The sequence below is a fragment of the Meleagris gallopavo genome, chromosome 20, assembly GCF_905368555.1.
Source record: "Meleagris gallopavo chromosome 20, MGAL_WU_HG_1.1, whole genome shotgun sequence".
Taxonomy (NCBI): Eukaryota; Metazoa; Chordata; class Aves; order Galliformes; family Phasianidae; genus Meleagris; species Meleagris gallopavo.
The window spans coordinates 10,615,343-10,723,326 of record NC_139423.1 but is presented as its reverse complement, the minus strand read 5'-3'; the positions used below and the strand labels follow the sequence as shown (position 1 = coordinate 10,723,326).

At 47.1% G+C, this 107,984-nt stretch overlaps 4 protein-coding genes and 1 long non-coding RNA gene across 16 annotated transcripts; 2 read left to right on the top strand and 3 right to left on the bottom strand.

Moving 5' to 3' along the window:
- Nucleotides 1-1,403: 1,403 nt before the first annotated feature.
- On the bottom strand, nt 1,404-10,444 carry TSEN54 (tRNA splicing endonuclease subunit 54). 5 transcript variants are annotated; one of them, XM_085239836.1, is made up of 11 exons: nt 10,334-10,444; nt 10,053-10,187; nt 9,248-9,311; nt 9,026-9,109; nt 7,778-7,876; nt 7,426-7,478; nt 6,981-7,079; nt 5,219-5,865; nt 4,512-4,644; nt 3,778-3,894; nt 1,404-2,731 (listed from the first exon to the last, which is right to left on the bottom strand). In XM_085239836.1, the coding sequence occupies exons 1-11, from the start codon at nt 10,360-10,362 to the stop codon at nt 2,581-2,583; spliced, it is 1,611 nt and encodes a 536-aa protein (XP_085095962.1). In that variant the 5' UTR covers nt 10,363-10,444; the 3' UTR covers nt 1,404-2,580. The 5 variants fall into 5 exon arrangements, 4 of the variants coding, with proteins under 4 accessions (XP_085095962.1, XP_003211668.1, XP_085095963.1 ...); XM_003211620.5 differs by having other exon boundaries at nt 4,584-4,644; XM_085239837.1 differs by having other exon boundaries at nt 10,271-10,388.
- A 4,920-nt stretch (nt 10,445-15,364) lies between these two features.
- Nucleotides 15,365-19,656, bottom strand: LOC100543795 (melanin-concentrating hormone receptor 1). Its single transcript, XM_010721669.3, has 2 exons — nt 19,599-19,656; nt 15,365-16,458 (listed from the first exon to the last, which is right to left on the bottom strand). Exons 1-2 carry the CDS (start codon nt 19,654-19,656, stop codon nt 15,413-15,415), a joined length of 1,104 nt encoding a protein of 367 aa, XP_010719971.1. The 3' UTR covers nt 15,365-15,412.
- Nucleotides 19,657-27,948: 8,292 nt separating this feature from the next.
- Nucleotides 27,949-59,105, top strand: CASKIN2 (CASK interacting protein 2). Of its 6 annotated transcripts, XM_010721663.4 has the most exons (21): nt 27,973-28,584; nt 30,569-31,287; nt 47,029-47,080; nt 48,443-48,540; nt 48,647-48,792; nt 48,905-49,000; nt 49,768-49,898; nt 50,113-50,221; nt 50,368-50,476; nt 50,774-50,868; nt 50,949-51,066; nt 51,306-51,500; nt 51,905-52,026; nt 52,278-52,359; nt 52,474-52,568; nt 52,770-52,880; nt 52,995-53,096; nt 53,317-53,455; nt 53,798-55,960; nt 56,105-56,414; nt 56,722-59,105. In XM_010721663.4, the coding sequence occupies exons 2-21, from the start codon at nt 31,194-31,196 to the stop codon at nt 56,816-56,818; spliced, it is 4,464 nt and encodes a 1,487-aa protein (XP_010719965.2). In that variant the 5' UTR covers nt 27,973-28,584; nt 30,569-31,193; the 3' UTR covers nt 56,819-59,105. The 6 variants fall into 6 exon arrangements, with proteins under 6 accessions (XP_031412230.2, XP_031412231.2, XP_085096039.1 ...); XM_031556370.2 differs by having other exon boundaries at nt 27,949-28,584; nt 53,798-56,414; XM_031556371.2 differs by having other exon boundaries at nt 27,949-28,588; nt 53,798-56,414.
- A 723-nt stretch (nt 59,106-59,828) lies between these two features.
- TMEM94 (transmembrane protein 94) lies at nt 59,829-106,579 on the bottom strand. Of its 3 annotated transcripts, XM_010721661.3 has the most exons (32): nt 106,423-106,579; nt 99,688-99,809; nt 90,208-90,327; nt 89,394-89,521; nt 88,658-88,794; nt 87,818-88,014; nt 86,649-86,800; nt 85,908-86,010; nt 85,518-85,604; nt 84,843-84,959; nt 81,091-81,147; nt 79,207-79,311; nt 78,515-78,679; nt 78,010-78,219; nt 77,532-77,847; nt 76,649-76,822; nt 74,036-74,138; nt 72,785-73,002; nt 71,475-71,656; nt 71,138-71,276; nt 70,355-70,470; nt 69,407-69,506; nt 67,902-68,010; nt 67,161-67,350; nt 66,584-66,661; nt 66,101-66,186; nt 65,443-65,524; nt 64,983-65,137; nt 64,562-64,656; nt 63,599-63,692; nt 63,171-63,341; nt 59,829-62,363 (listed from the first exon to the last, which is right to left on the bottom strand). In XM_010721661.3, the coding sequence occupies exons 2-32, from the start codon at nt 99,709-99,711 to the stop codon at nt 62,291-62,293; spliced, it is 4,083 nt and encodes a 1,360-aa protein (XP_010719963.1). In that variant the 5' UTR covers nt 99,712-99,809; nt 106,423-106,579; the 3' UTR covers nt 59,829-62,290. The 3 variants fall into 3 exon arrangements, with proteins under 3 accessions (XP_010719963.1, XP_085096040.1, XP_085096041.1); XM_085239914.1 differs by lacking the exon at nt 81,091-81,147; XM_085239915.1 differs by lacking the exons at nt 89,394-89,521; nt 99,688-99,809; nt 106,423-106,579.
- Nucleotides 75,030-85,189, top strand: LOC146543103 (uncharacterized). The gene is made up of 2 exons (XR_014887398.1): nt 75,030-75,272; nt 82,255-85,189. It is a non-coding gene; the product is annotated as an uncharacterized LOC146543103 (long non-coding RNA).
- Nucleotides 106,580-107,984: the final 1,405 nt, after the last annotated feature.

Here is a 107,984-nt window from a genome sequence, read left to right as displayed (position 1 = left end):
ACCCCCTCCCCCCAGCTCACAAGCAGTATCCCCAGTGGGCTCAGGTAGGTGCGGACATGTGTGGAGCTAGGAACAAGTCAGGGCCAGGAAAGCCTGTTTCATGCTGCCTCTGTTCCTCTTCTCTCTGCTCTGGCTATCAGCGAGCCCTACACAGGGCAGTGACTCAGGACAAAGCCAGGGGAAGACTCTAACCCATAATGAGCTGCAAAAATGAAAGGGATGGGAAGACTTAACAGGAATTTGAAGCCTTAGTTGGATAGAGCAACAGAACTGCTGCTATCTTGTTACACAACTCTACTGCTGACCGAGTGTCTCCTATCACAAGGAGCTTGGCAACAAATGACTAGTTATGTGACAGTGCAATAGCAGTTGGAAGCCTGCAACCATGAGAAGTTAATTACCTTTGATAAGGGCCAACCGTCAGTATTTCAACCCAGCTCCCAAAGGTGAAGGTTTTAAATTAAACTATTTGCTTCCATCATCACCTTGCAACATCCTGTCAATCCACACCACGGGCCAAAATGAAGCAGTGGTATCAGTCTGCATCGTAATCCCAGCCAGGTAAAGACACTGTCAGATGTTGTTGTGGTGCTGAGCAAGGTAGCCACAGTTTCTCAATTCTCCCTGCAGTGATTATTAAGTTGTAATTGTTTTGTGCTGAATCAGGCAGTCTCTGCCCCAGTGAAACTCTAGGGCTCTTGAAACTAGGTGGCTCTTGTAGAGTTCCTCAGTGCAATTCCACTTTGGCATAAGCAGATGGGACTGACTGAAATCAACATGAGTGAGTTTGACCTAATTCCAGGACAAACAAGAGCCCTATGTCAGACTGGAGCTCTCCTGTGTCTGCTCTTAAATTCTCTTCCCACTGCCTTTTAATCTGCAAAACAGTCTGGGTGAATGCTGAAGGCACAGACTGGAACTGCCAACTGCCCCAGCTTCTAAGGAGGACTACCAAAGCAAAGGCACAGCCTCCAGACAGAGAAGAGGAGTTCGTGTAGGACGAGCTGTCAGACCCTTACCGTAGCAAAGTCCTGCTGAATTCCAGCATCTGGTAACACAAGTGCATGAATGACACAGGAACAAGCACGGTGCTTGCAGCAGATTGCTGCCACTCTGGGCTACAGTACTTACGACTGCACAGGAGGAAGATCACAAGGTGTTGTGTGCCAACAGGAACTGCATGGGGAAGCAGGCTCCTCCAGCTCTGAGTCATACTGCCCTCCTAGGAACAAGGAAGTAGGATCCAAACACAGGCGTAGGAGTTACACAGCCTCATGGTTACAGGACTATGAGCAGGCATTCACTCAGTGGTGCTACTAGGAGCCCAGCAGTTTCCCCAAAGTATCTCTCTGTGTAATTCACATTTTGGAGGAAGTTCAAGAACCAGACTGAGGAGCCTGCACTGTTGGAAAAGGTTCTTTATTGCTTAAACTTCTTCCCACCTCCAAAAGGAACTAAAAAATTATCACATAAGATACATCTAAAACAGCTGCTATTACACTTCTAAAGAACCTAGATACTGAACACAGCTGGGCTCAGCACCCACTAAGCAGACTTTCTGGCATCTGACACTGGTACTTTTGCATAGAGGCTAAAGCAAATTTGGTACCCGGGTATGATGGAGGAATGCTCACACGATAAGGCCTTGAAAGCAACAATGTCCTTGGTTTGGAGCACAACAGCCACAGGCCTGGAAGGCTCAGAAGTTATTTCTACCTTCTTTCTCTACTCAGGGATCTCTCACTTGAGAAACACAGACAAGGATCCACAGCCAGAAAAGAGGACATCAGGTTAAAACAGGGGCTGCAGTGAAGCCATGCTAAGACTAACAGATACAGCATGCCAATACTGGTGGTATAACTCTAATATGGCATAATATTAGAGCCAAATATGGCATAATGTACAGCCAAAATACATCTCAGCCCAACTGCAACAGCAGGAGGCTGGGCACCATCTGCGGTGTTCTGGGGTCTTCTGCAGTCTCTGAGTAATGAGATAGTGTGGAAGGTACTAAGTTTCCAGCTCTCAAGTGCCTGAAAACTTTTATCAGGGTGGCTGAATTTTATGGCTGTTTCATTTTCAACTATTGGATAAGATTCTGATCTGTTGGAGCAACTGAATGACAGAGGCTCAGGACACCACCACTGATATGATCGGCTTTTTCTGCCCTTGGCTGATGACTCCAATTGCTCAGCTGGCCTAGCATGGTGGTTCCTAGAATATAACAAGGGCTTTACAGTGGTAGAGTGCTTTCTAATGGTCCACAGATCAGCCATGACACAGGAAAGGCAGACTAGTGGTCCAGAAGATGAGAAAGCTGGAGAACCAACACTTTCAAGAACAAAGCAGTGTGTACTCCAGTCCAGAAATGCCCAGCTAAGCCATTGTTTTCAATGCATTTTGCTGTCGTGCATGAGCCAACTCCCATTTGGGTGAAACCTCTAACAGCAAATACAGTGCGACCACCCAAAGTAACATCTGGTTACCACGGGCTCTATTTTCTGTAATATTTCACTAATCAAGAAAGCAAATCCTGAGTGAAGATCATTCCTTCACCCCACGCCATTTAAGTTAATGTCTTCAGTAATTAGCATCAACTGGCAGCTTGAATTCCTTTAGCGAGTAGAAGGCAATTTCTCCATGGTCTGCCAGAGCAAAGACCACTGGGACGTCCCCACTCTGATATGTGACCTGCTTCAAAGCCCGAAGGGATGGGACTTGCTCATCAAAGCTGTAGAGAGGAAAAACAGCCCATTGCTCTCACAGCAAGAATATATAAACAAATTTGTTCTGGTCAGCAAAAAGCAGCTCCTTCTGGTCTTAGTTGCTAGTAAACCTCTCCATCCTTTTCAAACAAAGCAGGAAGCTGCCAACCCCCAAGAAGGTTGTTGTAAGTCAGGAACTGGAAGCTGTCAAATCCTTTGCCAAAAAACAAAAGCATCTGCACAATTCTCCACACTGTACCTATGAGATGCAGCTCACAGGGCTGCTGGCAAGTTGCCAACCCAATGTAATCTTAACACCTTTGTGCTTGGAAGATCTTTAGGCTACTTGGATCAACACCTGTTTGTTTTTTTTTTCACCCTTCTTTTAATTCTACAGAACTTGCTCATGGATGGAAGTATTTATGCAGCAAGGATCATCCCACTTGCCAATGACAGAGTCTTTTGTCAAACTGCACCACTGCCTTCCTTCCTGTCTACTACAGCTGCAGAGTGGAAGAGGGACAGTTTTAATATACCAAAATTAAGATACTAGACTGGGGACAGAACTCTGTACCTACCCACAGAATTTAAGTATTAGATTCTGGATCGAGCAAGAAAGGGAAACACCTATCTTCTGTTTGTGCTGATTTTAAAACTACACATGGCAAAGACTAAAATATCAAACTCATAGCCCTGGGCTTGCTCTGGGGAAGTGCACTGCTGCAGAAAGCTACAAGGAATCAGCACTGGCTGAAGATTCAGCTACCTCAGAAAACTGAGCTAGCTCTAGGGGAGTTTCACACACACTGCTTATGTAACTGTGGCTTCTTGTTCCTGACTCCAGTAACACTTACAGAAAGTAACAGATGACTAGATATGGGGTGTTGGTTGAGTGCAAGAACTGCACTAAAAAAAAAAAAAAAAAAAAAAAACACACACCAAAAACTTGAGTAGGATCATCCTCCTAAGGGAGGCATTCTGATGAACTATAAAGCTCAAAAAATCCTGGGTCATTCACAAATCATTAGGACTTACTGCAAACTTCAAATCACAGCATAAGACCCATGGATACCTTTGAACACACATCCTGACATATGGCTTCCCAGGGTTTGTCTTCTTAAACTTGGCCACAGCATCTGCTTGATACACGTTGAAGTCTATCTTGATACTCTCCAAGTCCTCTTGTAGCCTACAGGAGAGGGAAAACATGCACATACTTAAGGGTTCAAAGTATTGCAGGGTAAAGATGCTGCAGATAAAGAAAGAATAAAAGCTCTAGAAGCCTAGCTAGTTTGAGTGCTTTGAAAGGCTTCTCTTCTCAAGGGACTGAACCTCAGACTGTTGTAGTTACTTTCTAGATCTTCTACTTTCTGTAATCAGATCAGAGCAAGCTGCCACTTGCCTCTCATTGCAATCCCTTACAAAAGGTACCATCAGCAGATACAGAAGCAAAGAGCTGCTTTATCCTACTGAAACAACACACAGCCAATCAACTGTTCAAGCAGAAGCAGAAATCCCAGAGCCTAGACTTTACGACCCTTGCAGCAGGGATGGCAGCACATTCCAGAGATAAGTTGCAGGTAAAACCCAACCAAACCTCTTGAGGAGATCACCTGGCTGGCGTGCAGAAAGGGAACAATGAGAAAAAGAGAACAACCCCAACATTATAATTAGCCTGGAATGCCTCATCTCTGTTACTGCAGCCCTGGCCCTGACCCAGTGCTTCATAGAAATGCCAGCCACTCACTACAGATGCAACAGAATCCCAGATAGCTCCTGAGCTGCTGTTGTGAGCATCTCACTGACCTCACAAGCAGGGACAGTAACAAGACAGCCCAGCCGTAGACCCTACCAGCTACAGGCTGGCTGGGTACTAACCGGGAGGCTCCATCCAGTATGTGGGAGGGCTGCAGCACACTGATCTGCTGGCGGACTGCAGCTGGAGGGAGGAAGAACAGGAAAGAATCAGACCAGCTACTTCTGTCCCAGGGCAATCCAAGCAGTCAACCACTCCAACCCATGAAAGTCTTCCTCCTCCGACAAATGGCTGGCAGCACTGTCACCAGAGTCACCACGGGATACTTCAAAAGACTTCCTCACCTCCTCCCAGCATGCAGCCCTGAACATCCTGCGAGTGCTATGCAACTTGCTGGCCCTGATTGCTTAATAGTCCAGCATGAAGGACTGAAATACAGCAAGATATGGAGAATGGATTAGAAGACCTCCCAAGGCCCTGTCATACTGACATTTGAGTGGGCTACAGAAAATTACAGAAAGAAACAGAAAGGCAAGACGACAAGCTTTCTTCTCTCTCCCCTATCCATGCTCAGCTCATCTGTGCCTGCTTTGCCTAGGCCTTCAAAACCAGATTTTTCTTCTCAAAGCGCTACTCCCCGAAACTGATACTTAGTGTCTCCAGGTCATCCCTTTTGCTGCTGCATAAACAAGCCTCTGGTAGAGCTGCAGCAGGCTGAGTGTCTCTGTGTCCTTGGGTAGTCTCCCATAGCCCCTACCGAATGAGGTAGCTTCCTCTGGCTGCAGAAGTGGTGTGACAGCTTGGCCCCACAGATGCGGTGGTTGTCTCCAAACTCTCTGCTGGCTCCTCCATCTCAAAAGAGCTTTGTATTCCTGCCAATTGATGCAGCACCTCACCTCCCTGTCAAAATTGATACTGCTCTTGTACTTGCTTTCCTTTTCCTGCTGCTCCCTTTCCTTCTGTAACAGCTTCTCCTGTTTTTGGTTGACGCGTCTGCACCAGGATGCTGCATCGACCTCCCTCCCTGGCACATTTTCTGGCAAAAGCTTGTTGTCAGGTGAGGGCAGATGTATACATGGCTGATCTGGGGCCACATTTGGCAAGAAGATCGTAGTAAAATCCCAGCGTGGCGCATGGGTGCCAGTGCTGCTCGCCTTCTGGTCTCCAGTTCCCAGACTCCAGGAGGGGCCTGGGACATTCTTTCGTCCTGTATCAAGAGGAACTGAGTTTGATGTGACAGACTGCTCCTCTCCATTGCCAGTATCCAATTCCTTCAGCTGCTCTGACAATGGCTTCTCATCCAAGGGAACACAACTGAGTTCTCCACAGTCGTGTCCGCCTTTTTCACAGGTCCCTTCAGCTTTTGGAAGGTCCTCAGATACCTTATGTTTCTTCTCACGTGATCTGAAGACAGAAACAGCAGCATAAAAACCATTAAGGGTTAGTGTTGATATATTATTCCTTTTAAATCCTGCTTTCTCCAATGTAATAGCAAGAATGCACTCTGCTGTGCCTGAAGGAAGGATGGCAAGGGTGTCAGGACCTTCCAGACAGATCTGCAAACCCCTGCCTACAACCTCATGTCTGGAAGGAAGATGTATGCTTAACAGAAGAAGAAAAACCCCACAATCAAACAGGCCAAAACCAAACAGAGAATGCCAGAAGAAGAATAAACACCTCAGCAGCCCTGCATGAGGTTTGACTTCCGCATTCAAGAGAATCTCAACCTGGATTTGCATACACGTTCTCAACCGACCCTACAGCCTCCACACATCCTGTATGCTGAGCCACACACTTCCATGCAAACACTATGGACATCAGTTGAACTGAGCAGACCTCAGATACCAGCACTAGGCACAAACATTTCTGTCAGTATCTCTTACTGGTCCCTGGCACCAGTCCCTGGCTTACAGAAAAGATGGAACAGTTCTGAAACAAGCAGTTTTATCTCCCAGTTCCAAAAACTTCACAGCTCTTTAGGCATTGATTTATTTAATAACAGGAAGGAACCTGCAGATCAGTATCTTCCTCCCTGTTTTGTTTTTTTTTTTTTTGTTTTTTTTTTTAAAGATGATGCCACCTACTGGAAATTTTCATAATTATAATAGCAAAATTAATCATTATGTTAGCTTCTCCTTGCATTTTTGACAACTTCTAGAGCTGATATACAAGGATCACAACCCAACTACATCCTTTGCTGTGCAATCATAACATGCAAACTCCAACAAGGAGGAATAAAATGTGCAAAATGGACACGGTGATCTCTGGTCCCTCTAAAAAAGAGAGAGAGAAGACACCTGCCACATTTCTTCTGCACTGATCTCTCTCCCCTTCCATTCTGACGTCACTCCATTTGGGAAACTTAGCAGCATCACATTAGCCCTGGATGACATACAGACGTGACAGAAGAGAACACTGCAAAGCGTTCACAAATAGCACTGCAGTCCTTATGAATGTCAACACACAAAGTTAGCAGGGTCTGGGAGAGCATGGAAGGCAGCTTTGGGCCACATTCTTACCCAGGGCTGGAACTCCTCCTCCTTTTGTGATGGTGTTTCCCAGAGCTCTTGCAACGACTTTCCAGGTTTAGTTGCCTCTCGCAGGAAGACAGGACAGTGCTGAAAGGAGACACCAACAGAGAATGAGAGAATGGCAGGGTAGAGAAAATACTCTTTTGCTCAATCCCCAGAAAACAGCAGCAAAGAACTTTTCTTCCAGGAAGAAGAAATTCACAAGAATGACTAAAGTCGCCATAAATTCACGTCACATTTCATATTAGCAGTAACCTCCTCACAAGGAAAGAGGAAGAAAGGGTAGGGTGTCACTTTTAGCCTTTAATCCTCCCAAGACACAGAACACAGGGTCAAAGTCCTCTTCTCGTTTGTTCCATGAGAGCTGCAGAGTAGGCACAGGGCTGCTAAAGGTCTTCAGAGAGGAGAAAGCAACATGGAAAGAGCAGATTACCTGGGGTTGAATCTCAGTACAATATAGCCCAACTGCTTCAAGTGGCTGAACACCTTGGAGTGAAGGAAAACAAGAAGGTTAAGTGTCTGCTCTATCACCAAAGAATTTTCCTCACTTCTGCTGCAACTACGTAAACAGTGTACTGCATGGACAGAGGAAAAAAAACTCTAAGGTTAGGAGCTAGAGCAAAGATAGGGAAACAGGAAGTGATTATCTGGAAGAAGATGAGTGGGGGTGGCGGGGGAACTCAGAACGATTCCCCTTCCTGTCTACTCTGTCCCTGGGAAAGGTCATGTGGCAAAGGCTGGGCTCGGCTCCCTGCTTTCATCCTCTGCTGAAGCTCCCAACACACCTGGTAATGTAGCAGGCTCATCGCCTCCTGGGACAGCAGAATTTCATAGGCTTCCTGAACTGACATGGGCACATCTTTGTAAAAGAGCTGAAGAGAGCCCTGTTGGGATAAAGACTCACGTTTAGAGGATCACAGGGAACAAATCTATGCAAGGTGATACAGCATCTTGTCACTGGGTCCTGACAGCTAGACCTAGCACCATCCTTGCCTTCCCAAGCCCTTCCTGGATTACCACCTACAGTCCCTCCTCAACACTACGGTTTTAGCAGCGAGGTAAGAAGTTCTCATCCAAAGCTGTCAGCTCCTGTCCCAGCACTACCTCTTAATACCACTGCCTCTGCTCAACTGTTGAAATATAATTGTTTTGGGAGATAGCTTCCTTTAATTTTGAATATCTCAGTGATTCAGGACACAGCACAACCACAAAACACTTAGTACTAGCAACATGGAGAAAGCTGAGAAAGGGGAATTGAAGGCATCCTCAGATACTACCAGTTGGTGGTTCCTTAAACATTTACTGCAGCCTCAACCCCAGAAGTAAATTTCCCTAGGCAATAACAATAACAAAAAAGAGGCTATGCCTCTTTTTCCAAGAATAAGCAAACAAAAAACATGTAGCTGGTCTTCTCTGCTTCTGGGATGGATCCTGTACTTGCAATTGATTTTTTTTTTTTTTTTTTTTTTTTAAGGTCTATTGTCAAACTGACAAAGGCAAAAAATCCACCCAGCTACTGCAATAAAGACTTAATATCGTTAGATGCCCATAATCTGATTAAAGGCAAAAGAGCTCCCCTTTAGATTGGTCCACCTAAGCCACTGGTAACAGCTGTCTGTGAAAAAAAAAAAACCAGAGTTAGTACTACTTTACTAACAGTAACGCGGATAATCCAGACACTTTCCCAGTCTCTACCATCATATCTGATGTATGAGTGGGATAAAGATAATACCAGCTGGATAAACTGGCTACTGACACAACTGACACATCCTATCAATAGCACAAAGCCTGCTTTAGAATGCAATAGATGAACTCACGGCCTGGAAATCAACACTGCCATCAGCAAACCGGCTAAGAGACAACACTTTGAGAACCAGACATTTATCAACTGCTCGATTTGCAGTAACAACCAACACACATTAACTGACTTTCGACTTGAGTCAAAAGGAGAGTAAACGTCCAGCTACTACAGCTCCTTCAGCCATTCCTGAAGAGCCCCAATGCTCCCATCCATGCATAGGTAGCCTACTTACACACTCCAGCAAGTACAGAGCCTCCTCAGGCAGCAGACACTGTTTGCCACGCTCTGAGAACCCCATAGTGTGCCAGAACTTCCCCTGCAACAGAAGCACAAAAACTATGATGGACTTTGGCTGTTCACTGCTGACAACCATGCTCACTCCCATTTCAAGAAGCAAAAGAAGGAGTTGCCAGCAGGAGATGATGGTACTGAGTACACTCTGCAGCAGACTCACCGCAGGGGACTCCAGCTCCACAATGCCCTGTTCTGGCTTCCACACGGCTTTCACCAGATTCTCCCTGAGAAGGTTAAAAATTAGGTTTTTTTTTTTTAATTACCAGCATGTTTTATAATCAGCCATGATCAACTCCTGTTCTAGCAATTTAACAAGGTCAAACAACAGCAAGCTTTCAGGTAGCATTTTTACAGCGTAAAGCTTGAGAAAGCTGCCATTTTTTGCATCTAGCAATACCGGGTGACGATTTTATCATTGCCCATTAGTTAAGAGCACCTCCAGGCAACACCCAAATGTCAGTCCATACTGCAGCATACTGCTGGAAACACAGCTACATGCTTAGTACCTTAATTTCCCTGTGTCAGGGGCTGTTATTTGAAAGGAACCTTAACCTTCCCAACCTCCTTCCCATTCTGAGAACCTGCATTGCTGCTCCAGGCACATGTTTATGGATATGCAGTGGAAGACAACTCACTCAGCGTTGCCTGAAAGCCACCACTCTGAAAGCCTGTGCATCTTTGTGCAAAGGGTTTCTGCCACTTAACAATAACAGAAAAACTGTTGCCACATGACTGCAGAATTGCCAGGTAGCTGCAGAGAGCTCCCAAGAAACCATGAGTTCCAGAGTACAGCAGAAGCCACCAGAACTGATGCATAAGGAGCTCCAAGAGCTGCCTGAGGCGCAGCACCGCTGACATGCAGCCTGCAGGCCCACCCAATAGCACCGAGGGGCTGTGAGGACCCATCCAAGTCGGCTATGCCACCCACTGCCGTTTGGACCCAAGCTCGAGGCCCAGAGACTTACGGCCGCTCCACACGCTCCTCAGCCAGCTGCCGCCACTGCTCCTCCAGGCACAACCGCAGACGTTCGTCCTGCTCGGCGGAGCCGTCGGGCGCGAACTCTTTCTGGCCGCAGGAGCGCCGAGGGGCCCTATTCCGCCTATGGGGAAGGAGAAAGGAAACGGCTAAAGAGCAGCAGCACCAACCCAAACGCAACCGCCACCACTAAACCATCAACTTTACCATCCTCGCCTCAACCACTGGAGCTGCACTTTTAAGGCCTTTCCCGCCCTCGCTGCCCCCTACCTCAGGCGACGCGAGCAGCCCGCCTCCATGGCTGCACACCGCAGGACGCCCCTTCCGCCCGCTGCGGGGCCCTAGCGCCGGCGGAGCACTATGAGAGCTTAGCACGCCCCCTAGCGGCTCGGAGGGCAGTCAGACTCTGGAACAGACGCAGTGCGGGCTCTGAAGCCGTTCGCCGGCGGTGAGCGTGGAACTGTACACCAAATTAGCCGAAAAACAGTTGGAAAAGCTGGCGAGTCAAATTAAAGACGGGAAATCGCTATCTAATACCCTCGAAAAAGTAGTTAAATTTCATACCAATTAAAATAAACTTAGAACATCTTTGAAATTACTTCCTGAAACCTGCACACTGTTAATTATACTTGAAAAGTCAAGGAATCATGGACCAAATCCAAACTTTGTCTTACCTCAGTGATGCACTGTTCTAGACTGGGACAAATGCTGACCTCTGAAAATAATCGTCGAAGTTTTTCTCATTTTCTCAGTGTGCCTTAGCATGCTGTGGGTTGCTTGAGAAGATTGTCAATCTTGCACTGGGATGGCTGCCTTGAGGTAAAGGAGCCTTGCTGTTTGAAGTTCAAGGCTACAGATTATGCTTTTTGTTCAAGTTTCATAACTTCTCTGCGAGGTGTTTGTACTCCCTGGGTGTTTTGAAATGTCTTCCCAGGGCTTTGGTCTGGGAAACTTAGTTTTTGCTAAGCTATACATGAAAGGAGTTGCCTGCTAAGGAAATGCCTTGGAGTCAGAGACAAGAGACAGTATAAGTCTTTGACTTGTGCTGGGGTCTGGGAAGGAGGAAATAGTGTTTAAAGCAAGAAACTGAGAGACCAAGGTTCTGCTCTGCACTTTCTGATTAGTGTTAGAAGCTTTAGGTTCTTCCTCACCTGTGCTGGGTACCCCAGGCTTAACATCAGCAGCAAATGTTAAAGCACTTGCTGTGGAGGTATGTTGCAAAATTCACATGTGTAAAGTAGCCCTGAGGCACCAATGAGTATTGCATGCATCAGATTCTGCCACACATTCAAGGATTGTCCTGTATTATTTTTTTCCAAATAGCCAAGCTGCTCCCATCCCCATCATGTTGCTATTTAATATTGACATAAGGTAGTAGCCTGCTCCCATGCTTGGGGCTGCTGTGTATGCTTGTCTAACAGTGAGGCAGCTGGGGAGAGCTTCTGGCTGCTTTGGGGGATAGTTCATATCCTGCTGCTCTTTGTCATCCTGGTGGCACTGAGTATCATAAGAGCAGTTGGCAGGTGCTTCTGATCTGGAGCTGTGAGAGTTGTGCTCGGTCCCTAATGGTTACTGGAACCCAGTAAACCTCATGAGGTACTTCAGCCTCCTTCAAACACCAGAGCTGAGACCTTAGCGTGTATAGTGGAAATGCAAACAGTGATTGAGCACCTGGTGGGAAGGCATGGCCAACCCAAAGGAACTCAAGTGCATGCAATGTACCTGGGTGACTGGAAGGGATGGAGCCAGGATCCAACCCTTCCCAGACCTCATTTAAATGATGGCAGTGGAGGCAAGGGCATTTTGGTAGAGATTCCTCCATATCTGAGGCCTTCTGAAGGTAAGCAGCTTTTGTCCTTTGTTTCTGTGCCTATACCTGTTGCACTTGGGCTTGTACTCACTTCTGACCAAAGACTTTGCTACTCTGCTGTCATTGCTGTGTTTTCCATTGTGTTACAGCATTACAGCACAAAGTTTAATAGCAGGTGTCATTTCTAATATTCTCCTGTCACGAGGGTCTATGTTTCTTCTCAAAGGTTTTCCCTTCATTAGAGCAGATGTCTCTGTTCAGATGCTTTCAAATGCCTTATGTCACCTGGAAGCACCAAATGACTCCCATCTCCCCAATTAGAAATGGAGGCTCTAGGTGAGAACCCCTCATTAGTTAGCAACTCCTCTGTGTCCTGCCTTTTCCCTGCAGTGTGTCCCCTCCCTGACCATGCAGCAGAAAGGCTGTAGGAGGAGTGTGAGTGAACAGATGCATTTCTCTGTTCTCATGGATGCAAGCAGAAAATGGTGTTTCTGTGTGGCCCCAGCAACAGGTAGGAGTAATGTGAAGCAAGTGAACTGGGAACAATCTGAACTTATGTGGCTTGTCTTCCACCAGTGAGTCTGTTGAATGAAATTCAATTAGCAAGCAGGGAAGACTGGTAAAACACTATTAGTCAGATTCTAACTGACTCCCGAGGGCCAGTGAGTCACTCCTCCCCACCTGGCAGTATACACCTGCTCTTCATCATGGTTACCCAGTTGTCATGGGCAGGGTTAGCTGTACAGAAGCTTCAGGCGGAAATCAGTTTTTGAGGAAGGATGTCACTAACCTGCTACCTGGCAGGGCTTTGGGACCTCAATTCCAGCTTTCCCTTAGGGGTGCAACAGTGGAGCAGGCAGGATTAGATTTTATTGCCATATGCCCACAGTTTGAAAGTGGGGATGAGAATAGTGGGTTAACTGGTGAGATTAAGCCAGGAAGTGAACCCTGCAAGCACAGCCAAAGTTGATATTTGTTGATAGCTCAGGAAGTAGAAGTAAATAAACTAGGCGGTATGCCCCTTATGGGAATTGATTAAGAGCACAGCTGTGACATGGGTTTCAGTGACACCTCAAAGGATGAGGAGGGGAACAGGAGTGGGGGAGAATAAACCCATCTGTCATCTTGCTGTCTGATGGTAGCTAGCAAACACATAGGGAAAGTGTTAGTGAAAAGAGCCAAGGAAGTGTATCTCATCCAGCATGGCAAGCTCTCAAACCAAGCAATTAGCCTGAAAGGGTTCTTTCCACCACGTGTTGTGATGGTGGTTTTATTTAGATTTGGTCTTTTCTTGTGCTCCTAGCTGCTTAGTTGGATTTCCTTTAGTTCCTATCAAGCAGAGGAGACAAAGGGCTGCATGTGAGATGTGGGAGTGCAGGAAAACATAATGTGTTATTTCTGTGCTTTTCTCACCATGCTTTTCACAGACTGCAGCAGCCCTTCAGACTGCCTATCTGCATGAGGAGCTGTAGGGCTTTTTTTCCTATTAAATAGAGCAGTTCTTTGTTTTCTGTCTCCGCAATTAGCAACAAAGTCACTGGGATGGGGGCAGGAGGTGTTGCATAACAAATATGAACAGAAGAGTGGACAAAGGAATAAATCTGGATACATATCAGAACACTGATAGACTCCAAGTTAACAGAATCTGCTTTGAAATGTAGGGTATTTGATGCCAATCATGCCAAAATGGCATCAGGGAGAAATTTCTTGCGGTGAAGAAACTCAGCTTGCGGTGGTGCTGAGTTCTGGGGCAGATTGCCAGGAGAGCTGGGACTGGATGTGGTCAGGCTTGGAGGGCTTGAGCCCTTAAAGGTGGCCCTTGTATGAGGGAATGGTAATGGTGGGATCTTGTGTCTGTTTGGGACATTTTGACTCATAACTCACAACCTTGGTAGAGACCCTCCGTTAGAGCAACTTGGACACTGGTGACTCTTCAGTTGGAAGGGTTTTTGTCCTCCCTCATAAATGTGAAGAAAATCCCAGTAATTAAACCCCCATTCTCCTGGCTTCTCTGATGTCAGATCTTATCTACATGAAGATTTCACCCTAGAAAGGTGACAGTGTGTTGTGCCTTGACTTCCATGTGGTGAGGTCTGGAAAAGACCTTTCCCACAAAGACCCTTCCTTGCATTGCACCAGCTGGTCCTGGCCTCCTTTCTTGATTAGCCCACTGTGTCCACTGATTTTTGAGCATGAAGCTTGACCGCACCACGTCAGACTGACTCATTCAAGGTGAGAATAAACTGGTTGAATCATAAACACCTTTACTGTAAACAAGATAACATCTTTAATGTGCTGCTTTAAGAGCTCAGACAATGAAACCGTTTTTCCCTTCCCTCATACTTTCCTAATTGCTGGTATTAAGAGAGGGGGAAAAAATGCCCATCCTTCTCCACCTTGTACAGAAAAAAGTCTCAGTCATCCCTTTGCCTTCTGTGTAGGAGAAAGTTAACACAACAGCTTCGCTAGTCTTGTGAGCAAGTCTGCACTGGCACAAACTTGCATTCCTTGACCTTTGCTCTCTTCAGGCAGAATATTGACCAAAGAAGTCCCATGAAAACCAGCATAGGTGAGAATTCCTGGCATTTAAGATGTGGCAAAGATTTTTAAGATCATAGTTTGCAAGCTCTGTATGTGTCTATCTGGCTTTGAGGTCCAGGAAAAGAGGGTGGAAAACTAACAAAAATACCACACAGTCATAGGTGTGGATGGGCTTCTGAGGTGGGCAGAGTCTGGAATGGAAGAACACAGCTCTGTTTAACAAATATTCATTAACTTAAAAATCACCTCTCTGCATCTGATGACAAAAGTGCTAGTGTTTCACACCAGCCTGCTATGATCACTAGAGGTGAGTGAATTGCTGTACTCTGTTGTGTAGAATGGAGTATTAGCTGCACTTAAATGTGTGCAAGTGTAATAAGTGTACATTAAGTACACTTGTAAGCTTAGAAAGTCCTATGCAGGTAACAGTCCAGATGAATAAGAGTGAATTTCTGTTATGGTTGTATTGTTGGTGGCTGGCAGCATGAAACCGTAAGTGTAGTAATATAATTCTGTGCTATGTGATACTTTTCATGCAACTTTACATGAAATTAATCTGCATGCTTTTTAGCCATGTTTAAAGCCCTTTGGCAGGAGTTCCCCAATAGCCATGCAGACTGCAAGACACGAGAGCAGCATGAGGAACTGGCAGTGTGAAAATAGGCTCAGCATGATAAGCAACAAATCTGGTGTTAGCAGCAGTATTTCTGAGAATTGTTTGCAGTTCTTTGATGCTGTACAACTGCTATCTGCCTGATTTTACTTGAAATATTTAGGATTAGCATCAAATTTATCCAGCTCTTGAAGATACCTTGGTTGCCAAACAGGAAAGGACATTGGAAGTGGCTATTGCTGGAACAGAATGCCAACCAGCAGACCTGAGCGCCTGCCCTCTTGAGTGTAGAAGCCAGCAGCTTCACAAAGAGCTGCCTGGGGCTGCTGATCCTCCACAGATTTACAGATTAAAAGGCTTTCTGCTGTGATTACTTCAGTGTCGCCTAGTGAATAGCAACAATTGCAGGCAGTGAGTGTGGGGAGTCCTCTGGAAGTGGAGTCTGCTGAGTGGATTCTGAAGCCAGTTTTAGGCATATGCTGGCATCTGTCATGCTGTTGTTGTTGGCAGAGCTGCTGTTGTGATGTGGCACTTTTGAAGGGCAGATGGCTACTAAGAACTGGCGCTTGAAGGTCTCGCTGAGGGCAATGTAGAGAAAGGGGCTGAGGCAGCTGTTGGCATAGCCCAAGCTAATGGCAAAATTGTAGGCATAAAAGAAAGCCATGGATGGGGTATCAATGCCAAGGTGAACCAGCTGGAGGATGTAGAAAGGAGCCCAGCAAATGAAAAAGGCAGAGCAGATAGCAACTGCCATGCGGGTGACTTTCTTGGTACGGATCTGGAGATTCCGTTGGGGCAGTGGGACCACAGTGGTGGTTATGTGCTGCAGGATCTTGAAGTAGACCACACAGATCACTATCAATGGCATGGCAAATGCCAGCATGAACTGGTAGAGAGTGAACCAGTAGATATCAGTCTCTGGGTTGGGAAGCAAGAGAGCACAGCGAACAGTCCCATCTGCCAGAGGCATAAGGCCTGCATACATCCACACAGGAATGACAGTCAGGAAGGAGAGGAGCCACACTAAGCAGATAACTAGAGCTGCAACGCATGGGGTCCGGACATAGGTGGATTTCAGAGGATAGACAGTTGCCAGGTAACGGTCCAGGGTCATCACTGTAAGAATGTTGGTGCTGGTGATCTGACTGTTGTTGTCCAGGGCGGTGATGATGGTGCACAGGGTTGCTCCGAAGTACCATGAGCCATTGCCTAGGAGTTGGTGGATGAGGAAGGGCATGCCCAAGAGGAAGAGGAGATCCACGATGGAGAGGTTGAAGATGAAAATGTCAGGCACAGTCTGGTTATGCTTCAGCTTCTTCTTCTTGACAATAGTGTAAATGACAATGAGGTTCCCCACAATGCCCAGGAAACAGATGATGCTGAAGAGACTGGGCATGATCACAGTGGTATATGGTGCTGGTTTCTCTGCTACTGCCAAAACAAACCAAAATCCTAAGTGCAATCCAGAAACAATCTCTTAGTATTTGTGCTTGCCCTATCTTGCAGCTGGATCCCTCCCAAAGATGTGGTTTGGAGCACCCTCTGCTGCACTTGGAGAGGCTTAGCTGTGAATGTAATACCTCCTCCTCTGCTGTGCAGTGCATGTAACACCCCACACCCCACCCCAAATCTTTTTGTCTGTGTAGGCGTCCTTCATCTCTCCAGAAATACTTCTGTCATTTTCTGGAACTCCCTAGATTTTGTTGGGGCTAACAACAGGCTGGTATTCTACTCTTGCAATTGTCTGACAGGGAATTGATAGTGGGAATATTGGGTGTCCAGCCTTTTATGTTTTTGGTTTTTTTTTTTTTTTTTTTTTTTTTTTTTTTTTTTTTTGGAAGGAGTGGGTGAGGCATCTTTGCAAATCAGAAGCAAACACCTACTGGTGCCAAAACCCCAGTATATTTAACACTAGATCTGTTGTTTGACATCTTCAGCTTGTCTGCTGGGTAGTTTGTCAATTGTTCAATATGAGGCAAAGTTCATTGACCATGCTAGGACATAACTGATGCTTATCCACATTGTGGAATCTGTGACTGTACCTGGCTACGTCCTAGCTCTGTCAGGATCAGGACGGAGCACATCTGCTTCCTGTCTCCCTTCCCTGCCTCTCTCTCTTTCTGTAGTTTCGGTGTAGAAGAAATCCTAGTGTGTGGAACAGGCAGGGTTTGGAGCGTGCTTCAGTATAGTCCTTCCTTTTGCACCTAGAAGGAGCAAAAGCATGGCTTAAAGCTGCTCTCTGGCTCCTAGATGCAGGTAGATTTCCAAGGCAAAATTGTTGCCTGATAGATTATTGGCAATGATACTTTAAAGTGGGAAGCCTGAACATAATCAAATTCATGTTCTCCTTGTCACTGACTAGAGTTTTAAATCACATTTTGAAGCTACATGCCTGTAGTGCCAAACAACAGCAGTTTCTGTTGTTAGGTTCTAAGGCATTCCGCAAGTTTCATGTGCGCTGTGTGATAGACTCTTAAATCAGCCTTCTCAGCTCATTTCATCTCATTACTCCTTTCCTATGGGACCTTTTTTTTGTGTGTGTATTTTGGCTGTCACAGAGATATGCCTAACAGCTCCTAAGCCTAGACTGCACTTGTCTTTCATTGAACTGTGGATTATTCAGAATGATACTGATTGGAATTGCTTTTCAGTTTCTTAACTACTGGTCTTCTCAGCCTATTCCTGTAGAATAAGGGAGGTTGTCTCCTCATGCATAACTGAGAAATACTGTAAATTAGATTAAGTGACAGATAATCACAAAACATTCTCAGACAAAGTGGTGTCTGTTTGCCAGATGGCATACGCTGGCTAACATCTAGAATTCTTGAGTACAAATCTCTGCAGATTTGCTTTAGTGTCACTGAGAAGCTTCACTGAACTGGCAAGATAACTGAAACTGTGTTGCTGCCTGGCCAATGGCTGGAGAGTTATGTGTCACCAATATGTACTACCTTTGTCTGCCTGGGAGTATGGTGTGAGTTACTGTTGTCTTTTTCTGGTAGTAAGATGCAGTCAGCTTAGGCATAAGCAAGGCCAGAATGCAGTAAAGCGGGGGCTGTGTCACTTTATCTGGAAGCTTTTATGAGATGATAAAACAGGTAGCAAGGAACAAAGCAGAACTGCCAGGGGCCTGAGGTACAGGTGCAGAGAAGAACCTGATCTGGTCGATAAAGCAGTAAGCTTCCTCAGGGCCATATAGGAGCTTTAGTGGTCCCTGTTCTTCCTGGCTGATCTTTGATGCAAGGAAATACTCAATTTAAGTGGCTGTAAATAAAGTAGTGTTATCAGCATCCAACTTGAGACCTGATACTTAGTCTCCAGCATCCAGCTTGTGTATTTCCTGAACTTTCAAACAGATTTCTCACCTCCTTAATGCTGGAAGATGGAAGATTAGAGACTGGAAAATGACTGTGGTCCTGCTGTTCTGTGTCTAGCTGTTATGAGCTGTGCTCTCCTTTCTTTTAGCCTAAAACTTTGTTACTAGTGCACTGGAAATGGATTATATGGTTGAAATGTAAAAGCTGCTTGTTTAGCTGAAAACTGGGACAAAACATGATTTTTCTGCGGTGTAATCAATAGAGTGCTCATGGTTACCTTTGTAATATTTTGAATGAACTCAGCCGGTCTTTGAGTGAAGTATGCACAAGCCCAAAGGCTTTGTGTGAGGTGTGGTTTGTATAGTGCTGTAGCACTCTGTCTGATGCTATTTGTACAAGCAGGAGGTACAAGTTTTGTTAGCTGGAAGCTGGAGTTCATGTGTGTTTTGTGGAATGGAGTTAGAAGTGTGTGACTACCAAATTCCCAAAAGTTACCCCTTGTCTCAAGAACACAGGTTTTAGAAATGGTTGAATCTGATTTTTCAATGATGATTTTGTGCAAACCCAAGTGGCTGAACTTGTATACAAAAAGAGTTACTTCTAGGCCTTGATTTGTCCTTGCCTGCAGATCTGTGGCTGCCCTGTTATTCCTGAAAAGTCACAGTGCAGTCCCCTCTGGGAACTCAGTGAGAACGAGCCTGGATTGTAGTCTTGAATCATGCCCAAATGTGCAGCAATCTAATCTTTAAAGCATCTCAGAAGATAGCACCTAAAACGTGCTCTTATGCAATATAGAAGATGTTGAGCATGAAAAATCGTTTGTTAAACACTTCAGTTGTACTGTAAAGAGTACTGCCTTACTGCCCCTACACAATTTTGTTTGACAACACTGATAACATGCACAGGGTAGTAGACTGGGGGGGCTCTCTCCTTCCTGCCCCAGTGACTTTTTACATTCTTTGTCTTGCTCTTCTCCCCATCTGCCAGGGCGTGTTCCTCTCCATCCTCAGCACTAGGACCCCAGCGGCTGCTCGTCGTAGCCCACCTCCCCCTGGGCCCCGCTGTCGGCGGAGCTCGGGCACTGCGACTCCCGGGAGCGCCCCGTGGCGGGGCCCGGAGCTGTCCGCCCGCAGGTGCTGAAGGTACAGCAGATAGGCCACGGGAGCGCTGGGGCTGTGCCCTTGCTCCTGGCCCCTGCCCTTTGGGCCCCCTGGCCAGTCAGTCCCCGGCAGAACACCCCGCAGCCCAGCTCACCTGAGCCGTTCCGAGCCTCCAACGTAGAGAAATTGCGCAAAGAGCTGATGGGGGCCATGGCAATTAGCCCCGGGGGCTGAGGTTCTTCTCAAAGATGGCCAAGTTGCCTCCAGGGATCCGTGGCGGCGTTGGGGTGGGTCCCACAGCCAGGGTTGAGCGGGGTGTGGGAGGCAGCAGCGGAGTCTGAGGCTTGGCTGTGCTCTGCTTGCTGGCTCCAGCACTGCCGAGCTTGAAACAGGTGCTGACATCAAGGAGCAGCTGACTGGCAGCCACTTCAGCTAAAAGCATCCCTCTGTTGCTATCGGGTAGGAGGGGATGCTGGGAGAGAGGGAGCGGAGGGGCACTGCCTCCGTGGAGTTGCAGCCAGCGCCCTTTTGCGTCATTTTCCCCAGGTCCCCTGATGTACAGCTGGGATTTGCACCTTCCCAATTATAATCAACTTTCTCTCACTGTTATCAGTAGGAGATAAGAGCTATGTTTTTCCTTTTATGTATCTCCACTCTCTTGCTTTTGCTATGGATTTTTCTCTTGACTCAATGTTCTTTTCATTCCTGAGTCACAATCCTGTCCCCACTAGTGGGGCTGGGGGATATCAAGGTGCCAAATCACCCACTGGAAGGCATTGCTTTGGTCATCTGACTCCTCTAACTCAAGTTCCAGATACTTACCTTGTAATTAATTCTCTGCTGTATTTCTTGTCATAGCTCATTTGCGTCCTAGTTCAGAAATTAGCTAAACAGTTATTTAAACTCTTGTTATCCATGCTGGATTTCTAGTTAATTAGCACACAGTGGACTTTTATCCAAAGCTTGATGACCACCTCTCCCTGCAGGCTAGACCTCCTCCTGCTGTAAGATCTGAGCTGTCTGGTCAGTCCTAGCTAATTCCAGTCCCATGCTGCTAACTTGAGGTTTTAGTCTTCAGCTTCTACCTATTCTGGCTACTGAGAGTGAGCCAAAGTCCAAGACAGCAGCTTTATGTGGTTTTATTTTCATTGTTGAATATTAGAGGACCCCAGAGATGAAGCACAGCCAAAAGCAAGGAAAGGACCAAGCAGAGCTTGCCCTGTGATGAGGAAGCAGAGTGGCTTGCAGGCTGTCTGTGACCAGCATGCATAACTCAGGGCTGCGGATGTGCTCTCAGCAAACACAGATCCTGCTGCAGAAGCTAAAAGGTTGCAGGCAGTACTCAGTGTGTCAGTCAGAAACAGTCAGGAGCTCCAAGAGAGGCAAGTCCAACTGCAGGATGTGGTGTTGGTTGTATTGCTTCTTTTCTTATGAAAACAGACATTAGCATGAGGAAGAGGCAGCTGTAACTTGAACTCCTTCTGAACCTGAATAGGGGGAAAAAAATCCCAAAAACTTGAGCTCACATCTGTAGCTTGTGGATAAGTGTGCTCAAGAGGAGAGAAAGAGGCTGTTCTACATGAAATGATGGGAGGACTAACCAAGACTAGAGGTTGCCCAACACCCAAATTATTGCTCTGCTACCCTTTTCAAAGAGGATGATGATGCTGTTGAACTTGAAAGTGGATATTGCGGATCTGGGATGAATTAAAATTGGAAAGTCTGAGAGGTTTAAGTCAGAGAGATGAGAGAAACTTCAGTGGAAAGAGCTGTTGCATGAAACTGCAAATCCAACCACAAGGATTTATGATAAAGCTATTAAAAAAAAAAAAAAAAAAAAAAAAAAAAAGGTGATGTTTTATAACCAGTTATTGCAATCCTGCCATCTGATTCTGAGCAGGGAGAGGCAAGAAGAAAGTCGTAATAGCTGAGATTCTGAGCTCCAATACACTGAGTCCAGTAAAGCATTTGATAATACAGTGTCTCCCAGGAAATTCTTGAAAGTTGGAGAAGATATGGAGAGGCACCACATTTGTAAAATAAGGAATGAATCACAACTGACACTGGAGACTTGTGTTGGGAGAGAGGCTGTGAGTGTTGATAGCACTGGATGGAAAACCCTCCTGGTGCAGACCTGCAAGCTAGAAGAAGGGCTTGGCTCAGTTGGCAGCCAGAACTCTGTAGCAGCCAGATGTTTCTTTTCTGTTTGCTTGGTAGATCAGCCATATGTGTTCTGTGCTGAGCACAGAGATCACAGAATCATAGAATGGCCTGGGTTGAAAAGGACCACAATGATCATCCAGTTTCAACCCCCTACTACTTGCAGGGTCGCAAACCACTAGACCAGGCTGCCCAGAGCCACATCCAGCGTGGCCTTGAATGTCTCCAGGCATGGGGCATCCACAACCTCCTTGGGCAACCTGTTCCAGCATGTCACCACCCTGATGTCTGGCATGCTGCAAGCAGTAGAAGAGATGGGAACCTTTTAAAAAGATAATGATAAAGTAAAAGGATGGCTGCTTATGAATACAATAATTGTAAGCCACTCAGTGTTAACAACCACCGGGCTAAGAGCAGAGGCATATGTTCAGCAGCAGCACAAGTAAGCACTTGTTTATCAGCTGGGAGTTCATTAGATGTGAAGTTAGGAGTAGTACGTGCATGGGTTTGCTATGAGCTACCTGTTTAACATGGCTTTACAAAAGGCAAATGAGTTTCTCAGAAGGGCCAGGTGAGACGTTTCTGTTGCAGAAGTTACTGCTATCGCATAAGATGAAGTGATGCCTCCTTTGGAAACCAGTATGGATTTTTGGTCTTTTGTGTGCAGGTCTCCACAGAAAGCTTAGCTGCAGAAAGGAATAAAGTTGGGACATGGGAAGCAAGAGTGGGTAGGTTGGGTACCACATCCCATTGTGTGGAACTGAGGATGCTTTCTGAGGTGGTTCTGTCTTTCAAAGCTGATGCAGATTTCAACAGAAGGGTTAATCAGACCAGAAATACACCATTTTGCTGATTTGACGTGAAATACTTGGAGAGAGTTCATCTGGATAAAAAATCAACCCAAAATGCATTTCTGATTGACTCAGTTCCTGAAGGGTTTTGTGATGGTAGAGAGGATGTAGATGCATCAGTGCCATGCTTTCTAAATGTCCCAGTTTGCCACCAGGTCTTTTTCCCTCCTCTACCCTTGATTTTCCTGGTCCTCGAGTGGGACAATTCCTCTGGAAGATACTGGAGATACTGCTGCTGTCTCCTCTGAGTTAAGCCTCCATGCAAAGGCCCATTCCCATATCTTGAACCATTGCAGTTTGTGGCACTTGAATCCTCTTCCTGCTGGCAGAGTGTACAGTAGCCTTGCTTATGTCTGCTTTTTAATTCTCTGCCTTATTTGCCAGACTTGGGTGACAGAGCCTTTGTAAAGTGATTTGAGATGTTTTATGTAAGAATGCATGCATATAAATCTCTGTTGCTGACATTGCAGCTAGAGACTTTAGCAGACTCAAGAAATCAGAGCTTTCTCTAGATGCAGGTTCCTTTTCTGACAAAAAAAAAAAGTTATTTAAAGCTTCCTCCTGAAATGAATTACTTAACTGCACTAGAGGGATAACAAAGTGAGAGCAGTGTCCTTAATCCTGCCCTTTCATCTCCTGGAAATTCCTTCCTCTGTCTCTTTCTCTATGTCCTGATTGTTAAAAGAAATGAGAAATAATTTCTACTTGGAAAAAAAACCAGGGCAACAAAACTGCAGCCCAGCTGATCACAGCAGAAGCTGTGGAGACAGGAGCTGGAAGGAGTTGTTAATGAAATGTCAGCAGCAAGCCAAGGGCAAGGACTGGAGCCTGTCCAGATGGCAGTGTTAATGGACTACATCCACTTTGAGAGCATCCTCCCAGGCTGTCTGAGCAGGCATTGCTGGTCAGCTGCAGCCCTGGGCAGGGTATTTGTCTGGGTTACATCAGGCCTCCAAACAGGCTTTTCTGAATTCCTTCTGCTGATGGAGAGTGTCTGCTCTGCTGCCTGCAGGAGGAAATGGACCCCAACTTTAGTTTTCTGCACTGCATTCCTGCAGCGATGCATCAGTGACCTGGTGTTTACTCTCCCTGCTGCCTGCCCACAAGGCAGAGGATGGCTGGCAGGGAGGAGCAGAGGGTGCCAAGAGACATGGAGTACTGGGGACAGGGAGAACAGTTCACAGGGCTGGCTGGGGCTTGCTAGCATGGCTCTGATGGTGGCAAGTAGCAGCCCAAGTGCCTGAGCTTCCCTTCATCTCATGTCAGCTTAGATATTCATGTTTCCTGGCCTGCCAGATAAGGTGGCCTTGCTATTAATCAAGAGGCCTGGAGAATGGGATCAGTGTGAGGCAGGCATGCTGTGGAGCTAATCTCCTTTACTCCCCGATGATGGGTGGAGCTCATCTCGGACATTAAATCAAGTCTATGTGCATGCACTAGGCAAAATGGATTAGACACTATGCTGTTAGCAGAGGCATATCCTGGAGGATGCCCAAAGTTCTGGCTTAAGGCAACCTCCAGCTGGAGCTGCAGCAGGGTGACATGGTGTGGGTAACAGAAGTTACAGTTGTTAGATCCCGGGGAGAGCTTGGATGGCTCCCAGCTCTTCTTCGCAAGCACTTGTTGTGTTCCCTCCTCATGGGCTGGGTTGGGGACCAGATCTCAGCCACAGCTGAACTTCATTTGTTGCAGAGCTGCTCTCTCAAACAGCTGGTGGAAGCTTGTGCGATGGTTCCAGGTGCACCCAAACATCTGCAGTCTCCAGACCTTGTGTCACACAGAGGAGACTCAATTGTCTGTGTGGTGAAGCTCAAATGAGAATGGAGATGAAACACCAGCTCTGACACATGTGGCAGAAAACACCACTTGTGATCCCCTGTAGACTCCAGGACTAGGTGGTCCTGTGTGAGCAGGATCTGCCATCGGATGCCAGCTCTCATTATGACTCTGCAGCATCCTGTGTAAAAAGATCTTTAATTCTGCTGTAAGATCAGTGTAGGATAGAGACAAGTGAGATCTTGCTCAGCTCTCAACAGTGCTCTGACCTAGTTTGGATATCACTGGACTTGAAGAATGATGTCTTGGAGGCAGAGCAAAACACTTGGGGATGATGTGAGCTTGTCCGTAACAAGCTCTTCATCTACTTCAGACAAATGCTTGGTTCTGGGATTAGCGGGAGGTAGTGGCTAACAAAAATAATAAAACAATCTTAAGTCTGCATCCTCCAAGGGGAGAGTCACGGGCCTGACAAAGCAGAGGCGGGTGTCTGTTTCTATGACTGTGCTTAGCATGAGTGGCATGCTACAGAGAAGAGGACATGCACTTCTTTTATCTTGGCCATCCCAGAGCACTCACTCATCCTAGAGCAACTCAAGGTATTCCCAGCAGGAGTCCCAAGCACTGATCTCTATTGAAGTGATGCCAGTGGCCTGCACACTCTTGCTGCATGGCAGCTGTAAGCTGCAGTGTTCACTGACATTGAAGTTATGTTTTCCTACGACAAATTGCTCCTCCCTCCTGATCAGGGAGCTGTCTAAGCTCCACAATGGTGGTTGATAACATTTGGAGTAGATATCAGCTGTTTCCAGGGAATAACGCCCACAGGGACTGCACAGGCTGGCACTGCGGAGTGGGGTTGGTCCTGGAAGAGAACCTGCTCTGTGAAGGTAAATGTGCCTGATCCTCATGTTCAGAATGGCTGAAAATGGGTGGACAGCACCCAGCAGGTTTGGTAATGGAGAGTTTATTTCCTCCTCTGCTTTAAGTGCAAAGCCCAAGTGACATCAAAGCAATGAAGTCTAATCCTATTTTGAATCAGTGCAAGCACATGCAGTGAATGTTAAGCAGAGACTCAGGCAGGAAAAAAGAAAGGGGGAGGAGGTATTATCTTTAAATTCCTGAGAGGAGGAGACAGAAGAGGAAAGGCATGGGAACAGAAAGAGGTGGCAGCTGGCATGGACAGTTTTTGAAGGAGGGGGAAAACAGGAGGAACTGGAAGGGGAGAGGAGCAGGAGCAGCACCAGTGTGTGCCATGGAAAGGTGACTCCAGTGGCTGGCACGTATAAGGGCTGCTCCTGCCTGGGTTCCCACCTAGATGTAGGAAAGGGATTGCTGTGATGGGCGCAGAAAGGTTTGGGCTGTAGCTTCCAGTTCATATATTTGGGACAAGGCTGTAGAGCTGCTTTTTGTGTGATGCGTGCTGGTGTCCAGCAGAGTGACACAAAAGGAGAGCTGAGCTTGGTGAAGGAGAAACAAGGGCTTGTTATCTGTGGTTGTGTGTACGAAGAGGATTCTTTGCTGTAAGAACTTCCTGAATCCCTTCTAAGTCCTCTTTGCCAAGTAGGCGCTGACTCCTAGCTGTGGTTTATGCCACTATCACTACCAGCTCTGTGAAGGGCAATTTCTGCCTCACTTGTACCAAGTGTCTTGATAGCCGTGCCTGTGCTTCTGTCTGCGGAAAGCAGCAATGACTGCAAACGGTGATACCGTGTTTGGCTGCAACAGAGGACCTTGAGCTGCAGCTGAGCAGGGAGCAGGAGTAGTACAACACTGTCCAGCTGGTTCATAACATATTTTTCAGATCTGGGCCCCTGTGGCCCTACTGCTGGCTCCTCTATGGGTGTGGCTGCTTCTGCTTTCTAAGTTAGATTTTTGCAGGTAAGAGATGGGAGTGGGAGCTCTGCATCTTAAGCCTACACATCTGTGTCCATCATGTCCTCACCTGAAGCCGCAGATGCTGCTGAGTGTGTCACTTGTGCCAGTGGAACCCCTTCTCTCCCATCTGCAGTGTTTTGTTTTGGTTACAGAGAAAGGGAAACGTTAAGGTAAATCTCAGAGAAGAGGGGGATGGGGGGAGGAGGAGATGAACAGCTGCTGGTGCTGTGAAAAGAACCACGCTGAGCTCCAGTCATAATTCAGCTGCTGAAGCCACGGGCTGGGGAGAGTTGGAAAAGCATCATGCAGTGACGTTTTAAGTCAAGCATCCCAGCCGCCGGAGCATGATATGTGCTCCTGCTGCTCAGTTACTACCTCAAAACGCTGCTTTTGCTTGCTGCCTCGAATTAAAAACAAAAACGCTTTTTCCAACAGCGTGCAACAAGACGATCGTTGTAGCGTGGCCCTCTAGATGGCAACATCGCCCCGAGGAGGAGGGTCCTTGCTGGCCGTAAGAAGCTGGGCCCGGGCGAGGGGCTGCTGAGCGCCGATCTGCTCCGTGAGGCCGCGGCTCGGTGCTGCTGCCGCGCGTTCCGCAGCGGGTGTGGGGCCGTAGGGCAGGGCCGGGCTCTCAGCCACCCTCCTAGCTGCTCCCGACCTAGAAGCTTCTCTTAAAATACAACTTGCTCCTGGGCAGAGAAATAGCAACACGTTATGAAAGACTTCTGTAGTGGCAATTCAATCAATTCTCTCATCCCCGGCCCGTGGACAGGCAGAACTGAGCGTTACAGCAGGGCTCTGTCACCCAGCTGCAGCCGTTGGTAGGTCTCTGTGTTGCGGATCACTGAAGAACTATTTAACCCCTAAGGTTTAGATGAAATCTGTGAGATACGTGATAGGAAATCCAGACTGCTGATGCTAGTTCTCATCTGCTTGTCTGCTGCCAGAGTGCGGGGTTTAGGTTGCCGTGTTAGGTGCACCCATATGTGATTTTGTGTTCAAAGGCTGTGGATATCCAGGAAACTGGGGTGAACTTCCCTGCGGCACCCTCTACTCAAAGGGTTTGTATGACTGCATAGATTAAAGCCTAAATGACCTAGCTTTAAGGACGTGTGTATTGCTGAACCTTTGAGTGGGAATACGCAGGGAACACACGTGATGTAACTGTGCTACAGAAGAGTGGAGGTGAAGTCCTATCCTGCACAAAGCAGTGATGCGGGACCTGTTTTATACAAAGCAGGGTCTGAGCTATTCTTTGAAAAGCAGGTTCAGTGTGTGTTCAGGGGACTGCAAAGCATAATTAAGATCCTTAAAAGGACAAAAGGTGCTACATAAATTTAGGAAATTATTGTAAATGTCAATATGCTTTACAGCTCTGACGAAACTCAAAGAAAGAGTAACAAGACCTTTCACTTCCCAGCACTTCCTAGCAGGGCTACTTAGGGCTTCATGCTGCAACACAGAAGCTGTAAAATGTTGACATTTATAATTAGGTGTGCATAATGATCTCTTTATTCCTGAACTCACAAGGCTGGGTGTTTCTGGAAGCATCAGCTTCTCCTTGCGACAATTTGCCCTCTGCCCTCCCCTAGCAGGACTGCTCAAGGAACCCTCTTTTGGGGTTGCGTTTGGGCCTAAGAGATGTCTGCACCTCCCCTTGGGCCGTGGGCTAGGCACTTAGCGAGTAAAATTAAAGCCTCTGTGTGTTTTTAAGCAGATCAGATGCTGGTAATCCTGTGGTATCATGTAGCAAAAGCTGTCCGGCTTTATTAGGCAGTCCCTTGTTTTAAGAGAACAGTGCTTGTGCGGGAGTACTCGGTTCTGCTCTGCTCCTTCTGCTGAGGGCTGGCAGAAAAGAAGGCGATTTGGAAGAGCGAAGAGAGTAGTTCGGAAAAGCGTTATGAGCGCGGAGCTGGGATGAGGGGCTGCGGGCTTCCGACTTGAAAGGGTCCGGCAGCCTTCAGAACCACACGGCTGAGCTCGGAGCCGCCTCTTCTCGGCAGCCTAACTGGTAGAGCCGGGGCTGGGAGCACGGAGCGGGACCGAGGAGCCGAGCTCCCGGCCCTTCCCCTGCCCAAATCTGGCGGCGCATCGCAGTGAGTGACAGCCAGCCTGGCCCTGCCCAGCCCGCACATCCCGCCGGTTTTTTCCAATCAGACCGGCCCGGGGAGGGATTTCCTGCGGGGACGGGGTCAGCCCGAACGGGACCCGGCTGAGTGCCGTGCGAGCGGAGGAGCGGCTGCTCGGGGCCACCGGAGTGTTTTCTTTGGTCCGGCCCGGCCCGGCCAGGCGGTGCGGCTCGGCGGGCTGCGAGCGCCCCCGGGTGAGTTGGGTCCGCGGAGCCGCCTCGCTCGGGACGCAGAGCGCGCAGAACTCGGGGCGGTTCGCCCGAAGTGGAGCGGAGCTCCCTCGGAGCACAGCCGGATTACAGCGCTGTGGTGGGAGGCGGAGCGGGACCCTGCGGGGCTTCCCGAGGTAGGTGAGGTTCTCCCCCGCCCCTCCAGACCGAGTTCCTTTGCCTACTCCTCATTAGCATCTTTCCTTCCTCACTTACGTAAATTGTTTGGTGGTTGTTTTCCTTCTCTCCTTTTTTTTTTCCCGCGGCTGTAGGACTGTTTCAGATACTTCGGATCTCCGGGTGGATTTGTGGGCTGAAGCTTCACTTTGCTCCGGTGGGAGGGATGTTTTGCTTTTCCAGCTTTGTGTCTTCCTCGAGTCTTGCCTTTGTTGCTGCTCTTTTCTTGGGAGGCTGAATAGGTGGAGATCTGTATTCGGAGCTCTTGGTACTTCAGAGTTGTTTGTTGAGTCTCGTGTGCTCCAGGAGAGGTAGGCAGCAGTGTGAGGCAGTTTTTTAGGTGAAGCTGTATGGATAATGAATGTGTAAATATCCTCAGCAGTCCTGTATTTGTATCTTGTGCTTGCAGAGGGGTTTGCAGTTCTCTGAGTGAAATAAAATAAGTAGTTTTGAAGACAGATGGTTGAAGGAGGCTTTAGGAAGCAATTTATTTGTGGCAAGGTGTTATGAGTCTAGTAGCTGAAACTTTCTTGTACTATACGTAAGCTGGTGCGGGTGCTCTGTGATACAGAGATGTGATATCTAATCTATGTGTGCATGGGCTTTGGCATCAGGCACTTAATTCCCAGACAACCTTGCACTGAGGGTTCCTCAGTCAGCAAACCCAAAGACTCAGGGAATGACAACGGGGGTAAATCCTCAGTCTGGTATGGGAACTTGGGCATTGTCTTGTCCCACGAGCTACACCTGTATGGGAGCATTGTCTCTGCAGCTGTGCCTAAGGAAAGGCTGGACCAAGGGGAGCCTGGTGCTGGGGATCTGCGCTTGCAGGTAGCTGCAGCTCCCAGTATTGCAAGTGGGTGGGGTGAGCAACACTGTGCTTGATGTGGGGTCCCATGAGGAACTGAGACGTCCCTTTTGCTTTTGCCCGTGAACCAGGTAGACTTCTCCCACTGTTGCTCTTTCTCTCTCCTTCTGTGTTCTGTCCTCAAAACAGTGGCCTCAATTGCTTAGAAATAGAAGCACCCATTGTTATTTAAATGGATGGGGGTGAGTGCTTTGGAAAGGGAGACAACAGACTTGAGCAGTGGCTGGGGGATACTGAAATTGGTTCCCATCCAACCTGGGTTGGAGTGGTGGAGCGATGTGTGACAGACCAGCAGCTGGGACAATGCATGCTGCCTGCCCTCCTGCTTTCATGCTTGTCCCTGGGGCTTCAGAGCAGCCTGCCAGATACACGGTCCTGAACCAGGAGAGAGTTTCTCACTGCCCTGTTTGGACAATCCAGGTACAGGGCTAAGTGTGGGCTGGGAGATGTGAATGGCTGGAGGAGCCTGGGCCCTTTCCAGGATGCCCTGTACAGCTAGGACAGGGGCTTGATCGTGTTCCCCGAAGCATGGTTGTACTACTGGTTTACATTCAGTGCTCACTTGGGCCCAATAGCATTCATGTATTGGGTACAGAGTGTCTTGAATCCCATGGCACTGAGCTTCCATGGTAGCTTGAAGAGCCAGGGTTTGTCCCTATACCAGATGGGAAAGGTACCGGGCAGGTTCAGCCAGTCTCAGCGCCTCTGGAGGACTTTGACAAAAACTCCTCAGCTCCATCACTTGGATGCTGCCAGTGGCAGAGGGGAGAGGGAAAGTTGCAGTGACCTGGACCCCATTTGTGGTCACTGGGGAGTGCACAGCATGAACAGCCCCGTGGGCTGTGAGAACAGGGAAGGAGCAGTGGCAGCACCACTCATCCATCCACAGCCCCCCTACAGGAGGCTTCCTCCACAGGTTCTTCCCTCTTCTTTTAACACAAGGATGAGCCAAGTCCCGCCAGGACTAAATATAGTCAAAGTATTTGTTCTTTGACGTGGATACAAAAGCTATCATGATGGTGCCAGCCAGGAGGTAAATGTTCTTTGTGGGCTGACTCTGCTCTTCCCCTCCTCAGGTCCTGGGCTGCTGTGCCAGCCTGAAACAGGGCTCATCTGTGTGCGGGGTTTCCCATTGTGGCTGCAGCACAGTTTCCAAGAGGAATGCTGAAACAAAAGCGCTAATGAGCACCAGAGAGGAAGGATCTATAACTTCCAGATGGCAACAAGCCTGTAATCCCTTTGGGAAGGATTAGGGACTCATCGGTGTGGCAGAGCCTGGCAAGGACAGCCAAGCAAGGCACCTCTGGCTGCAGAGTCCAGCGCAGGTTTGGCAGCATCCTGATGCTGGCCCCGCTGGCCGTCCTGCCCTGAGCTGCCTCGTTTGGTCTTGTAGCATTCTGTGGCGGCCGGGAACTGGTCCTACAGCACTGAACTCTCCTCATTTTGACTGATGGCGTGTTCTTCAGCCTAACCCCATCTCAGTCCTGCTGCTCCCAATGAAGAAAGGGACTTCTGCTGCTGAAAGGGAGACTTCTTCCTTCTTTTTTTTATGTCCCGTGGGATTTTAAGGCATTCTTCTTGCTGGATTTCACCTCCTATTCAGGCATATTTTGAGGATTTACAGACTTATTTCAATGGCTTTGTAAACTACTGGGATCTGAAGGCTTCTTCCTTCTGTGCCACTCCTCCCACCTGTCTGCAATGGGGCGAGAGCAGGAACTGATCCAGGCTGTGAAGAATGGGGACATACCTGGTGTGCAGAAGCTGGTGGCCAAGATCAAAGCATCCAAGAGCAGTGAGTATCTGGGTGCAGGGCTGCTGGGTTCCTTCCTTCCTCTGGACATCACTGCATGTCCCAAGCCACAAGCTGTGGCCACGGGCTCTGTGCGGGGCTCATTCAGTATCTGAACTGGGGTGCTGGTGCAGACTTTGAACCCCCGTGGAAGAGTTACGCTGTGGTTAGAGGCGTGAATGCAGCCTGTGTTGATGAATGACTGAGCTGTAAACGATCTTTCCAGCAGAGCTCGGGTTCCCTTTGGGCTCAGGGCCAGGGACCCTGAAGTGTGGGCACTGAGCAGGGAAGGGCAAAGGGAAACAAATAGCAGGGGAGACCACGAAGCTGCTTGGGGGGATGTGGTACAAAGGGTCTTTAGCAATTGCCCCTTACTTTGTATTTATCTTGTGAAAAATTATCATCCAAGCCAGTCGACTGGAACCAATTGTAAAACCTTGAATTACAGGCTGGTAATGTTTAACCCTTCAGCAGTGCTGATTTCTTTCATGTATGCTTGGAAAGGCCAGCTGCAAGCAGGCTCAAAGCAAATGGCAAGCTCGACCAATGCTAGATGTTTGATGGGCCAACGGCTCAGCTCCCATCGGTGTTGTGAGGGTCATGGGGCCATGGTGTCTTGAAGGTACCTGACAACTCACACTGGAAACAGAAGGTGTAAAAGGTGGAGGAGCAGACCTAGTGCTACAGAGCTTGCAGAGGGCTGAGCTTCATGAGTAGGAACTCCGGTTGCTGCTTGCAAGTTGCAGAGAGAAGGAAACCGGAAAAAGTAAACAAAAGGGTGCTTGTCTGTGGGGTGTGAGCAGGGGGAGCTGCACAGCTCCTGTGTGGGATGTGGGAGCCACTCTGGGCAAGGATTGGCCAGAGAAACCCCTGTCCAATGCTTACAGCCTGCAGGAATGACCGACTGGGAAGTTAGAACAGGCAAAACAGATTTAGAATTGGCTCCCTGCAGCAAAGTGTTCATATAATCTCCCAAAGAGCCTGCCTGGCTATGGCTCTCATCCAGGCTGCACCTTGTGGGAGGGTCTCAGGCGTCTCTGCAGGAAAACTGGGTGGAAAAACTGGAGGGAGTGGGGAAAATCAGCCAGGAGTAAAAGCTCTAATTCTTAATTGGTGCAGCTCAGGGCAGAGAGGCTGGTGCTGAGAAACATGAGTTAGGATGAGGATTTTAGATGTGAGATGGGGATAAAATCCCCAGGATTGGCTCCCAGAAGGCTTTGGCTAGTGCCAAAGCTTTACAAATCTATCTGGGCTGCTGTTTCCCACTGGAGCCGGCCCTGAGCCTGCTTTTATCACAGAGGAGGCTGGATGACCCTTCTTTGGGTGACAGGATCGGGTGCCTTTGCCTGTGCTCTGTGCTCAGGATCTGTGCCTGTTTGGGGCTGCAGCCTGTGTAGGGCAGGTCGCAGGGCTGGAGCAAGATGGACTTGCTCGTGCAGGAGGCCTGAAAGCCACTCCAAGGCAGTAAATAATGTCAGCAGATGCAACCTGCGTCCCCAAGCTGGTACCCTGTGGCCAGGCAGCATAATACGGGCAGGCTTGGGGCCCCTACAGCTTTCCTTGCCTGTGTGCCGGGGGGGTGAGCTTACACTTGCTTCTTCCAATACCTCTCTCCCTGTTAAAGCCTGGCTGTATTTTCCCTGGCGTCTTCCCTCCCTCCAGCCATGGGACACCCACGTGAATGAATGCATTGAAATCCCACGTTGAAGCGGCGTCAGCAGGTCCTTCACTATGCTTATGTTCATTTTACTCCTTTATAAGGCAGGGGAGCAAAAAGCCCAGGCCGTGGCAAGGCACTGTCTGCAAGCCCTGAGCCACTGCATGGGGGGCAGCCAATGCCAATCCCTTATGCTTCCCTCTGCTTCCTTCTGCCCATGCCATGTGAGTAGAGCGTTTGTTGCTCGTTAAAGATCCTTTTCCATATGACAGACCGAGATGCTGTTTTTTTTAAAATCCCTCTAAGAGTCCTTCTGCTGTCTCAATGGATTCAGAGTTCCGTCACTGTGATTAGCCCTCCGGGACTTCCTGTGCCTAAAAAAGTCACCGCACATAAGCAAGAATCAAGTGCCAGTCCCGGCAGCGGGAACTTCAGGGACACATTGTTTAATATTCACCGTGTGCAGCCCTCATCCCCAAGCAAGTGCCGCTGTACAAGTGGGTCACAGCACCTATTATTGTAAAGCTGCTGGGGGTGTGGAGGAGGGAGGGGCAGAGAGAAAGTTTGGGTTGGGAGGATTAGAGTCAGCATGGGCAGATATCCTGCCTGCAGGAAGGGGACGTGGGATTGATGCCCTGGTCACTCATAGCTGGAGAGGAGAGAGAGACTGCTCCCACTGCCCTGGCTGTGCTTTGTTGAGTTTCCCCTGAGCAGCAGTAGAAACATCCCTCTTTTTAATTTCTTTCTCTCTCTTTCTCCCCTCCCCTCCGTGTCTGAGCACTGCAGAGTTTAATTGAAATTGTTAAACGACCCGTCACGGCTTTGGCCTTTCTCCCTGGCGATCAATCACATTCCTGCCTGGCTGTGCTCACTAACAATGCACCAGCACCAGGGAGGCTGTGCTGGGTGGCAGAAGTCCCTGGGAAGGGGCGATGGGGACCTGCAGACCCCATCCCAACTCATTGCAGCCATGGCGGGGTGAAGGGGGCAGGCAGCGGAGACAGCTGCTGGGGGGATGGGGAGACTTGTCTGAGGAATGAGCCTTAATGCCTTGGAGGTAGCCTAGGACTAGAGGTGCTGTGGAAGAGAACAGGAGCTGGACTCACTGTTTGCCTTTCTTAAGGGAGTGGTGAAGCTTTTTGTTTAAATGTGCATGAAGTGCAAAGAAGGTGCGACAGCTGAGCAAACTGTGCTAAACTCAAGGATTGAGGGCCTTCCCTGCTGGGCTTTCACCCAGTGCTGTGGAAGGGCTGGTTGGCCTCAGCCTGCCACTGACCCCTTTTCAGCAGCCGCACTGAGTCTTTTGGAACTCCCAGACCTCAGATATATCAAGAGCAGGGCGTGGGTGCCTGGGATTTGGATCCATCTGGGCTGTGACCTAACAAGCTGTTAAATGCAAGTAAAGCTCCTGATGGGAAGCTGTGGCTTTATCCCCAAGCCTAGCTTGGTGCCTCTCACTGATGGCAGCATGGGACACAGCGATTTTTTTTTTTTTTTTTTTTTTTTTTTTTTTTTTTTCCCCCCCAGTGCCAGCCCTTGGATTCTGCTGTCACCCATCTGGCTGAGGAGAGGGGTGATGCTGAATGGTTTCTGCTGGCTGCAAGTCAGCAGGATAATTTGCTCCCTCCCCCTTAAATTTCCTCCTAATCTCTAGTAGCTGTATCAGCTTAAGCTCCACAGCGTGAGGTTTAATATTTCTCTTGCTATTTGTTAGTCTTTGCTACCGGTGCTTGGTGTCCCCATTCTCAGCAAAAACACCTGCCCTCTGAGTCCAGCAGGACTTTCTCCTTGTCTCAATGGCAGCAGTTCCCATGGTTGTGTGCGAAGAAAAAGTCACTGCTTTTGCCAATCCAGGAGTTACTTTGTGGTGATGTGGATATGCCTTTACACCAGCCAACGAGCCCAGCTCACCATCCCCATCATGGTGTCCTGCAGGGAGGACTGTCCTGTTTGTGGCTGTTCTGGGAGGAGCTTTGAGTGGTCCATCTGTGGGGAAGAGCAGGAGCCTGCCTTGGGCAACATCTTTATCATTTCAGACTCTGTCATACCGAGGTGGTGGTGGCAAAAGGACAGTTGGGCAACTTTCCTGTTGTGATTCTGCACTGAACATCACGGCTTGCTGGATCCAGCTCAGCCATCAAGCCTGCATGCAGCCCTCATCATGTTCCTCAAAGCCTGGGTTTCCAGGATAAGTTCCTAAGCATCCTTGGCATGGCCCTTTCTTCCTATTCACGTGTACTGTAGATCTGACAGGCTGGACCAGTTGGGTGCAGGCTTGGAAAGCTTGCAGTATGCTCCAGGGCCACTGTGAACGATGCCACAGAGCTCTGCTGAACCAGGAAAAGCTCTTCATCCCATTGAGAGCCAGCCCAGAGTGAGGAGATGCACTGTGCCCTGGAGAGCCTGGCTGGCAGTGGCCCTGCACTGGGAAGCTCACTGCCAGCAGCCTGCTGAAACGTGCTTCCAGCCAGCCCACAGTGGGTAGAAGGGAGAGAAGGAGGCTTCAAAGGCTCCTGCAAGCATGACTGCCTTCCTGTTTCAGGGATTGTGGCGAGACTGCAGCTGCACAGCACAGGAGGGCTCCTTTCCCCATCCCACAGCTCCTGGTCTCTCTTGGGAGAGTCTCCTCCAGCAGTCACGTGCCAGTCTGCTCTGTGCCCAGTGGTTTGTTATTGTTGTTGGTTTGTTGTTTTTTTTTTTTTTTTCCCCTCGCTTTCTTTTCCCTCACTATCACAGATCTTGTCTGTCCCAGCTCAGTTGTGTGTTTTAGCCCTTTCTATTTCTTTTCTCTCATGGAGAAGAAAGAGCACTACTTGGGCAGCAGCAGCAAAAGTAGTGAGCATGCGATCACTTTCAAAGCCGGCCTCTCACAGTTGTTGTCTTTGGAAAGGGGCCACTGCTGGCCCTGCACGGGGCCCAGAGTCCAGGAAAGCATCGCTGTGCCAAGCACAGGAGATAAACCACCAGCAAACGGTGTTGCAGAGGTAGCTGGCAGACAGAAGATTCAGCATCCAGCCTGGTGGACATAGCCCCATCATCCTGTCCCTCTCTGCACCCCATATTCACAGTACATATCACCCTCATTCTGGGTCTGTATTTCTGTCCTCATCCTTTGAAAGTGCTTTTGCAGTCTTCAATGCCTTGCTGCAGCCTGTGACACTTCTTTCATGAGTAAAATAGTAGGAACAAGAAAAAAAGTATTAAGTGTGGGGAATTATCTCTGAGGGATGTGCAGGGAGCTGCTCTGGGACATTGCTTGCCTTCACCTTTGTGCAGCCTGGGGACTGGCCCATCTTTTACGGGAATCGGAAGCAGGCTCAGAGCAATCCCAAGCACAGCATGCAGGAAGCTGAGGTTCAGAGCAGGAGAGGGATTTCTGCCACTCAGGCATCTTGTGGTGACTCAGCCCTAGACTTGGGGCTCTGCTTCCATCTTACGAGAGCTGCAGAGGCTGTTTCCGTTGCTTGGCTCAGAAGTGTGGCATGATTTGGATGTTAGTAGCTTAAAAACAGGCAGTCAGGGAAGCTCTTAGCAGCCCAGGACAGTGTGTGCCTGGCTGCTGGAGGAGTGCAGGCTGTAATGCAGACAGTGCTCCCCAGGGCAGGGTAAGAGATGCAGCAAGGATGTTGCTGGCACCCGTGTCCTATCCTCTGTTTGCCAGACTGGGACGTGCTGGGGGGCAGAGGGGTCCCTGCAAGGAGGTGGCACTCTATGGTGGATAGAGTTGATCGAGTAGCAACAAACTGTGCATTGTCATCTTCTAACTCAGGAACATTTGAGCCTCCCCAGACTGCCCATGGCACTGGAAGGGAGCAGGCTGTTCTGGTGACTGCTCTTCTTTGCCAGCCCAGAGCAGTGGGGACAGGACTTGGCAGTGCCCAAGCACTGCACAGGGCTGGCACATGTTGGGAGCCACCTCTCATACAAACCTCATCCTCTGCTGTGTGTTTGGACATTGCCCTGCATGTGCCTGGGCTGCTGGCTTTCTGCCACCCAGAGGGAAGCTGATTCTGTATTAAAAGCTCTGACATCCTCCTTGTGAGGCTGAAGATCTAAGGCTGCAACCTAGAAAAGCCATCCAAAGTGTATTCTGCACCATGAGCATTGGCCCCTTTGGAGCAAGGACAAGGCTGTCCCTGAAGACTGAACCACACTCACCTCCTGTCAACTCTCCTGGCTGAGGGTGAGACCTTTTCTCCAGGACAAGGAGAACTACTGAATTCCAGCAGCAATTGACAGCATCTCTTGAGGAAGATGGTTCCCAGCTGCCTGGGAGTGCACGATAGCATCATGGCAAGGCTAGGAAGAGTTAAAGAGGTGCTTGGTGCTGTGTGTGTGCGCGCGTGTGCACATGCATGCGCCCTGCTTTGTTTTTAAAAGTGCTTTGGCTGGCCTGGCCTTATGCCAGTCTTGGGGCTGCCACTGGCAAAATGCAACTTTGGTGAAGAAGTATGAAAGGGCAGAAACTAAATAACAGTAAACCACCTTTTCTGGCTCCTGCAGCAGGCAGGGAGTGGGGAGCTGAAGGGTGGGAGCTGCAAACTTGCTGCTTCCCCCACATTATGCCTCAGGTTCCCCCAAAATCACACCCTGGCTGGAGAGGCTAGGATCTGCCTGAACCTTGGGCTGCAACATTGCCAGGATTCGCCAAGGTGTCCTGATGAGTCACAGACCTGTCTGGAGATGCCCAACCTGCTTGGAAATGGCTCTGCTGAAGTGATCTTTACCCTGCTGGGGAGGGGCCGGATGTCCTCGCCCATCCCTCACTCCTGTGAAATGCCCAGGGCTGCAGCGCTCTGTGTGCAGGGTGGATGCACGATCACCACAAGCTGTTTGCAGTCTGAGAGAGAAAGAGGCTGGAGCAGCAAATCAGCACTGCTTCAATGGCAAGATAAGGGAGCAGGGTAAACCTGCATGCATGGCAGACACATGGCTCCCGCAGCTTCCCAGGCCTGGTGCAACATGTCTGGGTATGCTTCTGCAAACCCCTGCCAGTGCTGGCGCAGCTTCTCCACAAGGTCCTAGCCAAATGTGGGAAGACAGCACGTGTTCCCCTTGCTGTGCTCAGGAGCAGTCAGCGTGAGCCAAGCCCACTGGCGGCTGTGCCATGAGCTGTGAAATCTCCTGGGATTTCATAATACTGCCCTTCACCATGAGCACTGCTGGTGATGGCAATTGCATAACACACCTTGGCATTTCTGCCTCTGTGTGCAGGAACTCTGCAGTACAGACCTCGTGACCTGTGAGGAGGTGGCCATGTGTATGCTGGCAGTGAAGATAGCATGGGATGGCTCGAGCTTTCCATTTTGCAGATGCCTCTTGTCCCCTTGGAGCACTGGTCTCAAAGTCTGCCCCAGCTCCTGTCTTTGCTCTCTTTCCCTTCTCCCCTCCAGCAGCCCAGCTCAGGTTTTAGTCTCATCCTTTGACAAGGACGGGTGTAGATAAGGGCCTTTTCAGACTAGGGCTGAATTGGGTAAAGCACCTGTAGGGAGAACATGGACTGGGAAACCCCTGGACCTTTTCCCACCTCTTCAGGGCCTCCCCACTACCACCCCAAATGGCATGGGGGCTGGGGCACACTATGCTGCAGTAAGGCTACATGAGCACCACTCGCCTCGGCTGCCTCTGGGTCAAGTCCTCTGCAGTGCCTAATGATTGCCTTTCAGAGGGTACATGGTGCTCAGCCAGCACCATAAGGTAGAGGGATTGCTCTGGGAGCAAGCCCAGGGTACGCTGGTTGGCGTGAAATATGTCAGGTTTGATTTTGTTTGAACTGGTGTGATGGGAAGAGCTGCTCCTGTCTTCCTCAGATAAGCTCCCAGTTATTTTATCAGGTTTAAAAAAGGGGAAATGCACCTCCTTTTAGTGGAAGAGGCAGTGGGGCTCTGGGAAGTCAGCAATGTCCCTGCAACCGGCAGGGATCTGAGCTGCCCCAGATGTTTCCTTGTTAGTGAAGCCATGTCCCAAAACAGGGATGAGCTCTGGCCAAGCGAGGAGGTGCAGTGACACTATGCTTAATTGCAGCCTAGCTCTGTGGCACAGGCACATGGCTCAGTCCCTTGGCAGAGTGATCGTAGGAACATCCCTGGGGCTGTGCTGCTCTGATGGCATTTTTATCTTCCTGTGAAAGTGCAAGGAGTGTACGGTTCACTTGCCTTAACCAAGGCTGGTGAAATGTGGCCATGCAATGCTCAGCTGCCTCTGGACTCCTTTGAGAGATCCCCAAACTTGCCCAGCCCCAGGGAGGCACCTTGCTGCCTCTTGCATTCCCCTGAGGTGGTGCTCCCCAATGTGGTGTCTGTCCCCATGGTTATATTTAGCAGTGTGCTGGACTGAATGTGACCCTGGCATGTGTGGGGGGTTTCCAGCTCTGCCCCCTTCAAGTTTTGGCTCTGCACCATACCGCTGCACCCTGCTGTGGACCCCGGGGGCTTTTTGTGGCCGCATTCATGCTGGATGCAACCCTGGATGTTTTCCTGGCTAGAGTGTATGTAGGCCGTATGGTGAGGAGTAAGCTTGTTCTATGTGGTGCCTTTTCCTGTGAAAATGAGCTAGTGTGACCCTTTTTCCCCCTTCACACTCCCTCTTTCTCCTTCCCACTCCCTCTGGGGGATGCTGCAAGGCAGCAGGTGGGGTTTCTGTGCTCGGCTCCCAAGTCCTGCCTTTGCCGCCAACTCAGGCTTGCCAGGGCCGTTCCCAACACGTACCCGGTGTGCTGGGAAGGCATAAACAGATCAGGTTCCCGGCAGGGGTCCAGGGACCAGGCAGGTCTTGGCTTGTGGCCCAGCACTGTGCAGTTGTGTTGAGGTATGGGAAGCACCAAGGGAGAGTGATGGAACTGAGGGGACAATCCTTGATCCTGCTGTAGGTCGGCCCTTATGCAGTATGTAGTGGGAGATGGGGCTGCTCCGTGTTATCCTTGTCCCCAGCTGGTTCTGAACTTCTGCCAGCAGTCTCTGGAACAGCCATGGGGCCACGAACCTGGGCTGGGCAATGTGAGGAACCCGTGGCTCCTGAGCAGCTGTGGTACAGGGGATCAGGAATGTGGGGCCCGGAATAACTCTGCAGCCGCTGAGGCCCACGGCAGGGTGGTTGCAATGCCCCTGATGTATGTTCTCGTTCTGTCATGGAGACAGGAAGATGCCTGTCCCAAAACATATGGCACGTGGGGACCTACAGCTTGTTGTAGGTACCACAGCCCTGTGACACAGTGAGGCACCTGTCTTACCTGTCCTGTGGCAGGGATAAGGAGAGCAAAAAAGGGTCCTTCTCTCAGGCTGCTCATTCCAGACTGGGAGAAGCTCTGCCTGTGCCAGCAGGGACAGATTTGTCCTTTCTCCTTCCTGTTGTGACCTCACACAAGGGGATGGGACAGCAAGGAGGGATAAGTGTCCTCTGTACCCAAGCCTTTCCTGACTTGCCCTTCCATTGTCTGAGATGGGGTTTGCAGAGTGATCCCTACCAATCCATGTTGTCCCTCGCTGTGTGGGAATGTGGAGCTGCCACTGTTTCATAAGATCCCATTGCTCTGTCCCAACACAGATGCTATCACCAGCTGCAGCACTGACACTTGCAGGAGTTAGGGCTAAGCGTTGCTCATCTGACATCCCTGGGTGTGGTGGGGGCTGGAGCCATGTGTCAGCTCTGTCCAGGAGGGAAATAAAAGGTTTGCTGGAGCTGCTTAAGGTGGCTGTGGGAAGCAGAGAGCCTCTTCTTTGGTCTTGGCCACACTGGAGAGGCAGCATCCCCCCCAGAAGAGGGAATCTTTGTCTCACGTAGATAGAAAACTGATCCCCTGAAAGCATCTGCTGTCTTCCTCATCCCCTGCCCAGCCAAAGCTGCGCATCCCAGGAGAGCTGCCTGCGTGTTCATGAGTGGGGCTGGCTGGCAGCAGCACCTGCTCGCAGGTCAGAGTTTAGAAAAGGCATCTACAAGGTATTTTTAAACACTTGTGACTTCAAACCCCATCCACATAGCTATGAGCTGGGAACAGCAGTTTGAGGTTCTGCCGCAGACAGTTCATTAACTGTGGGGGGGAGCTGACGGAAGGGGTAAATTCAGTTTGAGACCACTACAGTGTTGGGGCAGAGCCTTTATTCAGAGTGGTGACTTAACCCACGGCCTTTCTGGGTGACCTTGAGTGAATGGCTTCACCTCCTGGTTCCTCCCCTCCCATCCTGTGTATGCCTTGCCCAGATTAGAATACATCCAGGGTGGGGACAGTGGCTCCATCTACCCTGGCAGCTTCTGCTCCAGGCACACAGCCATTTCCCTGGGGCCAAAGGGTGAGGAAGTCACACGATTTCCAGCCACTGCTGCGTGCTTTGAGGACCGGCTCTACTGGCCAGAGCAAGTCCCTAATGCCAGCTGCCATGTGCAGGGGGCAGCGGAGTCTCTGTGGGTTCTGAACTGGGACAGATGGGGACAGAGCACCTTAGGCAACATCAGCCTGGTACCCCAGCCTCAGCCTGGCCCTGCTATCCCCAGGAGTTGCGCAGTTTACTGTGGGTGTAGGTCTGGATCCTTGCTTCAATCCCTTGAACTCACGGGTTTTTGTTGGCCACTCTTGACTGCTCTACATTTATCTGGGGCTGTCATTAGAGCCGTGAAATAGTTACATGCTCCTTTGGAGTGTCAAAGCCTGCCAGGTGTAGGTGGGTTGCTGTGTCCCTGCCTGCCCTCCCTAATTAACTGTTGCTCAGCAAATCCGGACTCACTGACCTGCCTTAATCCTCCTGTGCAGGGCAAGCCCTCCAGCTGCTCTTCCTGGCACTTGCTTCGCATGTCTGGCACCAAGCCCGAGGGGCTTGTGGCCATGGGCATGTGGCAGCCTTGGACGGGGCACATGGAGGCACCCCAAGAAGGGGTTGCCCCATGCAGGGCTGCCTGATGCTATTATTGGGGTTGTTCTCCTTGCTCTGGCTCCTTTTGTGCTCACAAGCGCATTGCTTGCATGGTCCCCCACATCCTGCTTCCGCCCTTTCTTCCCATTGAATGTCTGCCTGTTTTTAGGGGATTATTTTTCCCCTAATGCTATACTTTGCAATTTTCCCAAGTTGAATTTGCCTCAGTTTGTTCCCTGCTGCCTTCCTGATCTCTTTAAGGCCCTTTGTATGATTTCTGTCCTCAATGATCAGTTCAGCATTCTCCACAGATTACAATTTATCATTTACTTGGCATCACATTATTGAAAAAGCTGAAGGTGTTGCTGCAGCTCCTTTGCCTGGGCATGCAGGAGGACTGACAATCCTTTCCTTCGCTTCCTTCAGAGTTCCTACTGACCAGCTGAACAGGAGCCAAAGCGCATTGTTAATGCCAGAGTAAATATTTTGCTGGTGCCTGCGTCCTGCAGCCCCATAAGTGATCTCAGCCCCATGGCATTTCCAGTGTGTCACCTCTGGCACAGGTGGTGCTCACCTCTGTTCTTCCCAGGGTAGCTGCAGAAGCCACTCTTGGCTGCTGGCCCCCCCTGCTATCGCCCCATCTCTTCCTGCTGCAGAAGGTGTACTGTCCTTTCGGAAGGATGGGGGAAATGGAAAAGGCTCCACCTCTTCCCTCTGCAAATACAGCTCCTCTGAATTCACATCCTGCAGAGCAAAATAGCAAGATCCCAGCCGAGACCGTGACTTCACTTCCTGGTAATGTGTTTCTCCAGCCAGCTGGGAAAGGAGCCTCCATATCTCTGAATGAGCCGCCTGGCTTCCCCCACCTAAAGTCTTTAGCAGATGTTTCCAGCCTGATGGGCTGGGGGATGTGGAGTGAAGATTTCGGCTTCATGGGAAGGGGAGCTCCCACTTGGTTGTAGCACATCGGAGCTCAGCCACGGGGCTGTGGGCACCTTGGTGCTCAGGGGGAATGGTCATGCACTGGTGCAAATCCCAAGGTAGCAGAAGGAGATGGAGTGAACCCCTTCATCTTACTGAAGTCTTTCTGGGTCCTGAAACCTGCAGCCCTGCAGCAGGAGCACGTGGTTTGTTCCAGCAAGGAAAAGGGTGACTCCAGATATGTCTTTACAAAGGGATTCTTTTTCGTTACTTCCTCTCTTTGGTGCTGGCCCCATTCATGTCCTCTGAGATCATGAAATCTTGAGAGTAGAGAGGCAAGAGCTCCACCTTCTCAGCTGCACAGATGGGGACAGGGCTTCTGACTTCGCTTTTTTCCTTTCATTGTTCTGGAAATGTTTGCTTTGAACAAGCTGCTTGTTTTTTTCCTGCTTTGTTTGGGGGTAACAGCAAGTGGGAAATTGGGGTATGACTAGAGGTCCCTGCAGATGACTGGGACTGTGCAGTGTGGGGGTGCTGCTCCTGCTGTTTCCGACTTCTTTAAAATACTTAATTGTTGGATTTTCCCTGTGAAATACTAAATAAGGGAGCAGTCTCCCAGGTGACACCATGATCCTGCTGTCGTGCTCCCACACACCTGCTTTTGCCCATCAGTATCTATGGGTCCCCCATAGCAAACCATGGAGGAAGGCAGAAACGTTGGGCCTCTGCTGTCTGCTCAGAAAAGGGGACTTCAGCTCCTTCAGTTCATTCAGTGCAGCCTTAGTACTGAAGGGTGCCCAGGAGGCTTATTCCAGCTAGATCTGGGGCTGAAACTGGGAGCAGTGCATGTTTATACTTGGTACTGTGCAGCCTGCAGGGCAGGGTCTGGTGCACCTTACACCTGGGTTTGAATGGCTTCTCCCATCATCTGCCAGGATAACTGGGGGGTTTCTTCCTGCCAGGGGAGCTGAATCCAGCACTGGGCTTGGTGTTTGGGGTGCAGGCTGGTGTCTGTGGAATTGGGAGGCTTTGCCTTCACACAGCTTCTGTCCCAAGCTTGCTGGATGGCTTTGGCTGAATTTCTTAATGTCTCTGTGGTCGAGTTCCTTTCCTGTCAAAGTGGGCAAATCCCTTCCTACCTGTTAGGAAACAGCACTTTAAATAGCAGGTTGTGCTGGGCAGCTGTGTCAGGAGGAGCTGGTTTGGGTGGCCATGGCAGACATGCCTGTGGATGGAGGGAAGGCAGGAAGGGGATCATTTCGGCAGAGGAGAGATAGATGGATGTCACCTCTTCATGCCACATTTCCTTGAGAGATATAAGGTCTATCTGATACCCAGCCAAACCCAAGCAAGATGAGCCTCTCCTTCCCTGCAAGCAACCAACAAATGGTTCAGTGCTCCAGAGCGACCATGTCTATCTCCACAGTGGTGCTTGAGGGGACAGCAGGTGTCCCCACAGGGATGAGGTGAAAGGTATGAGTGACTCATGGAGCCCAGTGTGCTGGCACACAGGGGGTTGGGAAATGGTAAGTCTGACTCCACACAGCCAGTGCCCAGCAAGTGTCCCAGGAGGTTAAATATGGATTTGCACCACGCTGGCTGCCAGTGGTGCTGTAAGGTACCCACTCTCGCAGACTGCTCTCTTGGATGTCCCCATGTCCCATGGACTGTGCAGCCCCATGGAATGGAGGCAGTCCAGTCCCATGGGGAAACGGAGGCATGGGGCAGCAGCACGCTGCACGGGTGAGCTGCTGGTGAGCTGCTTTTAACACGTTTATGGAGACATACAATCCCAGCTCCCCCTGCCAAGTGCCTTAGAGCCAGCTCCCTCCCCACCAGTGATGCAGGGCTGGAAACTGCTGTGACCAGGAGTCCAAAAGTTTGAGAAGCAGCGCATTCCCCCAGCTGGGGTGGAGCGATCAGCTGTTAGGGTTGTGGTACCATATCAGAGTGGAGCCTTTGCCACGGCCACATCCTGAGTAGCATGTGGACCCTGTATGTGTAAGCAATTTGCTGGAGCTCTCTGGAGGTGTTTCCTGCCTGCTGCTTGGCAGCAAGATGCTGCACAGAAGTTTGCTTCCTTCCCTCAAGGACTTGCTCAGCCCTGGTCAGTGCTGCCAAGCCCCATCCTGCGTGGGAAGGAGCAGGTGAGTGCATAAGGTGTAGGACAGAATCAGCAGAACCCCTGGGAGGAGCATGGGACTGAGTATGGAGGACGTGTCTAGGGTTAACCTTTGGGAAGTGCAAAGTAGACTTTCTCCCTGAAATTCTCTCTAGCAGGGCTTTCTGCATTTCAGTGTCAGTTCTCTGCTTTGGTGGCCTTGGTCCAGATTAATCCTTCGTGGGGGTGAGCATATGCCCAGCAGCGTGTTGGCCAGGCCTGTGGGTACTCCAGCCCCAGTGTAGTCCCAAAGAAGGTGATGATGCATCTGGGAAGGATCCAGCTGCCACATTGCAGTGTCGTGGTTGGATTGGTCCCGCTCTGTTTTACCCCATCCCCACGTTGAGCAAATTGTCTTTTTGGGATTGCTTTGACTGGCCCCCATGTGCCATTTGGGGGGTTTTGGACAGGGCAGACAGGATGGGGCTGGCAGAAGCTGCCTTGCTGTGCTACGTACATTTTCCCCTGCCAGGCTGATCTCCATCACTCTGCTCTTCTCTTTGCTTGTGCAGAGCCCCTGCAGGGTTTCTGCCTGTTTCAGGCATGCATGTACTCAGTGGGCATCTCCATCCATTGCACTCTGTCAGCATTGCCCACCTAGCTCAGCTCTGGAGCTCCTGCCCATGTGCACAATGAGGATCTCTTTGCAGGGGCTCTGTAGGTCTGCAGAGTTGCTGCTTGGCTGATGATGGAGATCCCATCCCAATCTCAGTTGTGGCAAGTAGTCACGAGTCCTTCAGCAGCAGCTACTCATAGTCTATTCATATATGTGTAATGAGCAAAGGTTTACATAGAATAAACTTAGAAATAAGTCCAAAAAAATAGCACAACCAAAGACAACGCCACATGTGGTCAGAATAGAACCAATTAACATCTTCATGGATAAAGCCTTCTTCTCCAAAAGAGTGGTCAGGCTCTGGAACGGGCTGCCCAGGGAGGGGGTTGGGTCACATCGCTGGAGGTGTTCAAGAACCTTTTAAGGGTGGTACTAAGGGACATAATTTAGTGGGGAAATAGTGGTGGTAGATGGTCTTGGAGGTCTTTTCCAATCTCCATGATTCTGTGTTGTTGATTCATGGCTGTTTACAGAACATTCTAAGTGGCAGGAATGCATGCACCGTTCCTTGGCTTCCTTTTAATCGTACATTTGGATGATGAATGTGCCTTCCCATTTTCAGCCCTGGTTTCTGGCAGGGGGGCTGCACATCTCCCAGTCTGCTCGGCTGCAAGGAAGGAAGCTCCTTCCCTAGAACCCCATCTCATTTCAGAGTGGCTTGAGCTGCTTCAGCCCGAGCTGAAGCCCAGTTGTCAGACTTTGATTTTCCATAGGGAACAGCACAGAAATCTTTCAAAGCATTTAAACTTGGCTCATCAGCGATAGCTCTGCCTGGAAAGGCAGATGAGTGGCCTCATTTCTTGCCCCCTGCATACCTTTTCCTTTCTTTCCCGTTTTACTTAGCACATGAATTCCAGAGATGTTAATCCTCTGTCAGCCCCTCATGGAGAATACAACGTCCTCTCTGTGTGGGAGAAAGGAATTCATTCAAATTAACTGAGGGAAGGAATGGAGAGCTGGGGCACGTGCTGGGACCAGGGTGGGGTGAACATCTTCTGTTCTCTATAGCCCTGAAGAGGAGGGAGGGACAGGCAGGTGGTGGGATGGCTGCAGTGGCACAATCCTGGCATTCATGGCCAGATGCTTCAGCCTCTGACTGCTCCATAAAAATGCCATTTGTGTGGGCTTTGAGCCTGGCCTTGGCAGGCAACAACAGCGAATGGGGGTGGAATGGCCCGGCTCAGCACTTCTGGGGCACTGCTGCTTTATAAAGGGGAAGGAAGCATTATCCCACATTGAGTGGTAGGAGCTGCTGGGTCAAACCCATCCAGGGTCCTGAGGGTGCACGGAGAAGGACAGGGGGTAGGAAGGACAGAGAGGAATGGATCTGAGCTAGAGTGGGCTCAGCGTGGTGGAGGGAGGGTTCATGAAGGTGAATTGTGGAGGTGAACGTGGAGCAAGAGAGGGGAGATGTTGCAGGGATGGGGCAGGCAATGGTCTGCACACTGGGAGGTGAGTTTCTTGTGGGATGTGGGTCCTGGTGGGTGTCTTGTTCAGCTGCAGGGGCTCTGCCTGTCACCTTGAATATCATCACTTGTCTCTGCAGAGCTCCTGGGATCTGCCAAGCGCCTGAATGTGAACTACCAGGATGCAGATGGGTGAGTACTCCCTGCTCCATGAGGCTGCTGGTTGCCTCAGCACTTCCAGAGAGGAGGGGAAGGGTTTGCTTGGGGCAGCTCTCTCCTCAATGCTCTCTTGCTTCAGTGTGGGTGTTGTAAAGTTTTCAAAGTTAACTGCTGAGCCTTGAAAATGCAACAATATCTCAAGACAGTGCTACTTTATGGAGCCAGTGCAAGCCCTACAGAGGCAGACAAAACGTGTGGATCTGAGCTCTTCTGCATCCCCTTCTGTAGGACTTGGGCTGAAACAACAAGTGGTGTCCTGAGTTGGGTAGCACACCGAGGAGCATCGTCCAGCCACCCACAGAACATGCACATGCTTGTGTGCATGTTTAACATCCCAAGAGCAAAATTCCTTTATGTAGGGGGGTTAAAGAAAGAAAAGATGTGGTTGCTAAGTGACCGCAGCATATTTGTGCAGCTCATCACTTCCAAAATCCAAGCACTTAATAAGCTGGGTTCTAAGAGTTAAGGAAACCACAGAAGCCCATAAAATAAATAAGCATGTTATTCTTATTGAATTAACTCTGACCCATAAATTATTAGCATTGGTTTAAGTATTGTTGTTGTACCTAATTTCTGTGTGTTTTCTTTTCGAGGACTCTGTAGGAGGAAGTGTCAGTGCTAGCAGGCCAACAGGGGGTTGGAAATGTGCAGGGTGACCATCTTAAAATAATAGTATACAGATGGAGCTTAATAGGAAAAAGATAATCTAATAGTAGAAGTAGATCTAATTTTGATAAGGCACAGGGCTCATGTTCAGGCAGCTCCAGGAGGGCTGCTGGTGCATAAAGGGTCCCTGTTGAAGCAGCACATGTGGTGTTTGGTTTATAAAAAGCCCCTGCGGGGACGGCCAGAGGGATTTCCTCCCAGCCATACCCTTGTTTTGGGGTAGAGGTTTCAGTGTGGCTATGTTGGAGGAGGAAGCAGCCCTTTGCTGTGGTCAGCACATCCCTCCTCATTTAAAGATCCCGCAATGGAGTAAGGACCTCGTATTTTGGCAGTGGCCCTGCAGGTGACAGCACAAGGGGAGCGTGCCGGGCAAATAGACCCCTTTCACAGCAGTGAGACACAGAGCATCTTAATTGCTGGCAGCCTACCCTGCTGTGCCGTAGGCTCCTGGCATCACTGCTGGCATGTGCAGGACAGAACAGGAACAGCACAGGGGTATTTACCTCCACTTTGCTATGGGGAAACTGAGGCACTGGCTGACACTGAGCAGTCAAGAGGGACATAGTCATGAGCCACCTTATGACCGTCCCAACCCTCAGTCCGTGTCCCTGTGCGAAGTGGGGCTGTCAGAACAGCATGGGAGAAACTGAGCCCTGCCTTGTGCTGTAGGTTCTCAGCACTGCACCATGCAGCCTTGGGTGGCAGCCTGGACCTCATCTCACTGCTGCTGGAGGCACAGGCCACTGTGGACATCAAGGACAGCAACGGTAAGGGGTGACCTCATGCCCTGGCCCTATGGCAGCCAGTCCAGCCCTCTGAGCCATATCAGACACTGAGCTGCCTTCTGCCTTGCTGAGCCCCATTTGCCCCCAGGGATGCGCCCCCTGCACTATGCGGCCTGGCAGGGGCGCGTGGAGCCAGTGCGGTTGCTGCTGCGTGCTGCGGCCTCCGTCAATATGGCCTCACTGGATGGGCAGATCCCACTGCACCTTTCAGCACAGTATGGCCACTACGAGGTGGTAAGTGGGAATTGGAGCCAGCAATGGCCACATGCCTCAGCTGGATCATCCTTGTGGGTGGGTGTGATGCAGGAGCAGGGCGATGCTGAGGCCCCACGTTGCTCCCCTGTAGTCGGAGATGCTTCTGCAGCACCAATCCAACCCCTGCCTCATCAACAAGGCGAAGAAAACCCCCCTGGACTTGGCCTGCGAGTTTGGGCGACTGAAGGTGAGCACTCTGCCATGAACTCCACAGCCTGGCAGGCAGCACCCACCTCTTCTTGTGGCTAAGCAACACCGGGTCCTGAAGCCTCGAGCTGCGACCTTTGCTCCCAGCCTCACAGCAAGGCAGCAGCAGGCTGACAGAGAACCTGGGTCTCCTTGTTTCCGAGAGCTCACAACTTCCCCCCATCCATCCTGGCTTTGCTCCCATTTAAGGACAAGCTGAGCCTGCTGATCCCCACCAGCCTGGAGGGCCCAGCTCCATTCAACTGCTCAAAGTCCCAGCTCAGTTTGTGTGGATGGAGCCTCCCTATGACTCAGGAGACCCCAGCTGAGCCAGCGTGGTGGGGTTGGACTCGTGCGCGGCCAGCCAAACTGTCCCAGGCCCCACTGGGGCGGGGTACATGGGGATATTTCCATTTTTGGAGTATCTGTAATATCTGCAGCTATAAACAGGGCAGTAAAAATAACTCCTCTGTGCCTTTGGGTTGCCTTGAGATGCTGAGAGTCACTCCAGGCTTGGGGAGATGAGTTTTTTAGGGCTTGATCTGAAAAACCTGATTATGGGAAGACTATTTCTGGCTGTGGTGACCTTCTGCAGCCCCTCCCAATAGAGTGGTCATAGCCAAGCTCTGTCCAGGCACAGCCTAAGATTATGGGATGAATGGAAGTGATGAGATAGGGAACGCAGAACCAGCCCTGAAGAAAGCAAGTGCAAGTGCCTTGTTGTGACCCAGTCACTTGCACCCCACTGCTCACCCTGTGCCTATGCAGGTGGCCCAGCTGCTACTGAACAGCCATCTGTGCGTTGCCCTCCTGGAGGGACAGTCAAAAGACGCGACCGACCCCAACTACACCACCCCACTGCACCTGGCAGCCAAGAATGGGCACAAGGAGATCATCAGGTAACCCCTGCACAGCCCTGGCACTGCTCAATGCCAAAAACCGTCATGACTTCGGTCTTGAATCCTCCTAAACTCACATCCCTGTTACAGGCGCTGGTGCCTCATTCCCAAAGCCTCAGCAGTGCAGAGGGTTGTCCCCTTCCCATTGCAAAGCAGCCAATCCCCCGGCCCCTGTTCCTGTGTTCTGTTCATGCCTTTCCTTCCTTGCTACCAGGCAGCTTCTGAAGGCTGGAATTGAGATCAATAAGCAGACAAAGACGGGCACAGCCTTGCACGAGGCCGCACTGTATGGCAAAACAGAGGTGGTGCGGTTGCTGCTGGAGGTGAGCACAATGGGGACAGGACTGCATTTGGGGACAAACCCATGAGGCATGACCACCTCCTCCCTCTCATGCCCTTCCTCCCCCCATCCCCTGCCAGGGGGCTGCTGCTGCAGACTCTGGCAATAATTGTATCCCTCCTTGGGCAGGGTGGTGTTGACGTGAACATCAGGAACACCTACAACCAGACAGCACTGGACATTGTCAACCAGTTTACCACTTCACACGCCAGCAAAGACATAAAGCAACTGCTGAGAGGTGAGATGGGACCTGCCTGGCACTGAGAGGAACGTCTTCCTAATGGAACTTGCCTGTTGCTCTCACTCTCCCAGTAGTCTTAAACCAGCCTGTGTGCAAGTGTCAGTAGCTCAGTCTCATCACATGTGCTCCCATTCTCCTTGTGGGTGATCCCCAGTGATCAAGTCCTACCTGCAGTATTAATGTTCTCTTCTCCCCTCTCTTCACCCTTTTTTTCTCCTCCTGCCTTTCCCAAACCACTTCCTTGACCTGCTGTGCTCTGACACCTTCCTTTGTTCCTCTGTCCCTTGTGTTCAGAGGCTTCAGGAATCCTGAAGGTACGAGCTTTGAAGGATTTTTGGAACCTCCATGACCCAACTGCTCTCAATGTCCGGGCAGGAGACGTCATTACGGTGAGACTGCTCCCTACTCCCTATCCCCCATCTCCACCACTACCCACAGTACCAGCCCCGTCCTCCTCTCCCTACATCAGGTCCTGGAGCAGCATCCGGATGGGCGATGGAAGGGGCACATCCATGACGTTCAGAAAGGCACTGATCGCATTGGGTACTTCCCCCCCTCCATTGCTGAAGTCATCAGTAAGCGAACAGGTCAGTGACCATCCTGGGTCTGTTGTCTCCCATGTGAAACCATCTCACCCTTCCCAGCACCTCCCATAGACAGGTCCCTGCAGCCCTGGCTAGCTAGGTGGCAGGGAAAGAGAGGATTTTGGTGGACACAGGAGGCTGTGTGACTGGTGGGGTAGAAATCTGGGGTTTGAGACTGAGATGTGCCCTCTTGCTGTCTCCTACACAAACTCTGACCATGCATGTTTTGTCTTTGAATGCAGGCATGATCCTCCCCCGCATGGCGTCCACACACCAGCACCAGGGCACTCCTGGGGCCCTCACGGCACTCCCCAACTGCAGCCCTCCACGGCTGCAGCACCTCCCCAGCGAGTGTCTGCAGCAGGCAGCCCCAAGCATCCCAGCATCCTATGGCCATCTCACCCTAACCTGGACGGCCCCAGGCCCTGACAGTGCAGGTCAGGGATGCAGCTGGGGAGGGAGAATGACTGGGGACCTTCTTCTGCCCCCCAGCCCTGTCTGCATGGGGGACTTGGGGATAGTCTCTCCTTCCACATCCTCACAGGGAAGCAGCTAGACAAGAGGGAGCAACTGTAGAGAAAGGGAGTTTAGGGGAGCCCATAGAGCAGCTCCTTCCCTCCCGGTGTCTTCAGTCAGACTGAGTTCCCATGTCCCTTCTGTGTGTCCCATGCCAGCCCAGGTCACCCTGTCTGTGCTGTGTGTGCCAGGAGGGACTGTTGCACGATGTGTGGCTGGAGGGACCTTGGGGGAGGCTGGATTTTGCTGTTGTCATTGTGCTGTCACATGGGAACCGTTGTGCCCCAGGGCACAGCTAACAATCTTCTGCTCCTATCCTGAGCAGCAGGAGACAGGAACAGTGTGGGCAGCGAGGGCAGCATTGGCAGCATCCGCAGTGCAGGCAGTGGACAGAGCACCGAGGGCACCAATGGGCAAAACACCAACATTGTCATTGAGAACACCAGGGTAGGTACCAGCCCCTGCTGTCCCCATGCTGCTCTCCACAGTTAACCCGGGCTGAGTCAGGATGACGATGGAGTCTAGCACTTCCCTTGTAATCCCCTGCACCGCCTGGCAAAGCAGGGACTGACAAAGCTGAGCATCCTTTACCAAAATGTATTTGCTGCTGTGGAAAAACACCAGTGGGACTAGAGCTCCCAGAAATAAGGCCTTTCTGGAGGGATGTCTTTCGTCCACTCACTCTTCCTCTCCTTCAGCCGCTGCCCTCCACTGGTGATGACTTCCAGCAACACATTTTGGGATCAGAGCCACACAATGAACAGATTACTTCCACTACAGGTGAGGGATGTCTCAACACTATGGGGGCTTGGGGACAGCTGTGCCCTGTCCCTGGGGCTAAATGCTGCCCAGGTCCCCATGTGACTCTCTCCTCTCCTCTGTCCTCTCTGCCAGGGCCCCCAGGCCATCAGACCCCTAGCAGCTGCACCTCTGGAGACAAGGTCTTTTCGCACCAATTTCTGCGACCTGCGCAGCTCCTTGAGGGGAAGGTAATCAGGCCAGTCAGCATCTGGTATGCAGGATGGGGGGACCGTGTCTAGGGCTCTCTGCCCAGCTTTTGCTGCACTGGGGAGATGGAGCTGAGTTTTGGGGATGCTGGGAACGGGTGCTCAAGGAGGTCCTGTTGTTGTGCCCCAACCAATCCATGCAGCCATCGTCACAGGCTTCTCTTTGCCTTGTCCTCTTCCCAGGATGCAGAAGCCATTTACAACTGGCTGAGTGAGTTCCAGCTGGAGTCATACACTGTCAACTTCCTCAACGCTGGCTACGATGTCCCCACCATCAGTCGCATGACACCAGAGGTAAGGCAAGTCATTCCCTGCAGCCTTGCTCACCTTGCTCTGCTGGCTATAGGTGCTCGCTGCTCCATGCTTTCCATGCTGCTGCTAACTGTAGCCCCACTCTGCTTGTGTTAGGACCTGACGGCCATCGGTGTGACCAAACCAGGCCACAGGAAGAAGATCTCCACTGAGATTGGGCAGCTTAGTATCGCTGAGTGGCTGCCCAACTATATTCCGGTGAGTCCGGCGTCAGGGCTTTGGTCCTCTTTTCTCAGAACTGCCTTTCCCCAGGACAGGATATGGGAGCTATAAGAAGGTGAACACTGAAACTGCCTGCATTAATGCAGCCGCAGAGAGATCCTGAGAAAGCAGCCTCCCAGACAGGAACAGGGAGGAGATGGGTGAAGGCACTGCCCATCCCTTGATGCTCATGGCAGCATCTCCGTGCTCTTCACAGGCTGACCTGATGGATTGGCTCAGTGCCATTGGTTTGCCGCAGTACCACAAAAAATTGGTAAACAACGGCTACGACTCCATCACCATTGTCTCGGACCTGACATGGGAAGATTTGCAAGAGATTGGCATCAACAAGCTGGGTGAGTCCTTGCTGCAGCATAGGGGTAGCCCAGGACACCTGAGTCTCCTGGCCAGGTCCCCATGTCCTGACCTTGCATGGGGTGGGCAGTGCAGGCACGTCCTGTGCACCTGCAAAGGGCAGTTCCTGGTCATCCCCAAGGACTACCATGGGCAGACTGGAGTCAGGCTGTGCTTATTGGAGGTTGGCATCGGTTTATCTCTTCTCATAGGCAGGCTCTGGATAAACTGAAGGCCTTTGCCCCAGTTGGTGGTGTGACCTTGGCTGTTCTCAGCCAAAAAACAAAGGCTTTGGAGGGAAGGAGCCAACCTAACGTCCTTTTCCTGTTGAAACTCTCTCCCAGGCCACCAGAAGAAGATCATGTTGGCTGTAAAGAAGCTTAGAGACCTCCGCAAAAGCCTCAGCCAATCAGAAGCAACACTGACAAGACACAAAGTCCCTGGTGCCCTGGACATTGTCACTATTGAGTCACTGGAGAATGGGGAGTGCCAGTCCCCAAACACACCCAAAATGACAACGTTCCAGGACAGCGAGCTCAGCTATGAGCTCCAGACAGCCATGTCCAACAGCTGCCATGAGACGCTCAGCATCAAAAACAGCCAGGGAATGTCACGGAGCCAGGAAAGCATTGGGGTGCGGTCCCGGGGCTCGGGGCACTCACAGGACAATGTACTGTCCCGGCACCTCTCCAGTCCCTCTCAGGAGAGCCTGGGCAGCGGGGAGAGCAGCAGCGGCAGCAGCGGGCAGTCCTGCATGCCACCCCACAGCAAGGAAAATCTGGCCAGCCTGCCAAGACAGCCTAGCCCCGAGCCTTATGGGAAGCTCACCTCCCCCGAGGGGCTGAATGGCTTCACTAATTGCAGTGGGGGCAGCCCTCTCAAGGAGAGGAACCTGCCTGAAGGCACAGATCAGTATGCCCGGCTGACAGCTCAGAAAGGTGCTGGCCCAGTGGGGACAGTGATGGTCACCCCCAGTACCCCTCCCCAGACGCCCAGCAAGGCAACAGCTCCATATGTCTTCATGTACCCACATGTCTCCTTGAAATCCCCAAGAGCCCCTTCCAGCCAGGGAGTAGAGCAGCCCAAGACCTTGGCACACTCCTATCCCTCTTCCTCTGGGCAGAAGAGCAGCCTGCAGACATCAGCCCCAAAAGCTTTCTCGTACCTGCACAGTCAGTGCAGCCCTGCTGAGCTGCTCAAAGCTGCCACAGCCCCAAATGCCTGGCAGACAGGGGAACAGCACAAGGGGTGCGAAGGCTCCAAGAACAAGAAGCGGTCACACAGCCTGAACCGCTATGCACTGTCGGATGGAGAGCATGAGGAGGAGGAGGGGGCGCCCACCAGCACACTGGGCTCCTATGCCACCCTGACGCGGCGGCCAGGCCGCAGCCAGATGCCACGGGCCTGCCTGCAGACAGAGGCCAAGGTGACCCGCAGCCAGTCCTTTGCCATCCGGGCCAAACGCAAGGGCCCCCCGCCGCCGCCTCCCAAGCGTCTCAGTTCTGTCTCTAGCACTCCCACCACTGAAGTGGACAGTGAACAGCCCCCTGACCCTGAGCGACAGCCTTCTGTACCCCAGGATGTGGCTGACACAGGTGCCAGCCTCAGTGACAGCGGCTGCAGCAGGACAGTGAGGAGCCTGGTGGCCACACTGGAGGAAACACCAGGGCTGAATCCACCCAAACCTCTCCTGGCCCCGAAACCACTGCATGTGGCTCAGGACTCTCTCTCCAGGGCTGCTGTGGATGATCAGTCCCGCAGCAGTTGTGATCCCAGCGGCACTGTGCTCTCTGATTCTGGCTGGGACCCATTTGATAGCAGCAAGCCGAGGAGACGGACACTGAGTGAGCCCAGTACTCCCATGTCAGAGGCTGTGCAGGGTAGGCAGGAGGATGCCTGCACAGACGCAGAAGAAGAGGCCACGCCAGAGGTCTCTTCATCCTCCCAGAACAGTTCCAGTGAGTGCATCCCCTTTGCAGAAGAAGGCAACTTAACCATCAAGCAGCGACCAAAGCCTGCTGGGCACCCCAAGGCTGACACTGCAGTGCAAGGCACAGAGCCCAGCTCCCAGCCTGCAGAGTCCCCGTGCTCTGATGGGAAGGAAATGGTTGTGTCCACTGCCACTAGGGAGCTGCCCATGCTGGAGTTCAACCTCACTGAGTCAGACACAGTGAAGCGCCGGCCCCGCTTCAAGGAGCGGGAGCCACTGCAGGCAGTGCTGAAGGCATTCAGCATGGCAGGGCAGGCTGAGGTGGGGGCCAGCTCTGCACCCCAGTATGCCCAGGCCCAGGCTGTAAGCATCGTGGGCCCCAGCACACAGGGGCCAGCACCACAGGCTGGACTGGCTGGAGATGCTTTTGACGATGACAGTGTAGAGTTCAGGATTGCTGAGATAGAGAAGAGCATCTTGTCACTGGAGAAAGGGATTAAGAAGTCACCAAGCCCCGTCAAAGCTCCCAGCCCCACAGAACTGCTCGGCACTGCTGTGGTGAGGATGCCTGCTCCAGGTATGGGGATCAGTGGGGAGGCCTCTAGGGTTGTGGCAGGGCCTGAGGCTCCCTCCTACCATGGCTGGCTCCATGCAGCATTCCCAACCAGCCCAGTGAAGGGGACCTGTGCCACCTCATGCCATGAGGCTTTTTCCCTTGCAGACATCCCTGCCAAGCACACTTCGGTGGCATCTACCAAGCTGGTGTTCTCTGGGCCCAAGACCGTCTACCAGCAGGTCCTGCAGCCCTCCCGCCATGCTGTCACTCCCTGGGCAGCCACTGAGTCGGTGCCAGATGTGATCGGGTCCCTGGCTGGCCCCAGCCCACTGACACTGGAGGCAAGCGGCAAGGTGTTTGTAAAGCCCTTGGCCTCTGCCCCAGGGGCTGCGCTGGTCCAGCAGCGGCTGGAGCACACCAGCATCACCACAGTGCAGGCAGCTGAGAAGAAGATCACAGTGGAGGAGGTGCAGAGGTGAGGTGGCTTTGGGGGAGAGGAAGATGCTGGGGTGAGACCCTGGGAATGGTACTGGGGAGCCGTCAGTGAAAACAGGCACAGGGCTGGGGGCCTCCAGCCCTACAGGCAGCAGCTGGTGCCCAGGCAGCCCCCAGGCTGTGTGCAGGCTGCAGCACACAGATAACACAGGCCTGTGACACACTTGGTCGAGCATGCTGAGGTCTGGCTGTGCCTGGGAGAATCCAGTCCATTCTGGCTGCCTCTGTCCCATTTGCACCATGAGCCTTTAGGCTGTGTTCTAACCACCTCTCCCTTCCCTTCCCAGCCCCCCCAGGGCCACGCACTTGGCCAAGAACATCTTGGAGGACATCAGCAATATGTTTGATGATCTGGCCGACCAGTTGGACGCAATGCTGGACTGAGGCTTGTTCCCTGTTTCCCTTTCCCGCCTCTGTCTGCTCTGTCAGCGTGATGGGGGAAGAACGGATCAGCGCCAAGCGGTGCCTTCAGGTCCCTCCAGCTGCCTCCTCCCTGCACTTTGCACCACTGTTGGGGATGTGGATTGCCCTCCTCACCCCTCATGTCACTGAGAGCTGCCTGGCCTCACGTCACCACTGCTGCACAACTGCGGGCTGCTTTCCGAGAGAGTTGGGCATTTTCCTTTGGACTGACAGAAAGAGGAGAGCCCAGGAGGGCTGTGCTCCTGGAGGCCATGGAGGACTCCTCGCTCCCTTGCACAGAGCTGAGGAACCTCCACAAGAGACCTTTCTCTTTCCTCACTGCACTGAGTCCTGCTTCTTATTATTTATCCCCTGCCAACAGTGTGTCAAAAGAAAGACCTTTCTGGGCAGCTGCCATGGAGCTGGCTACCGCGCAGAGCCTTGCCTGACAGCAGCTGAAAGAAGACAGGGCTTGTCCTCATTTGGCAGCTCGTACAGTGAGAAGGAACCTTCCTGCTTTATTTGTTGCTTTTCCAAATGCATCAGCGTCAGGCAGCATGTAATGCGAGTGGATTGAAAGCCCCAGTGGGACCCACACCTCCCAGGATGGGGCTGGCACTGCCGGTGCCCGCAGGGGATGGTGGCACTGTATGCCGCACACAGATGCATTTAAGGCAGTCTGGAGCAATGTATTCCATGGAGGCTGTCCTTTGCTGACACTGTGCCTACCCAAAATGCAGCCCTCGTGCTTCCAGGGATGAATTAGCAGAATGGTTAGTGGTGACTTTTTTTTTTTAAGCCCTCATTTCTTTTTAGGTGAGGGGCCTCTCCCTACTCCCTTTTCCCATTTGCACTCTTCGTGCAAGGAGATGCTGGCACAGGCTGTGAATGCTGTTACACAGCAGCAGCATTTGGGACCAGGCTTCTATGCAGTGCTAAAACCCAGTGCAAGGAGTGATCCCACATGCATGGGGTGAACTCAGCTCAGTAACAGCTGCTGTGCCCACACTGAATGTAGTTACAGCCCGGTGGCTGCAGCAGGGGAACAGCAGTGGTAGCTCATTGCATCCAGCAATAGGAACGTCTGCATAGCTTGAAGACAGATTTCTCTTCCAGGATCTGTTTAGTAGTGCATGTCTAAATATGACCAAGAGCCCTGAACTTGGCTTGCACTCAGCATGCCAAGCAAATGAAAGCACCGCAGCACCAGAAGGGAACCTAAGATTGTACTGAAGTGCCATTTGTTAGAAAAATTCCGAACAAAGGGAAAAATAAATTCCATTTCCAACCTCTTTTAGAAAATGTCCCACACAAAACCAAACTGGAAAGGGAGAAGGTGGCCAAGGCGGCTTTCCCAGTCCTTTGGGGAACTTTGGTGAGACTGAAGGAGCTTGTTCACAGCCCCTTGCCTTGCATGGAGGAGCAGAGCCTCCCCCCACATGGCCACGGCACCACGGCCTGGTAGGAGGTGCTGGCCTTACTCCTGGGCTGGGAAGCAAAGATGGAAAATTCCCCAAGAAAGAATTGGCTGGGACTTGAGGTCAGTTTGAGGTGGTTAAGGCACCTTCCTCCTGGCTAGTTGGTTGCTCTGTTCTATACATCATATTGCGTGTGTTTAAATGACCACATCTGACAGGCAAGTGCTACGTCGTGGACGCGATGATTTTAAAATAGCTCCAGCCAGTGGCACTTTATCAAAAGGTTTGCACAAACCTTTAACAACTGTTTTTTATTCTCATGAGTCAAACTGGGACAAATCCAGTTTTTTTTGTTTTATTTTGTTTGTTTGTTTTTCCTGATGTTGATAAACTGTGTTTTTTTTTAAAGGCCAATGTATATATTTTAAATGTGATTTATTATATATATTTACTAGCCAGAACCGCAGGTCTTGTACTCTCGGGTCAGGGATAAGAGGACACTGGTGTGGAGCTGTCACTGTCTGAGCCACCTGAGGGCAGCATCATGCCGCTCTCATTGTCAATAAGGGAATTAAACACTTGATTTTTCCAGAAGAATGCCTATTTTTTAAGCTCTACATCTCTATTTTGAAGCTACTGTATGGTGTGTAAGTTATGTACACTGCGGCTGGGACTGACCCTGCCTGCACCTGCTCCGTGCAGCAAGACAGAGGCAAAACAAATCGCCCACGTAATCACTAGACTGACAAGATTTTAAACCTTCTGCTCTGTTTGTGTTGATGATGTGTTTTGTTTTCCACTAACATCCATTAAGACTATTAAACAGTGGGGCCTATTTTACCCTTTTTATAGTTCTGCATAGTTGTCTCCTTCATGTCAAATCATGTGAGCTCGCCTCCTGCTCTGTTCGAAGTCCATTGAGGAGCAGCTTTATCCTGCCCCCTGCATGCTTAAGATCTGGGCTCCTTCGATAATTTCCCTGATATGAGATCTGCTGTCACCTCTAGCAAGGTTAATGTTCAGTCTGAGCATTATGACTGTGACAGCAGTGTGTGATGAGCACACTGGGGATGAGTGCTGCCTTCCAGTCCCTCTGCCCAGCTTTGGGTCCTTTGCTCAGGCCAAGCAGCCTAGGCCTCATCTCATCAGTGTTCCTCCAGAGCTCCCAGTGCTTGCTCCTCACCCCCAGCCTTTCATCCTGAGCTTCAAGCTGCACTGCCTGCTGCATTCAAAGCAGTCAGCAATGACCACGCAGCAAGCACACGCCTGGGATCCAGGAGACCAACTGGTAAGGGAAAGGTTGCCGTGTGGGAGAACCACGCAGTGTTGGGCACATTTGCCCAAGGCTCGGCAAAAACGGGGAGAAAGCGTCAGGGTTGGATTCTAGGAGTACCAAGCTTTCAGGCTGTGTTCCTACAACAGAGGTGAGCTACATTAGCTGTGACCCTATGGCATGACCAACCGCACACATCCGTAGCTCCTCGCTTTGCAAGGTGCAGACTCCCTCCTGCACTCACTGGGTATGTTATCCAAGACAGTAATTCATTGCTGTTCATACACTGGATGCATGTGTGTTAGGGTTTGTTTCTTTTTTTTAATACAAGTTTTAATACAAATCAAGTATTTTTACATACATCCCCCCAAAATTTAATATAAAATATACACCATTTAAAAACATCTTGATGTAGGAAACTTCTTGCCGAAGCCATTCACTCTGGTCCTTAGGTGCCTCAATGGCAGAAGGAGGGGTGGCAGTGTCAGACCATCCCAAAGGCCCACTTAATATGCCTCGGCTCTGCCCAAGTCTAACACAGGAAGGAGAATGCAGAACAATAACTTTTGTGATCACCCACAGAAAGAAACCTTGGAGGCACCGCCTCTTGCGGAAGATGCAGCCAGCAGGAAGTCCTGGTAGCCGCTGCCTTTTGTCACCCACAAGTTCAGTGGCACAGAGCAAGAGCTAAGGAGGCAGGCTGCCTGCAGGCATAGCATAGAGCAGCTCAGTGCTGCCTCTGCCTGCAGCTCAACTTGGCTATGGAGAAGATAGTGCCCAACTTGCCAGCCAGCCCTGGCATCAGAAAGAGAAGCTGATTTCTCAGTTGCCAGTGATCTGGAGCTTGCATTTACTGAGTTAAGTGAGACTGAAAGAAGCAGCTTGTTCTCTCTGAGCCAGGCAGCCCTGCAGATTCAAAAGGAGTGAAGAAAGAGCTCACCTCAGGTCAGCTACCTGGGAAAGGCTGACCTAGTATTGCTGCACTGCAGGTGAGCAGCCTTGCCTTTCTCCATTGAGCTACTGGCTCCCTATTCCATACAACCCTGCCAGCAGCACAGAGCCTGAGCAGCCCCCCTCCAGCTGCAGAACAGGGTCCAGGCCCCCTGACACCCATACTGTGCCTCCAGCAGCCTCACTCTGACCTCAGAGCTCAAAGACTGGCTGTACTCCAGTTCAGCTCCCCTGCTAGACCCACACCAACAAGGGTATTGCTTAATAACAAGCACTGTGCATTCTCCCTGTTTTTGTTGAAATGTAAGGAAGACAAGGTGGAGCAGCAGGTAGGGCTGGGTATCCCAGCCAGCTCCCTGCCTGCCAGGGAAGGACCAACAGCCTTGTGTTAGCCTAGGACACCAAAGGGAAACAGCAGCTGTGTATTGTAGTGTTAATACTGGAAGCAAAAACAGTGCCAGGATTTGTCAGGTTTAACCAGTTTTTAGAACTAGGAAGAGAGACAACATCTCCATGAGCTGTAAATATCATGGTAGACAAGCCTATGTGCTCCTGCATAGCCTCCAACTGTAAGCCCACAACAGCACCACTGTTCCCCGTGCAGCTGGGGTCTGTTCAGAGCTCAGGAGTGTGTGCAGCACTGGGGGCACATCATGGTTTGCAGTAGCCATCAGTGGAATGTTTCCCCCAGAGAAAGAAAAATGTCTCCAGAAAAATGGGTATAGCTGTGTGGGGAGAAGCACAGAGGGGAGAGACTTCCAAGCACTATCACAGAAAGGCATGACTGGGAGGAGGAAATCCCTATTCCACAGGTGCAGCACAGTTCTAGGATGGGAAAGGAGTCACAACTGCAAGATATAGATGAAAATACACCTCCCTTGCTCCATGGCAGGGTTAGGGAGGTCTCAGGTTTTATCTCTAGCTGCAAATATTGCTGTGGCTCTCTCAAAATGAGGACAGTTGTAAACCTACCTGTTTGAGGGCAATTAAAGCAGACAAAAGATGGTTCAAATAGGCTGGAGGAAGCTGGGCTGTGCAAGTAGGCAGAGCTGTCCTCCTAACTCCCTGTGCTCCACAGAAGTAGGGTTAAACTCAGACAGCTTTTCTGAAAGCCCTGTTCCATTCATCTCTTGAAGCACTAATAGTTGGCACGCAGCTACAACACTAAAGGGCAGTCCTGGCCATTGCAGATGGGGGCCTTTCCTAGCATGGCGCCAGAGTTCCTTCCCAGTATCCCTTTGTGCCAGGTGAGGGCTGAAGATCACATTCCCACAATACTCTCAAGAGCAGCAGGAGAGATAGCTGAGGAAGGTAGCTGAGGGCACGCGCAGGCATGCACACATGCATCATCCAGGAAAGCAGGAAGAGGAAAAAAAATGGGTTTCAATAGAAATCTTTTGCCTTAGCAGCCCTGTAGCTCCCCTTCTGGCCCTAGATTATCCTACCAGGTAAAAAAAAAACCAAACATTTGCTAACCCAGAGGGAAGGAGTCGGTTGATTTCAGCATCACCATTATACTAACAAAAACCTCTGCTAATAAATAAATAAAGGAAAAGCAGCCTGAACAGCCATCAGAGCTTGCAGGCTCCCTTGAGAGCAACTTGGCAGGCCAGAGAAGGACTGCATACGTACTGGGGGATCCTGATAGAAGAGCCCTGCCTGAGCTTCCCCTGGAAGGTGCTTATGCAGTTTTGCAGAGGCCATTTGGTTTGTATGTGTGAAAGGAAACTTCCTGAGCCTGTGAGCAGCTGCTCTCCCCTTGCAGGATGTTGCTATGTGACCCTGGCCCCAGGGAATTCAAGTTGAAAGCGCTTAAAATGGAGAATTCATCCCCAGCTTTGTTTCAAACTGCAACTTCTGCCTCTTTTGGTAACGGACCCGGACCCTGGAGGAGACAGGAGAAATAGCAGAGTCAGCACAAGGAGGGGCAAAAGGCAGAGCTGCCCACTGCAGTTCCTGAGCTGCGCAGCCCTGAGAAGCAGGGGAGCCCCCTAGCCAGGACCCTCCAGTACTGAGAGGAGAGTCAAATCCAGAGAGCAACACATGGTCTCACACCTACCCCTGCCAGCAAAGTCCTGTCTCCAAGGCCACCAGACACAGTGCAGAAAGGTTCAGAAATCCCTCCCATGAAGAGAAATGGAAGCTGTATCCCAATCAACATTCGCTGCAATCCCCACTGCCTTTCCCCGCCAACTCTCTTTCTTGAATCAATGTTCATTAATTCCCAGCTCTACCTGCTCCCTGTATTAGGAAGAACTTTGCCTGCCAATTCTTGGTTTCAGCTGCTTTTCATGGAAATGCATCCCACAATCCAGGCACTGTGTGAAGACATTATTTCCTCTACTGTGATTCAGTGCTTCCCTGTCCCTCTTGGGACAAGATATAGAGAACAGCCTTCTTCAAGCCACACTTGGCATCTCATAGATGTTGGCTGTCTCCCTCTCACTGGTGGGCGATAAGGAATTTTTGTCTCAGTGTCCCTGCCCGCTTCTGACCCTCTTTCTTCCTCTGTACTTTCTCTCTGAGAGCTGGAACATGAGCTTGCACACGACAGCCAGGTGATTTACACAGTACAATCACCTTTTCCTTTTTATTCCCCACCTGTTCTCTGTGTATTATTTCTCTGCAGCTCAAGACTAAGCTGCAGTAAGGATCCAGCCCTTTGTCCACATCTTCCCTACTACTCCCATACCTTATTTCATGCAGCTTGACAATCTCATTGATGATAACCACCAGGATCAAGGAAAGAAAACCCAGGAGCCACGAGACTGGAGAGATGGAAATGTACTTAAAAGTCAGTGGAGAACTGAGGTTTTCCCAGAGCTTCAGGTCCAGCAGGGTCTGTGCTACTTGCCCCATTAATCTAAGATCATAAACAGACAAAGCAAGTTCTCAGCAAAGCTAACACACTTTCCAGGATCTGCACATCAGGATTTAGGCCCAGATAAACTATCTCCAGATTCTCAACAGGGATACTTCGCCTTGCATGAAGGTCAGCAAAGCAGAACCAGTGCTGCATGCTACCATTTTCCTGTGTCAGCAATCTGGTGCTGGAGAAGGTCTAGAGCCCTCCTCCTGTCAGCACTCTGGAATCCCTCATCAGGGCCTGGGGATACTCACACAATAGCCACTGTGAGCGTCCACCACCAGTTGGAGAGGGGGCTCTTCTTCCACAAAGGTTTAGTCCGATGGACATGGGTGATGGATATGAAAACTACAGAGACAGATAAAACAGAGTGTTATATATACAGTGCTTTACAATATCCATCAACAGCTCTTACTCCAAAGGGGTACAAGTTTTATGTTCTTGAAACCAGGCTCTCATTCAAGGTCCTTGCAGGCCAGGCTCCCCACAGCAAATCCAAGTCCCTGAATAAGAAAAGGGGGGCACAGTAATAATACTGCACAGCATTACACACCAAAGGGATCCCAAAGCTGTTTCTCAGCCTGGTGTGCTTATGTAATGCACACCAAAAATTGACCCGTCTCTCAAATCAGGAACATTTCTGTTGACCTGGACGCCCTGCACATCTCAACATGATATGTTTTACTAAACACTGATGCGCAATATAATGTGGTGAAAAGGGAGCAGAGGCTCTTTAAGATCACAGGAGAGCAGCTTGAGCTACTCTGACAGGTAACCATGCACAGGTGATAAGGGTCAGCCAGGGTCTGGCTCCCCTCAGCCTGCAGGACTGTCACAATCTTGCACTGATATTTGGGAGAAGGAATGGGGATTCTTTATAAGATGCTGACAGGAACAGAGGGACTTGTACGGTGAGGTGTATTTCTGAAGAGCTGTAGAACCCTCCTAGTTAATTTACACAAAGACAGAAGATACCTTTCTGATGCAAGAGAATAATCGCTTCACCAGCAGGTAAAAGGCAGAATCAACTTTGAAGGTGCTGACTTATATTTGTTAGGGTGATGTACAGTAATACAAGGGACTTTATGTTTTTCTCAGGAGTCCATAAGAGTCTCTGCTTCTAGTGGAGTTTGTGCATTGTGGGGACACAAGAAGAAACACAAGATGCGTGTTTTTTCCTAGAGCTGGAGAGATGGGTGCTGAGAATAAGGACTCACCTGTGTGTAAAACAATCAGGCCAGCTGTGAGCTTTTGGGCTACAAGAAGAACATTGGAAAATGTCCCAAACCAGTCAGGAGCACCATGAGCATTGCTAGTAAATGAGAGAACACAAGAAATAAGTTAACAGTAGGAACTTACTGTCTGACCTGCTCCCTCTAGGGCCACGTCTTGCTTTGACAGTTGGGAGAACTGGGTGTGAGATAGGAGTCAGCTTCTCACTAGAAAAATCAGCTGTCCTGATACTACATGATACTGAACAAGGCCAGCTTTTGCCCTAAAGATGTTATTGTCAATGCTAGGAAGAACACTGTAAAGACATTAAGGTTGGTTCATGTAAGAGCCTGAAGCTTGTTAGAGAGGGATCATTTCTACCTGGGAATAGCAAGAGGGTGTACAGTGCCAGACTTAGTTCCTCACCTGTGCAGCATAATGGAGGGGCAGGCTGTGAGATTGAGGCTGGTAGTATTCACCTCTTTACAGGACTCATGCAGTGTGAAACCAAAGCAGATGAGGCAGGAACAGATGGTCACGCTGAATTTCAGCAGGAAGCAGAACAGGAAGTAGTGCTGAGTCTGTGGATAAGGAAGAGGCAGTAGAGTGACACAAGCATGTCATTGGCCCAAGGTCCCCAACATCAACTATCAGAGGCTGCAGTACAGTTTCTGGATGTTGCACTGTGAATCTGCTCTGTAGGCATATAGGCAACAAGAGATTCCCCTTCTGTCCACGCCAGAGTTTTAATAAGGATTGCTTATAACACTGATCAGTTTACTGAGTTATTTGGGAAGGCCTGTGTTAGCACAGGTTCTCAGTTATGCATCAATGTGTGGACAAAGAGAAGGAAAGGGGAAACATTCTTACATGATGGGCCACCTACCTTCTTAGGAATAGAAGTCAAGTTTTTTCCTGTTGCCATGGTCATGATGGAGCTGTGGGGAGGCTTGCCCAGGAGTGAAATGCTGGAGAAAGGGAGGTTAGTTTCTCATTAATGAGTTCAGGCACCAAATCTTTTGCTTTGTGGGCTAACATCTGAAACTAAAGAACATTCTCTGACTGGAGCATTGGCTCTTAAATGGTGAGAACTTGAACTGTGTTCGTATCCCAATCCTTCAGGTGTGTGCTGTTGAAGTTCTCAGGCATGGCAAGAGCAAATGGAGAGAGGCAACTCGTAACTGTGTGATAGGGAAAATTGACTAGTGGCACCTTGGCCTTTGACTAATGCCCCTATGCTCTCCATCACACCCCAGCCAGTGCAGCAGAATCAGGATTAGGAAATTATTCTCAGGTGAAAGCTCAAATCATAATATAAAAGAAGCTCTCAGGTAGCATGCAGAGCTTACCCAGCAGTACACAAATACTCCTATCTGTATTTTCCAGCATCTTGTCAGAGAAGGCACTTAGACTAATCCTTGCAGCCTCCTTAGCGTGCTGTGGGTGATGTCACTTCCTTTCCTCATAGACACAGTAGATTGGGCGACTTGTCTGTGTGGTAGGCGGTTGAAAGCAGGATGTTCCACCCTGCCTGACAGACTCACCTGAGCAGTGGGTAGCAGAAACAAGAGAGCCACACAATATCTGTGGTACTTAGGATGGGAGGCAGCTGTACCAGGCAGGACAGGAACTAGACAGGAACAGTCCAGAGTGAAAAGTGTGAGTAGTGCTAGGACAGCCCCGTTACCCTCAGGTGCCACCATCCTCCCACTAGTGCAATCTGGTAACTAGTGGGCTGCTGCACAGCCCTTCCATACTTTTTAGGCTGCTAGGGCAGATGCTGTAGGGGATGCTTTTCTCCAAGGAAAAATGAGCTGGAGAGAAACTTCTATAGGAGGGTCAAGGAGAAGGGGGAGTGTACACTGCGATCTTACAGTCTTTATTGTAACTTTTCCAAACACGCTGTATTAAACTGCCTGAAGGCTATCTCCCCACCTTGCAAGGCTGCCCTGCTGCAGCCACCCATTATCCTTGCTAGCACCCCTGTCTGCTGACTAAATGCTGTCCCCAGTCAGGCCAGGATTCACCTGAATGACGACCAATGTCAACTGGCACTGCAGCAGGAAGAGGAAACACTTGCGGATCCCGTAAGTTGCATGCCGGGCCTGGAAGGAAGCACAAACCCTCAGAGCCCACACTGTGATGGGAGGTAGGGGCAGATCATGTAGCCTGCAGGAGAGGAGAGGCATTCTGCCTAGGAGCAGAGGTTGTGATGGAAGGACAGAATTTAACCAAGGGGTAGGTTTGTTTAAACCTCCTGGATTTTCTGGGGTAATACCTCACTGTAGTATGTGTTTTTTCCAGCTATGGAATCTCAAGAAGTTTATACTTCATTCAGTTGAATTATTTTCTTGTTGTGGTACCACAGGGCACCATTCCCAAGTCATTCTCTATACTTTGGACCAGCAGGGTCAGACAGGAAGAATTTTTTGTGCTTTCTGCACAAATGACAGGAGACCCAAGCACAGCTAATGTTGGCAGCTCACTGCAGGCACCTCAACAAGAATGCTCACATGGGCTCTTGGCTTTGTTCCTCATGAGCTTCAGGCAGAAAGGGGTGGGCCAAAGATAGAGAAAACTAGAAAGGGGATATGTCTGGCTCACCTGCTCTATAAGTCTTATAATGCTGGTACTCTCTTCTTGTCGGAAGGACATGGAACAAGGCAGGCTATTGAGCTGTCCTGAGAGCTGCAGTGGGGTGAGCTCATCAGAGGCATGAGTCATGGTGGTGCTGGTGGCATAGCCAAAGGTCTCCCAGGAGCAGCGGGATGGGTAGAGAGGGTCCAGTGCTATACTGCATGGACAACACAGGAGCATTAGGAAAATACCTCATCCCAAAGGAGAAACTGTTCTCCATTGCAGGCCAGCCTGTAAACTCACGCTGTGCCATGCCACCCTTATCTGCCTTGCTGGTAATGAAGTCCTTAGTTGAGATATGAATTCAGGATCAATCATCCCAGGCTTTCAGTTATTCCCAGAGAAATAATGAATATATTTGGATGTGTGGCTCAGGGTCAACAAATTGGTTGATCCAGAGGGGCACTGCCACTATTTTGCGCAAACAGGAAGCTTTTGCATTTCCAGTTGGCAAGCAATATTTCAGCATGTAAGAGTAACAGCTTCCTTTCAAAGACAGAGAAAAATCGGTATCAACAAATCTAAGCAGTCACTCAACTCAAAAATAATGGGATCCCACCCAACACCATTCAAATGTCCCTTATAGTGACACACCCAGCTAATAAGTACAGACAAAGCAATCCTCCTGACAGTCCCCAGGTCTGCTGTGACCCACGGTTGGGCACTGTATAACCCCAAGGCAAAAGAGGACTCTGGATCCTGTCCTACCTGATATCACTTTGCAGGAAGAGGCAGCTATTCCGCAGGTTGGCAGAGCTTCCCAGACAGCAAGTCACCTCTCCATACTCTTGCATGATCTTAATCATCTCACACATGGCTGCAAGGGGACAGAAGGAGAAAGTGCACTATCTCATTAAGCATGTAGGTTTCACACACCCTTTCTTGTCTGGATAGTGAGCAGACAGATCTTTTAAAATGACCCCTGCTGATATTCCTCATGTGTAGTCAGAAAGTCAAAGGGCACAAGCAGACTGGTAATTAATTGCAGTTCAAATGCCCTTTTATCTGCCTACTGAAGGAACTGAGCTGTGATTCACAATGCTGTGACCCAGAGATCTGTACCTCTAGCATGTCTCTTTCTGGCTAGAGTTCTAGGTATATCCTGGTTGTGTAAAACAAATGACATCAGCATCAGATAGTCTTGCTAGAAAACAGCAGAAACTAAATTTACTTTAATTGAAACCCTAAATACACAATTTCAAATTCTGCAGCAACTCACTGCTGTTCCAAGTCTGAAGGAACAAAAAGAATATAACAAAGCACACCTGCTTAGCCTTGCTCAGAGCAAGTCCCTGTAACTCCAATCCCAGCCCTACCTCTAAGCCCTCAATCTTTTTATTAACATCTTCTTGAGGACTCTAAATCAAAACTGCTTTTTGATCTGACTTTTCTTCTGCTGCTCTGTGCACAGTACTCTATGGATATGAGAGTTTTCTAAAAGAGTCCAAGGAAAACAAAACACCAACCTTCTCTGCAGATGCTTATATAAACAACTAATCTAAATGTTTGGTGCACCTGGGTCTGTGGAACAGCAAGAGGTTAGATGAAGTGGGGAAGTGCCACCTCAGTCAGAGAAAGATTAAATATACTGAGCACTTAGGCAGACTGGTCTGTAACTGGTTCTCATTGGCACTCCTTTAAACTGTGCCCAGAAGTACTTGAAAATGTCAGATCATCATGATGCTTGGGATTTATACTGTAGACAGGACAAGTATTTGCCAGCTGAGCAATCAGGCCCTTTAGATAAAACAGTGTTTCTGTGAAAAAGAAATGTTGTCCTTTTTGGTCTCTGCAGTCAAAAACTGCAAAGCAGCTAGTGGTGCCATGGTAACTGCCAGAGAAAAGTACTTCTGGGAGGTGATTTCTAAGTTACATAAGGAAGCAAAGGTTGCAAGCAAAGATCATCGTCTCCTAGCACACTGATAACCCTCCATAAAAAGCAGTAGCATTGTGGATGTTTACTCGTGTCTCTTATTTTTTTGCAAGTGAAGTGACTCTTAGCCCATTTCTGTAGCTAAGGACAGTTGTATTAAATCAAAGATCTGCCTACCCTCAGGTAGCAATAGAGGGTCATTAATATTAAAATACCCTTTTGGATTTCTGTTCTGTTCTATGTTATTCACTAATGTCCGCACCCAGAAGAGCCAGAGAATGTGCATGGGGAAAGTAATTACACCTAGTTCTAGGACAGACCCAGGCTCTGTGCTACTTACTCTCTGGGGTGCAGTCTGTGAAGAGGGGCACCAGCAAAGGCACATTGTCAATGTTTTGCAGGTGAGGTCTGACCTGGTGGATCCCCCGTGGAAGTTTGGCCTGAAAAGGACAAAGAGAAGACTAAGCAGGAGTGTATGTATGTATGAGGGAGGTAGACAATGAGGAATTGCTGAAATTATGACTCTCAGGATAAATGCAGACAGATGCTGGATTTCCCAGGACACTAGAAGTTCTACACTGATGTACCAGGCAGTCTGTGCAGTCCTTTAGGGTTTGTAATGTCAATAGAACCACAAAAAAAAAAAAAAAAGGAAACAACATCTGTCTCAAGAATTTGTAAGGAATTTTTATCTGTGTGGAGAATCTGCTTAGGGAATATGGGCTGTCTCCCAGCACATATACCTGCTACTTCAGTTGCAGCCATATTACACAGCAAGGGAATGGACTTTGCTTCCTAAACACCGCCCACTTTTTATAAACTTTTAAAAGATTACTTTTATAAATCTGTATCGACTAGATACTTCTGTAACCTATGCTGAGCATGTCTCAGTTTCTGGCAGGAAGAACATGTCCCACACCCTGACTGCTGGCCAGCACCAGCTACTACTGCTCATGGGTGGAGGTGAGCGGTTTCTTCTGTCTATGTAGAGTGTGGGCATGTTTCCACTCCTTTCCCAGCACAAGGCAAGGGGATCCAGACAGACTGAGATGAGCCTCCCAAGGCCACTCTGCAGGTGATTATCTCCCCTCTTAAAATCCAGAGAAAACATATGTAAATACATTCAGCAAAAGTGATTAACCGAGAGATTACCATTAATCCCAACCCCTAGTTTCCAAGCTATATGAACCAGTCAACGATTGGCTTGACAAATGAATTCCCCAATGTGCTGTTATGATTACAGTGACCCTGACAATAGCACAGAGTGTATAGGGAAAGGGAGCCTCACCCTGTTACAGTCTTCCAAGAAGCTCGGGATGTCGCTGTCTGTTGGCTGAAAGCTGATGAGATCTGAATGCCCTTCCTCTTCCATTAGCAGGAGCCCCTCCACATCATCTCGAGAAACTGGAGCAGAGACAGCATAAACAATAAGCGCAAACCCACCTCTGCCCAAACCCATCTAGTGCCAACTACATGATATATTCACACAGCACTGCAGAAGCCAGGAAATGTGAAGCCTTATTTTCTAGGTTAACTTATTTTCTAGGTTAGATCCCCCTCAATCATCTAAGATGCAGTTTTGTTAGATGACTCATGTGTGCAGAAGTAGATATACGAGCCTAGTCTCTGCTCTTTTGATACATGACAGTTTGTCTGTTCTGTTCTTTCTTTTAGAAGAAGAGAGTGACGGAAGCCTGCTTAAAGTAAGAGAAGACTAATTAACAGGTAAGAGACTGATTTTCAGTGACTTAACCACCATTTTAGCAAGAACCGAAATCACTAACGAGCATTTGTAAAAGCATGGCAATTTGTGCACAGAAGGATGCTTGTTTCCAATAGCTAGAGCACTGACTGGGTAGGAATGTATAAATGTATATATATATATTTACAAGTTATATATAAATGTAAGGCTCTCACTCACACATGCACACACCTCAGGCCCATCTTGTTTTGTGCTCAAAGATCTAAAGGATCAGATATCTGGTGAGGAAACAGAACCCTATGAACGGGTTTAAGGGAACCATTCTGGAAACATGTGGTATTCAAAGTGGATTAGGTGGAGTTCCCTCACCCTGATGTAGGTCATCGTGCAGGGAGCCAGCATGGCTGGGACTGGAAGGAGGAATCTCAGAGCCAGGCACATCTCCATTGGGTGTTAAAGATATGTGACAATTCCAGCCAGTCTCAAGACCCATCTTCTCAGCAAACACCTAGAGGAGAGTAGGCAGAAGAGTTTAGTGTAGCTATCCACACGAAGAGTACTGCAGACCAATGCCATATTGGAGTGTAAGTACCTTCTGGACCCACTAGGGAAGTGAATCAAGTTAGCCTTAGATTGCACAGGAGCTAAAGCCTCCAGTTCGACAGCTGGGACATAAAGTTCAGGGGTTTCAGCAAAGACAACTTACCTTGCTTTTGAGCTCATCTTCCAGGGAGAAGTAGACGAAACGAATGCAGGCATTGACCAATCCATCAATAAGGCGGACAATGTCAAGACGGGCCTGATACTGAGATGAGACCATTCCCATGAAGATCTGTCCACTCAGAGCCTGGATACAGTCCTCCTTCTCCATCACTTCCCCAATCCCTTCTTCAAGCATGCAAACAACGTGCAATCACATTGAGACACAAGAGAGCAGATGTGCGTCAGATAACAATACACAAGGTGGGAGAGGCCATTAAGGTAATATGCAGGGACATGGTATCCAGACACAGAAACATGCAACACACACACACACACACACACAGGGAGGAAAGTTGAAGAGGCATCCATTTGTTCCAGCATACCCAATCACAGAAGCAGTTTCAGAACATCCCCACATGTGAGAAGAGTATGAAACAGCATGTAAAGGAAAAAGACAAAACAGAAGACAAGGATCAGTCATGAGAAATTGGTGCAGAAAGGTAGAGGATATGTGCTGCATACTGTTTGCATGTGCATTTTAAATACACCATACTATGTTCCCCCCAGAGACATTGCAGATGCTTCCAAAAAGCCTGCAAAAGGCTCTTTGACAGTGTTCCTTCACCATCACTGTGGTAAAGGGGAGCTGGATACAGCATGAGGAACAAAATAATAAAACACTTTATACAGTCACAAAGTTTGCCATAGGTGAGACTGAAAAGTGTTTTGAAAACACTCAGTCACTACTGCCTCACAGCTGTTGGAAACCCTATTACTCACATTTTACAGTATGGGAGACCAAGGCAGAAACAGATTAAGGTTAGCCTTATAAAAGAACTTCCTGTATCACCTTATGTAATGGTATGTGCTTATTTCTCAGTTGCTGTTCTGGAGGAGAGGTACAATTCTACATCTACTGGGAACCTTATCCTTCAGCACAGCAGCAAAATCCATCACAGGAGAGTAGTCATACACCTTCAAACATTTAGTTGCTTTGAAAAAACAACTGATCTCCATAAAATCAGTCAGATAGCATACTAAGCATCAAAATACCCAGGAGTCTTAACTCACAATTGCCTGCATAAAGAAACAGATTTCCCAAGGCAAAAAAAAACTGTGCAAGCTTCAGTAGCCAAAATTGAATCATACTGAGCAGCTGCTACATCATTTCTTCTTCTGGAAATGCATCTACTTCAGACAGTCTTATTGCTTAATTAGTGCAATAATGTTCTTACAGCTCTAGATCAATCAGAAAGAAGGCACCAGGCCTAGTAGAAGAACTTCTTATAGACAGAACAGGAAACATATACGTACCATCTGAGCTCCAGCTATTCCTCCGACTACTCTGTTTGATGGGGGTTGTCCCAGGCAGATCACAGCATGTGAAGATAGCACTCTGTCCAGGGACCTGCACCAGTTCAATGCACTTGCCATTGAGCTGGGAGGACAAGGCACAATGCATTGGCTTGTATGCAAAAGCTGAGCAGTACCCGGAGAGGCAGGCCCGCTGGTAGAAATCTAACACCTTCTTCCTGTATGGAAGAGGCAAAAAACAGAGTTAGCAGAAATATGCTGCATTTCTGACAACATACAAATAGTTTGATACAGAAATCACCAACTGGGTAGCTGGAAAAACATGTTCTGTGAGGAAGAGGGCTGTGTTCCAACAGAGGCAGTGGTGAGCACTGCTGGATGTTGATTAGACAGATTGATGAATATGAACACAGCACTCCTTGAACACACTTAATGATATGCTTTATGTGACTGACAGATGACCTTACTACATGACAGTAGAAAACTTATTAATCAGAGTTTATTTATATAAGATGAACACGAAGGAATTCACAACTCTGACAGTAATATCTACAGCAGATAGTTACAGTAACAGACTTTTTTGCTATTCCCTTTCATAGTGTGGATCCCAGAAGCTGTATTTCAAGTCTACATTTAGACAATATTTAGCCACTATAATAGTTTAAAGTTCCTTCTTTATATTGAACTCATAAAGGCAACAAATTAGAATATACATGGTATTTTTCATTGGTTGCTATTCAATAAAACTAAACATTGGTAGTCTGTCTGTTCTGATAGGAGGAACAGAAATTTATCCTATAGATATAATGCAACAGACATTGCCAGATACTGAACAGATACAAGACTAAAAGGGTGTGATGCATTATGATGGACTGGTTTGAGCGTGTCAACAGTAGGATTAATTGATCACTTTCCTGTAATATATAAGCCATTTATTGAACAACAAAAACAATTCTTTGCCACCATCACATGATCTGATTAGAATTCATCATCCTGCTACATGGTACAGTCATGGTCCACTTCTAAGAGGATATATGTCAACAGATACAGTACGAAATGGTTTAGTCATACAGTCAGGTTATTTCCTGACATCTCATCTCTTATACTGCTATAATTATAACAATTAATTATAAGCAGAGACAACTTATGTTCATAATCTACTTCAAGCTTCTATTAAATAGCTTTTAATACAGAGTTCCTGCTGCAATTTAACTGCAGTCCCTAAATACATCAAATGACAAGGATACTCACCTGTCAGAGCCAGAGAGGGGGTAAATATCAGTACCATCCCAAAAGTCTGTGCAGGCTTCAAGGATGATGTCGGCTGTCCCATGTGAAAACATCTGCTCAGTACCTGAAATACAGGTAAATAATGAGTCAGCAACACACATACAGGATCCCAAGCAAGAGAGACCATACTAACTGCTCCTTTGTTAAAATAGTGGTTCCTTGATCCACTCCAGGGTCATGTTTTCCTCCATAAAGTCCTCAGTTCCCCTTCAAGAAATTATTCAAGATTGAACAACATATTTAGCTGCTACTTGTCCAACTGGAATTTTAAACAAGGCTGTGATAAAATGGGAGGCAGATGATCTGTTTCTATTCTTTTATATTGTATTAACAATCCCACTCCTACAGAAGGTGGGAAAAAAATCTTGCTTCTGCATGCACTGGAACAGAAGAAAAGATATTCTTGTGTGCATCTTCTCATGAGAACGTAAGCATTGCTGAAATGCTCATGCTAGTTACTGAAATCTAGAGCCAAGAAAATACACTTGCACAAATCTGGCAGGGACCTTCAGGAACACCAGACAATTTCCCAAAACATAGCAGCTCTCTGCTTTCTGCTACAAAGAGTCATTGTGTGCCAAGTTTATCAGAGTAACAATCCTCCAAGACAAATAGGAACTGTGCATGAAAGGGACATAAAGGAGTACTTGTATGGCATTAATTTTATTGCATAAACACTTAATCCTTCCCACTTAGGTCCTATGGTCAGATAGTCCTTGCTGGGAAAAAGAGAACAAGACATTCATGGAATGTCTGTGCCTGGACAGAGAGCAAGAATGTGCACATGACACGTGTGCACACACCTACACTTGTATCTGACAGCAACTGCAATCTTTTCCCATATGATTTCCATTCCGTGTCAACAGCATGCCACACAACAGTTCCTCTAAGGGGCAGATGACAGTGACATCATGTCCTATAAACTGGATGGCACTCATTCAGCTGTCATTGCCAGCAATGTTAGCTCAGCCTCTTTCTTCTCTAAATTATGACCATGAAGGACAGAATTTCTCTGGCATAAAGGAGAGAACAGATGAACAGGACATGGAAGACAGCTACCCATTCATGAGTGCTGGTACTCATTAGAGAGAACTAGGCCTCTAGAGCTGAGCCAATGAGAGCAAAAAGAAGCTAAGAATGCAGCTACAGCAAGGGAAATCAGGCAGTATCATGCCATTTTACTTCGCTGAGAGTTCAGGTGAGCCCCTCATTTCCATGTGGTTACTAACAATTTGGGAAGAATGCTGCCAGATGGCAAGGCACGTATTTCAATGGAATACTAAGGGAACATACAGATAAATTACCTTCTATTTCTGCTACAGTTGTCAGTTTATGTACATCCCTTATGTACATGGGAGTGGGTGGATTCAAAGATTTATTCACAAATACAGAATCAGAAGAGGTTAGTTACAGTATTCTGGTCTGACTCAGTGAAAACACAATCATTTGATTTCATGCAATAATATCTGCATAATCCATTATTTCTGGTTGCACACATTTTAGAAAGTTTCAAGGACCAAAACTATCACATGAGGAGTGCCCCAATGGTTAAATAACCTTGCTGGCAAAACTCCCCTACAAACTTACTCTAGACAGCATAATCCAGGTCACACATGTATTCGTCTGAGCTCCAGCCTATGAACTAAACCGTTTAAAATTGAGGATAAGGAGTTGAAATGAGGCAACACTGAAGGTTTTCATCTACACTAAGTATCAGCATCAGAAAAATTCTTGCTCACAAAGGCAAAATAGCAGCTAAACAAAAAGCTCTTACATAAATTAAGATACAAGTTTAAGAAGAAACAAGTAAGAGAAGTCTGTTTACTTGGTAAATCTTGGGCCAATATAGTAGCTGTATTTCAGATTCAATGTTGAACAAACTCCAATTCCAGAAAGCTGAGTTCAGTCAATTTAAGGTATTATTAAGAGACTAAGACCTCTGCTGGGCAAACTGTTAAATCTTGCTAAGGTGCTTTTAGACCTCTCTGCATCCATCTGCACATCCTTTCCATCCTAGCCCATTCCTATTGGAATAGGAAGGAGTAGAAGTGGAGAAACCAACATGGCCTTAGGGGCTGCATTCATGATCATCATGGGTTTGTCTGAGATTTCTGTGATTTCTTATTAGAATGTAATATAGAAATAGAATATGTAATGTACTACACTGTACAACTTACTAATAATGATTTATGATTTGTATTATGAGAAGGATAAGCATCACACACTTGAGAAATATTCAAACCTGTGCAGTATCAGTTTCACCAACAAAATGAAGACCCAGCTTGTACTACACTGCTATTTGGTCCCAGAAAACAATGTCAATGTCAAATGCTATGACAATTAAAAAAAAAAAAAATCATGATCCTGGAATGATCCAGGGCTGAGAAGAATTCCCCCTTTCGGTATTCCATAGCCCTGATCATTTAGGTTTGTTGAACTTATCTGTACTGATCATAGGTAGAGCAAGGCTATCATCGGTTGGAGTCTCCAAGCTGTTCCTGAATATTTTCTCGGTTCTCTGGGAAAAAGATACTCCCGACCTAGGTGGACACACAAAGAAAGAGGCAGCCTTACTGGTCGTGGTGTCCTTCACGAACAGGTTAATCATGTGACTCAAGGGTGGTCTTCTCTTGGTGATTGATGAAAGCTTCCCCAGCATTGTCTCCTTAACCATCTCATCACTTGGCAAGCGGTACAAGGCCAAATAATTCTCCTGCTTGAAAAGATCTTTGGCACCTGGTGTGAAACCTGAAACATGAATATGAGGAAAAAGTTAGACATTAACCAAAGCAAAAGAATATTCCTATCTCCTGCTTCTGTGCCATCTATCTTGCCTGCTCTCATTTTGACTTTCCCATAGGTAGGTTAATTAGTGCTCACAGAGCACCTATGCCAAGATGTTCCAAGATTATGATGAAAAATATTCAGGACTAGACTTTACTAGTAATTACAGATTTCATGATTCTGATTCATTGAAGAAAGGAATTGTGAAGAACAAGCACAGAATTGAGTTCGAAAGCTTTCAGATTATAATGCTAGTGTTGCATCTTATCTCCTGTGTGCTTCAGTTTTCCCATCTATAAAATTAGCAGAGGTACACAGCATCATTTATACCCACTCTGATGGTAAAGCACTGTGGTAAAGACAGAGCATCTATCTTTCCACTAGCAGCTATTCTTGTCTCTGAACAAAAACTGCAGATTCGAGCCAGGAGAAAACCTAGACAGGGCTTGCTGGAAATATCCTTGATGACATTTTTTCCTTTGCTAGTGTCTACAATATCAGAACTTTCCAAAGCACCATCTTTAATAGATTCCTTTGGCAACCTAACAATGACAGAGTCAGCTCTGTAATTCTACCTTCTCAGAAACCAGGACTGAGAAAATATTTTACATATCCTTTCTAAGGATTAAGTGGCAGCTCTGATTTCTCTGTGTCCACGCATTTGAATTCTTACCTATTAGCCTGGCAAGCTCACAGAGGCCCCAGGGCACGTGGACAGGCAGCACGGCATTGTGAGTTTCCTGGAGGGCTATGTTGCAGAGATGGTCAGAGAAGCGGCACAGGCGTTCTGTCACAGTGGCATTGCAGAGATTGAGCAGCACATTCAGACCCAGAGGCTTGAGGGAATTCAGGTGTATCTGCCAGTTGGAGTCATCAAACTGGATGCAAGAGGGGTTCTGTTGGTCCTGGGAGAGGCTAAGCATCTCAAGGTGGTAGTCACATACAAAATCTTCAGCCTCACAAGCCAGCACCTCAGTGTCACAAGCAACCTTGTCCAACAGATAGGAAAATTCTAGTTAGCTACAATGATTTCAGCTTGAGCCCAGAATCCCTCAGGGAACTCTCAAATTCTTCAAATAGAAGACTCTACAGGGTCGTCTATCTTGTAGATCCACAAAAGACTAATTGTGTGCCCCTTCTATGTGTCTTACCTGAGTATGTTCTTCTTCTCCACCCTCTGTCTCCTTGCTAAAACTCACATTGGACCCAGAGGGATGCTTGCTTCTGCTGTTTGGCTTTCGGTGGGCATGGGCATCAGGAGCCTTTGGAGGGTCACTAGACCAGTTGTTCCTCTCTTGCTCATTAGTCACATGGACTGTGTCTGCCAAAGGACCAGAGAGCAAAGCATCTCTTTCATGGGGCTGCAAAATACCAACAAAATGAACAGTGGTGATTCAGCAGTTGAACATGAACAACTTTTGATTAATATGCAAAATGTGCTAAAGTGGGGACAGAGAGAAAGGGAAGAAAAAATGCTGTTTTATGATTCTATAGAAGAGGATATCATCCTCATAGATTCTTAATCTTATAAGCAAAGAATTATGGTCACAAGACTTCTGCACAAGCAAAGAGACCCTTCTGTAATACCAAACTGTGTATGTCAGTCATACCACGCTTACAGCTAACATGCTACATTACGGGTTACATATTCCTCACCTCATCGTCCATCTCAGGGTGGCAGAAGGACCGTGTAGATAGCTCATCAGTCAGATCTTCATGGCTATCATGATGTGGTTCCACCTTCCCACTGAAGAACAGAACAGTCTCTGGGCTAGGATTTGGCCAGGAGAGAATCCCCTGCTTGTCTACACAGCAGAGCACCTAGAACATCCCACAACGCCCCCAAGAATGCAAAATTTCAGTGAAAACACATCTAAGCATTCACACATAGTTGCAAATATCATCAAGTTGAATAAACACATAGGAGGCCAGATAAGTCCCTCCTTCATCAACCTTCTGTCTTAAGAATCTTCAGCATCTGATATTTCCATGTTCTACCTGGACTGATTGGTTGTTTAATACCAATTTTATCTTAGGACTGCAAAATCAGGCATGAAACCCATGATAAGGAAGCAACTAATGAACCTGTTTCAAGAGTTAGCAGAAGAAGATTGTAGGACATACAAATAACATATTAGATGGCACAGAGTATCTCTCACTATTGTTTTCGCCTGTCAATATGCTGCTTAGACACAACAGCTTTAAGATCTTCTGCAAGATACCTGAGGGGTATCTATTCCCATCAGAGTGAACTGATTACTAATAGTCTGTGCTCAGGCAAGGACTACATGATTGATGCAAACGAAGCATCTACTTAAGGCTTCTCCTGACAGCCCAACAGTACTCACAGTGACAGACCCCAGACTATGGAGCAAGCTGGAGGTGAAGCTCAGTGTTGGAGATTTGCCTTTTAAAACACATAAGAAGTGGCTCCAAATACAGCGTATCATTTCCTGCCAAGGGAAGCACAGAACATCATTTAATTAAAGACTCAGTCAGAGAAGACAAGGGGAGAGCAGGAAGAAGTATGACATTACCTGCTTTCTGGTTCAACATAGTGATACACAGTAAGATAAACATCAGTCTTTGGGGGAACCTGTTAACTGATATGGTGCTGTTGTTCTCAAGGGAAGGCATTCCTTTCCCACAAAGGATACCAACAGAAATTTTGATTGCTGAATTGAGAATTCATTGAAACTACCTTTGCTTATCCAAAAACATAGGAAGAAATTCTGGAGGGATTTCATTTGGACTAAGTTAGCTGGTACCTCTTGGTATTTTTTCCTCTCATCCCCTTGGAGTAAGGAATGTGAGGCCCTGCCTTACGCTTAAGATAATCACACTGCAAACTGTGTAAAGACACTGGGGAAGTGACAAGGTTGGAAATGAAGTTGAGGTGGGCTGACTACTGCATCATTATAAATGAAGCATATCGATGCAATAATAAACTGAAGGATGGAGATAATTTGCAAAATTCAAATGTCATGGTGGCATCCTACATTTTTCACATAAAAACATTTCAGAGGGGGCCTGGATGGCAGGAATCAATTCAAACACTAGGCTTTTCTCTGTGTGTACCTAAAGCCAGCAAAACCAGGTTTGCCTTACAGTGTTTTTTTTTTTTTTGCTTTTTAGCTGTTGCTCTGGAATGTTGTCACTGCAGAGCATTTCCTTCAGAGATCCTTAGGTCTAGTTCCTTAGATCCTAAGGGTATGTACCGTCATAAGGCTGAATGCAAGAGCTAACACGAGGGGAAAAAAAACAACACTCATTTAAACCAGTTTCTTGCAGGCAAAGTTTTTACATGGGCACAAAAGAAAAGAAGTAGATCTTTTATAATGGGAAGGTGAGCTCAAATCAATCCCATTTCAATACCTGAAAAACAGCTCAGCTAAATGAACTGGCAGAGAAGGACAACAAAATATTCAACAAAAAAAGCATGTGCCTCAACGTGCACGCCTCTATGCGGCTAGGAGCAAGGGGACATAAATCAATTCTTACGATATGCAGGATTTTTAATTGCTTTTGGAGTTAATCTGCTTCCTTACGGAAATGGGAATCTTAATGCTAGAATAGATAGTGAAGTGTCTTTCCTCCACCTACCTGTTTAATCTGGGTGATGCAATTTACAGAGTAACCAGATGCAGTTCCTCCCCCAGAAAACATCTCTTTTGAATGTTTATTTGCCCCAGATTTTGAAGGATTAGTAATGTGCTTAAGCTCATTAACAAGCCTCCGAAACAAGACCAGACTTTTTGCATGAACATCCTACGCTCCCCTTTTCACATTTGGTCTTGATGCTGACCCCTGTTCTCACTGTTCTTTAGTTTTGGCTTGGAAAAGTAGGTGTTTCTGGTACAAGTATAATACGTCCCTTCTTTCTGACGCACACCATAAAAAACTTATTTTACTCCTGGAATAGGTCTTTAAAGAGGCACTTTCTTCAGGACAGAAAAAGTTGATTTCAAATCATCTGCAATATTCAGAAAAGCACAGCTGTACTCAGTATCAAAGGTGCCTCAATTTGTGGTCAGTAGAGCAGTGTCTACATGGGCAGGTGTAGGGGAAAGACATGCAACCTGCATGCACAGCAAATTAAAGCAGCAAAAGGTGTGACAACAGACAACTGGCACAAGCAAAAACAGCTCTAGGAACAAGCAGGGGATGAGAAAGGAAGGGAAAGGATATCGTGAAGATGAAAGATTTAAGAAAACAATTCATAATAATAGTACCTGAGAAGATACCATCTCTGTGTAGCTGCTGAGAGTGTCCTCTGAAAACTTAGCAAGCTGCAGCAAGAGAAGAGATCAGTTACTATAATTATGCTCAGAAATGTGTCATGAAGAAGATCCTTCCCTAAGTACTGTGCCTTTAGAGAGAAGAAAGCAAAAGTCCTGCCCTGTGAGGACTACTATACCAAGACAGATCAATAATTCTCCAAAGCAATTAAGTTTTTAATGCACTACGGCATTATCTACCTGTGAAGCACAGTCAAAGTGCTTGGTGCTGGTACATCACAGAAGACACAGTTGTTATCTAGAAGTCTACAGAGAAAATAATAGCAATTAGACCCAGCAGAACATCTTCCTGGATGGTTATTTTAAGACAGAAAGCCAGTATTGACTGACCTGTTTCTTAACTACACAGATAGGTTAAAAGAAAGGAACTAGATGAGAATGACTGCAAAAGCAGGTGCTTGCTGAAGGAATGACGTGATGTGAATAGGTTTTGGATAGGAAACAAAAAGAAATTATTTTTTGCAGAGCACTACCATGGGGCTCTTGGAATTACACTACAAAATTTACTAACTGAAAAATTGTGCATCCAGCATAAAAGAATTCCACACAAGATGCAATTTTGAAAAAAAAAAAAGTTTAAATTGAAGTAGATTTATAAGCATAAATGAACATGGCAATTAAATTTGTATATATTAAAAAAAACAATAACCCAAATAATAATGCATGTATCTGTCACTTAAGAAGAAATCAGTTTAAAACATCTGTAAAAAGCCAACACAGATCGGTTAGAAATAATTTAAACTGAAAACCATGAAAGATAACTAGGAACAGTTAGCAATATTTTATTTAACAAGCAACAATCCCACAGTAAAAATAAAAATAATGTCTGGTTTTGAGAAGGAGTGAAAACAGAAATAAAAATTAACAAAAAACTAAGAACAAGTTCACTAATCCATTGTTTGATGAAAACAGTGGAATTGCAAATGATATTGCAACAAACCAGACGTGTAAAATACCATTACTCATTATTCAGTGATATGATCGTATCTTATGAGGACTATGAGATATTTTCCATTTTAACACTAGCTACTGAAACTAAATTTGTTTTTAAAATAGACAAATTTGTGACTGCTACTGCTGTCTTTTTACCTTCTCAAGGTTTGAAGCATGGATTTAAGACCTAATGCAGTGGATGAAAGCTAATGTGGTGACAATGCCTAATGAGGATAAGGAGAACACATCAAGTTACCACAAGAGCCCAGACTGACTTTGATTTCAAACAGCATAATGGAGCAGCTGATATAAAACACATATTAAAAGAACGGAAGTGGAATAATACAATCAGCATCAAACAACACAAGTATATGATCATCGTGATATTTTTGGATAGAATAACAAACTGGACTGATAAAAGTAATGCTGTTGATGTAGTACACTTGGAACTCTGACTTGATAAAAAAGGCCTTGTTAGTTTTCAAACAAAAGATAGAGTAATTCCAGAGTAAGAAGGCCAATATCTAAATATATTAGAAATTCATTTTTCTGATAACAAAATAATTGTTTGCAGTAGGATGTGTTACTAGCTCAAGCAGGGACAAATTCTAGGTGTTCTGTTAACACCCTGAAATAAAACACAAAGTCATTACTGACAGAGTTTGTACACTATACAAAGATTGGGGAAGGGTTAGATATTAAAGAGATCAGATTGTCTCTACAAAACAGTATGGACTGCTCAGAAAACAAGCAAAAATATGCACAGCAACACTTCGAAAATAAATCTGCATTCTTAAGAGAAAATATGAAATTTGGTCTAAAAAAATGAGACTCCAGCACAGAAAGCAGTAACTGCAAATTATTTGCTGAAAAAACAGCTGGCCATTTAAGGCAACGGCTAAAAAATCTACTGTGATCTTTTGTTGTACTAACAAGGGAACATAAAGCTCAAATTATTCTCAAGTTTAGGTCAAGCACAACTGTTACGGGAATATTTATGGGTTGTGGAGATTCATAATTCTGCAGTGATCCTGAAGCACTGGAGAAAGCTAAGAGGAAAGCCAAAACAAATTAGAGAATTGGCAGATACACTTGCGGCGACTCAAGGTTTTTAAAATTTTACTTAATCAAAGAGATGGTAAAAGGGATTGTGAGCAGTTACCTCAGAACAGAAACTTTATTGATTTGTTCTTAAACCTATGAGACAAAGGAGGTTAAGTTTCAAGTGCTGGAAATCAGATTCTACAAAAACACTCAGGTATGAATGTCAATTTTTAACACTAAATCATTACTGAAACAACCTGTCAAAAGCAGCGGGAATATTTTCAAACCAACATCAAATCCCCTTCTAAAAGGAATGCTGCTATAATCCAACCATAGTAATGAAACTTGAGGCAGAGGCTCCTTTGGGGCAACCAGTGGTGCCTGCCATGTTGTTATGACTTACTGGTCATAAGAGTTGCCTATGGCCTTAAAAAAAAAGGAAATCAAAGAGCTTGAATGCGATGGGAGGGCGCAGAAGGTGGAGAGAAGTGTCATACAGGCCAAGTGACTGGAGAGGAAGAAGGTCTTACATTTTGAACAGAATATAGAGAATGAAAGAGTGAAATAGAGATGCCAAAAGTACACTTCGCTAGTGAAAAGTGAGAATGACTAAGGCACACTACAATGGTTTTTCTGCAGCAACAAAGATGGAAGATTGAGTTTGAGCTGTCACAGAAAGAGCTGGTTGGACAGAATGAGTTGCCTGTACAAGAAGATACAAAAGAACTCAACACAGTTGCAAATGTGAGTGACAAGGCAAACGGATATGTTGAGAATGATGAAGTATGGAAGCTAAGGAGTTCTGGCTTTTCCCAGCCAAAAAGCAAGATGTGTAGGGCAAGAGATGGTTCCAAAGATAATAACAAAGTGATGCTGAGAATGGATGGAAAATGTAGAAAGGAGGAAACACTGAAAAGGGATGGTAAAGGTGCAAATGTGCCATTGGAGGGGGAAGCATGAGTTCATCCTCCCAGTTTAGTCGTGTATAACTGATAGGGCAAAGAACAGAAAACAGAACCAGGACCACGGAGACCAAGGAAGAACATGAAGGAGAGAGGAACTTCGTTCAAGCACAGGCTTAGCAGAAATCAGCAGAGACAACAGACAGCACAGTGCACCTCACCAATGTTGCCACTGGGAGAAAATAAAAGACACCCATCAGCATATCCAGTTCAGGATCACACATCCATCAGACTACCAAATTTCCATTTGCCAAACCAGAACAATCACCAGAAATTAGCCTTACTTTCTGACCCACTGGCAAGGCTAAGTCTGCAAGCCAAGCCCCAGAGCCTCAAGAAAGGGCTGCTCAGCCCACAGGTTATAACAAAGGATCTTATGTATCACATTCCTTCTCCGTGGCTTAATGTTCTCTAGTTATGGCCACCATGTGGCATTTATCTCCATATTGACTCCTCTGACAGATTACATTTAGCTGATAGAAAGCACATGCCTTGAAGAGATTTAGGGAATCACTCAATCTTCCTATCACCCTTGGGATATAGAATCTATCTGTAGGCCAGCAGAAAAACTGAAACATCTGTGCAAGAAAAAGTCATGTGGTGCTGCAGGGAAATGATCTAGCCAGGACACTCAAAGATCCAACAGGTTTTTTTGATTATGTGCTGAATTCACTGTGCTTGCTTCACAGAGCCCTTCTCATCTACTGCTCCTTTCTATGCAAAGGTTTGATGTGGACAGATACCTACCAGTGAGGTGGATGAGGCCTTACTCATCTGGGCCAAGACTCTGGCTTCTCCAAAGGCTGTAGCAAGAATCCACAGGACAGGAAAAAGCAACGGAAGGATGGGCAAGACTCCATTCACCTGAAAAAATAAAACCTCCAATCACAAGTAAGCACAGAGACAACAAGAAATTAGACCTGTCATACAATCTCTTTTCCACAAGAGTGGACTGGTAAAGGGCAACAGCAGGAAGTACACAGACAGCTTGCACTGAAAGCAACACAATACAGGGAGAAGCACAGAAGGGGAGACACACATACCTTTAAGAGTTTGTAATGAAGAAGGCTATGAATAAATTGCATCAACTCGTAGCTGGGTTTTTTTGGGTTTTTTTTGCTGAATTTGGCATAAGCTCTTAAAGTTTAAAAGAAAAACATACCACATACATATAGGCACACATATATGTGTATTTACAGATATGAATATAAGCATGGTGAGAGAGAAAACAAAGAACAGCACAGGAGGAACAGACAGGGTAGTGTCACTGTTCTTCATCACTGAGAGCTCTTGGGTCTGATGTGCACAAGGCAGTGTGTACACAGGATGTTGTCATGGGATGAAGCAAGTTGCTGATGGAGGGAATTGCCACAGCGGTGCTTTGGGGTGGAAAGGTGTAGTGGAGCTCAGCACACTCTTTACCTGTAGCTGAAGAAGAGTATGCTGCCAAGAAGCAATTCCAGGAGCTTTGAAAATGAACCGCACAGCATTGGTGATTAGGAAGCCAGCCTGCAATTCAGAGTTGGCACCATCAGCAAACTACTAGTACTTGTAAGGAAGAAATTTTTGCTTCCTTATAACATTCTCAACCCTGGGAAAAAAATCTGGAGGATACACTTGGTCTGCTGTTGCAGTTCTTCACTTCTCACAGATGGGCAGCTCAGTATCTTTGCTCCTTTGTACTACTGAAGGTACACGTCAGCTACATCAGTTAGAGCTGGGCCACAATTTCCTGTTGATGGCTGCAAATTCTTCACCTTTATTGACAAAACACAGCTATACTCAATACCAAAGGCTTGAAATGAGACCTACCAGTACAATAGGGACAGCATATTTCAACATCACAGACTGTACAGTGAATCTCTCATTATCCAGGGCTGTCACAGGACGTGACAATGCCATTTCCAGACACCACCTGAAAAAACAGAAAACAGCTTGCAATTTTAGGAAACAAGATCCTAGCCCTGCACTTTTCTCAGATAAGAAACTGTGTTCAGCCTTTGCTAAGAAGGGGAGCCTTTGAAAGAGAAACCAAGACTCAACAGCTTTAAGAGAACAGCTTTTTTTTTTCCCCAAAAATGTGGCTTGCTTTCAAGTTGAAATGGATGTAGTGATTTTATAATTACTTCAAGATCCTGGCCTCTGAGTTACAGAAGATGCCACTGGACCACAGACTTATCAATTATTCTATATCTTCAGTCTAAATCTCTGAGATTTAAAATAATCTCAACGTGGTCACAAATTTCTGCCATCAAATGCATGAAATCTATGACCTCCCTGCATTGTTGAAATTTACTGGGAAAGTAATGAGCAGTAATACTTAGCATGCATATGTTTTTAAATATCAGTCTAGACTATCAGCTAAGGAGGACAAGTGAAGACAAACAATAAGAATCTTACAGTTGGGGCATTCCTAGGTAATACAGAAGACACAGCAAAGCATATTTGGAAATTCCTGGGCTGGACTGGTAAAATTTCATTTTTTTCCTGATAGAAGGCATCAGCAAGGACCAAGATAAGCTGTGAAACCATTGAGCACAGTATTTAACCCACCTGACATTATCAATTATTGGAGTCTTCAAGACACGGAACAGACGATACAGCTGAGGGTTCTGAGGTCCCTTTTTCACTTCTCCTCTTGGGGAGGGTGGAGGTGAGAAAGGTGGAAATAGATCTCCTGGCTCCAGAACTATGTGCTCATCATCCTAGAAAAAAAAGTCAGTGAGCCAAAGGCTGCTCATCTGGGTCCTCAGTGGGTTCCCTGTTTCCGGGGACTGGAGGTTGAGTCCAGCAGGATTTCTCCCACCACAAGTGATAATACACATTTGTCACAGTTCTCTCTCAGCTCTCAAAAATTTATTAGTTAAACTGTTGCTTCAAACTTGAAACAAAATTAAATGCTTGTGGGCCTTCAGAAGTAACAAAACACACCTGGTTATTCATGAATTTTAGCATTTAATAGAATCATAGAGTGGCCTGGGTTGAAAAGGACCTCAAAAACCATCTAGTTTCAACCCTCCTGCTATGTGCAGGGTCACCAACCACTGGGCCAGGCTGCCCAAAGCCACATCTAGCATGGCCTTGAATGCCTCCAAGGATGAGGCATCCACAACCTTCTTGGGCAACCTGTTCCAATGCATCACCACCCTCTGAGTGAAAACTTCCTCCTAATATCTAACCTAAATCTTCGCTGTCTTAGTTTAAAAGCATTTGGAGTAAAAGTCAAAATTAACAACAAAGGTAAGTAAATTTCAAGCTTCTTTAAGCAGCAAACTCTTTGCATAGATCTTGTAATTGATTTGCTAATGTACTTCTATTCCAGGTAGTTTATGTTACTTTCTTTTATACTAAATCAGTAGTAAGAAGGTCAAAACAAACTCACTGCTCCACATAAAAAACAGGACAAAGTAGAGGGATTGTATATCATATCATCCTACTGGACAGATTTATTATACTTAAATCAGCAGCATATTACACTTAACCCTTGACCTGGAAGATGGGTGATGGAGATATGGTGCTTCAGTATCACATTAGTGTCTCCAGTCTGTTGGGTTTGGGTGTTCTTAGGGAAGATAGAACTGTCTAACAAGGCACCTTCTTTGAACTGGAGTTTCAAAGCATTTAAAAGGTCAAAAGAATCAAACATTCCCATAATCCATAGGTTGAGATTTAGAGTATTAATAAGAAAAGGAAAAGCCAGGGAACTAAGACAAGCAAGTTACCTTAATTCCTCTCAGAGAAGCAAACGATTCCTGTCCTGGCCTCAAAGCAATGACATCTCCTTCTACTAACAGGCTTACAGGCAGGTTCACAAGTTGACCATCCCTGTATGCCCAATGAAGGGACCAGGATGGGGCATAAGGCATATGGAGGTCAGGGTACATGGAGTTTGGCCATTTCACCTCTTTGCTAAGTGTATCTGAAAGCACACAGTGTGAAGGAATTACACGATAAAATTTGGAAGAGGCCAATCATACATGAATTTACATTTCATAGTGGCTATAGACCCCCCAGTGCTAAGATTGGTCCACGCCCATGAACTTTAACCTCGTTAGCTTCCCTCCCAACACCCTGTATAATCAATTAAATACTGTCACACGGTAACATTAAATACATACTCATACAGTGAAAAAGCTAGGGAATGTCCTTAAAGTTGCCACACTGAAATGAACTGCCACCTTGAGTTCAAAAGCCCCCATTGAGAAGATGCTTATGTACAGCAATTTATTTCTTTCTGTTCTATGTTGTAGCACAATCTCACATTTTCTTCTTTCATCATGTGTGACTAGGCAGATACTTTTGTAAGAAATTAGGGATATAGTAGGGACATAACACACACCTATCTGGTAACATACCAGATGGACGCGCATGGCCACACCACAGCTCAAAATAATGATTCCACAGGAGAGGCATGACATAGGACACAGCTATCACAGCCTGTTTCTGTGTCACACAGGGCAAGGCTAGTAAGCTCAATTAATAACACATGATCAAGTTTTGGAGAAAAATCCAATGTAGTGGAAATACAAATCCAAATGACAGACAGATGAATGAGGCCTCACCATTTATCTTATCAATGATCATCTGAAGTCTTCTCTCCACCTCTTTACACTTCAGCCTCTCCTGACGTCCAATCATGAAGAGATCCAAGAGGAGAAGGAGGAAGAGTGCCAATGCATTAACTATTTCAGCACGTTGGCTTCACACAGCAAAAACAAAAGAAAGCAGAAAGCAGTTGAGTTTTGAGTAAATGAGCAGAATATGCTGCCGGCCACCCACAGAGATAAATGCACATCTGTTCAATTGTTTATTCCTACATCCCAAAGACTCATGTTTAAAAAGGAAAAGCAGAGAAGCCACAGCCACGCTTCTTCAAGATAACGCCACCAGGGAAGTTTGGAAAGACCTGTCTCAATTAAAAAACTCCCTTACAAATACAGTCAAGCATGTTATGGCTCTTGTGACCGTAAAGTAGCTTCTCTTATGAGTCACTAACTTCTCTAGTTTCAAAATCCTGCTGAACAATTCTAACGTCTCAGGATTTTTTAAGATCTAGGAAAACTGGAAAGAAAATTCATTCAAAACTCATTCTCTCCACAAGATGCTCTATGGGTCGATTAGAAGTAGAGTTAAGTTAGTTGAAGTTTTGTGGAAGGGAGAGGGACAGAATTACCAGTATGAACATGTTCACGATTACACAGAATGAGGGACAATGATGATACGTCAGCCATACACAGAGTCAAGAGGATGCAAAATTACCGTTTGCTTCAGTCAACCAGTAAATGATTTTTTGCTTACTTTCCCTCTGGCTGGCTCCCAGAGCAACACAGCAGCAACACCACTGCCAGAAGCATCAGAGATGCACCAGGCCAGTGGAAACAGGAGCAACGGTTACCATGATACAAAAAACTGCTTCTCCATGCCTCCTACAAAAGGAAAGCAGCAGACAACATTCATAAAATCCAAAGCTAGGTATTCAAAAAAGTAGAGGAAAGATAAAGGCAGCAGTTAACAGACACTCCAAGATGAACACAACTTTGTAAATCCCCTTAGAATTAAACAGAGCATCCCAGATCAGTGATGCAAATGCTACAGCACTAAAGGTTGTTCAGCTGGGGAGTCTGGGTGAGCACTGCTATCTTTAGTCTTGCTTGGAAGAATGAAGAAACTTCTGTGCCATGCTACGCTATTGTCACTATCTAGAAAGAAATATGTTTAAGTAGCGTGAATAAACACTAGCACTTTGTATTCAATGCATGTACCAGATAAACATGGAGGACAAGGGAAGACTGTTGAGTTCCACTTCTCTTTCTCTACAGTTGATATGGCTCTCCTGTACACGCTGCCATTAGTGGCTCTAGAAGATGTTAAGATACTTCATAGCTGAAGCTAAGCTCCTGAAGAACACCAGCAGCCACAAGAAAAGTGCTGAGAAATATACCCCTAGGTAATTCCTTGCTTTGTTCCCAAAGACTTCAGCAGTTCTAAACCTGGAAACTTTGCAGCAGCAGCAGCAGTCAAAGAGGAAATGCAGCCAATTTTCAGTTAATCCTCAACTTTGCTTTGAGAAGGGGAAAGTGAGTAACCAACCTAGTGCTGTTTGGTGTCTCACCTTCCATGAAGTCACTTTTTTCCGTTCCTTCTGATGTCCTTCCAGCAGTGTTGTCAACTGGTCTCTCAAGATCATAAGGGCTTTCTTTGTGGTAAGGCCCAAACTTGAGGTCATCTCATCCTGAAGTGCCAGAAAAACGAACTGTTTAGTACTTTTCTATTTTCTTTTTCAGCTTGTTTCTGGTGGCTAACTGAGCATCCTACTGTGAATGCCTCGCACTCATCACAACCAGTTTGATTATTCATTTCCTTGAAATCATCTCTCTTCTTGTGACTGCTGGCTGGAATTATAGCACCTATATAGTCATACACCAAGCCATTTCTGCAAAACAAGGTTCTTGTTAGCAAGATGGGGACAATACTAAGAAAGACTGCTCAGTTCTGAGGTTACAGACACCTGAACTGGTATCAGCTTATAGAGACAACAGAACACAGATGGTTACACTGAAATTTTATTGATACAGGATAGATCTTGCTAACATAATTAACAACTAAGCAGTAGAATACCTGCAGTGCTAAAAAAGAGGGGTCCAGTTTCTACAACTGCTAACTACAAATTTTGGTTCTGTACACTGCTTCAGTGGCTACAAAATCTCCCAGATTTAAGTGCTAGGCCACTCAACAGCTCAGGAAGAGATTATTCCAGCATCAACAAATCCTTTTACAAGAGAAAGCACTGGAGTCTTTAGTGCTGAATTGTGAGAACATACAGGTGAGACATTCTGGCTTGAAGGGAGCATATGCAGTCCAAACTACTACTCCTTCATTATTCAGTAAAGAGGCAGGAGCCTGAAAGGATGCAACCCAAGGGAGAGTTATTTGGACAACACGGCCATAAGTTTCTGATGATCATGAGGCATTATTACTTTCATAATGCCCCATGAAAGTAGGACAAATGTTGCATTCCCAGGATAAGAACACAAGCATTTACCTTCCTTTCAAATCTGAGACTGCTGAGAGGTACTGGGACTACCAGATCACTGAAAGTGAATCAACAAGGAAAAGCAGGCAGGTGGCTGTTGCAAATACCATGGGACTGTGCAATAATTTCTCATTTGCATTTCATGCTCTAATACAAATACCCTGAAGGTGACAGTGAACAGAATATTCTGCACATTAGAAATGCTCAGGCGCATCATGCTGTTTACAGAGTACAGACCTACTAAACACAAAGCAGGCAGGAAGCTTCCCTCAGCTCCCACCAGTGTGACACATATTCTAGCAAATACAGTTCAGGCGGGATCTGCAGCTTGTCCTGCTATTGCAGCCACAAGCTCTTCCCAGCTCTCTGCTGTTCAGCTATATGCACAGACATCCAGCTCTGCAAATGCATCTCAACTCTGGTTTGCACTTTTCTTCATGTTCCATAAATAAGTGTTTTTGTTGATAAACTTCTACTAGAAACTAACCTTGCACTTTGAATCAATTTGCTCTGATGACTCAATCAAAAACTGTTACAGCAATGTCAAGAAATGGCTGATATCTGCTCTTTAAAACATCATCCAGGCATCCCTTTCCCGTCCGCCACCCTCCCCCCACTTAGCAGGCACAATTTGAAACAGCAAATTCTGGCCATGCAGTCTAGTAGTGCTGCTTTAGCTGCAGTTTTTTAGAAATAAAAATAAACCTGCTTAGTTTTCATTCTCTGTGTCAGTTTTAGGAATTGAGGAAGCAGTTCTGTGTTGTTCTTGGAAGCAGCCCAGGTATCATCAGCACAGGACTAAACATAGAAGTCTCCTAAAGACTCCCAAAGCAGAAGATGGCAGGCAGCAAGCTGGCAACAGGCATGGCATGGCACCATGGGAGTGCTGCAAGCAGGAGTGCCTGAGAACAACACAGAGTGAGCATCAACCAGGTTCTCTCTCTCCTGACTGCTAGCTGACTGGGGCACAGCAAAGCACTCACAAAAACATTTACCCTTTCTTTCCAACAGTGAGAAAGAAGTCAGATAAATAAGGTGCAAACTGAAATGTAGCAATAAGGGAGACTTTAAGTAAAAAGCAAGGTCTGCTTAAACAGTACAGAACAGTACCCAACCAGTACAGAAGAAACGTGAGGAAACCTGTGCTTAATAACATTTAGTACAGCTATGTACTCCTAGAAAGTGTCACATCATAGTAGGGAGCAAGTAAGAGAAGGGAGCAAATTCATAGGGAACCAAGAAGCTTCCTGAAACATTTGCACACCTGCTCCAGTCTTAACACAGGTGTTATGGTTTTGCCATAGGATCGGTCAAGGAAGTAAGATGCAGTAGGTGAGAAAGAACAAAGTCTGGAAGGACTGATGAGGAGGAAGAATAAGGATTTTTAAACACCCATCTTGACACTTAAAACATGGAGTTTATGGTAAAGTGAGCAGATAGAGCCAGCCTGATAAACAAACACTGTAATATTGTTAGTGAGCTGCCTGTGCTGACTCAGAAAACCGTAGGTTTGGCTCTCCAGGAAGAGACCAGAAGCAGCTCAGAACTAAAAGTGGAGCAGTATCAATAGACTTCGTGTTGCTTTCTCCATTCAGTTGGCCCTCCATAGTTTGACATGGGGATATCAGTTGCCAAATACCAAATCCAGGAGTTTGTTTCAACAGCCTTGCCTGCCTCAGAGCAAAAAGGTTTCCTTTCCCTTCCTCGTGCTTTCAGGTTGCATATAGGAAAACACTGTTTGTCTTCTGAATTTTCTCTTACAATGAAAAGTTATTCCTGAGCATCCTCACCTAGTCATGTCTGCTTCCTGCATGAAGTTTTATTATCCTGAATTCCTCTTATTTTCATGCAGCGACCACACAACCACAGTAGCATATTTATTTGTTGTATCAGTATTGATATAATACATGTTGTTGAACCACGTGCCAAACATTTGTTAAACAATACTGGAGCACAAATATACGTTCTGCATTATAAAACTCACCCTTTCCACTGCTTCTATAGGCATGTACGCTTATTCAACCTTACACAGCGGTAGATACACTTTGCCCTCTGTGGATTTGGTTCTTGCAGAATAAAGGCTTCTCACCAAGATTACAGTATGTATTTCGACATAACTGCCTTTAAAAAGGCTGTTAAAAAAATAAGTGAATAGGAAACAGAAGATTTGCTAGAGGGTTCAGTTTTCATAGATTGCAATTCCACCTCTCCGATTCAGAGTGGTATGGAAAACCCCTACTAGGAAGCTGTCAGACTCTTTCCCTCTCTCCAGGACGCATACAATAAGTCCCCTTTTTCAACACTTTGACTCAACTGCTTCTCAGATTTCAACAGTTGGAGGCAGGAAACTGTGCAAGAGAATCTTCTTCCTTTTTCTGAGAGCTATTTTGCATTGCTCTAGCAGAAACAAGAAGGCGGTTTTTAATTTAACAGTAATATTTTTCACGCTATTAATCTAATTCATTGATTACACCTCATGAAATGTGTTATTCACAGCTTCAAAAACACATGAGAAGGAACAACTTCACCAGATATATTTGCATTAACATAAAGTCAGATTCTTGCTTATGACAAGGCACAATACGACCCACAGTGCAGCTTTTTTTAGTCCAATCAGAGGGGATGGCAGACCATACACACAAAAGCATGCCATTTCTTCGGGCAACATTTCTTACAGCAAGCTAGTGCTAGAGAGTGATTTATTTTTGTTCTAAAGTAAATCATACTTCAGTGTACTACAGCTCTGTCCAAGTGCAGCTGCTGAGTTAGTGCTCAGGCTATCTATAATAATATCTATAATAATATCTATAATAATATCTATAATAATGGTTATATAGATATATGGATATAGACAGATAGATATAGGTATCTGTAGCATGATAGAGATGTAGCCAGCAGAGCTAGGAGATAGGCCACTCTAGGCAAAGGTGTCCCTGTTGTTACCTACATCCTTGGTCTCAGTTACGTTTTTTGTCTTTCTTGGTGTTCACCCAGTTACTTTTAAAAACAGGTCTGTCCTGACTCCACAAGTGTGCTTGCCAAGTGACCCAAAACATATAAAGCCTCTACCCTTACCTATTTCCACTCCAGACGTAATAATGAAGGATAATTTCTTCACTGAGAATCTGGGCTGTCAGCAACAGCTGGATTCTATTTCTGCCACAGATTTCTGTGGGACAGTAGGAAAATCTAAAGCTCTTCTGTGCTATCGTTTCTTGACTCTGCAATGGGACTACTAACCCCCTACCAGCCATATGTATGTGAAACTACAATATTCACCAACTCACCTCAACACTACTAGAAAGCACAGAAAAAAAGAAATGTATGTTGATATTTGCATGATTCAGGCAGCTCCACTAAGCACATCATAGCGCTGTGGGAACTACTGTCTTTAGGACTGGACATACAGGGAAATGTACCAGAAGGCACAAATGAACACAGCTATTAAAATTCGTTTAAATACCACCTGATAAGAGCCTGGCAGCCACAGCTTAACTGTTGGTGGTCTCAAATCAAATGAAAAAAGCTAAGCCTTCTGCAAAGCAGTGCCCAGATTAATGGACAGAGAACAGTCAACAACTGTCTCCTTCCTCCATCTGCAGCAGCAGTATGAAAGGCAGCCCAGAACCCCTCCACCCCAGGACAAAAGAGGCCCCACAGCATGGTAACTGAGTGCCTGTGAGGGCTCCCCTGGGGAAGCTGCTTTCAAAGCTTCCTGCTGCTCATCACCTGTAGACTTACACTGCAAAGAAACAGAGCAGCAGAAGCAACAATCTCTGATATCTGGCCAGAGCAGCACTAATTGGCTGTCTGAATCACCACTACATTTTGCTTGGAACAGAGTCCATTTTATAGCACACAATGACATTCAAATTTTATGCCCTCTGTGAAACACAGAGTAAGATGCCAACAGGCACAATCAACCTTTCTACATGGGTAATGCAAAGCTCAGTGCTTTCTTTCTCCCTCAGCTAGTAGCAGCTTAGCAGTACAACTGTTCTGAATTGTACCTTTGCTTGTCTGTCTCTTTGGTCCTGTTTGCAGCAACACATTCCCAGCCACAGTTACTTGCTCCACCAGGCTGCTGGCAGGATGAGGCGGAGTTTATGCAGTGCTTTGAAGCTCACCTGTAGTATGTAATTCTAAATCTGTGATTAATTTATCCTGCTACAGTATTCCTCCAAGATCAGAGATCAGTTACGGCTCTGTATTTATTCTGTTTCTGATACACACTATGGTGCTTTACGCCAATGCAGAGCTTATTCCAGAGGATGTTAATCTCTCAGTCAAGTAATGTTCAGAAATTCACAGAACTTCAGCAATTCTTTCATCTTCCCATTAGTTTCTTTCCCACCCCCACTTTATTATCTGAAGACTCTGAGGACTAAAGTACTATATAGCCTGGTAGATGCACCACAAAACATGTTTAAAAGGAGTACTGATGTTCAACAGCCACAGATCAAAGCACACAGAAGAAACAGACAAATTTAAGTCAAAAGGCAGAGGAGTAGCAAAGCAGGTGTCAGAAGCTAAGTTCATCTTTGCCCCCTTCTGTTGGTCCTACAGTTAAACCTGTGATTTAAAACAAGGCTTCTCTCACCAACGCCTTCAATAACAAAGCCATTCCCTTGCTAAAAATCTTCACTGCTTCATGTCCTGCTATAACGTTTTTCCTCAAAACCTCCAAGCTTTTCATGCAGAGCTTATTCACATTAGCTTTTCACATCAGGCAAGATGCAGGTTGGGGAAGGAGAGAGGGAAAGCCATTTTGAATTTAAACATTAAGAGAGAGAAACTTACTTTGCGGCATTTGCCTTGGTGGGTGATCCAGAGATCAGCCTGCTTAAAGAGCATCTGGCCTATACTCCTGAGCCACTTATACAGCAACTTGCACTGCTGCTGCTCTCCAAAAATGAGAACAGAGGAGAGAGAGAGAAAGACTGCGCGCAGCCCAGCACTGCAGAGAATGAGACAGAAGCAGCAGAGTGAAGCACCAGTCTGCTGATTAATTCAGCCTGTTTCCAGTCTTGCTGCAGATCCAGCAAGGAGGCGGTGGATGGGGGTGGGGGATGGAGGAGAGGAAGGAAAAAAAGACAGAGACAGAAGGAAGTTTGCCCAGGATAGCCCCAGACATCTGAAAGAATGGTCCTTCATCAGACAGAGTTGATTCAGCCAGAATCCCTGGGTTCCCTGTCTGTAGAGATGCATATGCACACATAGTAAGGGTTGATGCTGACAGACGGGGCTCTAGAAAAACAGATGGCAAATTAGATGGGACAAAATGCTGTAAAATATACTATAGAAGAAGGAACACCTAAGCAGCCAAGGGAAAAAAAACAGGTAAGAGACAGAGCCCCAGGAATGCTGATTTCCCTATGTAACTCTAGGAGAATCATCCAGGGGACTCCATAGCTTTGAATTCAAGCTCAACTTAAAAATAAATGGGATGGCTACAGGTCCAGTCTGAGGTGTTCCTACCCTCTTTTCCTGTTGATAGCGTGTCTTAGTTTCAGCCAGGATGGAATTGTTTTCTCCAGAGTCCCAGCTGAAACTAAGACATAGAGAAAACAGCAAATGCCCCATCAGCATTCACACATCCTGCACCACCCTATCTAAACCAAAAGGTGCACAGAGATTCTTCATAGCCATACACCATGTCTGGGGCCCACTGCTTACTGCCAGCTGTTCAGTGCCACAAAGAGGCAAAGAAATAGTGCAGACAGGGACGGGCTGAGTGCAATGACAGGTAATGAAAAAAAAGGCCTTTGGAGGCAAGGAAGGAATGAACTTTCTCTCACTCTCATATTTTACAGGAATTGCTTCCTTTTTGTTGTTGGAAGTAAACATCTTTGTAAGTGGGTTTTTATATAGCTCCTGCTTCAGTGCTGTCCTGATTCTGTCTGAGCTACCCAGCTTTGCAAAGCAATCTTTACATCAATTATTTCCTTCCACATAGAAAAGGGTGAAGAACTGGAACCATGTCAGTAACTTGCCAAGGATTATAGCCAACCTGTATAAAATGGAACAGGCATTTACTGCAAAGACTTCCAGTCTCAGCATATTGTGCAGCTCTGAAGACCACATGCAGGTGTCAGGACTTGCCTACCAGCCCTAGCCAAAATCTTTACTTCCTCTCCTTACCTGAGAATCAGATAAAATAGACAAAATAGGCACACTTTATATTCTTTGTTTAAAGCCAGAAATACAGTGACTAGAGGTCTCCATATTGATAAAAGCTGCAAAGTTGATCTAAGACAATTCCCGAAAGAATGAGTTATCATCTTCATGTTGGCACTGAGTTATACTTCGGTACGTCATCTCACAAAGCTCTTAAATCTTGAAAGGAAGCAGCCACCACATTTAATGTCAATTCACTAGAAAGCAGGAAGAGAAAAAAGGAAAAAGATATCCTTCATAGTTCTGTAGAGTATTTTGTTTCCTAGACAACAATTTTAAATTGCAGAAAAGAACAAAATGTCCTAATGGTACATTTTTTTCTTACACCCTCTTTTCACTCTGTTCATCTACTCAGTTTGTCACAAACGAAAAAAGGAGAAAAAAAGGAACACTAACAACAATACTAGGCAAATCCTCACATACCATATATGAATCAGCCTCTTTCCAACTTAGTGCTTCGTCATCTGTTTCTTGTGGCTCTGCATCTTTTAGAGACTTAAATGAATGTGAATAAAGCAACTTGTCAGTAACAGAGCAATACCATGGCTTCTGCAAGGCCTCTGACACGGTCCCATACCACATCCTTATCTCTAAACTGGAGAGGTATGGACTTGAAGGCAGAACTATTTGGTGGACAAGGAATTGGCTGGGTGGTCAAAGACAGAGGATTGTGGTAAATGACTCCATGTCTAGGCAAAGGGTGGTGATGAGTGGTGAACCTGAGGGGTCTGTCTTGGGACTGGTACTCTCTAACATCTTTATCAATGACATAGATGATGGGATCAAGAGCACTCCTGGCAAGTTTGTGGACAACACCAAGTTGAGTTGAGTTTTGCAGTTGATACAACAGAAGGAAGGGATGCCATCCAAAGGGACACTGTCAAACTCAAAAGGTGGGCCTCTGTAAACCTAATGAGGTTCAACAAAGCCAAGTGCAGGTGTTGCACTCGATTCAGGACAACCCCAGATATACATACAGACGGGGAGAAGAACTTGAGATTAGCCCTGGTGGGTAGGAATAAGAGGTTCTGGCAGATTAAAGACTTAACATGAGCCAGTAGTGTGCACTTGCAGCCCTAAAGGTCAATTGTATCCTGGGCTGCATCAGAAGAGCAGAGGCCAGAAGGACAAGGAAGGTGATTGTCCCCCTTACTCTGCCCCTGTGAGGCCCCACTGGAGTACTGCATCCAGATCTGGGACCTCCAACACAGGAAAGATGTGGACCTTTTAAAAAGGGTCCACAGGAGAGCCATGAGTATGATCAGAGGCCTGGAGCACCTCTCCTGTGAAGACAGGCTGAGGGAGCTGTGCTTGTTCAGTCTGGAGAAGAGAAGGGTGCAGAAAGACATCTTTATGGCCTTCCAATATCTAACGGGAGATTATAAACAGGAGTGATATCAACTTTTTACATGCGTAGTGATAGGACAAGCAGAAATGGTTTTCAACTAAAGGCAGGGAGATGTAGAGGGGAAAGTTTTTCACTGAGAAGGTGCTGAGGTGCTGGAACAGGTTGCCCAGAGATATTGTGGGTGCCCCATCCGTGGAGGTGCTCAAGGCCAGGCTGGATGGGGCCTAGGCAACCTGATCTAGAGCTTGATCCAGCAGCTGGCAACCCTGCCTGTGGCAGGGGGTTTGGAACTGGATGATCCCTGAGGTCCTTTCCAACCCAAGCCATTCTATGATTTCCTGATTCTACGATAAACTTCACCTATGCTGTTCCACCATGGTGCTTCAGTCTCAGCCTCAAAAGGACTTGTTCTAGGCACTGGAGTTGTTTCTGTAAGCTATTCAGTCTTTCACCTTCACTGAGATTCTCTGTAAGGGGTACTGATTGAAAAGTGAGTATTCGCACCCTAGCAACTCAACATATTTAAATAGTTCTGTGGGGAAACAATTTCTGGCCTCTGCCAGGCCAAGCCATGTGTAAATCCATCAAACAGAAATTAATTTCCCAAACACATCACCTGGGTTAACTGACATTTCCTAAAACAAAACTGAACGACCATTAAAATCCACAGCTGACTTGTGAGTGCATGAAGAAATCACAACGTTGTATCTTGAAAGCCCTACTCACAGCTCTGTTCACCACTTGAAGATACCTAGATCTCACCATACTGGATGTTGATCAATGGGATGTAACAAAGGAGGTGACATACGGAACAGCACTCTGCCATTGCTGGACAACCTCGCAGCAGACTTTACCTACTGAGACAAGTGAGTGCATCTCGATGAGTGTCAAGGTGACAGAAGTCTCAATTTTTATATTAACCATGGATTATATTGTCACATAACAACACCCAGTGGTTAGACTTGACTCAAAATAATGAAAGACAATTAGGACTTGACATTTAGGTTATGCATGATCCTTATCAGGAAACCTACCTGACACTTCTCCTTGAGGTCCATGGCTACGCAATTCTGTAAGCATGTCCAGTAAAAGTGGATTGCTTCTCAGGGAAGAATGTCTCCTAGGTAGAGATGAGCTTGGTTATACTTATCACCATCTGTGAAAATAGAAGGGGAAGCAGTTAATTTCCCAATACCACTGCCTTTAGGACAAGAAAGTAATGGAAGTCACATAATTCAAATTGTTTTTTAAAAGGAGAACTGGGGAACAGAAAAGTGCTTCTGACAGTACAGCATCTCCCTCTTTACTCAGAATTGATCCTATTAGCTCAACTCCCCCCAGAACTGGAAATGGGAGATGAATTAAGTTCTCTGTGCCTCAGGGTGAGAGCACTGTTGAAGCCCTGACAGACTTTCAGGCAAGTCCCCAGAAAAAGCTGACCATACTCTGGATTCTGCCAGGTGTCGGAGCAAGCTGCTATCCATAGCTATTTGTCTTGCTTTTCTTATCAAATGGGAGCTTTGTCCAGCTTATCTCTAACAAAGCCTGCAGTAATGATTCTTCCATTTGCAGAAAAGCACTCCCAATCTTTGATAGAGCTGTGCTGCTAGTAACTAGACCATTTTTATTTTAGCACACTGGGACTCTAGCAGAATTGAAGTAGGAAGCAGCCATGGAGCTCCCAACTTTTTTCTAGACAATATGGTCCTTGATCTCCCATCTCTCCATGGGGAGAATATATAGCAGCCTTCCAGTACCTGAAGGGGGCCTACAGAAAATCTTGAGGGACTTTTTATAACGGCATGTAGCAAGTTGAAAATGGGAAATAGCTTTAAACTGGAAGAGTATAGATTTAGACCAGATATTAGGAAGAAACTCTTTACTGTGATGGTGGTGAGACACTGGAACAGAATGTCTCAGCAGAGATTGCCCAGAGATCTTGTGGATGCTCCCTGCCTGGAAGCGTTCAAAAAATCTTCCAGGCTGGATGGGGCTTTGAAGCAACCTCATCTAGCAGGAGGTGCCCCTGCCCATAGCAAAGAGGTTGGAACTAGATGATCTTAAGGGTCCTTTCAACCCACCCATCCTATGATTCTATGATATGACTCTACAGTATTCTCTGAATACTGTGGTGCTACATAATTTCAAGGAAAATAAAAGGCATCCAAAGCTTACTCAGAAAGCCACTACTGCCATGCTGAAGTGTTAGATATAAAAATCCTCTCTTGCAGGCAAGCACTGCCCCTGCATTCTGGGAAGCAGCAAGTATTCAGTATTCTGCTTATCAAAGAATTGCTTGCAGTACAGAAACTAATGCCTGCAAGTGCAGTTTTCCATCTGCCATCTGCCACAAGACTGGACTCTGCTCTACTCTGTTCTGTGACTCTTGTCAATATGCACACATCAAGGGAACGGAGCTATTTTCAGGCACACTGTATCCCAGCCAGGCCAATCAGCAACTGCAAAGAGAGGATCAGATAAAGTTACGGGAGCAAAGCTGACAAGGAGTGCTGGGAGTGGGAAGGAGGAAAATGCAACTCTGCATGTTTGCACGCAGCAGCTTAGAGCATCAGTATCCCATTTTAACTTGAGCATCATTTCAATATAAGGCAAGGCAAGACAAGATGATTTTAACATGGAGAAGATGGCAACTAACAATGAGAGGGCTAAGAAATAAATCCAGGATTATTTTTTTTACCCCATCCCCAACAGAAGATTCATTAGATCTACCAAGGGGTTTGTGTACCTTGTCCTTACATGTTCAGACAAAAAATTACATGGCTGTATTTCTCTCTGGATCTGCACTTCAAAATCATAATTACCAGTGACATGACCAGGCAACTGGGAAGCCACAGTCACAAAAGCAGAGCAAGTAAAAACATCTTCAGCTGTTTGTTCTTCAGAATCTGTATCACTAGCAGCAGTAGGGGCCATGCAGGGAGACAGTTGGGCAGGAGGCAGGATTTGCTGCACTGCAGCAAATGACATTCTGATTTAAGCACCAAACTGAAATGTGATCTTGAATGCAAAGCACGCCATTCCTTAAAGTTCAAGGCACATCATTTGCATGCTTACGAATACCACCCTGAAGTCCTTCAGTGCTAGGAAGCAGCACACAAAGCACAAGTGCTAAAAAGGAAGGACTAGTTAGAAAGATAATTCTTACCTAAGTAAAATCAAAACCTGTTAAAATGAACGATATACTAAGAGCTTGTAAAAGTAATCAGAGCAATGCATGCAACACTCCTTCATCATCATATGTGCTCAGGGCTTTTCCAAAATTAGCTTCAGGTCAAGTGATGCTAAAGGAGAAGACAAACTATAGTGAGAAATATCTTTCCTGAATTTCTACACTAGGATTGGTATTGTAGCCATGTAAACTGTGATTTGCAAGCTTTCTTTCAAATACATACTTTACCAGAATAAATATTCTCCAAGGTTGTTCGCAAAAATTATGCCATAGCAACTAAAACCTCATATGCCTCACAGAGGTCTTGCAAACACCCAGAAAATGGCTTCACACAATAAGGAGCTGAAGCAGTTTATGAATTCTGCAAGCAATGTACAGTGTACAGATGTGCAGAGATGTGCATTCATTCACTCTAACTCTCCCCTACAGACACTTGGGAAAAAAAAACACATTTGAGGAGTCACAAGTCTTTAGGGAGAAAAGCAAATCCACTTCATTTTCCCCACAGCATTCAATCACTGATTCACTAGAACAGACTATAAAATACGATGGGGAAACTGAATGTCTTCATGTTCAATGAAACTATCAAAAATGAATTCCTCAGTAACAGAATTCCAATCCATCATCAAGAACAGAAACAAGGGGGAACCTATAATAATCAAAAAAGCAGCTGCCTTAGGAAAACACGGCTCAGATAGAGCGCATTGTTTTGATATCAGCAGAAGCATACGGACTTCCTACTCATGAGGAGCTGATGTCTGTCTGCTAATTTGCAACACTGGCACATTTGCTGGCATATGGGTTCTCAAAGATGCATGAAGTGATAGTGTCAATTGATGTGAAACCCACTGAGAGCACAGAAGGGAGCTGGCAGCCACGCTTCTTTGCTTCGGTACTGGCTTGCAAACAAAAAAATTACTTGTAAAAATTTGGACCAGCTAAATATTCTTTGCCTCAATAACCTCATATTACTGATACGGATATACATATCTGCGTCAGAGAGAAACTGTGAAGTAAGTGTACGAGTATTTGTAAAGTGAAATCCTCTAAATTGGTGCTGTATATGTGCTAAGTATTATCAACTCAGTAGCGGCCAAACGTCTCATTTGTGCATGGCTGTGAAGAATCAGAAGTGTATTTCACACAGGCTTCACTCCCCTTGCTAGGTGACAGGAATTAGAGAGAGATCTATTCTAGCTTGATTCAGGAACAAGGTTAAACTTGAAATTAACTTTAAAATTCGTCTTCCAATTGAAAGCATGCTTTTTGGGAGACAGTACTTGCTGAGAATTTTCAAAAAGAAAAAAGGTCTCAGACTCCTTCCTTCTCTCTTCAGCAAAGAACCTGTGCATTAGACTTGTTCCAAAGAACATTGGTGTCTTAAAGCAAGAGCTGAGCAACAAGGAAGGAGTAGGGAAGTGAGGCATAGCTTTGGCACACCAGTCTTTACCTCAAGAAAATAGTCCTCAGTGAGAGTATTAATTTACTTGAAAGATAAGATGGGTAAAACAAAATGCTACACAACTGAAAGAACACTTTTTTTTTCCTTTTTCCTCTGGTGACTTGATAAGCAATTGACAGATCTGATCAAAAGAATGATCAAGTAGTTTAGTCTACCTTGCTCTACCCATAGTAGTTGATCCCACCGCAAGCTGAGGAGCAATATATCTGAAAGAGTTCCATTATCTTCATTTTTCTTTCTTGGGAAAGTAGATTTTAAAGAAGAGCGTATGGGAACTGCTGGAATCACGGCCTGAACCTCTGATCAGCTGAGGTGAGCAATGAGTCAGCCCTGGGAGCACCGGTGAAGGCAATTCTCCTGTGCTGCTGGAGAGGGTGGAGCCAGGCTGCACCTCTCCTAGAGCCATTGAAGAGCTGACTGCCAGTGGGGGAAGATGTCTTCTGAAGATCCCTCCTTTGGAGTTTTACAGCCAGTCCAGGACAAGAGTAAGCACACTATCTACTCTCTTTTTGGTATAATAACCTGCTTAGCCAAACTCTCTTGTTTATTTCATAATTATAACATCTGTATATTCATTGATTATACAAAGAGTATTTAGTGATTAAAGGATTGAAAGTGAAAAATACAACAAAAAAAAGTTGCGAGGGCCTCTCCAGCTTCTGCAGAGATGACACGTTGTCTGCTTTGTGGTATGGTATCTTAAATGGCAAATAAAACACTTTACAGCAAATGTATGAAGAATTCACTGCAAAACTGATAGCTGTCATTCATCGTGACAATGGTTACTATGTTAAACAGGATTTTATAACAACCTCAATTAAAAAAAATACTTAAATGACTGAAAACCACAAAGACACAGCAGCCCAAAATAAAATTAACGCTGTATCTATAGGCTCTTCAAGCAAATCTTTTTTTGCTGATGTACACTGACTCATAGAGAAAAGCATAGCTTTTCATTTTGCTTATAAGACTGTATAACTGCTTACAGTAAATCTAAGTAAAAAAGCTCTTACACCAGTGTTTGTCATTTGGAGACATTAAACTGTAGGCAAATTGTTACAAGTCACAAATTGAACTGGAGATTGAGCACCTGGTGAAGGGGTGTAGCTGGCCTAGGGAGCACAGGCAATGTGCACCTGTGACAAGAAGGGCTGGACCCAGGGCTGGATCCTGGGCTCACATAAGGGCCAGCCACTAAAGGGAAGATATATTTTGGACCAGGCTATTTTCTGGGAAGGAATGCTGCATAGCTATAGAGCTCATTCACCAGCTGGGTGAGTTCCATTCTTCTTTCTGTATATGACTATTGGCCTACCTGTGAATACTTTATCTGGTGTTGCTAAAAAGCTGTCAGAAGCAATGCTGTTTCTTTGAAAGTAGAACGTTAACAAACATCATAGTGATAAGAATGTTTTCTGAGAATTCCCCCAAAATAGGTACAGCGTCTGAAGGCTATTAGGGCGATCACGTGCATACATTCATTCAAACAGAGTATGACTCTTAAGTGGAAAATGCACTGTTCAGTTCAATAGACTTTGTATTTTATTATTTTTATGAGTTCCATTAAAATTTGATGATGAATAACTGTGTCTAGAATCATGGAAGTAAGCTAACTTGTTCTTCTGTGACTAGAGAACAGAAAAGTTCTGTGCAGCTCATTAGCAACTTTTTTTGCCACTGTCCACTTAAGAGTATTCTGGACAGAGATCCCAAGTGCTCCATGTGATGTACAAGTGGTCCCATATATAATTACAGGTGTTAAAAATCCAAATGCGACAATGCAAACTCTGTCCTACAGGTAGGACAGTGCTGCCCACACCCTAGGCAGGCCTCTGTTTTTGGACAACCCTACCAAAGGACTTGTCTTCTGGCCAATCCCCCATAGCTCATGGCAAGCTTCACCAATCACGGGGGTATGTAAGCGCGCACTTCTAGGGCGGCTCTTGTTTGAGCAGTTTGATCTTTGCAGTGTTTGCTGCTGTCTTCTAGCAGCTACTCTGACAAGAATGCATCTGAAACAGGGGTAACGTCCAAGAAATACAAATTTAAACAGTTAAAGATGTAATATGAAGACTAAATGGAAAACTTTTGTTTTCTTGGTTCTGCTTGTGTTGCCAATATTTGTTCCTGGGACCTATGCTAAAGCTGCTAATATTTTAATCTCATCAGATAAAGCGTTGGCAATACACTTATTTAAAGTGTTCGAGTTAAGAATATTATGTGTTGATGTGCTTGAGTAGAAGATGACAGAGAAAAAGTACTAACCGAAAGAGCACCAGATGCCTGTATAAAGCCAGCAGTATGTCTGTATTATACAGATTTTTAAAACGTGACTCCTATGCTTTTTAGGTTATTTAAATTCTGCTCTATTTGAACAAGATGTGTACTTTAAGATAGTACAGTAGCTGCTAATAGTTTGTTTACACTGTAACTTGTTTTTAAGGAACCTGAAATATAGATGTACTATGTTATTGCATCTTCTTGTGCATACTGCGCTGTCCACTGTTCAACTCTGAACTTTTTTCTACAACTGCTGTATGAAATAATAGGATTTTAAGCAATTTTGCCATAGAGGCTTCATCTCTTCTGAAACTGTGTATTTGGGGAGGAAGCTGTACTACTTGGAGCTGCTTCAGGAGGATGGATGGGTATGTCCACGCACTGCTAATCTGGTAACTTTAGGTGCTGATACGACTCGGGAAGTTATCAGGTACGAGCTGACTACCAGACGTGAGCCCCGACGCAGAGCAGCGGCTGACCGCCCCGCCGTGAGGGGTGGGCACTGAGGCGTTTCCCTCCGTGCGGGTGGGCCCGGCTGCCGCCCCACCTGCGAGAGGAGCACCCAGCCGGTGTGCCTTAGAACTACACGTGTTGGAGCTTTCTGCGATTTGTTTGTTTCTTTCTCTCCCATCTCCTTCATAAGCCGCTAGGTAACGCTCCGCTGAGGGGAACGGCGCTGCGGGGGAGCCCCCGTCCCGAGGGCTGGGGAGGGCTTTCCCCAGGCCTCCCCACAGGGCCGGGGCCGAAGGGGCAATCCCAGCTGTGGGAGCGCGGGCCCTCCCGAACTCGCTCCACGGCGGGACGGAGCCCAGCCGCCGCCGCTCGGCCTGTACTCACCAGCCGCACCGGGCCGCCTCAGCGGGGAAGCCGCTCGCCCTCCTGGCCTTCCCCAGCGCCGCCGGGGCCGCCATCAGGGTCACTGGCAAAGCTGGCCGCCACGGCGCTGGGGACCCGCGGTGGCGTTTCGAGGCTGCCTCAAGAAGCGGGTACCTGATTGGTGAGATCCCGCGCGGCCGCCCGTACGCCGTTCGCTGATTGGTGAGATCAGAGTGGCGCGCGAAGCCGAGCGGACGCTCTGGCGGCGAGTCGCCCTGAGGAGCGGCGGCTCAGCCCCGAGCGCCGGGACGGCGGCCCGTCTGCCCCCGTGAGTGTCGGAGGGAGGGTGCTGATCTCCCACCGCAGAAGCTGCTTTTGTCGTAGGGCGACCGACCGAATTGAAATGTCGAAGGAGCCGTGAGGTGAATGTAGGTGCGCAGGAAGCCGTGAGGCAGCGAGCGCACGGGCGCGTGGAGCCGGTAATCTGAGGAGAAATCTGAACCACTGCACAATCTGGAAGGGAAATCGGGTGTGAGGCAGAGACGGCTCACTCTGCCTCTGCCTGCGGAGTTTGGGTTCCATCTTCTGAATGCATGGTGGAGCAGCTGGGCTGGAAAGGTTTACGTTCTGTCTTTATTCCCTTCCTGTCATTCAGTACTCATATATCCCAGGTTGTGGTGCGCCGCTCCCATGTGAGACTTCTCAAAAGTGATGTTCTTTGGTGTGCTGAAGTGCAGATGCCAAACTCTAGTGGAACTGTTTGTGCTTTTACATAATAACGTGCACAAAGAGCTTTGCGCTGATTTCCCTGCAATTAAGTTTTGGGTGAGAAAGTGGGATTTTAGGAGTGTGCTCTCTGTGCCTCTGACACAATCTGAATTGAATGTACGTTTGATTTTAGGAGTTCTGCAGTGTTGTTTGCAGCTCTTTTAAATATCTTATAAGTCTTAGTGAGGAAAACGATGACTGGAACTCTGGGCTTTCCTGAGCTTCTGGTTACTCAGAACAGTCTCCTAGAACCAGAAAAGAAAAATGGAACTCCAATACACTTGAGTGACACTGTAAGCCTTTATAGTTCCCTAAAAGGAAATAGTGGCAGGTCTAGGGGATTTTCTGCTGTAGTTTAGACACAGTTTGGGGAAGGGGATAAGTGGTTTACCGGAGTTGTAGTAACATGAGATCATGAGTTGGGCTTAGTGCTGTGTGAGCATCTTGTGTTGTTCCTCTTTAGGTTGTTCCTCCACCACCATGATAAAATGTACTTAATTAGTAAAATGCTTTAAAGAAAAGATTAAAGATGTATCTTGAACAGAGATCCAGAGACTGGATTACTTGGTTCTTGACACAGATTCCTTGTGGATGTCAAGCAAGCCACTAATAAATGCTTTTTCTCACCATCGTGTTCTGAATAGAACTTCCCCTGCAGTTGTGGAGGCAAATAGATGGGATACTTAATCTATTTGTGCCTTTATTTGCTCCTTGGTAAACTTGATCTAACTGTTCATCTCAGAGTGATTTAAAAACTTAATGTTTGTAGAGCATGTTGAATTTAAGTGAAAAACATTATCAAAATACAGTATTAC

What these genes read in the sequence shown, in the direction of transcription:
- CASKIN2 (XM_031556370.2), top strand. Translation starts at nt 31,194, where the DNA reads ATGGGGCGAGAGCAGGAACTGATCCAGGCTGTGAAGAATGGGGACATA. An exon ending in ACAGATTACTTCCACTACAG is followed by an intron (nt 52,360 to 52,473) that starts GTGAGGGATGTC and finishes CCTCTCTGCCAG; the next exon opens with GGCCCCCAGGCCATCAGACC. An exon ending in GGCTGCCCAACTATATTCCG is followed by an intron (nt 53,097 to 53,316) that starts GTGAGTCCGGCG and finishes TGCTCTTCACAG; the next exon opens with GCTGACCTGATGGATTGGCT.
- TMEM94 (XM_010721661.3), bottom strand. Translation starts at nt 99,711, where the DNA reads ATGGACCTCAAGGAGAAGTGTCAG. An exon ending in GAATAGCTGGAGCTCAGATG is followed by an intron (nt 71,657 to 72,784) that starts GTACGTATATGT and finishes GCATGCTTGAAG; the next exon opens with AAGGGATTGGGGAAGTGATG. An exon ending in TTCCTGCAAAGTGATATCAG is followed by an intron (nt 67,351 to 67,901) that starts GTAGGACAGGAT and finishes TTGTCCATGCAG; the next exon opens with TATAGCACTGGACCCTCTCT.
- TSEN54 (XM_085239836.1), bottom strand. Translation starts at nt 10,362, where the DNA reads ATGGAGGCGGGCTGCTCGCGTCGCCTGAG. An exon ending in TTACTGTCCCTGCTTGTGAG is followed by an intron (nt 3,895 to 4,511) that starts GTCAGTGAGATG and finishes CCTCTCCTGTAG; the next exon opens with GCTACAAGAGGACTTGGAGA. An exon ending in GTCAGGATGTGTGTTCAAAG is followed by an intron (nt 2,732 to 3,777) that starts GTATCCATGGGT and finishes TCCTCTCTACAG; the next exon opens with CTTTGATGAGCAAGTCCCAT.
- LOC100543795 (XM_010721669.3), bottom strand. Translation starts at nt 19,656, where the DNA reads ATGGCCCCCATCAGCTCTTTGCGCAATTTCTCTACGTTGGAGGCTCGG. An exon ending in GGAGGCTCGGAACGGCTCAG is followed by an intron (nt 16,459 to 19,598) that starts GTGAGCTGGGCT and finishes TTGTTTTGGCAG; the next exon opens with TAGCAGAGAAACCAGCACCA.